Source organism: Aquarana catesbeiana, linkage group LG03, assembly GCF_042186555.1.
Source record: "Aquarana catesbeiana isolate 2022-GZ linkage group LG03, ASM4218655v1, whole genome shotgun sequence".
NCBI lineage: Eukaryota > Metazoa > Chordata > Amphibia > Anura > Ranidae > Aquarana > Aquarana catesbeiana.
The window spans coordinates 566,491,207-566,635,385 of record NC_133326.1 but is presented as its reverse complement, the minus strand read 5'-3'; the positions used below and the strand labels follow the sequence as shown (position 1 = coordinate 566,635,385).

The 144,179-nt window shown below is 43.1% G+C and overlaps 1 protein-coding gene across 2 annotated transcripts; it reads left to right on the top strand.

The window, feature by feature from the left end:
• Positions 1-26,929: 26,929 nt before the first annotated feature.
• CREB3L2 (cAMP responsive element binding protein 3 like 2) lies at positions 26,930-122,224 on the top strand. Of its 2 annotated transcripts, none has more exons than XM_073621825.1 (12): positions 26,930-27,409; positions 84,280-84,496; positions 94,936-95,111; positions 95,913-96,000; positions 99,573-99,757; positions 102,179-102,325; positions 104,188-104,246; positions 105,441-105,509; positions 107,541-107,640; positions 118,053-118,182; positions 118,794-119,004; positions 119,766-122,224. In XM_073621825.1, the coding sequence occupies exons 1-12, from the start codon at positions 27,314-27,316 to the stop codon at positions 119,836-119,838; spliced, it is 1,551 nt and encodes a 516-aa protein (XP_073477926.1). In that variant the 5' UTR covers positions 26,930-27,313; the 3' UTR covers positions 119,839-122,224. The 2 variants fall into 2 exon arrangements, with proteins under 2 accessions (XP_073477926.1, XP_073477925.1); XM_073621824.1 differs by having other exon boundaries at positions 99,570-99,757.
• The last annotated feature ends 21,955 nt before the right edge of the window (positions 122,225-144,179 follow it).

The window sequence follows — 144,179 nt, the reverse complement described above, 5'->3', positions numbered from 1 at the left end:
GTATAGATCTGATCGGATCAGATATTGATGCGTTCAGATACTATACCACTAAGGGAGGTGTACGGTGCGTGGGTGTTAGCGGTACTGGGACTAACCTGACGCTGCCTGGGGCTGGTGCTTGCCATTTCACCAAAATGCTACCAAAAAAACTGTTAGCGATCGCAGGGATCAGGCCTGACTCTGCGAACGCTGCAGTTATGCGTTTAGTGTTTTGTAAGTGACAGTGATCGATCGATACTGCACTTGGGTGGGCTGGGCCGAGCTGGGCGGAGGGGCAAAACGCAGGTGCTAGCAGGTATCTGGGCTGATCCTGCTAACACTGTGTTTTTGGGAACCCTAAACTGCTGGGGACGCTAGTATAGATCTGATCGGATCAGATATTGATCCGTACAGATACTATACCACTAAGGGAGGCGTATGCTGCGTGCGTGGGTGTTAGCGGTACTGGCGCTAATCTGACGCTGCCTGGGGCGACGCATATCACCGTCGGGTGATCAGGGGGCTAAATCTTTATTCGGTAATAAACGGCGGGTGCCCTGACACTATAAAAAATAAACAAACTAACCAGCGTCACCCGTAACGGTTATACAGTGATCAGTGGTGAAAGGGTTAACTAGGGGGCAATCAAGGGGTTAAAACATTTATTAGGTAGTATATGGGGGTCCCTGTCGCTATAAAACGCTGACGGCGAACCTAAATATTTACGTCCCTAACTAGCGTCACCAGCGACACTAATACAGCGATCAGAAAAATGATCGCTTAGCGACACTGGTGACGGGGTGATCAAGGGGTTAAAACTTTATTAGGGGGGGTTAGGGGGGTATCCTAGACCTACAGGGGGCCTAACACTCACTGCCCTGACACTGTAACTGTCACAAACTGACACCAATACAGTAATCAGAAAAAAAAAAAAAAAAACCTGCTTGGTGTCAGTTTGTGACGGGGGGGGGGGGTGATTGGGGGGGGATCGGGGGGCGATCGGGGGGGGGGATCGGGGTGTTTAGTGTGCCTGGCATGTTCTACTGTGTGTAGTGTGTTGGTGCACTTACATTGCAGTCTTCTCTCCTCGGCCCGGAACGGAAAACACCGAGCCGAGGAGAGATGACATCATTTCCTCTGCCTCTGTGTACAATACAGAGGCAGGGAAATGATCCCATTGGCTGAGAGCGATCGCGAGGGGGGGGCCACGAATGGATGGCCTCCCCCTCACCTCCGATCGCCGGGGGAGATTTGCCGACCGCCACAGGCACCGGGGGGGGGGGTCCGATCGGACCCCCCACCCGCGGGCAGGCAAGGACGTACATATACGTCCTTTTGCCTGCCCGTGCCGCTCTGTCGACGTATATAGTCGTGCGGCGGTCGGCAACTGGTTAACATCACATTCTATGTATTTAATGTTTGCTAATGTATTGTATTTATTTCATCATTCCATAATTACCATGATTGTAATATGCTGTGAATGTCCTCTTTGTCCTCATGCATGCTGGAAGCTTAACCTCCCCAGCATGCTATCCTGGGCCCATACACACCTAGCCTAGTCACTTAACAATGTATTTTGTCAGCTACATTGTAGTGCTTACCCTAAACACCCCCTAAAATGTGTACAAATGTTATTGTTGTCCTTAAATTCAGGCAGAGTGCAAGTTTTTTTTGGGGGGGGGCAAAACTCATTTGGAACCCTCCCTCCCCCCCCAACCGCTAAGTCAGCTGATACCAATCCTCTATCTGCTGACTTTGCCAAACCCCTACACACTATACCTACCTCTTTTGTGGTCAGATTTATGGATGAATTCACCAAAGCATGTAGTGCAAGGGCCTGCCTTAATACTTTCAAATGGTACTGTTTCAAGTTTTGTTCTCCTATTATCTTGATGCAGTAGGTAATTGCAGAATGTAATGTGCTTCGATTTGTACAACGTGTATTCATATTTTTGTATTATGACACTTCTTACCTGTCCAGTGGGCTGCCAATAGTGTAAGTAAGGAGGGGCTGACCAAAGTATCACACATTATTTAGGCATTCAGCTCTCAATGAAGTGGAGAGGGTTACCTGTCCAAAACATCCCCTCCCCTAAAATTTTTACAATGGGCCATCAGAGGGGGTGAGGAAATAATTGATAAGTGGACCTTATACTTTTGTCTTTAAATACTCCTTAAAATAAATGTTATACTTATGTTGGCCAAGAATGTTTGTGTGTAATCTGCTTGAAATGTTATGTGCAAAAGTAGTAATTTTTCTTTTTCTTCTTTGACTCCACAGTTTCCTTCAAACCCACAGGAATGGCAGATTGTGGCTTCCCAGTTTGCCCAGCTGTGGGACTTTCCCAACTGCGGAGGGGCAATAGATGGGAAGCACATCCACATAGTCCCACCCCCCAACTCGGGGTCATACTATTACAATTATAAGGGTTTTAATAGTATTGTGCTGTTGGCGGTGGTGTCAGCGACATACGAGTTCCTCTATGTGGGTGTGGGGAAAAATGGCCGGATGTCAGATGGTGAAGTCATCGCCCAGACGGAGTTCTTCAGACGTCTCCAGAATGGTGGCTTGGGCTTGCCACCTCCGGAGGACAAGTGGCAGGACTCCCATTTGTCTTTGTGGCTGATGAAGCATTTGGGCTGGGTGACCATCTGATGCGGCCGTTCCCGATGAGGACCCTCACCCCGGAGCAGAGGGTTTTTAATTACCGGTTGGCCAGAGCCAGAAGAGTGGTGGAGAATGCGTTTGGAATAATGGCCAGCTGGTTCTGCTTATCTCTCACAGCGATCAACATGACGAAATATAAACTGAATCATATTGTCCTTGCATGCTGCATACTCCATAATTTCCTAAGGAAAAATGAAACAAACTATGCGGCCTCAGTTAGGACTGAGGTCGGCTTTCAAAATCAAACAACCTTGACGGCTCTTGAAGCTGGCCGTCCTGGCTTGCCCCCTCAAAGCGTCTGCGAAGTAAGACAAAAGTATGTAGAATACTTTGCGGGTAGGGGGGCCATTGATATCCCAGACAATGTGTAAAACATTTTTTAAACGAATGTATTTTTTATAAAGTGAACTCATATTTCATTTGATTTACTACTTGTGTTTCTTATCTGTCTCCTAGGTTCTCCAATGGCCTTTTATTTTTGGCCATTTTCTTCAATAGTGCAAACTTAATTTATTTGATACATGAGGTGACAATCTCTTCTTCAGCTAACTATTATGTTGTGGGTCTGCTACACACACACATTGTTTTTTTTGTTAATGTATGTAATGCATTATTGAAAAAAAATAATCATCCTATTCAGCTCCATTAATTAATTGCTTTGAGTCCCTAAAATGGCCTGATGGGGGCAAACTTTAGAGCGCTGTGGGGGTTATTTACTAAAGGCAAATCCACTTTGCACTACAAGTGCACTGCAAGTGCACTGAAACTGCACCGAAAGTGCACTTGTAGTGTAAAGTGGATTTGCCTTTAGTAAATACCCCCCCATTGCCACTGTAACTACAACAACTTACTCCAAAAACTGGTATTGAGCATTGAAAGAAGAAGCCACACATTGTTGAGTATAACATTTTACTTAACCACTTCAGCCCCGGAAGGATTTACCCCCTTCCTGACCAGAGCACTTTTTACAATTCGGCACTGCGTCGCTTTAACTGCTAATTGCGCGGTCATGCAATGCTCTACCCAAACGAAATTTGCGTCCTTTTCTTCCCACAAATAGAGCTTTCTTTTGATGGTATTTGATCACCTCTGCCGTTTTTATTTTTTGCGCTATAAACGGAAAAAGACTGAAAATTTTGAAAAAAAATGATATTTTCTACTTTTTGTTATAAAAAAAATCCAATAAACTAAATTTTAGTCATACATTTAGGCCAAAATGTATTCGGCCACATGTCTTTGGTAAAAAAAATGTCAATAAACGTATATTTATTGGTTTGCGCAAAAGTTATAGCGTCTACAAACTAGGGTACATTTTCTGGAATTTACACAGCTTTTAGTTTATGACTGCCTATGTCATTTCTTGAGGTGCTAAAATGGCAGGGCAGTACAAACCCCCCCCAAATGACCCCATTTTGGAAAGTAGACACCCCAAGGAAATTGCTGAGAGGCATGTTGAGCCCATTGAATATTTATTTTTTTTGTCCCAAGTGATTGAATAATGACAAAAAAAAATAAAAAATTTACAAAAAGTTGTCACTAAATGATATATTGCTCACATAGGCCATGGGCATATGTGGAATTGCACCCCAAAATACATTCAGCTGCTTCTCCTGAGTACGGGGATACCACATGTGTGGCACTTTTTGGGAGCCTAGCCGCGTACGGGGCCCCGAAAACCCAGCACCACCTTCAGGATTTCTAAGGGCACACATTTTTGATTTCACTCCTCACTACCTATCACAGTTTTGAAGGCCATAAAATGCCAAGATGGCACAACCCCCCCCCCAAATGACCCCATTTTGGAAAGTAGACACCCTAAGCTATTTGCTGAGAGGCATGGTGAGTATTTTGCAGCTCTCATTTGTTTTTGAAAATGAAGAAAGACCAGAAAAATTTTTTTTTTTCTTTTTTCAATTTTCAAAACCTTGTGACAAAAAGTGAGGTCTGCAAAATACTCACTATACCTCTCAGCAAATAGCTTGGGGTGTCTACTTTCCAAAATTGGGTCATTTGGGGGGGGTTTGTGCCACCTGGGCATTCCATGGCCTCCGAAACTGTGATAGGCAGTGAAGAGTGAAATCAAAAATTTACGGCCTTAGAAACCTGAAGGCGGTGCTTGGTTTTCGGGGTCCCGTGCGCGGCTAGGCTCCCAAAAAGTCCCACACATGTGGTATCCCCGTACTCAGGAGAAGCAACAGAATTTATTTTGGGGTGTAATTTCACAAATCCCCATGGCATGTTTGAGCAATATAACATTTAGTGACAACTTTGTGCAAAAAAAAAAAAAAAAAATTTGTCTCTTTCCCGCAACTTGTGTCACAATATAAAATATTCCATGGACTCGACATGACTCTCAGCAAATAGCTTGGGGTGTCTGCTTTCCAAAATGGGGTCATTTGGGGGGGTTTGAACTGTCCTGGCATTTTATGCACAACATTTAGAAGCTTATGTCACACATCACCCACTCTTCTAACCACTTGAAGACAAAGCCCTTTCTGACACTTTTTGATTACATGAAAAAATTATTTTTTTTTGCAAGAAAATTACTTTGAACCCCCAAACATTATATATTATTTTAAAGCAAATGCCCTACAGATTAAAATGGTGGGTGTTTCATTTTTTTTTTTCACACGGTAATTGCGCAGCGATTTTTCAAACGCATTTTTTGTGGAAAAAACACACTTTTTTAAATTTTAATGCACTAAAACGCACTATATTGCCCAAATGTTTGATGAAATAAAAAAGATGATCTTAGGCCGAGTACATGGATACCAAACATGACATGCTTTAAAATTGCGCACAAACGTGCAGTGGCAACAAAATTAATACATTTTTAAAAGCCTTTAAAAGCCTTTACAGGTTACCACTTTAGATTTACAGAGGAGGTCTACTGCTAAAATTACTGCCCTCGATCTGACCTTCGCGGTGATACCTCACATGCATGGTGCAATTGCTGTTTACATTTGACGCCAGACCGACGCTTGCGTTCGCCTTAGTGCGAGAGCAGGGGGGACAGGGGTGCTTTTTTTTTTTTTTTTTTTTTTTTTCTTTATTATTTTTTTGCTTTTTTATCTTATTTTTAAACTGTTCCTTTCATTTTTTTTTTAAATCATTTTTATTGTTATCTCAGGGAATGTAAATATCCCCTATGATAGCAATAGGTAGTGACAGGTACTCTTTTTTGAAAAAATTGGGGTCTATTAGACCCTAGATCTCTCCTCTGCCCTCAAAGCATCTGACCACACCAAGATCGGTGTGATAAAATGCTCCCCCAATTTCCCAATGGCGCTGTTTACATCCGGCGAAATCTAAGTCATAAAATGCTTGTAGCTTCCGGTTTCTTAGGCCATAGAGATGTTTGGAGCCACTCTGGTCTCTGATCAGCTCTATGGTCAGCTGGCTGAATCACCAGCTGCATTCTCAGGTTCCCTGTTGAGACAGGAGAGCCAGAGAAAAACACGGAAGACGTGGGGGGGGGGGGGCATTCCCTCCCACTGCTTGTAAAAGCAGTCTAGAGGCTAATTAGCCGCTAGGATTGCTTTTACATGAAAGCCGACCGCTGGCTAAAAAGAATGATACCAAGATGATACCTAAACCTGCAGACATCATTCTGGTATAACCACTCAAAGTCGTAAATGGCGTACCTGAAGACAAAAAAATGGTTAACAATAAAGCACAGTAAACGGTAAAGTATAAAAAATTGCATACCTGAAAAGCAAACATGATAAAACATAATAACAATAAAACATTGCAGAATAGAATACAGTAAAAAAGAGCAGAACAATAGAGAGAGAATAGAGAGAGAGAGAACAATAAAACGACAACTATTTTTTTTTATTTTTGTTTGTGTTTTTTTTTTTTTTTTACACTTTTTTTTTGTAACTGTAACTTTTATAACTGTAACCGGTTCCAGGTTCGGGTCTCTCAAAATGTGATGGCATCTTGGGAGACCCTGTGAAAGTGTGCCTAGTCTGTGCAATGCTGTACCCTACGCTAATACTCAACTAGTGAATGGTAGCGTTCAAAACATTCACCAATGCAAAGACCAGGATTATCAGGACAGGAGGGACAATAATAGCGGGTGTCACGTCTATATCCGCGCTTGCTGCAGACACATCTTTCGTTGGGTAGGGGTACTCGGGAGGACATATAAATGCCTCTCATGCAGCCGACTGCATTTGGTTGGGGATGTGAATGGGGGAAGTACGGGCGCTGCAGAAGCGGTGGGTTCACAAATTAGGATTGGCGAATGCAGCAGGAAGGGCACTATGGGCACGACAGGCCTATGTTTGTCTTTTTGGTGGCAGCGGGACACTACTTGTGCTTGCCACCTCACCAGCTTGAACTGCACTTATGGGACTCGCCACGTCACCAAGTGTTACTGCAGTGCTGGTTTGACTACGACCGGGGTGTACTAGGCTGCTGGCGCTTGCCAGTTCACCAAAACGCTACAAAAAAAAGTGACAGTGATCGATCGATACTGCACTTGGGTGGGCTGGGCCGGGCGGAGGGGCAAAACGCAGGTGCTAGCAGGTATCTGGGCTGATCCCACTAACACTGCGTTTTTGGGAACCCTAAACTGCTGGGGACGCTAGTATAGATCTGATCGGATCAGATATTGATCCGATCAGATACTATACCACTAAGGGAGGCGTATGCTGCGTGTGTGGGTGTTAGCGGTACTGGCGCTAATCTGACGCTGCCTGGGGCTGGTGCTTGCCAGTTCACCAAAATGCTACCAAAAAAACTGTTAGCGATCGCAGGGATCAGGCCTGACTCTGCGAACGCTGCAGTTATGCGTTTAGTGTTTTGTAAGTGACAGTGATCGATCGATACTGCACTTGGGTGGGCTGGGCTGGGCCGGGCGGAGGGGCAAAACGCAGGTGCTAGCAGGTATCTGGGCTGATCCCGCTAACACTGCGTTTTTGGGAACCCTAAACTGCTGGGGACGCTAGTATAGATCTGATCGGATCAGATATTGATGCGTTCAGATACTATACCACTAAGGGAGGTGTACGGTGCGTGTACGGTGCGTGCGTGGGTGTTCGCGGTACTGGCGCTAATCTGACGCTGCCTGGGGCGACGCATATCACCACCGGGCGATCAGGGGGCTAAACCTTTATTCGGTAATAAACGGCGGGTGCCCTGACACTATAAAAAATAAACAAACTAACCAGCATCACCCGTAACAGTTATACGGTGATCAGTGGTGAAAGGGTTAACTAGGGGGCAATCAAGGGGTTAAAACATTTATTAGATAGTATATGGGGGTCCCTGTCGCTATAAAACGCTGACAGCGAACCTAAATATTTACGTTCCTAACTAGCGACACTAATACAGCGATCGGAAAAATGATCGCTTAGCGACACTGGCGACAGGGGGTGATCAAGGGGTTAAAACTTTATTAGGGGGGGTTAGGGGGGTACCCTAGACCTAAAGGGGGCTAATACTCACTGTCCTACCACTGCTAACTGTCACAAATTGACACTATGCAGTAATCAGGAAAAAAAAAAAAAAAAACCTGCTTGGTGTCAGTTTGTGACGGGGGGGGGTGATTGGGGGGGGATCGGGGGGCGATCGGGGGGGGATCGGGGGTGTTTAGTGTGCCTGGCATGTTCTACTGTGTTGTGTGTGAGTGTTGGTGCACTTACATGTCATCTCTCCTCGGCGCTGGAACGGAAACTGGCCAGCCGAGGAGAGATGACATCACATCCTCTGCCTCTGTGTACTATACAGAGGCAGGGGATGTTTCTCATTGGCTGGGAGCGATCGCGAGGGGGGGGCCACGATCGGATGGTCTCCCCCTCGTCTCTCATCGCTTCCAACCAAACGCCGATGGCACCGGGGGGGGGGTCCGATCGGACCCCCCGCCCGCGGGAAGGCAATCACGTACCAGGTACGTGATTTTGCCTGCCCGTGCCGCTCTGCTCACGTATATATATGCGTGAGGCGGTCGGCAAGTGGTTAACATTTAACGCACATTCACATGTGCGTTAGAAAAGGGTTTTTTAACAAACCAACATCTTTGGTGTATAACATTTATGTGTGACAGTATGTAGTCTTTTTTGGGTTAAACAGGCATGTTTAAAACCATAAAACATGCACAACTCAGGAACTTACAAAACTTTGATAAATTGACGGCAATATGTGACATTAGTATGTCCAAACTGTGTTGATCTTGCCTTCATCAGATGGGGTGATGTCACCCCTGTAAAAGCCAAATTTTGAAGATGCACACAAATTGGGAGTCAAAATGTGGATTTCCCTCCTGATCCCATGGCTAATGTCAACATGTGTGAATAGTGAAGAATTCAATCTATCAAGTGATCCAAAATGTAAATATTCTAGTGAAAATAAAATTTCAATAAAATAATTATATAGAACAAATATGACAAAAAATTATAATAATAAAAACAAGTATAAAGTATCGAATAACAAAAATAACCAAAAATGAAGTGAAAATATTCAGAAAAAAAACAGTCCTTGGAGCCAAGGCAGATTGAATTGGTGATCATAGAGGTTAAACACCCGGCACCCAGTGAGAAATCCTCCACCTTAATAGATGTACGCTTACCAGAGGTAAGCTAGATAACAGCTTATCTATGGACGTCCACTCAGGGGACACAACTCCTCAAATCTCCTCACAAAGAAGGGGCAGGCGGCATCTCTCCTTGCGGTGGACCTCAAACAGCATACCGGGGGACCTGATGCACGAAGAGTAATCTCAAAAAATTCTTGGACCAGAGGCTTGCAGCAAGCGATCACCCACACTACAGACACATTCAGTCCTTGGCATTGAAGATCTGACAAGTGGATGAATGAAAAGTTTAAACGATGAGAGAGATCTGCCAGATGCAGCCAAATCCGTGCGGTGTGGAGCCCCCCCGGGTGATCCCATACGATGGGGGTCTGCAGCGTTCAGATGAATGGGCGATCAGGGCGTAGCTGTCTATGCAGCTGCTGCTGCATCGCCTGCTCTCTGCTCTGGGAGTTGTTTATAATGTCAACATGTGCTAGCTCCCCTCATGGGGGAACAATGGATGTGTTTCAGGGGGGTGCAACGCCTTCCTCTCATCTACTTTAGTTGCGAGGAAGAGGTTGCACCCACAAAACACATACATTGATATCCCGCGATGGCAGATAGCACATGTTGACACACTGTGTGCATCTTCAAAATTTGGCTTTCAAATTACTTTAAAAATTTACTAAAAATAAAAAATATAACAACAATCTGGTACATTTTGTGTGTGTTTTAGATTCTGCCTAAAACATCAATGATGTTGAGTCTTTTTTCAACATTGATGTTTTCCTTGACCTTCTCTAAATCACGATTGCACACCATGATCTCCCTGATGAGGATCTGTGCACTTGCACTGTTGAAATGAGTTTCTTCTTCCACAACATCCACATCACCTAAAAATAAAAAAACACACCATGTATTTTAAATATGCAGGCATACATCTATTTGAAGCTGTGGTCTCAGACACTGACCTCTATTTCGCCCAATTCCTGAACCTCTCCTCCCTCCACATCTTCTTCAGGGTGTGTGGGGATTTACTCTTCTTCTGGAGTAGTGGGGCTCCTGGTGTCCTCAGATGTCCCGATTCTTTTCTCCCCTATGTGAATAAAAAAAAAGGTATACTTAGCACACAAATACTTGAGTCAAGAAATAGTAATATGAAATATTGCTTGGAAGTGACGTACAATTGTCTGTTTTGGCAGAGTTCCAAGCTGAAGACATTATTTTTTCCCTTTCTTAAAACTGGAATACTTACCTTAGTACCTAAAACTTACCTTCGTATCACACATGGAGAGACCCCTAGTATCCACTGGAGCACCTGTGTGGGACACCCTAAAAAGGGTGTTCTGGTGTCCCACACTAGTGTTACTGTGTCCAGATGTGTAAACAGCTGCTGAGTGTACTCTCCTTACCCTGAATCAAGTTTGCATTTTATTCTAGTTACAAACCCATCTAGACAACAATGTACTAAACTTCTTTTAATAGAAATAGGCATGAACAAATGTAGTTAACCTGCATCTGCCAAAAACATTGTATTAGTGGTCGAATAAAAATGATGTTTAATACGAACGATTACTGTGCCCACGAACCTGAAACTTGCCATTTTAAACTGTACAACAGTAAAGAAAAGCACATGTACCAGCACAAAAGTAATAATAATAATAGGAACACACGACAAAATACTTACTTTTTTGCAGCACTCTCTTGATCCTTCTGTACTGATCCTGGTCCCTCAATTTGAGGTCTGACCAGCATTTCCTCAATTGCTCCTTGGATCGTCGTACCCCAAAATTCTTCTGCGGAGTTCTCACAGCTTTAGTCATGATCTTGGCCTTTCTCACATTTGGGTTTCTGTACGGTCCATGCTTCCCATCATTGTTGGCCCTCTTCAAGATGTCCACCATCTCCACCTTCTCTACAAAGGACATATTTGAGGCCTTAAATCTCCTGGATCAGGACGTTTCTGGTTCCAGGTTTTTCTCGTCCTCCTCGTTGCCGCTATTCTCATGCACCTGTTGTCTCTCCGCCATGTGCCCTCCCGCTGCGCCGAAAGAGGAGGGCGGGGTATACACTAGAAAGAAGGTCAGTGGCGGAGTTTCATGCATGCGCAGTGTATATAAAGCATAACACCCGTGCATCGTATGTACGATCTGTGAGTGGAGGACGGAGTATCGTAAGCGCTGATCGTGCAAACGAAGGTACAGTTTTAACTTGGGGCATCAGTGGTTAGTGGCCTATACTGCTTTTATAGATTGAGGCCTATATTGGGACAAGATTAGGAGAGTTTAGCCTGACATTAGGGTTTGTCTTGTGTTGTGTCTTGCAGAGAAAATGGATAAATTTAATGACCATGACTTCCTCCCCAAATTTATTGATAAGTACAGGGAGCTGCCCTGTCTGTGGCAAGTGAAATGCCAATTTTATAACAACAAACTAAAGAGGAAGGCAGCGCTGGATAAACTGTTGGAATTGGTGAAGCCGGTGATTCCCACGGCAGATATCACCTATTTGAAGTGCAAAATTGGTGGCCTGAGGAGCACATATAATAGGGAGCGCAAAAAGGTCCAGGATTCCATGAGATCAGGAGCAGCTGCAGATGACGTTTATGTCCCCAGGCTCTGGTACTATGACAGACTGCGTCATGAGCTCAAAATTGTGTGTGATTGATGACCAGAAAACTAAAACTATGTACCATTTTCATACACAGGAAAGTCTCAGCCAGGAGGAGGCCATGGAAAGTGGCAGCCAGGTGGTGGCCGTGGAAAGTGGCAGCCAGGAGGTGGCCGTGCCCAGCAGCCTGACCAAATCCAAGGTTCCTCCCCTCCACTGTCCAACAAAAAGGATCAGGAAGGCAAAGAACCTGGAGGAGTCAGCGACTAATTTGATTCAGCAGGCTACTGCGGTACTCACAACCACCCCTAGTGTCCAAGAGTCCTTTGCGTGTATGACTGCCAGTAAGATGCAAGTAATGGAGGAGGGCCAATGCCTCATCTGTGAGGAGGTCATATTTCAGGCTGTAAATAAAGGGGTGAGGGGCCAACTCACCAATAAAAGCCACGTCTGTGAGTTGGACCATATGACTCCTCTACCACCTCCAGCAACACCTCCAACACCACAGCCACAGCCTGGAAGGAAGCATGCAAGGAAGTGTTGAGAGTGATGGCCTGGGTTTGGTGTGGTCTGGCAAAAGACGCAGGCTGTTGTAAGACCACAGCCTCATACATGTCACCTGCTGCTGCTCCCGATCTCTTGGAGTTCTGGACCGGATTGTGCTCCCTATTAAATGTACTCCTCAGGCTACCAAGTTTGCCTGTCAAATACTTGATGTCTGCCCTGGGGTACAAAGGCTTCACCAATTCCAACTGTTTCTCTAGCATTGCCTTCCTCTTTATTTTGTTAGGACCCATAATAAATTTGTAATTTTTGTTTGGACAAATGCTTGGCTATGTTTTTTATTTCAAAAAGGACAGTTTGTGAGTAGGCAGGTACATTTCAAAAATATAATGTCAAATTAACAAGGGACACCAACCAACCTCTTTGAGGTTAATAAATACAAGATAATAATGGTGTTGTGGTAACTTGACACACAAAATGACAAACAATATTATGGAGATCACTATAAAAAAAAAAGTAGATCGGTATAAAAAAAAAAAAAAAAAAAGATTATTCTGGAGATCTTGCGAAAAAAAAAACAAACAAAAACAAAGATTATTCAGGAGATCACGAGAAATATCAGAATTCTAGCATTATAAAGAAGAAGAGAATGCGCTGCATTGAAAGATTAAAAAATTTGCAGCGTGGCGAATGTGCTATCTCCATTACGAACGCTAGTTTTACAAGACCGAGCGCTTCCGTCTCATACTTGAATTTGAGCATGTGTGGAATTTGTTGTGTCGGACTTGTGAATTTCCGAAAACAAAGTTTTTTACCGGAAAATTTGAGAACCTGATCTTAAACGTTTGTGTTCAGAAATTCCGACAGCAAATGTCTGATGGAGCATACACACGGTCGGACTTTATGACAACAAGCTCACATCGAACATTTCCCGTCGGAAATTCTGATCGTGTGTACGGGGCATTAGGATACACTGAGGAGGAAAGGGGACATCTTGTTACACCCAACAGAGTTTTGCATTTTACACTTATTTTTAACAGGTAAACAATATGTCCGCTTTCCCCCTTCTCAGTGTATCCTTACTATGGAGGAGTGTGGAGTGTAGCAAGATGGCAGCAACGAAATGTCACTTCCATTACACATTCTAACAGGTCGCCAAATCTGACAAAACACCGGCCATACTTGGTTCGAACTTCAGTTGGTTCACCAGGATTCGAATCATGAATGGGCAGGCTGAATGTACCAAGTAGATCGATCGATCAACCTAGGTACAACCAGCCTGCCATACTCTTTCTTGCGATTATCACTTGCGGCTGCTACAACTGCTAGCGATAATCACTGTCTTCTTCTGGCGGGGATTGCTTCCCCCGCCCCCACTGTGTATGGCCTGCCTAATTGCATGGGCCTAAGGAGTTTTCTGGCTGCCTCCATTAGTACACATATGAATAATCACAGGGATAACATTACATAACAGTATACTAGAGGGCTGGGTGTGGACATGTTAAAGGCTTAAGGGCAGGTCCATGCCCTTTGGATAATGTCTGCAGGACTATCAGGAATGGAGGCCCTGCTTATATTATGACGTGCCTAAACAGGGCGAACATGGAACTCCAGCCTAAGCTTTTTTTTTTGTCCCTTTAGATAGCGTAGGGAAGAGTTAAAAATTGTGTGTCTGTCTGTAACCCTGTCGTCACAAGAACAGAAACTATTTGGAAATCCAACATTTTGCAGTTGCCACTGGCATAGGCATTGAGGAGAAAGCTACCAACGTATACACCTATTCTGGTGACAATTTGTAAAGGTGTGATTGTCTCCCACTTTGCAGAACTTTCCTTTTATTCCCTGTTGTGGCTTCAATACAGAAGGTGAAGGGAAATCTTCCAAATGGGCAAGTAGAAGAATATAGTCGATGGTTTAAACCCCTTTGTGAAAAACTTTTTGATGGTGTCCTACTTTATGGACACAGACAATATAGGTTAGCCTCATAGGCATGCGCACAGGGTGTTCTCCCTACTGCCCTGGCTCTCCCCCCCGCCCCAGCGCTCCCGCCTTCCCTCCTCTCCTCTCCTGCCGGCTGTTGCTGCGGGGATGTAATTGTAATTTAATCATTGTGTATGTCATTTACATCCCCCTTTGAGCTTTGCAATAGGCTGCACACACCTATGGTTAGCCTGATTTGTAGACACGATACGACTGCCCTCAGATATTATCTGGCTGCTGGGTCCCTAAATGTGAAACATTCGCAGTGTGCAATTGTTCTTGTTTAGTATATGGAGATATGCTTATTTCACCACCACTAGAATATTTTAAATAGTTTGATACATCAGACCAAAAGAGAGACATCTGAAGAGGAAAGGGAGACAGAGGGATTTGGGACATGCATTGGAGTTAATCCAATGCAATCCTTACAGAAATGAGAGCTGTGGTGACATAACAATGGTTGGCACCGCTGAAACAAGCAGAATAAAGTGGTAGCATCACCAGCACACAAAGGTCATGCAAAACACAGGGATGTTTATTGCCTAAAATTTTTGGCAATAAATGTGGCACTGGCATCACAAATTTTTGCCAATAAATGCCCGTGTCTTTTGCATAACCTTGGTGTCTTGATGATGCAACCATTTTAATCTGCTTGGTTGTAAAAGAGGGACAGTTTTTTTAAATCTGAAAAGGTTTTATTGAAAATATATTAACATCCAGTGTATAAATGCTACATAATATAGAAAGGTGTGCACACCACAATAGACATCATGTTACTTCCAAACATATCCATGCCCTAGTGGGCCAAAAGTACTATACACCAAGCATATAATAAAAGGGATATTCAACTGATTCAGACACCTATTTAGGTATAAGAATTGGTGATCAAAACATAAAAGAAAACAGTCTACAAACCATATTATAACTTTGTCTTGTAGAACATTGTAACAGTCTCATCATTACAGGTTCCTTAGGACTTAGCCCAGGTGTGTCAAGCCAGGGGGCCCAGAGCCTCTCGAACTTGCCTGAGTTGCCCCTGTGTTGATATATGTAACGTTCCATAAGGAGAGTATTCACCATATGGGTCACCCAAGTGGCCACTCTTGGTGGCATTGAAGATTTCCACCCTATTAGAATAACCTTTCTACCCTGGATTAAAGCTCGGGAGAAGTCTCAGCTGCATACAGTATACAGTGCTGTATTCCAGCAGCGGGATGAAGACTTACTGTCTGCTTCCAGAACAAAATCAAGGTGGGCTGAGTGCTGCTCAACTATTCAGAGGAAGCTTTGTATTTACTGAAAAAATACAAAGCTTCCTCTGGATGAGGCAGAGATCATGATGTTATCTGCTGTCTCTCCACCGCAGCCAAACAGAGGAAGCCATTTGTTCATGCAAAAAATACAAAGCTTCTTGTGAATCCCTGCCAGACATCGACATCCTAGCCAGGTGCTGAACCTTCCTGACCCCATTCACACTTGAAAGTGAGTGTAGCCAAGCAATTTAGTGGCTTTTCTTGTATCTGCATTTTTTACACATTTTTACAAGTGACCTGTAGTACAGGAGCAGCTGAAAAATAGACATAAGCATGCATTTTTTCAAGAGCTTCAAATAAAGTCTATGGTCCAAAAGTGTGTGATTCTGACCAAAAAGAAGCTTGTCTTGTACTTTTTTGAGCTTCAGAAGAGACATATGCTCACTTGTGAAGAGGCCCATTAGGAATAATGGGATTCTTCATCTTGAGCAATGTCTTGCTTTGGGAATCACACAACAAAACACTCAGATGTGAATTGGGGCTAAAACTCCCCTGCAGACTAGACTGCTATTGACTCGTAAAGCTTGATCTAGGACCTGCCCCAGCTAGAAATTTGACTTTGAAAGGTCAGAAGTGCACTCATGACTTTACCATTCTCTTTGCTTCTCAGTAAGTGAACAGCACTGTGCAATGCAGTAAAGCCTGATTGACTTACAGTACTGCCCCTCCCTCTCCCATTGTGAGCAGTGAGCACGCAGGATTACAGAAGGTTGGAAAATAACAATTCCAGGTTTTAAATATATGTAAACATATATTTAACACATTTTTAATAATTTCATAACTTTATTAATTCGTGTCTTCAGGGCTGCTGATAAGGTAGTACAGCCAGCCCTCTTGTACTGGTCTCAGGCCCCATCAGTTCAAAAGGGGATCCCAGGCACCTGCTAAGCAGGAGGGCCAGCTGTACTGCCCCATTGCTGACACTTGTGACTCTTGTGGATCCACCTGCAGCACTGCCGCCTTCTCCTCCTCTCCCTCCCACCAGCTGTGCTGCAGGGGTTTGGTTTTATTATCTGTGCCGTCTTCCACCTGCTGTTGGGCCCCTCTCTGCCACAGCGCTGTAGGCTTCCCTCCTCTCCCTCCCGCCAGCAGCTGCTGAAGGCACACAGAGAGATTGTATCAGGATGCAGAGCAGAGGGCCAATAAATATGTGATATTTACCTGCCCCTTTCTTTCCTGATACCGACCGCTCACTGTGTCCATTCATCACTCAAGCATAGTAAACTAGATTTACTATGCTTCCGTTTGTAAATGAGCGGGAAGCTTCAGAGCGCTTCTCATTCATTCACTGCCCAATCCAGCTGAGGCTGCAGAGAAAGGGACTGATTAATCTATGTCCTCATTCCCTTTCTATGTCTCAAAAGTGAGACATCATGGGTTTGTTTAGACCCCTGATATTTCACCAAAAAACCCCAACAGGGCAGTAAAAAAAATACATTTTGAAGAGCAGTCATCATTTGGATCGCTCTTGAGAGAGCATTTGACAGGCGGTGAGGAGGCAGCATATTGCCTTCTCACAGCCTGCTTTAGCCCCGCACAAGAGCAAGTTGCAGGGCACTTGCAGAGCAGTGCTATTTACTTGAATGGATCTTGTTTTACAGCTGTATAATTTCTGCCATGGCCGCGAAGCATAGCATCGCGGTCATGACATTTTACCAAAAATATTGTTTGAAATTTGGAGGAGGGGGCTGCCAGATAGGGCCCCCGTGATTTCTAACAGAAGCCCTGGGTGTCTTCTTCTTTTGGAGGGAAGTCCTTATGGAACCAACCCTTCTGTCCCTCTTTCCTCCTCATTTGTGCCTCTTTTTAGTCTATAGATAATATACAATTCAACTTTCAGAAGAGGTTTATTGTACTAGACCTTTCACCCAACCTCTAAAGTATTGTGTTTACTAATTTGTAAAGCAAGTATAAAGGAAAAGAAGGGGTGGTCCTTGTGGTCCATATATATGGGGATGTGGCCAGGGTATGTCCTTTGCATAAATACTATATATTGTGCTAAAAACTGTCCCTCCAAAAGTCTTGTTAAGGGATGGGGGCAGAAAGGTGAAGCAATTAATTAGACCATATGGTGGTCTTACGTATTCCTGGTGTCACACTGGGGTTGATTCACTAAACCTGGAGAGTGCAAAAAGTGTCGCAGCTGTGTATGGTAGCCAATCAGCTTCTAACAGTTTGTTCAGTTACTGCCGGTTCACACAGGGGCAACACGACTTGCAGGCCGACTCAAAGCGGTGACCTGCACACGACTTCAGCGGTGACTTGCAAAACGACTTCTGTATAGAAGTCAATGCAAGTCGCCTGAAGTCGCCCCAAAAATAGTACAGGAACCTTTTTCTAAGTCGGAGCGACTTGCGTCGCTCCTATTAGAACGGTTCCGTAGTACAGAACGGGACGCGACTTGTCAGGTGGCTAAGTCGCCTGACAAGTCGCCCCTGTGTGAACCGGGGCTTAAGCTTTGAAATTAAACCTGGAAGCTGATTGGCTACCATGCACAGCTGCACCAGATTTTGCACTCTCCAGCTTTAGTAAATCACCCCTGTGTTCGCCTTTAAATCATATTGTTTTAACTGGGACAGAATTCTGGCAGTATTTATACCTGGATAAAACTGGCTCCATTATGATTCCAAGTCGCATATGTATTTTGATGAACGTGACACTACTCAGCAGATTCTAGGTCAAATTCTTGAGTAATCCAGCGCACAGATATCAGAGACTTTAAAAAAAACCCGGCTGTTCAGGCTCGACCTGGAGCACAGGTTCTGTGTGTGCTGTATTCTGGGGTGTTGCTCAGAAAGTTGTCAGATTATTACAATGAGATGTCTGATCATTAAAATGAAAGTCTTGTCTAATAATAGATAAGAGCTCACAGTATCAGTGTAATTACTAAGACATTCTGTGGATCTAAATATCAAACGGTGTTATCAATCGTTGCACTACGGGTTGAAGGAAAGATTATTGCTTGATTCCCCCATCAATAGGGGAAATCCCTCACTCTGCACTATTGTATTCTGACAGTGGGAGGTTTCTCAGCCATCAGGATACAATGATCACTGTCGGGAGTTAAAGCTGCCAGCAGTGATTGAACTAAAAAAACACAGACTGGTTGTAGCCGATCAATAGTCTATCAAAAGAGGGACTCAGTATAACCAGCCTGCCTATAGATGGATCGAAATTTGGCTGGTCCCTGCTGAACCTGCCAAATTTCAATCTGTCTATGGCCGGCCTAAAACTCCCTGCAAAAACACAGTTATAGGCCTAAGACATTAGATCTGTGTGTCTTTTCGGAGGTTTGCAGATTAATTAAGTATTTTAATCAGCCAGGTCATCCCTTTCTTTGCATCTCAATTCAAGCAGCTAACATTCACAAGGCCATAGCAGCCCACAGACAGATTAACAAAAACCAGTGGAGGTTATTTACTAAAGGAAAATCCACTTTGCACTGAAAGTGCACTTGGAAGTAAAGTCGCTGTAGATCCCAGGGGGAAATGCAAGGAAAATAAAAAAAACAGCATTTTAGCTTGCACATGATTGGATGATAAAATCAGCAGAGCTTCCCCTCATTTCAGATCTACCCCTTAGATTTGCGGCAACTGCACTTTCAAGTGCACTTGTAGTGCAAAGTGGATTTGCCTTTCGTAAATAACACCCACTGGGGTTGATTTATTAAAGGCAAATAGACTGTGCACTTTGCAAAGTGCAGTTGCTCCAGAGCTTAGTAAATGAGGTAAAGCTTCACTTTCCAAAGAATACCCAATCACATGCAAGGGAAATTAAAAAAACTGCATTTTTGCTTGCATATGTTGGATGATGGAAGTCAGCAGAGCTTTTGCTCATTTACTAAGTTTTGGAGCAACTGTTCTTACAGAGTTCAACTGCACTTTGCAAAGTGCACAGCCTATTTGCTTTTAGTAAATCAACCCCACTGTGTTCCTCATACCACCTTTTCTCTTATGCCGCGTACACACAGTCGGACTTTTCGGCTACAAAAGTCCGACGAACGCCGATGGACATTCCGATCATGTGTGGGCTTCCCCTGGCTTTCAGCAGACTTTTCCAGCCACAAATCTGACGGACTTTAGATTTGGAACTTGCTTCAAATCTTTACGTTATAACTCCGCCGGACCCAGAAATCCGCTCGTCTGTATGCTAGTCCGACGGACAAAAACCGACGCTAGGGCAGCTGTTGGCTACTGGCTATCAACTTCCTTATTTTAGTCCAGTGTGCGTCATCACGTACGAATATATCGGACTTTGGTGTGATCGTGTGTAGGCAAGTCCGGTCATTAGAAAGTCTGTTGAAAGTCCGCCAAAAGTCCATCGAAATTCTGTCGAAATTCTCTCGGACGGGCTGTCGGACTTTTGTAGCTGAAAAGTCCGACCGTGTGTACGCGGCATAATCCTCGTTTTGCTGTTTATTTGGTCTGTGTCTAGAAGCTAATAAACAACCCATGTCTGCCTATCTACTTATGTGTGTTAGATTCCTCATCTTTTTCCTGATGTTGACAGATCACTTTTGTGTAGCTAAAACTGATCATACACTAATGAAAATTTGTCCCGTTCCTGCTAGAACTTTGATCAGTTTGTGATGAGACATGTTGGAAAATTTGCCATCATTTGGAGACTACAGTCAATCAGTGGTGGGTGCTGTTGTTAACAAACAGTGTCCTGATGGGGGAGATTCCTCCATCCACCTTGTCTGTGTTAAGGCTGGCTGTACACATTGGAACAGTGGTGATCAACTTACTAAGACCCCTTTCACATGGGGCAGACTGTAGCTGCGATCCGCTTGCTCAGCAGGGAATCTGTCCACTGATCCCCTCTGAGCAGGCAGATGACAGGTCCGTGTCTGCTCCACCTATGCAGAATGGGCACAGACACAGCCCGCCCTCCTCTATGGGCATTTGGATGTAAATGGACTGCCTGTCCATTTACACCCGACTGCCATCCCATTCAATCCGCTGGACGGAAGGGGAACGGATCCCTGTCCGTCTCTTTTTGGCGGATCGGATGGGATTGGATTTAGGCTGGTGGTCCGTTTACACCCACCGCTCCATAGAGCAGAATGGAGGTTTCGATTGGGTCCGTCTGAAAAACTAACAGGCGGACCCAATCGGAACGTTCATGCAAAAGGGGCCTTAATCTATAGAGCTTCAAGGGCAGACCCTGATAGGGCCGCACACAATGTTTGAAGCATGTAATACAGTTAGGGACAGTTCACAGTGCAGTTGATAGAGACTGCAAGCATGCTACAGGAGATTGTCAGGGACTACAGGCTTGCTACAGGAGATGGTCAGAAACTGTGGTCATGCTACAGAAGATGGTCAGAGACTGCAGGCATGCTACAAGAGATGGTCAAAGACATGCCACAGGCGTAGTTGGAGACTGAGAAAACGCTGAAGGAGACTGTTAAAGACTGGGGCCACAAGAGCCTCTGTAAAAAGATAGTGGCATTGCTCACTGTAATTAAATCTTTATTATCAAATTCATATTACATCCACAAAATCATGAGACCACCCTAACCCATAAACCCAATTAAGGTCAATTTTCTCCCTAAATTTAAAAGGATGCCCTTCCAAAATGTGTCAAAATTGCACATTCATTGATAACACAGGATATATGCAACAAAAAAATATACCAATGTATCAATACAATATTATCTGCAATACAGTCAGTCAACAAACTAGAATACCTACACTAGGGTGGCCCTCTAAAATGTAGAGATAACACACCAAAACATCCACAAAAGGATATGCCCTGTTTTTATCAATGCAGCGCACCACAAGGCATGGTAGTGCGTTACTATGCATTGTGGTGCACTACAGTACATGGTTATCGGAGCTGCATTGCCTTACTGTGTTGGGGTGCCATTCAAAATAAATGTATTTATTACAGGCATTTATATAGCACCAGCAATTTACATATACAGTAAAATGCACAGTCACATCAGTCCCTGCCGTCAGGAAGCTTACAATCTAGGGTCCTAACTCACATTCATACACATACTAGGGCCAATTATCCTACCAGCAAACGCTGGAGAAAACCCACACAGGCATAACAGGCAAACTCCAGGCAGGTAGTGTCACAGAACTAAGGGTCTCCTTGTCCACTCCAAATTTTAGGTTTCTCCTCTCTCTCAGTTACAGTGACAATAAGTGAAACTCTATAGATAACAGATAGCAACATAATAGGGTGAAAGGAGTGTTAACATTTCCCTACCCTATCTCGTCCAGTGTAAAAACAAAAAAAACAAAAATAAATAAAAAAATTATATATATAAAAACAAAAATTAAATAAAAAATTATATATATATATATATATATATATATATATATATATATATATATATATATATATATATATATATATATATATATATACACACACAGTATATCCACTTGCCATCCACCCTATAGCAAATTTTCTGCTACAGGGTGTCCGCACTGCGTAGGATCACGTCTATATACGTGATCCTGCACTTCTGGGTATTGGGCGCCAGTGTGCATCACCGGCTCGCTTTCGCTGTGAATCTACACAGCGGGAGCATGGATCCTGTTTCTGTAAAGCAGGAACACCAATCCATGCTTTCCACTAGGAAAAAAAAAAGCACCTCCCCCACTGAAATACCAATTAAGCACACAGTTAATCCTTTGATCGCCCCTGATGTTAACCCCTTCATAGCCAGTGCCATTAGTACAGTGACAGTGCATATTTTTGTCATTGATCACTGTAGTACCGTCACCGTTTCCCAAAAAGTGTCAGTTAGTGTCATATTTGTCCGTCCCAGTATTGCAGTCCTGCTATAAGTCGCCAATTGCCGCCATTACTAGTAAAAAATAAATAAATAATGAAAAATTCCATAAATATATCTCATAGTTTGTAGACGCTATAATTTTTTGTGCAAACCAATCAATATACGCTTATTGGCATTTTTTTAACCAAAAACATAGCAGAATACATATTGGCCTAAACTGATGAAGAAATTAGATTTTGTACAGTTTTTTATTGGATGTGTTTTAGAGCAGAAAGCAAAAAAAAAAAAAAAGTTATTTTTTTCAAAATTGTCAGTCGTTTTTTGTTTATAGCGCAAAAAATAAAAACAGAGGTTTTATTTGTTGGAAAAAAAGACATAAAATGGAAAATTTATAGCAAATACTTACCGTAATTTTCCTCCCCTGATGGACTCCATGGCAGCCATAAATCTTTGCATCTATACAGAGACCGTGTTCCGTAACTTAGCCTACTCCAGCAAATGGGAGGGAACTCCTGCTGCCATGGAGTCCATCAGGAAAGGAAAATTACGGTAAGTATTTGATATAAATTTTCCGTTTTCCTGACAGACTCCATGGCAGCATACGTATGGGAAATGACTAGCCATACACTCCCGGGTGGGCAATTGCTGGTTAAAGAAAAAAAGGTTTAATTGGCATCATCAACAGATAATACGTGCAAACCAAAATTAACCGAAGACAAAGAAGCCAGTTCTACGCAACAGTGCGTCATAAATGTGTTAATCAATGACCATGAGGCCGCTTTGCAGATTACTTCCAGAGATACATGATGGGACGCTGCCCACGATGTAGAACCGCTCCTGGTAGAATGAGCGGTCACTGCCTCCGGAGGAGCCAAAACCTTAGACTTATAAGCCCACTGAATGGCCTGAACAATCTATGCTGCGATCGTTCTAGAGGAACCACGCAATCCTTTGTTTTTACCATGGAAGAGAAGAAACAGGTGATTAGACTGGCGAAAAGAAGCTGTGGCTTCTAAATTTTTTTTAGAACTTCTCCAACATCTAGTGGATGAAAATTAGAGTCCTCAGTAGACCTGAACGTAGGAAGATCAGTCTCCTGATTCTCATGGAAGACAGTTGTTACTTTGGGATTTGAACCTAACATAGGAATCAAGACTACTCGATTTGGGAAGAAAGTAAGGAATGGTTCTTTGAATCCTAAGGAACCAATTTCGGAGACCCTCTTAGCCGATGTTATGGCTACCAGAAAGACCACTTTGAGAGAGAGTTAATCTTTATCTTTAATAGATGACTGATCCATATGTGGTATTTCTCTTCCTGAGAAAAAATCCAAGACAAGAGGAAGATCCCACTTGGAGAATCTCGGTTTTCTTTGAGGTCTGAGCCTTATTGCTCCTCTGAAGAACTGCCTAGTAAGAGGGTGTCTGGCCCATGATACGCCTGTGAAGGCAGAGATTGCAGAAACCTGAACTCGTAAAGAACTAACCGATAAGGACAGATCCAGGCCTGTTTGTAGAAAACCCAGAATATCCTGTATCTTTGGGTCATTACAGGAACCATTAGTGGAAACAACGTAGTCCGCAAACTTTGACCAAATTCTTTGGTAAACTCTGTTGGTGCCCGCTCTTCTGGCATTCAGCAATGTAGCAATAGCTGTACTTGGACATCCTAGTGCCTCCAGCCTTCCCCTCTCAACCACCAAGCCATCAGGTGGAGATGAGATGGGCATGGGTGAAGAGACGTTCCCTGCAACAGGAGATCTGGTCTGGAAGGGAGAGGAACTGGATCCCGGTAACTGATCTGAATCAGGAGAGGAAACCATGGCCTGTTGGGCCAATATGGAACAATTGTCACTACTTCAGCTTCTTCCCACCTGAGCCTTGATAGAAATCAGAGAATGACTGGGACCAGGGGAAAGGCATAAGCCCTGTGGAATCTCCACTAGTCCGTCAGGGCATCCACTCCCGTGTAATATCTCTTCAGTTTGAAGTTGCAAGGGGATGCAAACAGATCTACCTCCGACATCATTCCCAGAGACAGGACCCAGTTGAAAACTTCGATGTGGAGAGACCATTCGTTGTTGTCCAGGGAGACCCTTGAAAGGAAGTCTGCCTGGATATTCTGAATTCCGGGAAGATAAACAGCCGTCAGATTTGTCAAGTTCACCTGGGCCCAGGACATGATCGGACTTACTTCCTTCAGTAAGGAGAGACTGCAGGTGCCCCCCTGTCTCTTGATATATGACATTGCGGTCGTATTGTCTAGCCTTAGGAGGACTGAGGGCCCTGATGTCAAGTGGAGAAAAGCTTGAAGAGCACGAAAGGCAGCTCGGAGCTCCAGAACATTTGTGACTACTCCTTGGGATGGGAAATCCCATTTGCCTTGGGCTACCTCCGTCAGACAGAGAGCGCTCCAACCTCTGTTGCTGGCATCCATTGTCACCGTGATCCAGGAGACAGGTTCTATGGAATGGCAATTGAGGAGATTTTTCCGTTGCAGCCACCAGGGGAGGCTCTCTCGCATGGAAGGGGTTATCCAGACAAGATGGTCTCAAGACCCTGGATCACACTGTTGGAGAAAACCCTTCTGAAAGGGCCGCATCTTCCATTGCTCCCATTTCACCATGGGAGCTGTGGCTACCATGGTGCCGATTATCTTGAGACATTGTGAGGATCTGAGAAGAGATGATAACATTGCAAGATTAATTCTTTCCCGGATCACCGGAATTTTCTCCAGAAGCAGGGAGATGGTGCTCTTCACCGTGTCGAATTGGGCTCCGAGGAATATTAGAGACTGTGTTGGGTCTAGATGACTTTTCTCCCTGTTCAACAGCCAACCGAACTCTGTCAGGGTAGAGATGACCTGATTTCGATGTGACAAGAGCTGTTCCCTGTCTTGCGCGACCGCCGCCATCTTGCCCGGACCACGCACGCAGAACCAAGCCTCGACTTCGATCGTGGCTCGCGCATGCGCAGACGGGCCGAAAGGAGGCGAGCTGGAACGCAGATGTGTCCCAGCCGCTATGGCCAGAAAGAAAAACGGAGCTAGAGAGACAACAAACAACAGAACAAACACAGCTGCCATGTAAGCAAATATTAACTTCTATACATTACCACCACAGCACCAATTAGATCTGGCCTGGAACTGGGAGCCATGTTTGCTCATACTGCACGACCAGGGCATCTCAAGAAAGGGCCTCCTGCTAATAGCTGGGACGTTTGGCCATGTTGCCGCTTGCCTGCCAATGGCTGGCTAGTAAGATCTTCAAGGCATCGCATTAACTGCCCATGTCCACCCTGCTAATAGCTAAGGTAAATGGACTCCAGAAAGGACACCGCCTGAACCGCCATGTTCACGTACAAACCACCAGGACTGGACCGAAAACTTTGTAAGGTAAGACTACCTTGGTCCTAGGAAGAGAACAAAAAAGGAACATGGTCTCTGTCTAAATGCAAAGATTTATGGGAGTGGGGCCCTATGAGGTATTAGAGGCGGGATTAACCCATACATAGGCTGCCATGGAGTCTGTCAGAAAAGTTTATTTGGGTACAGCGTTGCATGATCGCGCAATTGTCAGTTAAAGTAGAGCAGTGCCGTATCACAAATAATGGCCTGGTCATGAAGGGGGGTAGATCTTCTGGAGCTGAAGTGGATATACTGTATGTACACATTTCTGGGCATGGCATACACTATAATGTTGGCTATGCAAAGAAGGATCTGATCGAGGAAGTCTAGTTTACAGAAGTGTACAGTATGAGTACATTGATGTGTCATTGATTTTGAACACAACCAATCAATTGCATTAAAATTATTCTGATCTGGGAGGAAAAATCAGAACATAGGAAATGAGATAGAATGATATGGAGCATGAAACAATCTTTCCGATCTTCCAATCATATTTTTCTCTGGACAGTAAATTGTTCGACAATTATTACTATTGTATATAAACTCTTTTAATGTACGGCTTTAATTTAATTTGTTGGCGTGTTAATTATGTTATTGTTCTGTTTTAGGTGCATGGTATATTTTTAATAATATATATTGTTATTAGCATGTATGATGTTTTCGCTCATCATTTTATAGTATCTAGGGTAGACTACATAAAGATCTGTAATAATAAATAAATGTTAGTTATCATGTTAGTACATTAACACTAATAACGCATTAATAATATTTTATAATAATGGAAGAGTATACAGTACATTGATTGGTATATAGCCTGGCCCCAGTATTATAATAAATACGGCTCAATCTTTGAATAAGCACGGCACTTCCAGGTACTGCCTATGGGCGGGGTTTCCTTTGTGTTGGTCGCTCAGATATTCTTGTCCTTATCTGATTGGTCGCGCCATCTTATTCTGTACCTTTATTGGCCCTTGATAACATCAGTCATCCACCCTGATACAGGGTTCACGCCTCCGCTCGCCTCACCATTGGTTCCTGGAGTTATCAAACAAACCGAGCTCCGCCCGCATTCCTGAACTTCTCAGCTGCGGTATCCCCGGGGGCATTAGAGACGCGTTGATTGGCTGAGATGCACGAAGCCTGGCGCAAAGAGAAAGACGATTGGTGAAGGGAGAAGAGGGGGCGTGTTTGGAGAGCAAGAGGGGGCGGGGGCTGGGTTAGACTGTCAGTCTGATCGTGGACAGTAGAGACGGAAGATATTTGGGCTGTGTGCTCAATATTATTACCCTGACCTCCCACAGGACCTCATAGACTTGTGATCAGGAGAGAAGCCACTCACATCGCTCTGATCCCCACTCATCCTCCTAGCAGTACTGCCCTCTCTGCACACACACATCCTGCAACACTTGGCCCTTCAATTCTGCAACTTGCTGACTTCACATTGAGTCCCTTTAAACTTTTGTGATCAGCTGATTACATTGCTTTGGGGGGGATCTGCTGGATTTTAATGTCAAACTAATTTCACCTTCTGCCCAGAAATCCAAAGTTGTTTTTCGCTGCTTTTGAATAACGGACTGAAAATGGAGATATTGGAAAGCGGAGACCCTGTCATCCAATGGGATCGCAAGCTGAGCGAGCTGTCCGAGGTGGCCGAGAGCGACTCGCTGTACAATACGGTGAGATGATCAGAATATGATAAAATCATCATTTATATGTATTACCAATGTCAGGCGTATTCTGCCGCCAACGCAACGGCGACAGAAAATGTGCTAACCGCCATTGACGCAAAGAGCGGCGAAAGTGTTGCAGAATATCAATTTTAAGACTGGACGATCGTTAGCGGGTGGTTTTAGTGGCATGATCTTGCTCCCAAAATTTGCCTTAATTGCATTATAGCAGCACATACTTGCGATTGGCCGCACAAATTTTGGAGCATCGTGCAATCGTTAGCGAATAATCACAGCAGCACTTAATTGTTTCCTATGTGTCGCTATCTGCTATCGATTGATCGCAGGCAGTTTTAGTAGCATGATCACACGATTAAAATTCACCCATGGTCACCTGTGATCAATCGCGCTGCTGGTAGTTACGGTTGGTTGCACAAATCTGGACCATCATGCGATCATTAGAGATTAATCAATACTAACCTCTATGTTCCCTATGTGTAGCGATCAATCAGTTGTGGGTGTTTTTAGTAGGGTGATCACACTACCAAAAAATCACCCCCATGTGCGCCCACTCTAACACTATATGCAGGTTAACTGTTCTCTTCTAGATCTGCCTTATCCCTTTTCTAACCCAGGTGCGTTTAATTTCCGTTTTTGTGATTTGCGCTCCACATGTATTGGTAGTTCTGTCTAAGTGCCCGCTACTGTTCTGGTTACATTTTATTTTATATAATATGTAATGTAGTCTTTTATATAGATTTCCTTTGATCACGCCCAAAATATTTTATATATAGATAGATAGAGCAAAATAATAATAAAGAGTTCATAATTTATTATTATTATGACACTGTGCATAGGATTATTATGAATTGTACTGTGCTTCGAAGTGAGAAGATTAGCAGCTGTTCCAGTTCTGGGGTTTTCTTTTGTACCGTTGCATTTGCTTTGTGCTTTCTTTCGCTTTTTTTTTTTTTTTTTTGTTAACTCTAAATTCCGTTGTTACATCTGGAATAACAGAAGTGGGAGGAGCTATAACTGTATCCAAACTTTAACAAACCACTGGCGTTCCTAGTAAGGGTATAAAAGGAGCCAATTACATTCCAGGATTTTCCAGTCTTATTCACCTCATCTTCTACTTGATCTCATCCTTAAAGGGGGCCCCCGCTCAGAGTTTACAGATGTTGCACCTGGAAGAAAGCCAACCATTGTTACCAGCTGTGATTAGGAGGGGGGGGGGAGTCGTACAGGATCTGAAAAAAAAAGAACTTTTTGAAGCGTCGCATTTTAAACTCCAAAAGTTACATAAGAATGTGGGTTTTGAAAAGACGAGACAAAGTAGTCAGAAAGCAATGACAGCAAACAGTTAAAACTCATCAGATTCCAGTAATGCTGGTTGGTGGCAGTGAATGGGCTCACCACGGGTATATGTCCTTTGTACAGCGGGTATATGTCCTTTGTACAGCGGGTATATGTCATTTGTACAGCGGGTATATGTCATTTGTACAGCGGGTATATGTCCTCTGTACAGCGGGTATATGTCATTTGTACAGCGGGTATATGTCATTTGTACAGCGGGTATATGTCCTCTGTACAGCGGGTATATGTCATTTGTACAGCGGGTATATGTCCTCTGTACAGCGGGTATATGTCATTTGTACAGCGGGTATATGTCCTTTGTACAGCGGGTATATGTCATTTGTACAGCGGGTATATGTCCTCTGTACAGCGGGTATATGTCCTCTGTACAGCGGGTATATGTCATTTGTACAGCGGGTATATGTCCTCTGTACAGCGGGTATATGTCATTTGTACAGCGGGTATATGTCCTCTGTACAGCGGGTATATGTCCTCTGTACAGCGGGTATATGTCATTTGTACAGCGGGTATATGTCCTTTGTACAGCGGGTATATGTCCTTTGTACAGCGGGTATATGTCATTTGTACAGCGGGTATATGTCATTTGTACAGCGGGTATATGTCCTCTGTACAGCGGGTATATGTCATTTGTACAGCGGGTATATGTCCTTTGTACAGCGGGTATATGTCCTTTGTACAGCGGGTATATGTCATTTGTACAGCGGGTATATTTCCTTTGTACAGCGGGTATATGTCCTTTGTACAGCGGGTATATGTCCTTTGTACAGCGGGTATATGTCATTTGTACAGCGGGTATATGTCATTTGTACAGCGGGTATATGTCCTCTGTACAGCGGGTATATGTCCTTTGTACAGCGGGTATATGTCATTTGTACAGCATCTTGGGATATTTTGACAGCATTTATAGAGACTTTGTCTGTCTGAGTCCCCTTTGCTAGGAAGTCACAGATACTTGTGATTGGGAGAGTGGGACCTACAAGGGAGTTTTTCATCACCTTGTTAGGAAGTTCCTTCTTTTTAAAACCTGTATAGTATTTAATGCTTTCAAAATTAGGCGATGTAAAGCCCAAGGGCAGATTTACATCTGTGCATTATAGCTACGCATGTTGCATGCATTGACGCACTGTGATGCCATTCATATTGAATTGCACTCCATTGCATGGCAGCACAACAATTGTGGCACACGTTTTGTGACACGTCTGGCTTTTTTGGGACATTTTGGTCCTTCAGAAGCCCATGGATTTCAGTAGGCTGCCTCAATGCAACGCTCGTTAACACATGACTTAACACTCTTTATTGCACATGAATTAAAGCACCACACAAATGTAAATGGACCTTTAATCTCGCTTTCTCCATGGATAAATTGCTAAGGCCTTAAAGCATGTTCATTTTGCAAGGGAATTTTCACGTACCTTGGAATAGTGTGAGGCTACGCTGACTGCTATCTTCTTTGCACATTCGCATTTCAAAAACGTACTTGTCATCAAAGGCAATGCTAGGGCTTGTTCACGTCTATGTGCTGCAGCACGTTTTTGAAAATCGCACAGGTCATTTTTTTTTTTTTTGTTCCCTTTCGTGCATTTTGGGGTCTAAAGGAGTAATGAAGCATGGAATTGTACATATGATGCATTTTGCATTCATATTTAGGTCTTGGTATCAAGCCTAAATAGTTTTTTATTGGCCAACATGAAAAACGCATTAAATGTGCATGTCGGTGTGTGTGTGTGTGCAAAACACTCCCCAACATGCATTTACAAACACATGAAAGCGGGAAGGCAATGGCTTGAACCTAACCAAAGTGTTTTATAATGGGGGGGGGGGGGGGGTATTACTATACAGGTTATGGTAACATGGGACTAAAGAACTCAAAATTGAATGGACCTATGGCAGCATACCTATGGCTGGTTGCTCTGCCCCCAACCATAGGTATGCTGCCATGGAGGCACCAGGAAAATGGTAAATTGAATTCTTACCTTTACATAATTTTCCTTTCCTAGTGCCTACCCATGACAGCATACCTATGGTAGGGGGTGGAGCAACCAACCATAGGTATGCTGCCATGGGTAGGCACCAGGAAAAGCCCTTAAAGCAAATCAGTGTGTAGCACAATAAAATCTTCCTAGAACAGAGGGTCACATGATGGGCAGCTGCCAGCACTGGCTTCCGCTCATGTGACCACTGTGACAGCCAATCACAGTCCCTCGATCAGGCAGACCTTCCCACTCCCTGGACTAATTGCCCAGTTAAAGGAATGACAGGGCTGGGCGGAAAGGGTTTAATCTCTTCTCACCATAACATGTATGGTTCTAGTTTACCTTTAGGCCTGGTGTACACCTATGCATTTTATGGAAAGGGCCAGGGACTTGTTTTTGGTTCCATAGACTTCAATGGATCAAAATTGTGTATTGAAAAATGCATCTGGGACATGCAAACTGAAACCTGCATAGGTGTGAACTAGGCCTAAGCTTACCTTTACACCAGAGGGCATTGGTTCTGTACACTGCACTGATGATGGGCAAAAAGCCTGAAACAGCTGTATGTAGTTTGGAATAAATAGCTCTATGATAATAATAGGCTAGATTTGCACTATACTCCAACAGTTCTGGAAGTGCATCTGGTTGATGGGGCATAAAGGAATGATTTCTATTGTTGCGGGGGTTTATATAGACAATTAGGGGTTGATTTACTAAAACTAGAGAGTGCAAAATCTGGTGCAGCTATGCATAGAAACCAATTGGCTTCTATTTTTTTTTTTTTTCTGTCAAGACTTAATTGAACAAGTTGAAGTCAGAAGCTGATTGGCTACCATGCACAGCTGCGCCAGATTTTTCACTTTCTAGTTTTAGTAAATCAGCCCCCCAGTTTTGTAGTATTTAGGACTGTGTGTGGTTATGCTCCTGTTTCCCATTATTTAAGTTGTTGTCGGGTCAGGGGAGGCCATATAACGTGTGCATGTTGGTTTTGCATTTAAAGCCCCATTTCTATGCATTAAACAGATGTGTAAACAGAGCCGCGGGAAGATGCGTGTTTGCCCAACAGACAGGATCTGCTGTAAAGTTCAATCCATCGCCATTGAGATGAAACGTTGACCTTTCCAACAAATCCCCATTGTTTGAAGAGGACGTTTGTGTGTTCTTCTTCTTGGCTGGTTGTTTTGCACCAGTCCTGTTTGTATTCCTCTGAACCATTATCTCCAGTGTCACCTCCATGAATGGCTAATATGACAAGCATGTCCCTCTCTCTCTATACACCTCCTAGGAGAATGGATGGGCAGGGAAACCAGTCAAGTTCATCAACTGTACTTTTCAAATGTATGTCAAGGTAAAAACCTTTTCATAGTTATGAATCATATAGTGGAGGGTTAGAACCCCTCTCTGTTTTTTTTACTGCTGGAGAAGAAAGAGCTAGATGTTGCCGGGCATCCTCTAGCCAGGATATGATGAGGGCTGGGACTTGCTGCAGCTTCTAATGCACATTGTGAGAAGCTGACAGTGTGCAGTGAAATCAGAGTAATCAATTTCAGTACAGTAGAGAATTGTGTACAACTCTGCAAGACTGGAGGGAAGGATGGAGCTTTAAAGTATAACTAAAGGCTAAACTTTTTTATGTAGTTGTAGAAAGAGTGGAGAGGGATTTGATAGTTTGTATTGCTGTCTGTGTCCCCGTTAAGGAGATTCACCCTCTTTATTTGTTCTGTTTACCATTATCATTGAAAGTAAAAGAAAATCCCACATTTTGAGTTGTCCCCAGAAAAGTAATAGAGGGGAAATCTTCCAATGGGGACACTATTTCTGATGACCCAGGGATCCCCAAGAAATTCCTCTAATTTTCAGGGATTTTCTCACTTCCTGCTTCACTATGGGACAGGAAGTGAAGGGAAATCTCCACAATGGGACACAGATGGCGAAATAAAATCTAACAGGGGTTATAACCCTCCCTTGCTCTATCCAAAATGAAAAAAAAAAAGTTTTTCCTATAATTCTACTTTTTCTTTTACCTTTTTTTGTTATTACTTTTGAACAGAGCATGAGAGCGTTATGCCGCGTACACACGGTCGGACTTTTCAGCTACAAAAGTCCGACAGCCTGTCTGACAGACTTTCGACAGGCTTTTGGCGGACTTTTGACGGACTTTCTAATGACCGGACTTGCCTACACACGATCACAACAAAGTTCGATGGATTCGTACGTGATGACGTACACTGGACTAAAATAAGGAAGTTGATAGCCAGTAGCCAATAGCTGCCCTAGCATCGGTTTTTGTCCGTCGGACTAGCATACAGACGAGCGGATTTCTGGGTCTGGCGGAGTCCCAAATCCGTCAGATTTATGACTGGAAAGGTCCGCTGAAGGTCCGGTGAAGCCCACACACGATCGGATTTTTCGCCGGATTTGGTCTGTCAGCGTCCGTCAGACCAGTCCGGTCAAAAAGTCCGACCGTGTGTACGCGGCATTAGAAGCCTGTTCAGTTGTCTGTGTTATCTGGGAGAAATCTTTCTATCGGAGACCAAAAATAAATCCTGTTTTTAGTGTATTATTAGAACGCTACTGTCTCTATTTTTTTTATTTGTGTCTCTTTACTTCCTGTTCCAGCAATAGCATTGTCACAGGAAACCCTCCACACTGTACAGGACTGAGAGAAAAGGTTTTGGCCTTTATAGAGGATGTTTATGTCAGAGAGTAAATGTGCCTTTTAAAGCCCAAAAAAACTTTCAGCATAACACAACCAAATGCATTCCATGTGCTGTAAAACAACATCAGTTGTGTAAATAGTCTTACAGTTCTTTTTCTTTAGAAAGCAGTCAAAGGCTGAGTAGAAAAACTTGTTAGTTGCCAGAAGTTGCACAGAGGGACATTTTCTGTGTGGAAGCAGTGGTCTCTCTCTGCAGAAGTAAAACTTCTTTTTTTTGTCCCCATTTTAGATTTTGTTTACCATATGTCTAATTGGGGAGATTTACCTTCACTTCCTGTCCCATAGCCAAAACAGGAAGTGATAAGAAATCTCTGCAAACGAAGGGATTCTATAGATGCCTATAGATAACAACAAACTGTAAGTTGGATAATACCCTTGCTGTAGGTGTAGTTTTTCTCTCTCTCTCTCTCTCTCCCTTTTTATGATGTTTCCACAGAAATCCACAGAAATCTTCCTTTACACGTCTGTAACAGGCTGCACTTAAAGTTCATATCTTTGGAGAACATTCTTTTAAAGGCATATCCCTGATTATAGTCCAATGTATTCTATATGTAGAGAACGTCATCATCCCTCCATCGGTGCTGTAAACAATTCAATGTCATGAACCTTTCCCTTTTTCTCCTAACATGAGTTATATGGGTGATTAGCTGGAAGACCTGTCATTAAACATCAAGAGAAAGGATATATATGTCTTACACATGGGTGTTACAACATACTTATTATTTCACTGTAAATGCAGGTTTATTTGCTTGTTTAGTCTTTTCTACAATCAGATCTGTGTTATACAGTATCTCACAAAAGTGAGTACACCCCTCACATTTTTGTAAATATGTTATTACATCTTTTCATGTGACAACATTGAAGAAATTACACTTTGCTACAATGTAAAGTAGTGAGTGTGCAGCTTGTATAACAGTGTACATTTTCTGTCCCCTGAAAATAACTCAACACACAGCCATTAATGTCTAAACCGCTGGCAACAAAAGTGCGTACACCCCTAAATGAAAATGTCCATATTGGGCCCATTAGCCAATTTTCCCTCCTCGGTGTCATGTGACTTGTTAGTGTTAGGTGTGAATGGGGAGCAGGTGTGTTAAATTTGGTGTTATCACTCTCACTCTCTCATACTGGTCACTGGAAGTTCAACATGGCACCTCATGGCAAAGAACTCTCTGAGGATCTGAAATAAAAGAATTGTTGCTCTACATAGATGGCCTAGGCTATAAGAAGATATCCAAGACCCTGAAACTGAGCTGCAGCACGGTGGCCAAGACCATACAGCGGTTTAACAGGACAGGTTCCACTCAGAACAGGCCTCTCAATGGTCGACCAAAGAAGATGAGTGCACCTGCTCAGCATTATATCCAGAGGTTGTCTTTGGGAAATAGACGTATGAGTGCTTCCAGCATTGCTGCAGAGGTTGAAGGGGTGGGGTGGGGGAGCCTGTCAGTGCTCAGACCATATGTCGCACACTGCATCAAATTGGTCTGCATGTCTGTCATCCCAGAAGGAAGCCTCTTCTAAAGATGATCCACAAGAAAGCCCGCAAACAGTTTGCTGAAGACATGCAGACTAAGGACATGGATTACTGGAACCATGTCCTGTGGTCTGATGAGACCAAGATAAACTAATTTGGTTCAGATGGTGTCAAGCATGTGTGGCGGCAACCAGGTGAGGTGTACAAAGGCAAGTGTGTCTTGCCTACAGTCAAGCATGGTGGTGGGAGTGTCATGGTCTGGGACTGCATGAGTGCTGCCGGCACTAGAGAGCTACAGTTCATTGAGGGAACCATGAATGCCAACATGTACTGTGACATACTGAAGCAGAGCATGATCCCCTCCCTTGGGAGACTGGGCCACAGGGCAGTATTCCAACATGATAACGACCCCAAACACAGCTCCAAGACTACCACTGCTTTGCTAAAGAAGCTGAGGGTGAAGGTGATGGACTGGCCAAGCATGTCTTCAGACCTAAACCCTATTGAGCATCTGTGGGGCATCCTCAAACTGAAGTTGGACAGCGCAAGGTCTCTAACATTCACCAGCTCCGTGATGTCGTCATGGAGGAGTGGAAGAGGACTCCAGTGGCAACCTGTGAAGCTCTGGTGAACTCCATGCCCAAGAGGGTTAAGGCAGTGCTGGAAAATAATGTTGGCCACACAAAATATTGACACTTTGGGCCCAACTTGGACATTTTCACTTAGGGGTGTACTCACTTTTTGCAGTGGTTTAGACATTAGTGGCTGTGTGTTGAGCTATTTTGAGGGGACAGCAAATTTACACTGTTATACAAGCTGTACACTCACTACTTTACATTGTAGCAAAGTGTCATTTCTTCAGTGTTGTCACATGAAAAGATATAATAAAATATTTACAAAAACGTGAGGGGTGTATTCACTTTTGTGAGATATTGTAGTTTGTTCTTTCCTTAGAGTGACACTAAACTTAGCAATTCTCTGTATGTATGTATGTATATATGTATTCCCAACATGGCCTCTTATCTCCAAATTCCTTTTTTTCTCTTTTTCTTCACTCTCTTCCCTCTTCACTTCCATCCTTTTTTGTTCAGGTTTGGCGTTTGTTCTCCATAGCCCCCCCCCCCCCACTGTATGTAAGTACATAGCCACCCTCTCTGTGCTCAACCTGTGGCCCTCCAGCTGTTGCAGAACTACAAGTCCCATGAGGCATTGCAAGGCTGACTGTGACGACAAGCATGACTCCCAAAGGCAGAGGCAGATTATAGGGCAATTAAATAGTGGATGTGTATGGATTATTTTTGGAGAATAATAATGTTGTTTAGTGTTACTTTGATTTACTCAGTGATTTAAATAATTTCTGGGGACCTGGCTGGCTGCATTTTCTTGAATAGTGGATCCCATGAAAATGGCTGCTGGTCAGTACAGTAGATGTACATTAATGTTGTAGTTCTCTGCTTTTTAATAAACTTACAAGAGAAGTATGGGGTTTTGTTTATTTTTTTCAGAATCATACTTACCTAGCTGGATGTAGCATCCCCCTGGCTCTAAGACTTAGCGATCAAACACCACCGATCGCTCAATTCTCAGAGCTCCCTGAGCAGAGAGTTGGTGAATGTCAATCACGGCTTTCTGCCCTGCCCCCCTCCCCTCGATCACTGGAGTGCTGGGCGGGAGCGGCCTGCTCAGGCTCTCAGCAGCTCACTGAGAGGCTGAGCCGGGTGCCGGTCCAGGCATGTGGGCGGATCCTGACTTAATTATCGCAATATTTCTAGAGCCTGGACTGGCTTTATGACTTTAGCCGACAGCAGGCTTCAGCCCACTGTCTGCTGAAAATGGGTCCCAGGCATGCAGAACGAACTGCGCTCCTGTGCTCCACAGGAGAAGTACTGCCAAATGAGCTTTGGCTGTACTTCGCCTTTTAAAGGATAGATATTAAAATACATTCTGTTCAAACATACAAGACTATCAAGCAACTTTATAGAACTGACTACTTTGCGCTGTCTTACCGCAGGAGCTGACTGCACAGGTCCAGGCTAGTATACACACTGGAGAGTGCAAAATCCGGTGCATCTGTGCATGGTAGACCATCAGGTTCTAACTTCAGCTTGTTCAATTAAAAGGTTTGTAAAGGTTCAGGGTTTTTAAAAAACAAACAAACATGTCATACTTACTTCCGCTGTGCAGTTGGTTTTGCACAGAGTGGCCCCGATCCTCCTCTTCTGGGCTCCCTCAGTGGTGCTCCTGGTTCCTCCTCTTCTCGAGTGCCCCGTCGTAGAAGTGCTCTCCTTCATGGACACCCGCGTGGGCGCGCTCCCGTGTCTTGCTTCTGCGACTATTCACACAGAAAGCAGGACTCGGCCCCTCCCACCTGGCGCCCGCGTCATTGGATTTGATTGACAGCAGTGGGAGCCAATGGCTGCGCTGCTATCAATCCATGCAATCAGGACCCGAGACACCTGCTTATGCTGGCGTCTCGTCCCCGACGCGAGATAGAGGGGGTACAGGTAAGTAAAATGGGGGCTCGGGGGGGGGGGCTTCAGCATTACAGGAGGTTTTTCACCTCAATGCATAGAATGCATTAAGGTGAAAAACCTTGAGACCCCATTCACACAGGGACGACTTGTCAGGCGACCTAGTCGCCTGACAAGTCGCCTCCCGTTCTGTACTATGGAGCCGTTCTAAGGGGAGCGACGCAAGTCGCTCCGACTTAGAAAAAGGTTCCTGTACGACTTCGGGGGCGACTTGGGGCGACTTGCATAGACTTCTATGCAGAAGTCGTTTTGCAAGTCGCCCAGGCATTCGTTTGCAGGTCGCCTCGCTGAGGCGACCTGCAAGTCGTGTTGCCCCTGTGTGAATGGGGTCTGAGGGTTTACAACCCCTTTAAGCTTTGACAAAAGAAAAAAAGAAAACGAAAGCTGATTGGTTTCTATGCACAGCTGCACCAGATTTTGCACTCTGTAGTTTTAATTGATCAACCGCACTGTGTTGTTTACATTTAGCTTGTCTGCAGTCTGCTCTGTAAGGTCAGGCTTTTGTCTTGTGTTTTTTTTTTTTTTTTTTTTTTATTACACTTTAATTATTTTAGTGCACACAAAAACTATATAATATGGCTGCTGATAGCTGGATGATGTCTGCAGCTGTAGGCATCATCCCGGAGTAACCACTTCAATCCAAGGATGTCATATGACGTCCACCCAGGGGGCAGCGGTTAAACGAGCAAATGTGTTTTCAAAGTGCAATTCCTACAGTATATATCATTTAACACTAATCTGTTCCAATTGAAGCCAGGTCACAGTGTTGCTGAAGCAAAGTAAAAACCAGGTTTACTGATCTCATTAACGCCGTTCTTGTGGCATATCCAAGTGCTCTATTCTTAGGGACAATTTTTTTTGAAGATGGTGACCGGACACAATTATATGTACTATCCGTGGGGTTGAGTTACTATTTCCTGGATATTTTAAACAGTATCCGAGAACAAAGGCCTGTCATTTTTTTTGCCACTGGCTGGTTAGCTGCTGGTTTCAGCCACGCTCCCACTAATAATAGAGTCTCAGATCTGTGTCACCACATCTGGATGTACATAAGGGCTGGCTTAACCTGGCAAAGCCTTTGAAATTGGAGCTGATCCGGCTTCTGTTTGCAATGGACTGTCAGCTCTGCGTTTGACTGCTGTATATGGTGCCTGGCTGGGTGGTTTAAAACGTATCAAAGCTGCATGCTTCAAATATTTTTTGTGAGACGACAAACTGCAACACTCCATAGTAGCCAATTTTTTTTTCTCATTTTTTGCTACACATAAGGACAAAAAAAAAAATAGTTGAATTCAATCATCCCTGGCATTCATTATTCATTTACAGGGTCACCTCCAGGTACATTCAGATGACAATGTTTGTCTAGACGTGCTGAATTCCAATGAATGAATGGAGCGGGAAGGGGACGGTCAGGCTGGGGAGGAAAAAGCTAAATGATGCTGGACGTCAACTAGCCAGGAAATGAGGCAGGCTCTGTATCACTTGCTGCAGCTTCTCATGCATACCATGTGAAGCTCACAGTGTGCAGTGAAATCAGAGTAAGCTTTTCAATACATTACATTATACAATACATTTCAATACAGGAGAGGAGCCTGTACAACTGTGCAAGACTGATGGGAAGGAAAAACCAATACAGTTACCATTACATCTAAGGATTGATAAGCTATAAAGTAAATGTTTGGGATTAGATATACTTTAATAAATAAATTTAGCTTTTTGTGACTGAAAAAAAATATGAAATTGTTTCCAACTGTCTCTTTAATGGCAGCTTTCTTGCAGCAAAACCGCAAACAGTGGTGTAGTTCTAGCGGAGTCTGGCTGGTTGGTGCCAGGCAGATTCAGAAACATATAATAACACTGCTAAATACATATCTCAATGAGGCCTAAATCCACAAAGTGAGTGCAGCGGGGGGGGGGGGGGGGGTTGGTTACACAAAGGAGCTCTCTGACCAGCTGTGGGGGAGTCTAACTCTGTATAATATATACACAATCCTTTGTTACTGTAATATGATAAGTGCCATTTAAAGGCTACATGCATGAACAGTAACAAGGGGAAGATTGCTATAAAAGTGTCTGTCCCAGTATAACTACTTACTGGATTTTAAAGAGACTGAAAATGTGGATAGACAGCACTGGACACTGGGGTTGTCCTGATTGTAGTGCTATCAATGGTATTATAATGGTGTTGGTACAGATTGTCTGGGTGGCAGCATATACATCCCAGAGGGTTCCCGCAATTTCCTTGGTTTGTGGTGAAAGAACAGCAAATCAATAGTCCAGATACTATTGTATCCCCTTGGATTAAAAGTCCAGATACTATTGTATCCCCTTGGATTAATAGTCCAGATACTATTGTATCCCCTTGGATTAATAGTCCAGATACTATTGTATCCCCCTGGATTAATAGTCCAGATACTATTGTATCCCCTTGGATTAATAGTCCAGACACTATTGTATCCCCTTGGATTAATAGTCCAGATACTATTGTATCCCCTTGGATTAATAGTCCAGATACGACTGTCTCCTCTTGGATTAATAGTCCAGATACGACTGTCTCCTCTTGGATTAATAGTCCAGATACGACTGTCTCCCCTTGGATTCAGGCTGGGTTCACACTATTGTCGCATGTGGCTCACAGCAGGGGTCCGGTGCGTAGAGCTGTGCGATTTTCTCCAAAAAAAAAAAATCTGCGATTTTTAAAAAAAATAACTTGATTCACGATTCGAATCAAGTTTTTTTTTTTTTTTTTTGATGGACACCGCGCCGGTCCTGAGGAGCTGCGGGCAGGAGTTTTTAGGCGTGGCCGCGGCGTCAGGCCTCGCGGACTAGGCCGAAGCCGCGGCCTCACCTAAAAACTCCTGCCCGCAGCTCCTCAGGACCGGCACGGTGTCAGCGCCGGCCCTGGGAAGCTGCAGGCAGGAGTTTTTAGGCGAGGCCGTGGCTTCGGCCTAGTCCGTGGCGTTCGGCCTCCTCAGGACCGGCGCGGTCCTGGTGAAAAAAAAAAAAAAATCTAAAAAATCAATTTGCTGAAAATTTGAATAGATTTGACCTCTCAACTCGATTCAATCGATTTTTTTTCCCCAGGCCTACTGGTGTGTCCCCGTTTCAGGTCCGATTCCAGCCCAAATTTTTGGGCTGAATTTGGACCTGAAACGGACCAAAAGACGCACAGGGTACCTGCGCAAATTCACACCAGAGCCGCAGCGGAGATATGTAAACCGGCTCCATAGAGAGCAGGTCCCACTCTCCTACCATGTGAATTGGATGTGGAGAAACCCGCATCCAATACACATAGGCGTGAACCCAGCCTAATAGTCCAGATACGACTGTCTCCCCTTGGATTAATAGTCCAAATATGACTGTCTCCCCATGGATTCATGAGTTATTTGTTTGCTTTCCTGGAAGGAAAATAGTTTGAACGTTGATTGAAGAGATTTCCCGCCATGCTAGAAGATCTTTTCTGTCCACACAGAAGATGGTCAGAAGTTCTAGATTCTTTCCGATTAGGTATCTGTTGGTCTTTAACATGCCAGTACCTGTCACTATAGGCTGATGGACAGATATGGAATATACACAATCATTTTGTGACTTTCCATTCTCTCATTATGACAGCTATTTAGGGCAATGGCAACTCTTTATCCCCCCTACCCCTAGAATAGTTCTCAGTATTCCCGTTCACACCAAATTGTATAATCAAATTAGCAAGTGTATTGTCAGCAGCTGAAAGCTTGTTCTTTATAGCGGACCTTGTATGAAAATTGATAGGTCAGCCTTTACTGATAGGCCCCCAAGTACCAACAGCTTTACAATTCCAAAAAAAAAGCTTTAAAAAAATGACCTCGTGCCTGGCTCACAATGTTTCCAGGAGGTGCAGATAACTTCACTTGCATCACCACGGCATCCTGGAAAAGCTGGCCGCTCGACATCCTGCACATACCTGTTGTAGGAGACATTTGAGGTGGGGTAGTAGGCTGTCATTGCTGGCCTCCTTTTGAAATGCTATTTGCATGGGTGCCTCTGATTTCAATGCATTCCGAGTCACTGATCTGGAACAAGCATGCAGCTAGTGAAGTCTGAGGGAAGCCAGAACAGATCTGCATAGTTAAGCTTGCTATAAATGTATTTAAATTCAGCTGGTTCAGCCGATTTTGTCGGAAGTCCATCTAAGGATCCATCTATGCCATGCTGACGCCTTCAGATCAACATAAGCTTGAAAATGGTGTTTTCAGGAAGAGAGTTTGGCAATGGCCATCTGTTTTACTCTGAGAATGAACTTCTCCTATTTGCTTCCTTCTGGTCTGTAAAATATAATGTAAAAAGTAATTTGTTAAATCTGCTCAATAAGTTAATAAAAACAATGATCCTGCCAGAAATCAGCAAAGAATTTTGTGCTCTCTGCCTATGCTGAGTGTTCCTAGCTTCTTGGTGAACTACAAAACACCTCCCCATATGTTATGCAGAACAGGAGAGGAGTTCTGTAGTCCTAACACACTTCTGTATGTTAAGTGAGCATTGTAACTCTAGGACAGGAAATATGTTACTGGCAGGGTTACCAGGTGAAAATAAGGGAAAAGTACATCGTATGTATGGACTGATTAGCTGCATTGTTTTACATTTTTGCATTTAGATACGCTTTACGGATTTAAAAAGCGGTGAATCTGACATTATATATACATTTACTGCAGGGAAATATTTCAAGGATATTGTGTTATCAATGACAGTGATTGATCCAGCTCCAGCAATTGTTAGGTGATTCACTCGTTTATACAGTGCATCTGGAAAGTATTCACAACACTTCACTTTTTCTACATTTTGTTATGTTAGAGCCTTTTTTCCAAAATGGATTCAATTCATTATTTTCCTCAAAATTTGACAAACAATACCCCAAAATGACAACATGAAAGAAGTTTGTTTGAAATCTTTGCAAATTTATTAAAAATAAAAACCAAAAAAAAAATAACATGTACAGAAGCTAATAGCGCCTGCAAACCGACCCGAAAGTGCCGCTTCTTGCATTTCAGTGTGAAAGCCCCGAGGGCTTTCACACTGGAGCGATGCGCTGGCAGGATGGTAAAAAAAGTCCTGCCAGCAGCATTTTCGGAGCGGTGAAGGAGCGGTGTGTATACCGCTCCTTTACCGCTCCTGCCCATTGAAATCAATGGGACGGCGTGGCTATACCGCCGGCAAAGCGCCTCTGCAGAGGCGCTTTGCGGTGGTATTTAACCCTTTCTCGGCTGCTAACGGGGGGGAAAACCGCCCCCGCTAGCTCCCGCATACCGACGGTAAAACGCCGCTAATAATAGCGGCGTTTTACCGCTGACGCCACCCCAGTGTGAAAGGGCTCTTAAGGACATTCGCAGAGTTTTCCCATATCCACCCCTTTGTTATCTTGGCTGTGTGCTTAGGGCCACTGTCCTATTGGAAGATGAACCTTCGCCCCAGTCTGAGGTCCAGAGCGCTTTGGAGCAGATTTTCATCAAGGATGTCTCTGTACATTGCTGTATTCATCTTTCCCTCAATCCTGACCAATCTCCCAGTTCCTGCTGCTGAAAAACTTCCCCACAGCATGATGCTGCCACCACCATGCTTCACTATAGGGATGGTATTGACCAGATGATGAGCCGTGCCTGGTTTCCTCCAGACCTGGTTTGTTTTATCAGACCAGAGAATTTTGTTACTCCTGGTCTGAGAGTCCTTCAGTTGCCTTTTAGCAAACTCCAGGTGGACTTTTGTCTGGCCCCTCTGCCATACAGGCCTGATTGGTGGAGTGCTGCAGAGATGGTTAATTTTCTGGAAGGTTCTACTCTCTCCACAGAGAAACACTGGAGCTCTGTCAGAGTGATCAGGTTTTTGGTCACCTCTCCGACTAAGACCCTTCTCTTCTGATTGCTCAGTTTGGCTGAGCAACCCACTCTAGGAAGAGTCCTGATGGTTCCAAACTTCTTCCATTTACAGATGGAGGCCACTGTACTCATTGGGACCTGCTGCAGAATTTTTTTCTGTACTCCTCAGATCTGTGCCCTGATACAGTCCTGTCTTGGAGGTCAACAGACAATTCCTTGGACTTCATGACTTGGTTTGTGCTCTGACATACACTGTTAACTGTGGGACCTTATATAGACAGGTGTGTGCCTTTCCAAAACATGTCCATTCAACTGAATTTACCACAGGTGGACTCCAATCAAGGATGATCAGAGGAAACTGTGTACACCTGACCATTTTGAGTGTCATGGCAAAGGCTGTGAATACTTATGTACATGTGTTTTTTTTTTCTTGATTTTTAAATTTGCAAAGACTTCAAACAAACTTCATGTTGTCATTATGGGGTATTGTTTGTAGAATTTTGAGGAAAATAATGAATTTAATCCATTTTGGAATAAGGCTGTAACATAACAAAATGTAGAAAAAGTGAAGCGCTGTGAACACTTTCCTGATGTGCTGCACTCTTCTAAGTGTTTATCAGCCTCCTGTTTGTCTGGTTCTATTGCCCGATGTTTGGGATCACATCTCTCACACCTCTGCCCTGAGCTATATCAGGGAGCTCTTTATTAGCTGAGGATATGGTTAGCCTTTTATACCTCGAAACATTTGTGGCCTCTGAAGCCCTCCGAAATATTGGTGAGAACGCAAATCCTCTTAAAAAACTTTCCGTCGTTGAAGCAGACATTCTAGAAACTATTCTACGAATTCCTTTTGTCCGACTTTCACCTTAAATGACTTTCCAGCTGCGTACCAGTAGGAGTTTTGAATCCACGAGAGGGGGATAATTCCACTCTTTGTATGCGTGTTGGTTTTCTGCTCCGTCTCATCCAGTGAAGAGGTTTGGAGGGTTCCCTCCAGCTACGATTGTTATACTAGTTGATGAGTTTAGTGCCTTACAGAGCACTAGCTTTGTCCTTACATGCCCATCACACCTGGTCAGCTACAAAAGCTGGGACAAAGGCCGAGTCGTCTCATGTTAGTGGCTTAGTGATTAGCACTTCTGCCTTGTAGCATGAGGGTCCTTGGATCAGATGCCAACCAGGATACTATTTGCATGGAATTTATATGTTCTCTCTGTTCTTGGATGGGTTTCCTCCTAGTGTTCCATTTTCCTCCCACACTCCAAAGACATGCTGGTAGGTTAATTGGCACTAGTATGTGTATGAATGCATGTTACGGATTGACCTTGGATTGTAAGCTCCTTTAGGACAGAGACTGAGGTTTATACACAATATATATAATTCTGTATAAATTCTTAGTAGTATATAAACACTTGAAATAATTGCTCTAAAGCAAGGGACCGGCCCAATTTTGATCTATGTATAGGTTAGCTGGTTGTACACAAGTCGATCTATCAATTGACTTGTGTAAACCAGCTTGTTTTTTTTTTCCGAACGATCAGTGCCGCCAGCTATAGCCAGCAACACTGATCAATGTATTGTGCTGGTAGGGAAGGGTCCAGCATAGGGATTTAAAATAGTCGATGTTGATTGAAAGGTTAAAGTTCCACTTTAAGCTTACTTTGTTAGTGTGGCTAGAGATACTGTTGTATTCAGAGGGACATTTCATGCACTCTTTTGGAAGCCTTCTTTAGGCTGAAATCACAATTCTCAGTAAAATCACTTTACGTGTTAATTTTAAACGGATAAGTCTTTTTTTCTGCCTTCATTCCTTTCACGGATAACTGTGACCTAGCACTGCAGGAATTCTTCCATCTGACTCGGGTGGGCTGGACATTCTTCACGTTTCTCATGGTGGGAACCTCTGAATCTGAGTTTGTTTGGTTCCTCCTAAATTTCCCTGGAATGCGTTAACATGGTCTCAGCACACTTTCTTTACACCAGAGATGTACCAGCTGTGATATGTTTTCATCTCACATCTACATTTAAATCTCATAGGCTGTTTTTTTTTGTTTTTACTTTTAGAAATGTTTTTAACACTTCCAGCAATTCAACCTGTATTTAAGCAGCATGGATACTGTATGTACATACCCAGTGATCATGAATAACCTGGGACCTTGTTTCATCCGAATAGGTGGCTGAGATCCTGTTCCCTTAAAGCAGATTAAACAGCACAGTGCTTGTGCTGTGTAACCTGCCCCTCTCTAAAGTGTAAAAAACCTGCCTGATCCCGCCACTTCCTGTGTCCCCCTCTCTGTGCTGACCATGACAATCAGGGCTGCTGAGCCCTGACAACCGTGGTCAGCGTCCGGCCGTCCATCATTCTCAACTCCCCCCCTGTCAGCTCCATGTCTGTGTGTCTGTCTCATTCCCCCCCCCCCGCTATTAGTACAAATAAAATATTAGAGATTGACACTCTCCAGCCCCTCTATTATAGCCAGGCATAGCACACTGTATACATGTTATATTAAAATGAGGCATGTAAATACCTTTTTAGAGTTATCTTCAGGCCGGTCACAACACTCGCGGCCACTTTACATCTCCGATACAGGGCTACTGCGGGAGGGGCTGAGCGGCCATGTGACCTCCTCGGCTGACGTTAGAGGGAGATCTCGACCCCTCTTGCAGTAGCCCTGTACCGAGATGTAAAGCGGCAGCGAGTCACATGACCGGCCTGAAGATAGCTCTAAAAAGGTATTTACATGCCTCATTTTAATATAACTCGTATACAGTGTGCTATGCCTGGCTATAATTGAGGGGCTGGCAGTGATTTAAAATTATGGATTAACAAACGCTTTAAGGTGTCAGCATACCAAAACATTTTGGACTATTTCATGTTCCCAACTGGGAACAGTTTGGGGATGGCACCTTCCTGTTCCAACATGACTGTGCACCAGTGCACAAAGCAAGGTCCATAAAGAAATGGATGTGCGAGTTTGGGGTGGAGGAACTTGACTGGCCTGCACAGAGTCCTGACTTCAACTCGAACACCTTCGGGACTCATGTACAACCAGCCTATTGGGTTTTTCTTGAATGATCAGTGCTGCCAGCTATAGCCAGCAGCACCGATCACTGTATTCTCATGGCGGGGAAGTATCCCCGCCATCAGAGCACAATAACTCAGTGAGAGTGATTCCCCCATCCACTTCAAATGTGTGGATGGGGGAATCAGATAATTTTATGATGAATGTATACGCTGCCAAAGGCTTGTAGCCAATAGTTGCTTGCATAGACCGTATCATCATGATCTTGGTAAGAGCGCCCAACCTTAGCAATCAACAGCCAAATCTGCTACCCTCCTTCAGCCCTTTCCTGTCTATGCAGCGCGGTATCTCTCACCAACTAATAGAGACACACGCATGGTTAGGTTGGTGTGCCGGGGTGCCGACTCTAAAGTGGTATGTCAGCATTTGCATAGCAAGCGCCCCTTCACTTCTAAGGCTCCGGGGCACTCAGTAAAATAAGACCAAAGTAGGTAAAGCTTACTCTCTGAGCTGCGACGCATGGGCCGATAGTAAGTGAAAAAAGACAAGCCAGCGTAATTTCTAAGATTAGAGTCCATTTTCTTTTCAGCTTTCGCTACTCTAGTTTTTTCAGTTTTATCTCAGCAGTTCATTATGTACACATTATGCGTACAATATTCTGGGAAATCTCTCTTATCTTGAATAAATAGAATCACTTAATGTGAATTGTTATGCCTCCGCTGTTATAAAGTTTATTTTTGCTTTCAGCATTCTAGTTGTGAACTCAGATGTTTGTTTTTAACGATCTGCCTCTTATTTTTAAACCAATAGGCATTGGCATGCAAGTGTTTAAAGTCTGGGGGTCTCAAACTGGCGGTCCTCCAGCTGTTGGGAAACTACAAGTCCCATGAGGCATTGCAAGGCTGACAGTTACAAGCATGACTCCCACAGGCAGAGGCATGATGGGACTTGTAGTTTCACAACAGCTAGAGGGCCGCCAGTTTGAGACCCCTGGTTTAAACCTTCATCCTGGGAGCAAGAACTTTCATTAAAATATATTCCTCAATAGCCACAGAGGATATAACTTCAGTTTGTGCACTGCAAACCCAGATATGCAATTGTAAAAGTAACAGTATCATCATTGCTGTGCTGTTCATGTAGATGAGGGTTTCTCAGCCAGGGTCCTGTAGAACCAGAGGTTGCTAGAGGTTCCTTGAGCAATGAAGAGTTTCTACCTTCCAGTAACCACTGTTATCAATGATCTTTTAAGCTATGTGTAAGGGGGGCAGTTTTCCCACCGGTCAACAATGTAAGAGTGTCCTTATCTTACTGAACTTTAATATAAGGGGTGCTTCTGCCGTTGCCCACCAAAGCATGGGACCACTACACCGATTACCAATATAAGAGGATGCTTTTTTACTGTTCACCAATGTTAGGTGGCACTACAAGTTTACATTTAAAGGTCTTGTCCCTCTCCCAGCCTGTGACTGGACACTGAAAGGAGAAGCAGCAGACTGATGAGCTCATCTCTCTGTCACTCTGTACTCCTATCAGCATACTACAGCACAACTGATTGGCCCCTTGTGCTTCTTCTCCCTTCCCAGGCCTTAAAGTATAACTAAAGGCAAAACGTATTTTTTTTTAGTTTTGGATAGAGTGGAGAGGAATTAGAACCCCTGTCAGTTTTTATTGCTGTCTGTGTCTCCATTAGGGAGATTCACCCTCTCTAATTGTCCTGTTTACCATTATCAGTGAAAGTAAAAGAAAATCCCAAATTTTGGGTTGTCCTCAGAACAGGAATAGATGGGAAATCTTCCAATGGGGACACTAGTCCAGTGACCTGGGGGTCCCCAAGGAATTCCCTTAATGTGCATGGATTTCCTCTCACTTCCTGTTTGACTATGGGAAAGGAAGTGAAGGGAGATCTCTGCAATGGCACACAGATGTTGAAAAAAAAATCTGACAGGTGTTATAATCCTCCCTTACTCTATCCAAAATGGGAGGGGGGGGGATTCCCTGTAGTTCTACTCTAATAACTGGTTTAAAATGGGTCCTCCTTCATTTCTCTAGGAAGGACACTTTATTTTGTTTTATGGATTCTTCTGGAATGTAATAATGGACCAAATTGTCAGGTCCATGGACCAAATTCATGTCCCTTGTTTGGAAACGGAAGGGATTCCCCCAGCTACACATTCGAGATAGATGCAGGAATCCTCCCCATTGTGTCGTTGTATTCTGATGGCGGAACTCCCCCCACCGTCAGAATACAATGATCAGCGCTGCAGCTGGTTGACTGCAGATGCTGATCAAAGCAAAATTTTCCAACAAGTTTGTTCATGAGAAGTCGATCAATAGATCAACTTTGCAAGAATGGGAACGGCCATATGTGGATGGAAATTTGTCCGGTTACTCCTGAACCAGCCAAATTCTGATCCATGTATGGCCAGCTTTAATGCTTCTTTGTTTTACTTGCTAAAGAGGACTAAACATCTGCGTTTCAGCAACAATAAATGAAGTTTAGGCAACGGCGTCATTAGCATTGCTCCTGCTCCAAGGCGTCTTTTCAAAATCAAATGTTTACTCATTTTCTCTAGCTGACCCCTAATGGACGGTTTACTGTAGACATCTGTAATTTTTCTTCAAATCCCATCCAGCTCTTCTGTCACTGGTGGAGGAAGGGAATAGAGCAGAAAACTGGCCAAACTAAACACAGATGTTAAGACGTTATTTGGTGAGGGGGAGGGATCATTAATGGTTGCCAGATGCGGTTTTATTATTATGTTTTGTGGTTGCTAATCAGACTGGCACTACACCAGATTTTTAAATGGTGACCCACTTTTTTGTACTTTCCTAAAGGGATTGTCCACTTTCACTTAACCTATTACTAGTTCATCAGGTTGTACAACTTCGCTTTTTTTATATTGACACTTTTAAAAAAATGTATTTATATCATCAGGTAATGCGTCTATTTACATTATTGAAGGGCATGATACAAAGGTGCTTTATGGTTGCATTAAAATACTGATAAGAGCACAAAGTAGATCTGAGTTTCTAAGACAATAGGAATAAATGACCATGAATAAAGAATATTGCCGCTAAAACATTAAAGGAAGCAAACCTATTCGGTAAGTGCACTGTAGGGAAAAGCCAGCAGGCCAAAATCGTCTGAAGTTTAAAAATTCTTTTAATAGGCCAGCCCACATAAAAGAGTTCTATTTTAGGTATGGGCGGAACCTAGTGGGGATATTCAGCCCCTGGCTACATGTGTATGTCTTGGTTATTCTAAAACCTAATACACACACTGCTAGTTTTTTTTTCGTTCAACCCAGCGGGCATGATAGCTCAGGTCAGAGCCGCTGAACTAACAGAGCTACTGAACTAACAATCCGATGTTAGTACAGTGATCTCCCCAGCACTCTAACAAGAGACGGTAGGCAGACCTTTTTCGGTCATGCTCCTTCGCCAGGAGCTGGACGGACGGCCGCCTTCTGTCGGACCAGCTGCAGTACACACAGGCCAAATGTCGGCCAGTTTCTATTGAATCGTCTGATGCCACCTGACATTAATCCCATGTGTAAGGGCTTCACAGTGAGATCTATCTGCTGTAATTCCCAGATTGTTAATTTTACAGTTTACTGGATTTCCAAATGCCGATGCAATATTTGTCACCACAAACCTTAACTAACAGTTGTTCTTTATTTTTGCTGAAACTGCATACTTTTCAATGATACACTATAATTAGTGTATGAGCTTGAGAAATGTAGATTCCTGTCAGACCCCTGCTAAGGTCACTGACTGGATAGGACTTCTCTGTCTGCCCTAGGGAAAAATTCACCTGGTTTTTCCAGTTTGGCATAGATCAAAGGTGTCTGATTAGCCAGAATCGAAACTGAAGCACCACACCACTGCTAGGAGATCCAGATACAACTTTATTCCATTAAAAGTCAGGTACAATCCAAAAGTAGACGATTTTCAGGGGTCCAAGTTTGGTGGCCAAACAAGCTGTTGATAAGGCTTGTGCTTGTAATTCACACCGGAAAAAATACTATTGTAGGTCCAGTTCACTTCTGGCTTGTTCATATTGTCATATTGTTGCCAGTCAAGTCCTGATGAAGGGTGCGCTTGGACCCCAGAAACATGTTCAATACTTTTTGGATTGTACTCTTGACTTAATGGAATAAAGTTGTAGCCAGCCCCACTTAGCAGTGGTTTGGCACTTCCAATTTGAATTCTCGGTACATTACACTACAAGCTAATGTGACTGTGTAGGATACAGAAGCCGCCTGCCCAGGAACCAGATAGTTTATACCAACATCAATACTTTTTAGATACCAATACCAATAAGGTAACCCTACGGGTCCAGCGCTATCTTCCTACTTTCCTCAACCATCCAGTTAGCCAGAACCATGATGGTTTCCCAGAATCAGCAAATGGTGTCCTCAGTGTTGTAGGATGTGTGACATTGGAATTTCCAGTAGAAACTATGAGTCTGATAGTCACAAGGGCCTCAGCTTATCAGTCGGCATTTCCTTGCTCCATGTTTTATAAGAGAACTAAACGGGGGAATTTGATTGTTGTAGGCAAAGAGTAGAATCCTTCCTTCAAACACTTTTCATGATGGCGTCCTTGCACACCTGGGAATCTAGAAAACAGCACAGGTAGTCCTATCCATATAATATCTCAGTAATGAGTTTGTTTCAAACCATGAAAAAAAAAAAAATCGTCAGAGTAAGATTAATTTTACAATTGAAAAGGAAGGGGGGAATGGTACAAAGGTAATAAATGTGAGTGATGAATTGATGAAGAAAATAAAAGTATAGTTTTTAGGTGGAGGAGAGATAGGCTTCCCTAAAGTGATGAATTTTCAGGGATTGTTGAAAGGTGGACAGAGTAGAACAAGGACATATTGGGGTAAAGAGCTCCATAGGATGGGAGAACCTCTGTAGTAATCCTGGAGGTGAGCATGGGAGGAAGTGTAGAGGGAGCTAGATAACAGGAGGTCCTTTCAGGAACTAAGAGGACAATTTTGGTGATATTTTGAGATAGGATTGGTGATGTAGCTTGGGACAGAGTTGTGGATGGTTTTGTCTGTTAGGGATTTGAATTGTATTTGTTGGGATAGTGGAAGCCAGTGGAGGGATTGGCGAGGGGGGGTGGTGGATATTGAATGCTTGATAAGGTGGATGAGTGTGGCAGCAGCATTCATGACTGACTGAAAATGAGAAAGCCTATGTAGGGTTATGTCAGTGAGGAAGGACTTGTAATAGTCAAAGTAAGTGAGTGAATTAGTAGCTTAGTTGGTGGTGTCATTGGTTAAGGAGGGGCATATTTTATGTTTTATGTTATATTATATGTTATGCAAGCAAAATTTGGACAGTGATTGGATTTGGGGCTGGAAGGGCAGGACAGAGTTCAGGATTATACCTAGCACCCTGGCATTAGGGGAGAGGCTGATAGTTGTGTTGTTGATCTTGATGGAAAAGTTGGGTGTGGGGGCGTAGGTGATACGGTAAGAGACTTAAGGGGTGAGCTGAGGCGTAGAGAGAGAGATTTGTCATCAGCATAGAGTTAGTATTGGGAGTCATGGGAAGTTATTGGGTGACCCAGGGAAGAGGTTTAGGTAGAGAATAGAAGGGGTCATAGAACAGTGCCTGGGGGGGGGGGGGCAGTCACTGGCTGGACTCTCAATGTTAATATGAGACAAGAAGATGAAATACTTTATAAAGGTCCTACTACAATGGAGGCCCAATGCTTAGTGGTGTGCAGTAGCCACAACAACCGGTGCATTTTGTATAGTACAGCATATGAGTGTACATATTTTGACTTATTTTTGTTCATCTTTATCTGTATGTCCAAAAGATGAATGAGAGATTCTATGTAGGTGAGGAGGTGCTCGGAGGAAAGTCTTCTCTTCATTCCAATATTTTACAAGAGGCTGAGATTTAAAGAGGAAACTGGTTATTTTGAGAGATGACACAGTTGCTCTCAACTTAGAAGGCGAGAAGGAGAAAATAGGATGCGGAAGAAATAAGATGCCCATGGGGCATTTGACTCACTCGTTCTACATTTTTATAAGATCATAAAATTCTAACTTGTTGGAGAGGTGCATTGTGGATGTCTTGTATCAGATTAACCCTTTCAATGGCAACTGTTCAGTAGATATGGTAGATATTTTGGGCTGGGACATCATAGGCCAACAAAAGTCATCCAACTTTGTGTATATACCTTGTTTTTATGACAGTATGCCCATTGCCCAGCCAATAAGCTGCAGCGCTGATCAATGTATTCTGCCCGTGAAGGAGTCACTGCTGTCAAAATTCAATAACACAGCAGGGGGGATTACTCCACCCACCTCGCTTGGATGGGGGAATCCATTCAGTTTTTTCCGATCAACCACTGTTGCCCTGATTTTGAAAATGCTGCACGTCTGACTTTCATGGCCTTTTTAAGACCTAAAATTAGTATACAAGCCTGGAGTTCTTACTTTGATCTATATTTTTCTTGCTGCATGCTTTGTAAGGGGCAGGGACTTATAGAGTTTGGAGGCTAGAGTTTGACAAGAAACTAGTATTTTCAGGAGCTCAGCATTGGCAGCATTTTCAGTACCGGTTTGCTTTAATGGCGTTTATGGTGCGTATGGTCATCGAATTTCCACACGTTGCTTCTAAGCAGAGAAAAAAGGCATTTGGGATGAGGAGCCAGTCAGATATGGAGGTGGTATGAAGCCAGCTCTGTGCTGTACAATGGATGAGGTGTGTACGACTCTGTGGAATGCTGCCCTGTACCCTCCCAGAGGAATGTGGCCGTCTGCCCTAAATCCTTCTCTTATAAAAGCTAAATCTGCCGTCTTCAGCCTTTTCCTGTCAGAATTTAGAAACATATAATATATATAATATATCATTTTTTAAATTTTGTTTGCCTTTTGTAATTGGAATTTCTTTTCACTTTTACACCAGTTATTGTGAGAATAGTAAAACAACCAGAGTGCACATATCTTGTACAATAAAATAAGGTTGCAATACAAAGTGGTAACTTGCAACTTCCCAGCTTGTAATAGTGTACAACATCGGAAGCAGCCCAAGAACGGCAGCAGTGAGGCTGAGATGGTACATATGCAGCTGTCAGGACCAGCTCCAAAGATATAAAATGACAAGGTGATAATTCCAGGGGCACAGGGTGCAAGTAGAAGCAAGGAGTGGGACCAGACATTGCGTTTCAAGGGGTTCCCTCTTTTTCAAGCCTTAAGCCTCGTGCACACGATCGGATTTTCCAACGGGAATTGTGTGATGAAAGGCTGTTAGTACGCTCCATCAGACAATTGTTGGCCAACTTTCCGTGGACAAATGTTGGATGGCAGGTTTATACATTTTCCAGCGGACAGCGGTCTGTTGTCGGATTTTCCGAGCGTGTGTACACAAGTCCGTCGGACAAAAGTACAAAGTATAAACACGCATGCTTGGAAGCAAGGATGAGCCAGAAGCGGTCGGTATTGTAAACTAGCGTTCGTAATGGAGAATTAACATTCGGGACGTGGCAAATTCTGAAATCTCGAAATGCAGCGCACTTTCTCCTTCTCTAAGACCCCTTTCACACTGGGGCGGTTTGCAGGTGTTATTGTGCTAAAAATAGCGCCTGCAAACCGCCCCTAAACAGCCTCCGCTGTTTGTTCAGTGTGAAAGCCCGAGGGCTTTCACACTGAAGCGGTGCGCTGGCAGGAGAAGAAAAAATCTCCTGTCAGCCACTTCTTTGGAGCGGTGAAGGAGCGGTGTATTCACTGCTCCTAAACCACTCCTGCCCATTGAAATCAATGGGACAGCGCGGCTATACCACGGTAATACCGCGGCTATAGCCGCGCTATACGAGGGGTTTTAACCCTTTTTCGGCCGCCAGCGGGGGGTTAAAACCGCACCGCTAGCGGCCGAATACCGCGGTAAAACAACGCTAAATATAGCGCTGTTTTACCGCCGACGCCCCCTACCGCCCCAGTGTGAAAGGGGCCTTATGGTATAATAATGAAGCTGCTTTGCTGGTGATACTGATGGAGTTCTGCCAAACGTATTTTAAAAGGCTTTTATTTTCTAGTGATATCAAGAATAATATTATTATGCTTGTTTTTGTTTTGTTTTTTTGTTTTTTTGGGCAAGTTACCACAACACCATTATCCCGTAGTTTTTACGATCAAAGATACAAGTATGTTGGTGTCCCTTGTCAATTTTACATTGTATCTTTTTAAATGTAACTGCCTACTCCCAAACTGTCATTTGAAGTAAAACACATAGCCAAGTAATATTCTCCACATTTTTTTTATTGCGCATTAAAAAAAGAAAACAAATAAAATTAGACACGCTATCTGCCAATAGAACCAAAAAGTGCATTCTATGCATCCAAAAATATAGAAAATATAACAAATCGGAGCATTATTCAACCAAAAAATAAAATAAAAGTCTCATGCATGTGTCCTGCTTCTTAATATAGGGGGTCAGCAATGCCAAGAGTTGGTGAAAGCAGGGGTCCGTCATCCGGAGATAATTCCGAAAATCATCTGATTTATTCTCCTGGAGCTCCTGCAGCAAAGGCATATGACATAATTGGTCACGATTAATAAAGCAACCAACTTTTGGTCCAAGAATTCATCCTCCTCCTGTTCCTGGACTGGACTTGGGTCAAAGCAATAACTCCAAGGCCAATAATAAATAACATGTTATATCCTCCAATTACGCAACATGTTTGTTTGACGAACGGCCGTTCAGAAACTAATTGAAAAGCATGAAATGAAAAGCGCGAATCAATACTCGCCTCTTTATCGGCTCGTAGTACGTCACTGCGTTCATGTTTGTTGGCAGACAATTGTGTGCCATTTGTATGCAAGGCAAGTTTTTGGCCAGCACCCTTCGGACAAAAGTCTGAAGCTTTGTCTGTGGAAAATCCGATTGTGTGTACAAGGCTTTATGCCCACATTGATCGGACATTCCAACAACAAAATCCATGGATTTTTTCCGATGGATGTTTGCTCAAACTTGTCTTGCATACATACGGTCGCACAAAGTTGTCGGAAAATCTGATCGTTCTGAACTCGGTGACTTAAAACACGTACGTCGGGACTATAAACGGGGCAGTAGCCAATAGCTTTCGTCTCTTAATTTATTCTGAGCATGCGTGGCACTTTGTGCGTCGGATTTGTGTACACACGATCAGAATTTAACCGATCGGATTTTGTTGTTGGAAAATTTTATAGCCTGCTCTCAAACTTTGTGTGTCGGAAATTTCGACGGAAAAAGTCCGATGGAGCCCACACGCGATCGGAATTTCCAACAACACAATCCGATCGCACTTTTTCCATCGGAAAATCCGACCGTGTGTACAGGGCATAAGAGTTTTCGCAGGCTCTGACCTAAAGAAATATTAAACTGATTGTAACCCATCACTTTGTAAAACAACCCATTCAGTTTAAAATAGAAACGAAAGGCAAAACATTTTGTATAGTTAGAAAAAAACATTATAAATGCCCTTTTTTCCTCTTTTTTTATAAGTGATCATATTCCCTCTAATCTCAGCTGCATAAGAGCTGGGGGAGGAAAAACCGCACGACACTGAATTTCCCAGTGAAAGGCTGGAGAGTTTTTTTTTCTTGGGATAGTGCATGTGATCAGCACAGGGCCAATCAGCACTGTCCAGGCAGAGGGTCAGGGGTCCTGCATCCTCATAGGACAGTCAGTGCAGAATGAAAACTCCTCCTACAAACTTTAACCAGAGACTGATAGAAGTCACAAGACTGCTGATGAAAAAAAGGTATTTAGCAATTGATATTTACTGAAACTATTGCATTTCCATGTTCTGTGTACTGTGGGAGACCAGATATAGTGAATGCAGGATCCTGGGTTTAGTAACGCTTAATATCAAAACGCAGGATCAATATATTGTAATATATTGCAACTTACCAGTCCTTAGATATGGTGGCTGCATTGGTTTTAATTTTTCAGGCTAAGAACATTTCCAACAAGTACCTGATAATTGTACCAGAAGTGCAATATTCTTTCTGTTAGCTAAACTGGAAGCATATAACAATGTCATCTTCCTTCTGTACACTCTTAATCTCCCCCTCCCCCCTATGTAATAGAGATGGAGGGAGACATGTTAAAGGAGAGGTATGGGTTTGGCGTTTTTTGCTGTTTTATACTTCGGTGGATGCTGCATCTGTCACCCGGTGTCTCTGCACTGAGAAGCGAGCCATCGAACACCGCCGATGGCTCGGTTCTCTCACCTCCCCGAGAGGAGAGCTGCTGCCTGTCAATCAGCAGCTCTCCTGCTCTGCTCCTCCACACTGTGGAGGGGCTGGGGGCGGCCGTCTCAGCGGCTCGCTGAGAGACTGAGACAGCAATCAGTCCAGGCAGCTGGCGGATCCAGACTTCCCGAAGTCGGGGTGACACGGTGCCTGGACTGATATTGGTGATGTCAGCAGAGAGCCGACTTCAGACCGCTCTCTGCTGAAAACGGGTCACAGGAGTACAAAACGAATTGCACTCCTCTGACCCTTAGGAGAAGCCCAGCCGAATGAACTCAGGCTGGACTTCTCCTTTAAAGTCCAGCTTGGGTGACCATGGCTTGCTTCATACATACAGTTAAGTAGTGAGCGTAGCCACTCAAGGACAGGAATTGTGTTATTTGCAGGATTACCAGGTGAAAATAAAGGACAAAATCCCAAACAACGAATGCAGTCAGCACATCTAAGCACTGCTAAGCTGCATTATATGACCTTTTTTGTTTTGGGTATATTTTGTGAAGTTAACCAAAAAAAACTGTAATTTGCTATCTGCTATTGATGTCACTAAATTTAAAGCAATTCTATACGTACTGGGCCTGTCTACATGGCTCTAGGACCTTCTCTAAGAACACCTCTGGTTGTAGAAACACTCAAAGCTTCATAAGTCCCTGGTGGTCATATTTATGAGTTGGAAATGTTAGGCTGACCATTTTTTACAATCTGATTGTACAAAGATTGGTTAGCTAGCCACACATGTTCTCATCTAATTGTAAACTATCTGGACATTTTTTAGATTTACTAAAAACTATGTATTGGAAGGGCCAACTTGACCATCTATTCATTTTGTATTGAGTCAGACAGACCCTTGAACTACACGGTTGTTGGAAGTTCTAAAAAAGATTCTGTATCTCTAATGCCGCATATACACGAGCGGACTTTACGGCAGACTTTGCCCGGCGGACTTTTCAACGGACTTTATGACGGACTTTCTGAATGAACGGACTTGCCTACACACAATCCACCAAAGTCTGTCGAATTTGTACGTGATGACGTACGACCGGACTAAAACAAGGAAGTTCATAGCCAGTAGCCAATAGCTGCCCTAACGTGGCTTTTTGTCCGTCGAACTAGCATACAGACGAGCGGACTTTTCGACCGGACTCGAGTTCCACGGATTGATTTAAAACATGTTTCAAATCTAAGTCCGAGAAAACAAAGTCCGCTGGAGCCCACACACGATCGAATTGTCTGACGAAATCCGGTACCCTGGACCAAGTATACCGTAAAGTCCGATCGTGTGTACGCGGCATAACATGTTTGGTTCGGTTTTAGGTCTCATTTACACCAGGTGTGTTGAGCTGCATTGATCTGAATTGAGGCAGAATTCAAGGATGCAATAAATTTGATTGGGTGCTACAAATGGCACTGGCAGCTTCTGTCATCCAGAAACTTTCACAAACGAGGCTGATAGCATGCATTCTAATCACAACACTTTGTGAACTTTGCAACTGACAAACTGTGATATCAAACTGCAACAGGTTTCAGTGTAAGCAGAACACTCCAAGGTTCAAATGAGCTTTGTTAAGTTAACCTGCTGTCACCCTAAGTGCAGATGATCTCATGGTTTGACACCAGAATAGTTCAAAGGCCAAAAAATTGTTTGTTTGACAATTGATTGTGGTTAATTACAGGGTTAGTCCACTGAACACTAACAGTTTATTCCATCTCTAATGCTGAGATCCCTGTTCTAAAAAAGTAGGAGTTTGTAGGACCCATCAAGTGGAGAAGAATAAAAAGCAGGAAAGAAAATATATTAAAGTGGTTGTAAGTGTAAGCCCTTCCATACACCCAGTGGTGTGACTGCCCCAAGATGTTACACAGAGATGCAAAAAAACCCACCTACATAAATTGTGTCTACTTGCAGTCTTCTCTTCTCTACATTCAAAGTTATAAATTATAAAGCTTGTTTGGGAGTTCAGAAAAAAGGGGGCGGAGAGCTGAAGGTACACTCTGCAGAGCTCAGTGAGGAGAGCTCTGACAGCTGATTGGAGAGAAGGGAACCCCCCTTTACACAGCACACAGGAACAGAGCTGAGGCTGTCAACCAGCTAGAGCTCCCTCCCCTGTCACCCTTTTTTCTCTTGGTGTCAGGAAAACTTGTCAGAAGTGACTCATACAGGTAGCAGAGGAACGAAGCAGCAGACAAAGGTGATACTTATGCCGCGTACACACAAGCAGACTTGCCAACGGGCTAAACTCCGTCAGCATTTCCGACGGAAAGATTTAGAACATGTTCTATATCTGAGTCTGTCGGAAATGCCAACAGAAAAAGTCCGATGGGGCATACACATGTTCGGAATGTCCAACCAAGAGCTCCCATCGGACTTTTTCTGTCGGGAAGTCCGGCCGTGTGTATGCGGCATTAGTCCTCCTAATTGAGACAAGCACACTCTATAGAGGAATATGCTTTGTTCATAGTTTATGTCCGAGGTTTACAACCACTTTGAATGTAAATGTAGATAGTGTAGCAAATAGATCATTCTGAAAAACAAAGAAAATGTACACCTGGGGTGAATTGACATGCGCCTTACATACAATACATATATTGAACCTGCTTTACCTGCCAAAGGATGTGCGATTCTGTTCAGCCAGTCTTTTGATCTCGAGGCCCCTGCCAGACAGCATAGCCAAGTTTGCAATTTTCACTGCATTGGCACACCATAATCCCTCCTGCACCAAATGATTTGGACCAGTGCACAAAGCAAGGTCAATAAAGACATGGGTGAGCGAGTTTGGGGTGGAGGAACTTGACTGACCTCAACTCGACAGAACACCTTTGGGATGAATTAAAGCGGAGATTGTGAGCTAGGCCTTCTCGCCCAACATTAGTGTCTGATCTCACAAATGAGCTTCTGGAAGAATGGTCAAACATTCCCATAGACACACTCCTAAACCTTGTGGACAGCCTTCTCAGAAGAGTTGAAGCTGTTATAGCTGCAAAGGGTGGGCCAACTCAATATCGAACCCTATGGACTAAGACTGGGATGCCATTAAAGTTCACGTGAGTGTAAAGGCAGGCGTCCCAATACTTTTGGTAATACAGTGTATGTATTCATGGATATATGACCTGAACCCAGACATTCAGGTTATGCATAGCATATGGCCTTAAATGCAAGTGCCGCTCAGAAGAGCATACAGGAGCTGCGTATTTCAACTTTTCATTGATTTTAACAGGGCATCCCGGGTGCCGGAATGCTCCTGGTTTTTATGCATTACAAGCAAAGCACCTATGTGCATAAGCCCCACATATTTACCAGTTTGGATTTAGATCTACTATAATTCATTTATTTATTTATTTTGCAATGGATAGTAATACTGACACATAATCACACACATAGGTTGGACTTGATGGACTTGTGTCTTTTTTCAGCCTCACCTACTATGTAACTATGATTCATAACTTTAGTCATTTGAATTTTTTTCCATAAATATCAGCCTGGAGTTAAATAGTTAAGTTCAGTCCTTGCTCCACGGTGCATGAAACAGCTCCATCTTGTTCTGTTCATCCAGCCTGTCTCATGAGGCCTTTGGCTTCCTGGAAAATTCATATGTATCTCATCACAGCTCTCAGAGATATGCAGGCCAGCTTTGACATGAGTGCCATTTATTCAGGGTTGCTTGAAGTTTGCCAGTTTCCAGGCCTCTGCGGATTGCATTGGACAACCCTGAGCTAGATTGTGGCCAAGAAGTGACGATGGTGCCACAGAAAACGTCTTTGTCTGAATCCTCAACAGGCTGAGGCTTTGTCCCGTCTGCAGGAAGACTCAGAAATGTCACTGTAAATGATTGTGCTTTTATATTTTCCTAACTACAAGAGTTTGTGTTTACAAGGGCGACTCCTTTCAGGCAAATCCCGGCATGATGGTCCAGCTTGTCATACTTTTAATTCTGGCTTAAAAACTGTAAATTGCACCCTGTGATCTTATTGACAAGAGATTTTTTTATGAAATGTTTCTTACAGTCAATTTCTATTTCCATAAGACAGAGACCAGTGTGCATGGTATGTTAACCTTTAGTGGCCAATCAGAATTTATCTTTCACTCATGACTTTAGCAGGAAGAAACCTGAGGCTGGATGGCTCAAATTTTGGCGGTTTCTTGCTGAATCAGCTGAAAATTTGTGCTGGCACCACCCAAGTCATCAGGACACATGCGAGAACCCCAGCACGGGGTCCCGGTGATTAGCTGCGGGTGCAGCGCCATTAAAAAGCAATAGAAGGTTGACAACTCTCACAGCTAATCATCACCACCCGCATACTATCACTCATGCAGTGATCACAAGCAAGTGCTCAAGTCCTGGACATAGGCAGCCTTCATCCAGTGCCAATTACTCACTTGTGATGGATGCATGAGCGAGTGGCAGTGATTGGTAGTGGGAGCCGGCAGCCCCTCGTATTGCTTTTGATGGGGCTGCTTCCCACAGCTAATCGCCAGGCACCCTGTTGGGGCTTGCACCCTAAAAAAAATCAACTGAGCTAGGTGGAACAATTTTGTCTGAACAGTGAGGCGTCTTTCACACTAAGGACTGGTAAAAACAGGTCGTGGTTTTAGCCCCCTTCCCCAATCTAAAGTCCACAAAACAGCTGATGGGAGCTGTTTACATGCCAAGGCAAATGAAACACGGCACCGCCTATCAAGCCCAGCCATTGAAATTGCTAATGAAAAATGGGGAACGTTGGAGCGGACTTTAGAGGTACCAGAAAAGGAATACAAAATATTATTAGAAAAATAATTAATTTATTATACAAAGATATAAACAATTGACAATATAACATTAAAAATAAAATGGTGTTGGCTTCCAATAAAATAAGCCACACAGTATGTATATTGCTCCCTATTGCTGCTTGAATATGGCAGGTCAACATTTCGCTTTCGCTTCCTCAGGACCTACATGCCTGACACCAAGCAGAGGGATTCTGCGTAAGAAAGGAGAAATAATCATATTTCAAATATGGACAATGGGTACAGATATACATATCAAAAGGTGAGATGTCCCAGAAAGACATAAGTGGTACAACCACGAACCAAACACATGGCTCGCATTAGTTTTAAGTTCAATTTTAAATTTAAAAAATAATCATATCGGGGAATGCTGGAGAGGTCACGTTCTGCAGAAGAAAAGTTGGTTACTCTAAAAACTCTTCATGATATGTTTTTGCTCTGCCCGTTCAGAGGACACCTAGTTCCCAGTACCGGGATATTGCTCAAACCTCCACCTCTGCAGCAGACTCTGGTATAGGGACTGGGGTCACCGTGGACTGTAATTGTTTTGGCATGTTACTCGTAGACAATAAATGACTCTTCTACAACCAGTAATATCTACTTAATATTTTGTTATCTGTTGTTTACACACTTTGACCTTGAATTTAGGCATAGTATGTTTGTGTATAAACAGTTGCTTTATTTTTTCTGAGAATAAAGTTGAGAATTGAACATTTACACAATCTTCTTGCATTTGTTTTATTTTTTAACTACCTCTGTACTGTTGCATAAAAAAAAAAAGGGGGTGTATGTGTATTTTTGGAGTGCCTTTATCAACAGAGCTTCAGAAAACACATGCAGGCGTCCAGTGCGCTTATGAATGTAAGTGATATGACTGACTGCTCAGATCAAAGTCACGATGCACAGAGCAGATCAGAGTGGCTCTGTACTTTGTGATTGCTTTGAAACAAGCGATCAAAGCCACAGTGTTTGCTCACAGTGTGTTTGCATGGTGTATACTATTTTGAATGGGCTGGATGTTTATAAACACAATGGGAAGGAGGATTGGCAGATAGAAGGAGAAAGGTGTCCGTGACCATCAATAACGATAGGATCTTTTTTTTAAAGTAAAGAAATTAAGATAAAAGGTAACAAATTAAATTTTTGTGTTTTTATTTTTTTTTTGTTTTTCTCTCTTTTTTTTTTTTAAAAGCCAAAAAGAAAAAAAATAGTTGTTAGTAAATACCGCCAACAGAAAGCTCTGTCTTAAAAAAATCTATAAAATGTATTTGGTTACAGTGTTACAGTGTGACTGAGTAATTGTCAGTCAAATGGTCACAGCACTGAAACCTAAAAGATGGCCTAGGTTAGACTAGGTTCACTACTATGCGTGTGTGGTTGATGTGTTTTTGAGTACATTTTCCACACGTTTTTAGCGTGTTTTCTTTTTTTTTGAGTTGCAGGAGGAGAGTGGTTGTTAAACACAAAGCTCTACTAAAAACGCATGCACATCTGTTTTTGAGTTGGTTCCATGGAAGTCTATGGAGCCAAAAATGCATGTAAAAAAGTCTCCACACCTTTAAAAAAAATGTGTTGCAGGAAACGGCAAAGGTGTGAACAGGAAATAACATTAAATGGATTGTAATGTGTTTGCAGATCTGCAAACACACACACAAAAAAAACAAAACGCATAGATCTGAACCCTGCCTTACAGACTAATGCAAGAGAAATTGATCAGGGAAGTATAAATTAATGTTGTACTTCTCAGATCAAATTCCCCTGTGTTTAGATGTACACATACACTTGTTCACATCCGTTTTTTATAATCTGCCCTTGGACGCACACATCCTATTGCTAGATTGAATGCACCTGAAGGCAGATAGATGCATATAAATAAATATAATGAGGGTTTAGTGTATTTTGAGTAAATTGCTGTATACAATGTCTGAGTTGGCACAGTTTGATGCAATGCCTGGGCAACGTGGAAATGCATATGGGATCAAGTGGTTGGGGGTTTGCAAAAGTCTGCCAGGAGCCCTATTCTTCCCCATCCAGGACAGACCAACCTGAAGCACCTTGCCAAGCCATGCCCACAGGATACTGCCGTGATGTTTTTCTTTATTAACACTTCCATTGTGTGCGGTTTGGCAGCTACTTGGAATGTAGTTAGTATCAGTATGACCGGTCACACCAATCCCAGGGCAGGGACCTCAAATATTATCTCCCTACTAGTACTAGCTAGTAATTGGAGTGCGTGAAGCTGTATATGTGAGCCTCCCCACAGAGCACAGAGCCATTTTGTTACCTGAGATTTGTTAATGGATAGAGACCAACTAAACTAAAGTTGCCGTTCTCTTGTAAAAAAAAAACAAAAAAAAAAAAACAAAAGTTACCGCATGTGCCTTTCACTTTGCTGTAAATTATCTGAGTTCCTAGAATGCTTCCTGAGCCTAGGAATGCCATTTACATACGTATGCCCCGTACACATGATCGGACATTCCGACAACGAAATCCTGGATTTCTTTCCGACGGATGTTGGCTCAAACTTGTCTTGCATACACACAGTCGCACAAATGTTGTCGGAAATTCCGAATGTCGAGAACGCGGTGACGTACAACACGTACGACCAGCCGAGAAAAATAAAGTTCAATAGCCAGTGCGGCTCTTCTGCTTGATTCCGGGCTTGCGTGGAATTTTGTGCGTCGGAATTGTGTATACACGATCAGAATTTCCGACAACGGATTTTGTTGTCGGAAAATTTGAATACCAGCGCTCAAATTTTTGTTGTCGGAAATTCCGACAACAAATGTCCGATTGAGCGCATACACACGGTTGGAATTTCCGACAACAAGCTCACATCGAACATTTGTTGCCGGAAATACCGATTGTCTATACGCAGCATTAGACTTTGACTCTGAATTGACGTCCAGCTACTTCCTGTCCAGCCGTCTTGGTATCCAATGATATTGACTCACCAGCCAGTAGTGGTCAGCACTTTGGAAAAATCAATGTTTGTAAAGTAGCCATCAAATTGTTTTACCTTCAACTTAAAAAAACGTTTCTTTTCATAAACTATTTCTTATTCACTTGTAATGTGCCTTTGAACTTGCTACAAATTTGACTTCTTCAGGAAGAGTCAATTCTCTAGCACAGTCCCCTCCTTCCTTGGATGTCATCATCCTCCCTTCTTCTGAGAGCACCTAATTGCTGTCTGTGCTGGCCCAGCTCCTTTACTCCTTCCTTCACCTCCCTACCTAAAATTTTATGTAGATGTTGTTGGAGGAGTGAAATAAAATACTATGGAGCAGCTTTTCTCAACCTTTTTACCTCTTTGAAATAATTTCCAGGTCTAGGGGGAACTAAGGTTGCCACCTTTTCTTCAAGTCAAACCTGAACACTTTAGCGGTACACAGCATTTTTTGTTTTTATACATATATTTTTCTAATAAATAGCATTTCTAATCATATGACGTTAATAACAAGCTTTCCCTTTTACATCTGAACTCACAGAGTTCCCTTTCACTGTAAGGGGGGAGTCTGCAGACTCTGATGTAAGGGAGAACTCTGGGTACTCTAACATAAGGGATGCTCTGGGAACCCTGATTTAAGGGGGAACACTGAGAACTCTGATGTATGGAGAAGACTCTGGTGTAAGGGGAAACACTGTGGCTTCTGGTGTAAAGAGGAACTCTGATGTAAGGGGTGCTCTGAGAACCCTGATTTACCTTTGTGTACTCACTCAAAGGCAGGAGAGAGAAGGGGGAGTCTACAGTCACAGACAGGGATGAATGGTGAGCTCACTCACCCCTCGGCAGTCAGCACCTCTCATCCAGATGTATCTGAGGCTGTTGGACTTCAAATTTCCAGGCCCCACTTTCCTTTCCTGAGGCACAGCCCTGGAGATTGGAGTGTTAATGGGCAGACACAGAGGGGTAGGGCCGAGAGGAAGAGGTGCAGATAGAGCCCTCTCACCTCTCCCCTCTGTGTGTGTGTTTGGGTGGGGATTGTTAGTGTTGGCTTTGGGCAGCATGAAAGCGAGTAACAAACACTCTCAGCTTAGACAACTGCAGCCAGCAGCCATAGTCCAGTCTGAATAATATGTCTGGGTTTCAGGCAGTCTGAAACCCGGATGCATGATTCCAAACCCGAATTGTGCAGGTGAATCCCGGACAGGTGGCAACCCCTAATAGAACAAATCCATCTGGGATCATTTGGAAAATACCCCTTACACTGTAATGCTCCCCTTACAGTGGTAGTGAGAATGCCACCCTACCAGACAGCCAAAAAGATCATTGTTATCATTCCGCTGGCTCTTTCAAGTAGCATTGGCCTCCAGGAATATACAGACACCATCAAATAGAAGGTCAATCAGGAATCCCTAGCAACCTCTGGAGGAACCCTGGTTGAAAATGGCTGCTATAGAGTTGAATCTGCTGGGGCTGATGACATCACATCCATCATGGTGGCGTTCAGCGGTAGTCTCAGGGCTTTTGGGTATCTACACAAGGGAGGGTTTTACAGGTAAACAACGTTCCTAAAATACACTAAATGCTCTTGTAATCTCATGAGGGGTTGTCGAAATGAATGGTCTGGTGAAGGGGTCTCTTAAGATTTTTGTGAGCGAGATCTGCAGGAGAGGGATGTTGGCCGAACAACGAATCAGTCGAACATCTTGACATCAAGAAGTTAACAAATGACCTCTTCTCCCAGGCATCTTGAGCATACACATTTTAATAAATCAAGGACAAAGCTATACTAATAGCAGACAATACAACTGCTGTGGGGCCCAAAAGCACAAGAGGGCCCAGAACTGGCCAGTTCAACAATAAGTTTTGAAGGGAGAAATACATTCATATAGTAATGCTTGTGTAGGGCTACTATTAAATCAGTAGGCCTCATGGGCCCATAAATTTCATTTTGCTCCAATATTATGTTTATTCACCTCTCCTGCACAGAATGAACTTGTTTTTGTCCGTGTTGGTAATCACCATGGCCAATTCATTATCAGTAACCTGGTCCTTAAAAGGAAGTTGTTAGTTATATTAGCCTGGACCCCCAGTGTGGGTGTAAAACATGGCATTGCAAATGATGTTAACTTATGAGGAAATTTGCAAGACGATACCCTGCTTACGCCTTAGGTTCTTGGAAAACAATTTTCATTTGGTCCTGTGTTGATTCCAGGGAGAATGAATAATTCAACCCCCAGCATAGACCCACACAGAGCGGCCTTGTCACTGGCTGAGGCCTATAATGAGCCAATTATCTGCGGGATTAGTGGGGTGGAAGAATATAATAGATGCATTTCTTGAAGATTACTACACCCGCACATACTATATACTGTATGTTTATGTATATAGGTGTGTGTGTATATATATATATATATATATATATATATATATATATATATATATATATATATATATATATATTTATATATTATACTGTATAGACAAACTCATACACACAGTACTGTGCGAAAGTTTTAGAAATCTATAAAGTGGGGATGCTTGCAAAGATAATGCAATTAATAGTTTTTTCAACAGGTAGAAATATACTGAATCAACATTTGGTCTCTTTGCCTTTAAAACAGCATCGGTGTTCCTAAGTACACTTGCATACAGTTGATGACACTAAACCGTTTCTTGTTTTAAAAAAACCTATTTAATTATGTATTCTTAACTCAAAAAAATACCTTCTATTAATCTCAGCCTCTGCCCAATTCCATTTTTTTTTTTACTGTGATCCAACTTCCCAGTTAATCAGTTGATCCCAAGCGATCCCTCTTCCTGTTAAATGGTGGCTATGTCCATTCTCCATTGTACCACTGTATGTAGGTATGTAGCCACCCTCTCTTGCTCACCCCCTGAGATGGACTATGGACTATTGGATTTGTAGTGTGCATAGAACAATGCACATGACCGCGATGAATGTACACTACTCATGTCAAACAAACAGAAGTGAGGGGGGAAAGCATGGCAAAAATTACAAGGTGGCAGAAAAACAGTAAGGAACAATTTCATGAAAAAAAAGATTATAGAACTGTTAAGTAGTGGATGTGGATGAGTTATTTTTGAAGAATAGCGATATCATTTTGTTTCACGTTAAGTCATTTGCAGACATATGGTCATATTTAACAAAGGAACATGTAGGTTAAAATACAGTCATTAAAGAGGAAGTAAACCCTGATGAGTTTACTTCCTCTTTGTTTCCCTGCAAAAGTAAAGCATAATAGGCTACTATGCACTGCATAGTAGCCCATTATGTGTCACTTACCTGACACAGGAGCCTGCGATGTCACCGCTGTCCCCTCTGCTACGTAGCGTCCATCTTCTTTCCGGGTATCGGTGCTCCGGCGCTGTGATTGGCCGGAGCCGCGCTGACGTCACTCCCAGGCTTGCGCACGGGAGCCGCCACTAACGGCATATCGGCGTTAGCAGCGGCATGCTCAGTGCGCCTGCAGCGCACAGCGGTGCCTGTCTTTTTGCACATATCTCCTAAACCGTGTAGGTTTAGGAGATATTTCTTGGACCTTCAGGTAAGCCTTAATCTAGGCTTACCTGTAGGTCAAACTGGTCTGTAAGGGTTTACAACCACTTTAAAGCTGAATTTCCGGTACACAGATGAAATGCATATATAGGAGCTGTTTTATTTGCCAAAGAATTTGTATTCTGTCCATCCAGTTCTGATATTTACATAGCTCTGCCATACAGCACAGCCCTGAACTGCTGCAGCAACAAGCTTCTGGCATTTATTTTATGTTCAGGACTATTGTCTGCTATTCACTACATAGCGTGATGATGATCTTGAGCATGTGGTCACCAAAAACGCAGCTCCCATCCCGGATATTTTTTCCGGATTAATGGCTTGTTATATGTTGAAGGAGCGATGACGATGACAGCCCTAAAGCCTGCACCTTTCAAGTCAAGCCTACATTGAACGCCCCTATTTTTATTCTGTGAGCCTCCCTTTAATAATATGCCCTGCTTTTCCATTAGACAGAGTTTTTCTTTACCATTTAGGCCTCATGCACAATGGATGTTACAATAACGTTATAAAAATGTCAGTAGCTGTGCAGTGAGTTTTTCAACTTTTTTCAACGTTTTTGCAATAGCGTTTTTTAGGGGTGCAACGGATGAAAAAACTCACGGTTCGGATCGTTCCTCGGATCAGGAGTCACGGTTCAGATCATTTTCGGATCAACAAAAAAAAATCCGCCCCACTGTAATATCCACAATCTCCCTATTGGCAGGGTGTGGCAGAGTATTGGCAGGGTATTGGTGGGTATATTGGCAGGGTATATTGGCGGGTATATTGGCAGAGTATTGGCAGGGTATTGGCGGGTATATTGGCAAGGTATATTGGCAGAGTATTGGCAGAGTATTGGCAGGGTATTGACAGGGTATTGGCAGAGTATTGGCAGGGTATTGGCAGAGTATTGGCAGGGTATTGGCAGAGTATTCTCAGAGTATTGGCAGGGTATTGGCAGAGTATTGGCAGGGTATGGCAGACTATTGGCAGGGTATGGCAGGGTATTGGCAGGGTATTGGCAGGGTATTGGCAGAGTATTGGCAGGGTATTGGCAGACTATTGGCAGGGTATGGCAGACTATTGGCAGGGTATGGCAGAGTATTGCAGAGTATTGGCAGGGTATTGAAGAGTATTGGCAGGGTATGGAAGAGTATTGCAGCAGGGCATTGCAGAGTATTGCAACAGGGCATTGCAGAGTATTGCAGCAGGGCATTGCAGAGTATTGGCAGGGCATTGCAGAGTATTGGCAGGGCATTGCTGACATCCGATCTCTCCCCTCCACTGTACAGATCAGTACACAGAGGGGAGAGACACCGGTTTGGGATCACGTGCTAAACGGCCGCCGGGTGTACCAAGATGGCCGCCGCTCCGGAGCTAGGCCGAAGCCGCGGCCTTTCCTATGGCCGAGGCCACAGAGCGGTTGATCCGTACGGGTCACTGATCGATGACGATCCGTTGCACCCCTAGCGTTTTTTAGTGTTTATTAGCGTTTTTTAACGTTTTTTTTCAATGGATCTAAAACAAATAAAAAATGCTGGTGAGTGACGTTTTTGAGCGTTTATTGACGTTTATCAGCATTAGAGCGTTTTTACAGCTGAAAAATGTCTCTCAGAACCCACTAGTTTTGGGGGTTTTTTTACTGCTCAAAAACGCTACTGCCCAAAACTGCTGATAACAGCCAATATGTGCATGGACACATAGGATATGATGAAGAGTTTAATGACTGTAGAAAAAAAGTCTACAGCTGAAAACAGCTGCTGTAAAAACGTAAAAAAACGTCCAGTATGCATGAGGCCTCACAGTTAGCATATTTTTTGTTTTTCAATTTTTAGGAAGTGTATCACTAAACAAAAAAAATGGAAAATTCTTTATTGCGGTGACAGCAGAAAACTCCTTTTTTTTTTTTTCTTCTTTTTTTCTTCTTTATTTTCAGTCACGTGTAAAGAGAAGGGATTTTGTAGGCCTGCGATCTGTAAGCTGTTTCAGATGGAAGTCGCCTCCCCCAAAGCTGGGCAGCCAAGCGGTTCCTGGTCAGGGAGGGGCCCGTTCGTTCGTGATGGGAGCCAGATGTGAGCACAGACTGGACTTGGCTGTCTGAGTACCCAGGAGGCCAATTCCCTCTCGCTGTGTGCCAAGATCTCTCCTCCACCCCATCCCCAGCTTCATCTTAGAGCAGGCTTTCTTATGACATGAACAGTTCAGCTAGCACTTCACTTCAGGCTCAACCATACAGGCGGCAGCCTCTCTGAAAAGCAATCTGTGGTGGATTGCTTTCTATAGAGTGTTACAGAAAGACTACCAGGCTTTTGATACTGCCACCATACAGAAGGCCTGTTTTTTTTTTTTAGCAGCCAAAAGAGGATTTTGAATGGGAATGTTGCGCCGCAGCCACAAGTCTAGCATTTGGCTTGTGGCTGCAGCACAGAACCAATCACTTGACAAGGAGTAAACATTTGTCATGGCTGTAGCATGTGTACAACCCCATCTGTTGCAACTTAGGGGGGCAGTAAAACCATGGCTGAACCACCGACTTTTACTGCCCCTCTCCCCCTGACCACCTGTATGAATGTGCCCATCTGTCGTCTGTTTAGCATTTTTAATTGAAATATCTGCGCACTGAAGAATTTGTGATTCTGTTTGGTCAGTCTTGCAATCCTGGCAGACCTACCATACAGTGAAGACAGGTTTTCAGTTTCAGTTTTGGGTGGATTCAGCTTTTTTGCATTAAAAAAAATGACATGCTAATTCTGATTGGTTGCTATGAAGAACACACACGTTTTCTCCACAGTTTCATGGGTGAAGTCCAATGATCTTTACTCATCTTGAGATAATCGCATTGCTTGGCGCAGGATCTGTTAGGATGTGAAGATATTTGCGGTACGGGAACATTCTCAGAATAAAGTGTAGCCTCTGGCTAAGCCTGCTTTCCCCAGGAATGTCTCCTCCATTCTCGGTGGGGCGATGGATTCCTGCCATATAAAAGGAGTCTTTGTATCCTGCCAGGTAACACCTGGGCTTGCATTTCGGAGGGAGTGAGGCGTCTGGACAGAGCTGGGACTTGTCTGAGTACATCTACCTGCCTGCAGGCTGCACAGTACATAACTGGAACTCAATGACACCCAGCTCTGTTAACCCCCCTGTGTACCTGAACCCCGGAATTGGAGTCCCAACTGCAATGGTTGGAGTTCTGCTTTTAAAAAGCGTTCACTGCCGATAGGCTTTCATTTGTTTGTTGCTTTATTAACCTCCAACCAAAACTGTATTCCATCAAAGACTATCCTGTCCACAGGATGACAACACTGCTATGTGATTTCATTGCAGAATGAGCAGTGTTGTCACCCTGTTAAAGGAAGCTGAAAGATACCTGGCAGGACCAGCAGGTAATAAAACTGTTATAGGGGGCTGAGAAAACCAAATGTTTTTCATTTTATTTTGCTCAAACCTCGTTTTTTTTTTTTTTTTTCTAAGGGACCGTGCATACCAGCGGACGTATGTTGTGGTGTGTTTAACACAAACGCATGCTGTGATGTATTGTTGCACCACATCACAGTGTTTACTTCTTTTTTTAACTTTATTTAGGGCCCCTGCACACAGCCTGTTTAGAGTAAGGCCCCCTTCAGACGAATCGAATCCATCCAACCGGATCTGCCTGCTCAGCAGGAGATCTCCTCGGTAAAACTGCGCTGAGCAGGTGGATGACAGGTCCGTGTCTGCTCCGTTATGAAGAGCCGACACGGACACAACCCGCTCTCCTCTATGGAGCGGTAGGATGGAAAGGGACTGCTTGTCAGTTTCCATGTGATTGTCATCCGCCGGATGGATGGCGAACGTGTCGCCATGTCTGTTTTTAGCAGATTTCATTAGATCGGATTCCCAGCGGGTGTCAGCGGATACGTGTCTGTTGACATCTGCCGCCCCATAGAGAACAATAGGTAGTCTGATCAGGTCTGCCTGAAAAACGGACAGGCGGACCCGATCGGTCTGCTGGTGTGAAAGGGGCTTTATTGCTGGTAAATTCGCTCAGCCCAGTTGCATCGTACAGCCTGTCATTGTTATGAATGGCCATACACTGCTGCACTTGTGTATATGGCGGTGCTATGGTAAGTATGAACACAGTGTGCGGGCATTTGCATTTTTTTTGTAAGCTGTACTTGTCGCTGTACTTATGTATACAGCAGTGCTATGGTAAGCACAAGTACAGCGTACAGGCATATGTCATGTCATTGACAGGCTGTACACCACACTTGGGAGGAGAAAATACGCTGGCAACTATGCTGAATGGGCTTAGCCTGCCTGTGTACAAGAGCCCTTCAAGTTAATAAAAAACACCTAACTTAAGAAAATGCAAAGTGGCACATTGCGACATTTGTTTTCTCAGTGTCCTTGCATTAAGCTAACATTAAAGTGTTACGAAACACAGTCAAATCAGTCTATATATGTGGTAAAGCATGCTTGTTATAGTCACTGTGGAACCTAAGGGGTTAATCCTACGCATTGTGTATAAAGCCTGTTTGATCCTGTCTTCTCTGATCCTCCCCCTCTACTTTCGCCAATCCATCTCCTGATAGTACAGAGTTGGGGGGCACTCTGCACATGCTTAGTTTGGTGTGTATTGCTGGAGCGTTTTTTTTTTTTTTGGGGGGGGTGGGGGGCGTGCATGTGATCGGCACAGGGCCAATCAGCACTGTCCAGACAGAGGGTCAGGGATCATGCAGCCTCATAGGACAGTCAGAGGAGAATGAAAACTCCTCCTACAAGCTTTAACCAGACACTGATAGAAGTCACAAGACTGTTATATACTGCTGATGAGAAAAGGTATTTAGCAGTTTATATTTACTACAATAATTGCATTTCCATGTTCTGTGTACTGTGGGAGATAGTGAATGCAGAGTCCTGGGTTTAGTAACACTTTAACCTCCTTCTTGTTCGCTCCTTGTGGCCTTACCTGGGCCTTAAGGTGGGGTAGCGGGACGGACTTTGCGTTTTAAGTCTTTTTACTAGTCTGTGTAGCACCATCCTTTGATATTATTATTATATCCTCATTATAAAATAAAACTGCACCATTACAAGGTATACATTGCCATATTATACAAGAAATCTACATGTACTAGCGTAATAGCTAAACAAGATTTCCTTTTTTTTTTTTTTTTTTTTTTTTTTTCGTTTTTTTTTAGCTTAGAACCAGCCTTCAGCTGGTCATACACTAATTGGAATTTTGGGACATGCTGGGAAATTTTTCTTGATCAGTGTATTCTGACAGAGGAAGGGGCTGCTTTCAGAATACAATGTCCCAGTGGTGGTGGTGGTGGTGGGGGGGGGGGGTTATGCTCCATCCATTTCACTTGTGTAAATAGAGTAATATATTATTTCTTTTTCCATCCAGGCCTCTGGCTGAATGAAAAAAAAAAAACTAGCAGTGTATGGCCAGCTTTAATGACTGATTCCCCGGATGGGTCTGTTTACAGGGAAAGAGGGGCCGCACATCACACTGAGCCTGGGGATCCCTTTGGTCCACATCCAGGAAGGATAAGCAATCTCCACAAATGAGGGAGGTGTAGGGGAATGCAGATGTGAAGAGGGTCTCCGGTTGGTGCAGGGCTGGAAGATGAATCAGAAAAGTATGGGTCTTGCTTGCTATAAGGCACAGCGCTGGGATGATGCAACGCACCCCTGACTCACTGCAACACCATCTGTGGAAAGTGTATGCAGGACGCAGGAGCTCACATCTGGCGCACATCCCCTCTCCTTCCTGGCAGCCTAACCCTCCCAGTCCCTTAAAGGGAGCGTCCCATCCGCACAAGACTTGTTGTCTTGCAAAAGTTCTGTAACTTTTACTAACTTGCTTCTGTACTTTTTTGTCACGTGTTTATTTCTAGCAGATGTTGCATTTTGCAGCACTGGAATATGGCTCAAAGCTGCTGTCTACATACAGTAAAAATAAAAATGAAAAGCACGACATTGCTGAGTGGTATCTCATGGTACCAAAAATAAATACCCTTTTTTGTAGAAAAGTCTGGAAGTAAAAAGCATAAGAGCCGGTTCACACGGGGGCGACTTGTCAGGCGACCTAGCCGCCTGACAAGTCGCCTCCCGTTCTGTACAATGGAACCGTTCTAATCGCTCCAACTTAGAAAAAAGGTTCCTGTACTACTTTGGGGACGACTTGCATAGACTTCTATACAGAAGTCATTTTGCAGGTCGCCGTGGCAGTCGTGTGCAGGTCGGTGAGGCGACCTGCAAGTCGTGCCGCTTCTAGTGTGAACCGGCTCTCAGGGAGTATATTCTGTCGCTTTGTTGCATTAGATGCGTGGGGAAAAAAAATGAAATCAGAGATTCCTGCTGCGACTCTAAGCAGCTAGGTGTGGCCGCCGTCTCTGTTCACTGCAATGACAGTTTGATTGGGGCCGCAGTTTTTCACGGCTGTCCGCACAGTCCGTAATTACCTGTGGTGATCGCAGCTGTACACCCTTAAAAAAAATTAAAATAAATGTTGGGATATATTAATGAATACAGAGCTGCATACATTTGTACCTTTTTTTTTAAACTGTTTGAAAATTTGCTTTATATTTCAATATTTTTATTGAAAAAGATCTGGCAATAAGAAATATACCATTTAAACAATAGCCTGTTCTTGGTTGTCATTATATCAGAGACATAAGTCCATAAAGTAAGAACAAACAAAGATAACATAGACCATCCTCAAAGAAACAAATATTAACAATGAAATGTTCTCAAGTAGTCTTGTTGGCAATCGTAGAGGTCAGAGGTTTGCACACATCTCAGGAGGGATTTTGTCCCACTCCTCTTTGCAGATCCTCTCCAAGTCATTAAGGTTTCGAGGCTGACGTTTGGTAACTCGAACCTTCAGCTCCCTCCACATATTTTCTATGGGATTAAGGTCTGGAGACTGGCTAGACCACTCCAGGACCTTAATTTGCTTCTTCTTGAGCCATTTCTTTGTTGCTTTGGCCATGTGTTTTGGGTCATTGTCATGCTTGAATACCCATCCACGACCCATTTTCAATGCCCTGGCTGAGGGAAGGAGGTCCTCACCCATGATTTGACAGTACATGGCCCTGTCCATCGTCCCTTTGATACCGTGAAATTGCCCTGTCCCCTTAGCAGAAAAACACCCCCAAACATAATGTTTCCAAGTCCATGTTTGACAGTGGGGACGGTGTTCTTGGGGTCATAAGCAGCATTCCTCCTCTTCCAAACACGGTGAGTTGAGTTGGTCTTATCTGACCACAACACTTTCATCCAGTTCTCCTCTGAATCATTCAGATGTTCATTAGCAAACTTCAGATGGGCCTTTACATGTGCTTTCTTGAGCAGGGGGACCTTGGGGAGCTGGTAGTAGTGGTTTACCAATTGTTTTCTTGCTGACTATGGTCCCAGCTGCCTTGAGATCATTAACAAAATTCTCCCGTGTAGTTCTGGGCTGATTCCTCACCTTTCTCATGATCATTGAAACTCCATGAGGTGAGATCTTGCACGGAGCCCCAGACCGAGGGAGATTAACAGTTATTTTGTGTTTCTTACATTTGCGAATAGCCACGCCAACTGTTGTCACCCTCTCTTTAACCTGCTTGGCAGTGGTCTTGTAGCCCATTCCAGCCTTGTGTAGGTCCACAATCTTGTCCCTGACATCCTTGGACAGCTCTTTGGTCTTGGCCATGGTGGAGAGATTGGAATCTGATTGATTGATTGCTTCTGTGGGCAGGTGTCTTTTTTATACAGGTAACAAGCTGAGATTAGGAGCACTTACTTTAAGAGAGTGCTCCTAATCTCAGCTTGTTACCTGTATAGAAGACACCTAGGAGCCAGAAATCTTGCTGATTGATAGGGGATCAAATACTTATTTCACTCATTTAAAATGCAAATCAATTTATAACTATTTTGGAATGCATTTTTCCTGGATATGTTTGTTGTTGTTCTGTCTCTCACTGTGAAAATAAACCTACCATTAAAATTATAGACTGATCATTTCTTTGTCAGTGGGCAAACGTACGAAATCAGCAGGGGATCAAATACTTTTTTCCCTCGCTGTATGTCTCCTTCGATAAGACTGGCGCCGGGGTATCTGCACAGTGTATGATACAGAATGATTGCTGCAATGTTGTGTCTGTGGGCAGGCTAAAACGTAGGCTATCGAGTTGGGCAGCAGTAATATAAACCGCAAGGAAACTATAGATATGTCAAATAATAATCAAGCAGCCCCCAGCGATAAAAGAGGATATTTCGGCCCCAGCTGTTTCCAGGATGATAAGCCCCCTTTAAGACCGGCTTTTCCACCTCTAGGTTTCTGTATTTTGGCTCGGATAATGTCCCAGTGACTCATGGAAAAGTGATCAGGTTGCAGACTCGGGGTGTTTGTCTGGGTTTGTGGCTCCCCTACGTAACTGTCTGGATTTACTTTTCTTTTTTCGCAGTTCCAAGATCAGCAGCGCCCTGTTAACCCCTGCACTGCCAGAAAGACCTGAAGAAGGTTACAGAGCAGAGATACCCTCCTGGACCCTGTCTGACTCTGTAGGGGTTAACAGGCTCCGCATTAAACCATAATCACAAGGTCTTGCCAAATATTTCCTTGTCTGCGCCCCACAATGGAGGAGGATATCCTGGCTTTAAAGGCACACAAGCCATAGGGAACCTCAGCACTCTAGTTGTTGTGGAACTACAAGTGTCATGATGGGACTACAAGACTGACAGCCACAGGTGTGACTTCCGGTAGGGGGCATGATGGGATTTGTAGTTTCACCACAGCTGGAGTGCCAGGGTTGCCTACACCTGGATCTTTTCAAGCGTGAAATAAGTGGCGGCTGGTTATAGCACACTTTGGGGGTTATTTACTAAAACTGCATGGTGCAAAATGTGGTGCAGCTCTGCATAGAAACCAATCAGCTTCCAGGTTTTATAGTCAAGCTTAATTGAACAAGCTGAAATTAGAAGCTGATTGGCTGCCATGCACAGCTGCACCAGATTCTGAGTGCTCCAGTTTTGGTTTCAGATTGTATACTGTTGCGATCTGAGACGTGATTATCATGTGAGTATATATATATATATATATATATATATGTATATATATATATATATATATATATGTGTATATATATCACAGACGGTGTTTGTTTCTGTGGGATGAAACTGTAATAAATATGTCACCGCCCCTCTCCAATTGAATATGATTGACAGCACTGAGACATGGGGGACAAGAGCGTGTGCGAGGTGGGGGACAGAGGCAATCCTACTGACAAGGATGGGAGTGAAGATCAAAAACTGTTTATTTCTCCAAAGCTGGCCACAGATGACTCCGTTTTTTGTGATCAGCCAGCGGGCTGATCGAGAAAAGCTGAACGGCTCACCCCATACACGCAAGTGACCTAGATGAAGGAATCCTCCCCACCGCGCTATTGTATTCTGACAGTGGGGACCCTCCCTTATCATAATACACCAATCAGCACTGCAGTCATTGATCAAATGAACATTTTCCAGCAGACCTGTTCGAGATTATTAGATCCATTCCTCTCAAACAGGAACGGCCATATATTTCTGCTGAACCAGCTGAATTTCGATCAATCTATGGCCAGCTTTGGCTCACCCCACACTTTACAATTTTTCTGTACAATCTTCATTAGATCCAGGGCTTTTTTCAGCGTGAACGCGGGGGTAACGCGGTTTCGGCACCTCCAGCACAGAATGTATGTATTGGCAAGGGGTACTAGAGTGTGCTGGAGGGTATGTTGTTGGGGCAGGGGGGTATTTTTTTGTGGCGGCTCTTTTGTTGCCGGGGGTATCTATTGTTGCTGGACGGGTCTATTACTGATCAGGGGGTGTCTATTGTGGTTGGCTGCAAGGGATCTATTTTATTGCTTTTCTTGTGATCACTATCAATTTCCATACAAATGATCTGGTTATGTATTCTATAAAAGGAATAGTACTGGAAGGTGGGTAGGGGTGGAACCAAGGGACGGTGCTCGAAGGTGGGTAGGGGGCGGAGAAGAGGGGTGATTCGAAAGGAGGGATTACCTGCACCTATTCCCTGAGAAAGAAAGCCCTGATTAGATCTACCAACATTTTTTATTTTTTTATCATTAACTTTTTGATTAAAATTTGTGTAAAAGAAAATACAAACACGGTATACAGCGCTACAAGTAGTACAAACTAAGCACACAAAGTTGCAATTGAAGAACAATTAAAATATTCAAATGAGATACAGGTCCAGATCACATCTACCAACATTTCTATTGTGTTGGGGCCTACCTGATTGGATAAAGATTCATTGGAAAGTTTAGGTAGGTCCTTTTATTTACATAGTTTTGGAAAATCCAAGTTTGATTATACAAAGATTGTACAGTCAGATTGTAATGCGTATGGTGGTCTTTAGCTTTGCTGACATTTTAGTAATGAGTCCCTTCTTGGGTCTCAGTATGGTAACATTATTCTTTTTTGGGTTCTCGGATTAAAGCATTTAGGAAGCCCAGCTTTAAAGTATGGGCTCTTTCACATGGGGCGGATCAGTGATGATCCGCCCCCTGAACATACGCTTGCTCAGCGGGGATCGCTCTGCCGATCCCCGTTGAGCAGGAAAATGACAGGTCGTGCAGCGACGGACCTGTCAGAGCGCCAGTCTCCCCTATGGGGGATCGGGTGATGACGGACCGTAGAGTCCGTCGTCACCCGATCCGATCCGAAAACGAATGGAAAAGTAGGTTTTTCCTCCGTTACACTTTTTCGGATCTGAGCGGGTCGGATGTCAGCGGACATGTCACTGCTGACATCCGATGCTCCATAGACCTCCATGGAGTGTCCGTTCAGGTCCGCCTAAAACACTGACAGGCGGACCTGAACGAACAGTCCGTGTGAAAAAGGCCTATAAGTGCAACATTGAAAAAAGATACTGACTTCAAATTGTCAATTTTAATGCATTCTGTTTAACTGATTTTGATATGGCCCAGCTTTTATGCTTTTCTTTCTTTTGTTTACATCCTGACACTCATCTTCTAGACATCTCTTTACATCATCTCATCTTCTAGAGACACAAGTTTGCAGACAAGGAGGCTGGCGCTGTGTCGGGATGGATGATAAGCACCATAAGCATCCAGCCTTTGTATCTGCCTGTGTTTGCAAACAAGCATGCACAGGCCTTACAACATAGTTTAGAAGGCATAATAGGTAATGAAGTTAATTCGATTTTTTTTAGAAGATTCATTAAAGCTGAACTCCAGCCACAAATCGCTCATTTAAATATATTCCTTAATAGCCAAAAAGAATATAAATTCCACTTTGTGAGCTTGAAAGGTGTTTACAAACCATGGTATTACCTTGTAAAAGTAATGGTGACATTATCATTGTGCTCTACACAGCCTGTGCAGAGAGTAGAGCTGTGGGAGGGACCCAACAGGCCCCACCCACTACAAGCTGCCTGCAGGAAACTACTGGAGGGGGCAGAGACAAGACCAGTCACCCTGCACAAGAAGAGAGAGCAGCAGTGACCGGTCTTTATTACAGGAAGTTCCTGCACTCACACTGGTTTACTGCAGAGATCTAGATAAAATACACAAAGGACACCAAGATTCAAGCAAATACACATGACTCTTGTACCTGTATAATATTTGTTCATCCCGGAATGCAGTCTTAAATCGGTAGTAAACCATAAAAAATGGGCACCGGGCAGTTTAAGTCATAATGAGCTAGTATGCATTGCATACTAGCACATTATTATTATTATACAGGATTTTTTTAGTGCCAACAGTTTGTGCAGTGCTTTACAACATGAGGGCAGACAGTACAGTTACAATACAATACAGGAGGAATCAGAGGGCCCTGCTCGTTAGAGCTTACAATCTAGGATACTATGATAGACTTACCTGAAAATAAAGCCCTCCAGCAGCGCTCTGTCACCACCGATGGTGCTTTCCTCTTCACCCGTTCTCCTTTCCGGGTTTACATGCTTTGGCAATATGACTAGCCGAGCTGGCGATGACGTCACTCCCGCACGCACGCGGGAGTCACTGTTTACAGCACGGCTCTGAAGGAATGGCATGGGTATGCCATTCCTTCAGAGCGCATGCGCCAGTGACATCACCGGCTGCATCTAAAGTAAATAAATAAGTAAACGCTGCACGTTTAGAAGATATTTACTGTACCTAAGGTAAGTTTTTTTTGGAGCCTGTAGTTTTATTTTTTTGTATCAAAGTACCATCAGAAGAAATTTCCTGGAAGTAGCCTTGATATGAATTGACACATTCAGTACCTGAAAGAGAAATGGTCTTTTCACAGCCCAGAGGCAGACGGGGAGGAGGGGGCTGTGCGGAGCCCTGTGGATTCCATTGCTGCATGTGTGTTTGGAGAGACGTTTCTTGCTGCTGGGCGGTGGGTTCATGCTGAGTTCAGTCCGCCCGCACTGCATGGGTTGTAAACACAATGATGCCTTGTATAAGGAGACTCTATATCCTCCCATACACCTTCAGATCTGGCTGCCCAATACTTCTTGGCAACAGGACTCAATTGGCAACCAGTTTGTCTCTCCATAAAGACTGGCAGGTCAGCAGATATTGCAGGTTCTGGAGGGTGACGTCTGCTTGTATTGTGGGTAGGAAAGGAAAATGTTTAAGATTCACATACACATGATTGTATCCCTTGAAATATCAGATCTTCCTTTCGGCCTAAAAGCTATCCGATTTTAAATTTGGCAATAGCCAGCACATGTGCTGACTATCTGCAGAGAAAGTCTACAACAAGCTGACTAAGGTCTTTAGATTCTGGCATGTAGACATTATGGAGAAGAGCAGAGGGGGAGGTGTCTTAACACAATTTCTGTCCCCGGGTAACTACGGGAGCTGCACTACTTCTCTGTGGTAACAGTACAGTAGCCTTTCTGAACCTTTTTACCATGGATGAACCCTTGAAATAACCTTCAGGTCTCAAGGAACCTCTACCAATAATTACTATATCTACAGCTCATAGTACATTCACTTGGACAGTATGTTGAGACTTGAGAATAAATAAAACAATATGATATCCTCCCTACATTAGTTAGATAAAAGAATGTACCTTACATTGGTGGTCAGTGTAAAGAATGTCCCTTACATTGGTGGTCAGTGTAAAGAATGTCCCTTACATTGGTGGTCAGGAAAAGAATGCTCCTTACATTAAAGGAGTTGTAAAGGCAGAAGATTTTTTATCTTAAAGCATTTTAACCTTCTGTGTGTAGCAGCCCCCCTAATACTTACCTGAGTCCCCATCTCTATCCAGCGATGTCAACGAGTGTCTTAACCATCCAGGTCTCTCCTCCTGATTGGCTGAAACACAGCAGCGGCACCATTGGCTCCCACAACTGTCAATCAAATTCAGTTAGCCAATAAGGGAAGAGGAAGGGACGGGGCCGAGTCAGGGCTCCATGTCTGAATGGACACACGGACCTGTGACTCGGCTCCGGTGCCCCCATAGCAAGCTGCTTGCTGTGGGGGCACTCGACAGGAGGGAGGGGCCAGGAGCAGCAAAGAGGGACCCCAGAAGAGGAGGATCTGGGCTGCTCTGTGCAAAACCACTGCACAGAGGAGGTAAGTATAACATGTTTGTTATTACTTTTTTTTTAAACAAGACTTTACAATCACTTTAATAATCAGTGGGGAGCAGTGACGACCTGTCCATTTGGGGCGCAGGGGCACCGCCCCCCTATCCATGTCCCCCCCCCAATCTATATGGGGATGCCGGACACATGGATTCCAATGGGGTTGTTTTTTTTTTAGTTTTTTTAAGCATGTGATTAGAGCCAGAGGCTCTGATAGGCTTCAAAAAAGGGTGGGCTCGGGGCGCAGAGCACACCCACTTGTGTGACAATAGCGAATGAATATTCACTATTGTCACACTGATTCTCCTCCTGGCCAATCAGAAAGCAAGTCATGAGACCCATTACCCAATTGGTCAAAAGGAGAGGCGATCCGATTGGCTGCTCAGTGGGAAGTATGCTTCGTGAATTGGTGATCAATAGGAAGAATGCTCTTTACATTGGTAGTCAGATGAAAGAATGCGTGGTGGTAAGTGAGAAGAATGATCCTTACATTGGTGTTGAGGAGAAAAATACTCCTTACATTGGTGGTCAGTGGGAAGAATGCTGCTTACATTGGTGGTCAGTGGGAAGAATGATCCTTACATCGGTGGTCAGTGGGAAGAATGCTCCTCATACTGGGGGTCAGTGAGAAGAATGCTCTTTACATTGGTGGTCAGTGGGAAGAATGCTCCTTACATTGGTGGTCAGCGGAAAGCATGCTCCTTACATTGGTGGTCAGAGGAAAGCATTCTCCTTACATTAGTGGTCAGAGGAAAGCATACTCCTTACATTGGTGGTCAGTAGGAAGAATGCTCCTTGCACTGGTAGTCAATCAAAACAATGCTCCTTGCATTGGTGGTCAGTGGGTAAGAATGCTTAGTAAATTGGTTATCAGTGGAAGAATGCTCCTTATATTGGTGTTCCATAGGATGAATACCAACCCTTACAGAGACCATAGCTTAAAAGATCATTGGTGCCCATGTTTGTTTATAAAGAAACCTCTGGCAACCTCTGGAGAAACCCCAGAGTTCCACAGAACCCTGATTAAGAAAGGTTGCAGTACAGTAAATGAGTGTTGTCACCCTAGGACCGAAAGTTTGTTACTGGCAGGATCAGCAGATAAAAATACAGAAGACAAAAGCCTGAAAAAAGAAAACTGATGCAGCCACCACACCTAAGGACTCGTAAGCTGCAATTTATTACTTTAACTGTAAACCATGATGCTTTATAACATTACTCAGATGGTGCTATGTACTTTGTGTCTTGGTTGGAGAGACATTTGCTGTGGTCCTAGCAGGAGGTCTGGACATTCTCTGGTGGTCTGTTTACATAGACCTCCCTTTCCCTTTCTACACAAACCTTAAACTATTCTCCATGTTAGTTCTTCTCACCATCTGTAGGCGGATGTGGTGTTTGTCCAGGTCACTCTGACCTGGAGGCTTTTTTCATTGTTTACCTGAAAGGTCCCAAGGCAAACTTTATGGTGCTTACTGTCAAGGCTTAAAAAATGCTAATGACAATTCCTGATGAGTCCCGAGAAAAGGATTTAGGGGGCAGATTAACAAATACTAGTGGAAACCTAGACTATTTGCTCATACCAGAGAGATGAAGCCAGATTGGTTACTTTAAGAGGTTTCTGTATTTTTGTTCTTTTTATTGTAAATCGTCTCCCAGTGTAGACGTATTCCATTGGAAAGAACACCATAAACATTGTATGGGTCCAGAATAGACACAAAACCTCAGCACAATGTAGAAAAATTACTTTCTGTAAAACTGTAAACTTTCTGTAACCATTATCTGAAAAAAAAAAATGAAAAAACATAAAGCCATTAATCACACAAACTTTTATGTGCCATCCTGAGGTTTTTAGTTGAACTTGAAGTATTAGTTCCATATAGGGCACTCAAACTTCTACACTTAAAACTAGAGAATCACACTTTTCCATTTATTGCAGTATGGAAGGAAAGATCTGATTGGGTACAGTTTATTCTTTTATTTGTTACTTGATGAGTTGGGAGTTGATTATCTAGAGCAGGAGTCTCCAAACGTTCTAAACAAGGGCCAGTTTATTGTCCTTTGGGGAGCCGAACTGTGGCCAGTGGGAGTAAACCATGCCCCATAGCTTTGGTATTTGGGAAAGGAATAGTGCCTGATCGTTGGTGTCAGTGGGAGAAATAGTGCTCCATCGCTGGTGTCAGTGGCAAGAATTATGATATCAGTGGGCAGAATAGTGTCTCATATTAGTGGAATGAATAGTGTTTCATGGGCCAGATAAAGGCAAGCAAAGGGTCGCATCCATTCCCGGCCACAATTTGGAGACCAATGGTCTAGAGCAGCCTTTCTCAACCTTTTTACTCCAGAGGAACCCTTAAAATAATTTTCAGGTCTCAAGGAACCCCTGTTAAAACTAATTTATTTTGGAGTTCATTGGGAAAACGTCCGGTTGCAAACAGGTAAAAAAAAAAAATCATTGGTGTCATACTGCTGGTTTTGCCAAATGGCATTGAACTCAGACCTATGCAAGTACCATCAGATGTGAGGTCAGTCAGCCACAGCTCATGGAACCCCTAGCAAATTTTGGAGGAACCCTAGGTTTACATGAAACCCCGTTAGAGAATGTCTAGTCTAGAGTGATATAATACAATCTTGACAACAAACCAGTCACGAAAAAAAAAAAATTCTGAGATATTTTTTTTGTCTGTTTTGTCTTTTTATAACCTTAGGATTTTAAAGCAAATAAACACATTTGTGTCTTTTTACCTGGCCCCATGGTCTGATTTAGTGTAAGGCCTTTTGGTAATGTGTCTTGTTCATTCTGTGTTCTTTTACTAACTGCAGGACTCCTATTTCCTTTGTAGCCTTTCTCGGAGCTCCTGGATGACACCGCCCTGCTGGATGCGCTGGGACAGCTAATCTGTGACCCGTTCTTGACTGATAAATATGAAATGATGGAAGTGGACAACCCAAACTCACCTTCTCCTATGATCAAAGCAGAACATAGCTACTCCCTGTGTGGAGATTCCCGCCCTCAGTCTCCCTTCACTCATGGCTCCTCTGATGACAACTTCAGTGATGGTAAGATCAGCAAGCCCTAGGCATGGGGTGGGGGAGGTTAAATTGTGTGTCGCCTATTACCCAAATTACCCGCAAACCTCCCTCTCCTCCTCTAGATCATGTCTCTGCATTCATTTTTCTTTTACCTTATTCCTGTAATGATATACAGATTTTATTACTCCCTGTTACCTCCTCACCAGGCTTGTAAAATTCATTCAGGGACAGCTACTGGGAGCTCAGTTCCCACTGACATAGCCCACAGAACTACATCTCCCAAGACTCCTTTCCCTATACACAGTGTGCCCACAGGCTTTTGGCCATCCAGGCAGCAGCAGCATTGTTTTTCTGGGTAAGATGTATCTCAGCTGTGACACTTATCTCCAGGATAGGTGTCCCTTAACAGATGTTATCAGGACGGTAGGTGAAGGGAAATCACATCACTAAAGACACTGGCAACAAGTGCTCCAGTCAAAAAAAAAAGCAAGATAAAATTGAACAGCCTATTAAAAGGTACAACAGCAAAATTGGCTGCAGTATTAATATCAATTCAGAGATTCCCCCGACAGTTAATTTTTTTTTGGCCACTGGATGTCCTTGGTCTGATGGTCAGCATCATTCAACACACTTCCCCTGAGCCCAGGTCTTCCTGGAACCCCTTCCCAGCCTGTGACTGGATAGTATAGGAAAAGGCAGTACAGTAATGAGCTCATCTACCTGTTACTCTGCTTTTTTTCTCCATTTAACACAGATTAAAATCTGATTAAAGAACACAATGCTTTTGTTTAATACATTTTATATGCACGGTCAGGAGCACCTGCTGCCTAAAAATAACAATGAAAGAGGTACTGATGACGCTGAAAAATCCACACCTGTGTATGTAAAGTCTGCACTGCACAGAAACTGAAATATCTGACATTTATATGTCATTGCTGTGCTTTGCTTTCTGTTTTTTTTTTTTCTCCAGGAAAATAAGACCCAAAAAGAACATTTGTAGTGTTCTTCTATGGGCCTGCTGGACAGGAAGTCAGCTGTGTGTTGTTAAATATTGCTCCTCCTATAAAGCTTTTGTTTGAAATACTTTCTGTTAGGAAACTAATATTTTCTGTTGAAACAGTTGAATTAATACTTGAGCTTTGTTTTTTTTCTTTCCTAAAATAGCAAACATATTATACTTACCTGCTCTGTGCAATGGTTTTGCACAGAACAGCCCCGATCCTCCTTTTGGGCCCCCCCCGGCGCTCCTGGCCCCTCCCTCCAGCTGGTTGCCCCCACAGCAAGCAGCTTGCTGTGGGAGCACCCAAGCAGGCGCGCTCCCAAGCTGCAGCTGTGTGTCAAGTCACACACGGAGCTGTGGCTTGGCCCCACCCCTCAGTCTCCTGGTTGGCTCACTGGCTGTGATTGACAGAAGCGTGAGCCAATGTTGCAAAAAGCCAACCAGGAGTGCGAGTCCCCGGAGAGCCAATGCTCTTGTAGACCTTGCTGGATCGAGATGGGGCTCAGGTAAGTTTTCGGGGGGGGCTGCTGCACAAAGAAGGTATTTTACCTCCATGAATAGAATGCATGAAGGTAAAAATCCTTGTGCCTTTACAGCCACTTTAAATTATGCAAACCCTTAAAAACATTTTTTCTTATTTTCTCCTTATTAAAGGTCTGTTAAATATACCAATGAAAGTGCAAAAAAAATTACCTATTGATCCTGCCAGGAACCCAGTGACCTGGTAACTTCCTGCGCTTTTTGCCTGAGCTGTTCTCTTATCAGTTACATTGTTTCCAACTCTCTCCTTGGCTACAAAACACCTTCCCAGATGTTATGGAGTAGAGGAGAGGGAAAGGTAATTTATAATCCTGTTCTAGAATGACAACACTGCTCCTCCATACATACAGTACAGTGAGTGAGTGGTGTTGACCTAGAACAAGAATCATGTTATTGGCAGGATCAGCAAGTGAATATAAAAGAAAAAAAGCTGAAAATATAAGAAAAAAAGGCAGCCACCACATCTACGGACTAGCTGCAAAATATTACATTTTTGTTCTTGGGTTTAGATACACTTTAACACAATTTACATCTACATAGGTAACATTAGATACTGTATGTCATTTGTATAAACATGATGTAACTTCAATGCAAATTGAGAAAAACAATATCTCTTACCGAGTAACAAACTTATATCTCTAAAGCTCTATTCACATCTGAACGTTTGGCAAACGCGCAAAATTGTGCCTTTTTGCATGCGTTTACGAAACACATTAAAGTTGATTGTCGCGTTTATTTACCCCAAACACAGCAAGCAGACACATGTTTTTCTGCATGACAAAACGTGTCTGTTTGCCGCGTTTGGTGTGCCATTACTAATAAAGGGCCCTGAAAACACATACATTTTTAACGTGTTTCGTGTGTTATGAATAAGCGCCATGAGGCATGAAACGCGTTAACATTTCTTCTTTTTGCACTGCTGTGTGCTATGTATTTTTATACATGCTTGTGAGAAGGATTAATAAAGATACTACTTTTAGCAGAGTGTGTGGCCATTCGATTCACCTGTTGGTGTCTTCGTAAACACATGCAAAAATGCGCAAATTTTGCGCACATCTACCAAGCGCTCAGATGTGAATGGAGCCTTAGAGATATAAGTTGGTTCCTCAGTAAGAGATGTTGTTTTTCTCAATTTGCATTGGTGGTGTATTATGTTAAAATGGGCAAAAATGGCAAAAATCTACAGGAGCTACTTTGCATCATTTGTCACACGTAGGCAGTAGTGTATTTAGGTTTTGTGCTGCCCTAGGCCTGACTAAACTCGTGCACCCCCCCTAATTTAAATATGACTCACCCCTTCCTGTCAAGGCCACACCCCTTGCTGTTTAAGACACACCCTGATATTTTTGAGTGGGGACACTAGTTCTGAGAGCCTGGGGGGAGCAATGGATTCCCTTAATTTGCATAGATTTCCTGTCACTTCCTGTTTGGCTATGGGGCAGGAAGTGAAGGGAAATCTCTGCAATGGGGCAGGGATGGTAAAAAATAAAAAACTGACAGGGGCTATAACCCTTCCTTTTTCTATCCAAATTGAAAAAAAAACAGTGTTGCCTATAGTTATACTTTAAGCACAAATTTCTGATAATTGTATGGAGAGGACTAAGAAGATATAACCACGCCAATGGTGCGGCAGAAAACATATAGCACAGTGAGGAAGGTTTGTGGTCCAGGATGAGCGGACAGTCAAAATTATTAGAAGCAGTTGCAGAATGGCAGCCACACGCATACTGGAAGCAGTGAGGCAGCTTTATGGGGGCGCTAGACTAATTTGCCCCATAAGACTGGTGCTACACTAACAGTGTAGCGCAAGCTGGTGGGGACTCTTTCCGTGCTGCCCCCCTGCAAAGTGCTGCCCTAGGCCTGGGCCTTGTCGGCCAGGATACAGCGTTGCACGTAGGGTAGATCGTTGAGATGAATGGGCTGCCCTATATGTGTTGCATGAAAACATGCACAAAAAAGGGTGCGCTTACAAAATGCTAGGTGCAAATCACACCTTATACATGGGAAAATATTTTTTTTATAAAATGTGGAGGTTTGCATGGTCACTCCTCAGTATGTCGTAGCTTTTGGTGGTAGAGGTGGCTATAGGGACAAATTAATATAATTTACAGGGAAATCACAGGTTTGCTTTAATCCCCCCATGTACCCCCAACACCTACTTACCTTTCCTTCCACACTCCTCATTACTCTTTGGTGCCAGGGGCCGGAGGAAATATGTCAGAGCATGGGACTCCCTCCATGTGATAGCTCTGGGCAAATCTGTACTGTCACATGGAGAGCTCATAGCCCTGTGTAAGCTGTGACTCCGTCAACTCTTATTTACCCAGAGCTTTCCTTTGCTGCTGGCAAAAGAACAGAGCGGCGGGGAGCAAACGGAAGGTACATACTGTATATGTTGTTGGCGAGGGTTTAATGAACGTAAATCTGTCGCTTTGCCCTGTGTGTATAAAGCACAGGGTAATGTTAATACAGGGCGGGCACTAACAACACTTTATTCTGGATTACCAGATAGATTGCATATTAAACACAAAGTTGATTTAGAGGTCTGATAGAAAAGTAATTTATTCATTTATTTGCCCACACTCGATCGCATGGTACAAAAGTACCATGCCATCCATTTGCTGTGCATTTCAAAAAGTAGTGCATACACTACTTTTGGTGCGGTTGCACAGAACTGCATGGGAATCACACAGGAACCACACAGCAGTTCCTAGTGTGAATGGGCCCTTAAAGTGATTGTAAAGTCAGTTTTTTGTTCTTTTCAATAAAAATAACAAACATGTTATACTTGCCTGCTCTGTTGCAGTGGATTTGCACAGAGCAGCCGCAATCCTCCTCTTCTCGGGTGCCTCTTTGGCTTTCCTGGCCCTTCCCTTCTGTCGAGTGCCCCCACAGCAAGAAGCTTGCTATGGGGGCACCCGAGCCCAGTCACTGACCCCTGTGCCCATTCAGCCCCCTCTCTTTCCTGATTGGCTGACTGACTTTGAGTGACAGCAGCGGGGGTCAGTGGTGCTGCTGCTGTGTCTCAGCCAATCAGTAGGGAGAATCTCGTGCGGCTGAGACAATTGTGGACATCGCTGGACAGAGATGGGGCTCAGGTATTAGGGGGTGATGGGGTGGCTGCTGCACACAGAAGGCTTTTCTATGCATTAAGATAAAAAAAAAAAAAACTTCTGCCTTTACAGCCCCTTTAAAGTGTTACTAAACCCCGGACCCTGCATTCACCATATCTGGTCTTCCACAGTACACAGAACATGGAAATGCGATCGTTTTAGTAAATATAAACTGCTAAATACTTTTTCTCATCAGCACTAGTGACTTCTATCAGTGTCCAGCGGAGCACTGGTTAAAGCTTGTAGGATGAGTTTTTATTCTCCTCTGACTGTCCTATGAGGCTGCAGAACCCCTGACCCTCTGTCTAGACAGTGCTGATTGGCCCTGTGCTGATCACATGCGCTCTACCAAGAAAAAAAACACCTCTCTAGCAATACACACCAAATTGAGCATGTGCACAGTGCCCCCAAGGCTCTGCTCTATCAGGAGATGGATTGGGGACATTGGAAGAAGGGGAGGATCAGAGAAGACTGGATCAAACAGCCTTTTTACACAATGCAGAGGATTAACCCCTTAGGTTCCACAGTAAGTATAACAAGGATGCTTTACATGCATATACAGACCGATTTTACTGTTGTGGGTTTATTGACACTTTAACCCTGAATTCCAGGCTTACCTTTTGTCTTGCACAGTTGTACAGGCTCCTCTTCTATACTGAAACGTCTCACTCTGATTTCACTGCACACTGTGAGCTTCTCACAATGTGCATTAGAAGCTGCAGCAAATCAGATAGAGACCATCTCATTTGCTAGTTGGAGGACATCCATTATCATCTAGTTCTTTGCTCCCCAGACTCACTGTCTCTGGCCCACCCCTTTCATTCATTGAATGTCAGTTCTTTCAATCCTGCTGGATCAGCATGTGGGTGTTACCTTGGGTGCTCTGAATGCAAATACAGCCTTTCTAGGAATGCCCATTCCTCCAAAGTGGCATCAGCCCATCTTATATATATTTGCATAACTCCTCCCAAGAGCCAGCCCACATCTTGTATCAGAGATAAGGCAGAGTGCAGTGATGTTTCAGGAAGCCGTACAGTCCCCTCCCACCGGTCATGATCTGCCTGTATTGCAGAAAGAAGCACAGAGACCCAGTCACGGTATCACTGGGTCGAAAATAAGGCATATAATAAAAATGGAAAGACTTTATTTAAAAAAATATATATATAAGTATGTAGATGAGGAGGGAAAAAGGAGAAACCAAGGGAAGGCAAAATGTAAGCAGATTAAACTTCAGCTATTAAATCTTTTTTTAATTAAACTAATTTGGAAAAAAAATATTAGTGTGGTTAGTTTATTTTTTTGTGATTTTTATTTTTTAACTCACAGTTAGCCAGCGAGGAACCAACAGGACATGATTCTGGAAATTCATGGCTGTTGGCAACTATATGCTACATATAGCAACAGCTCTATAAACAATTGCTATGGCATTTTTACATCCACATCGCTGTTATATGTGCTTTTATCTCTTGTAACGACTCGTGTTCACTTCCCATTGTGTATTTTACACAGAAAACAAGGAAAGAGCTGAAAGAAATGACAGGTGTGGCAGCTTTTATTGTTCCTGGTGAAACAATATGCGATGCTATAGATAAAAAAGGGTAAGACTTCCTTGAGTGTCAAGGTGCAGGAAGGTGGATGATGAACTTACTGCAATTCTTTAGAATACAAGAGCACCTGTCATTTTGAAAAACACAATGAGCAAAGCACAATAACCTGTACAGCAACACATATTCTCTAATTTTGTAGCCTGAGCTTGATGAATGCTGAATTGCAGGCTAAATACACCAATTAAATACATATAAGTTTTACCTGGCAAATGATTTGTATTTCTATCCATCCAGCCTTAAGATTTACACAGCTCTGTCACAGAGCTTAGTCCTGTTTGTGAGGGGAGTGGACTTGAGCTTTCTCTGCTGCAGTATATCTTTTACAGGTCCCCTTCCCACCCCACTCTGAGCTCTGCTGTACAGGGGCAGTAAGAAGCTGAACACAAGTCACATTCAGATAGTAACTTTAAAAAAAAAATTCATGTAATTATATATTATTGAATACAAAGCTGCATTAAACATTGGGGTTGATTTACTAAAACTTAAAAGTGCAAAATCTGGTGCAGCTGTGCATGGTAGCCAATCAGCTTCTAACTTCAGCTTGTTCAATTAAAGCGGAGCTCCACCCAAATAGGGAAGCTGCGCTTGTCTGCCTCCTCCCCCTTTTGGCACCTTTTGGGGAGGGAGCGGGTACCTGTTTTTGTTTTTTTTTGACAGGTTCCTGCTCCCACTTACGGCTGATCTTGCTGCAGGCTGTGAAGCTGCAAGGCTTCACTGACACTTACCCTTAGGCTCGGTTCACATAGGGGCGACTTGTCAGGCGACCTAGTCGCCTGACAAGTCGCCTCCCGTTCTGTGCTACGGAACCGTTCTAATAGGAGCGACGCAAGTCGCTCCGACTTAGAAAAAGGTTCCTGTACTACTTTGGGGGCGACTTGGGGCGACTTGCATAGACTTCTATACAGAAGTCGTTTTGCAAGTCGCCTCAGAAGTCGTTTGCAGGTCGCCTCGCTGAGGCGACCTGCAAGTCGTGCCGCCCCTGTGTGAACCGGCACTTAGTGGAGATGGCGGCGGCAGCACCTGATAACTGATTGAAAAATTACCTCAGGTGAGGACTCCGCTGGATTCCTGGACAGGTAAGTGTCCTAGTATTAAAAGTCAGCAGCTACAGTTTTTGTAGCGGCTGACTTTTATATTTTTCTGAAGGCGCCTGGAGCCCCTAAACGTTGACAAAAAAAAAAAGGAAGTTGATTGGTTTCTATGAAAAGCTGCACTAGATTTTGCACTCTACAGTTTTAGTAAATTAACCCCATTGCCTCTTATATCTGCCTGGAGTTTAGCGTTAAAGTGATAATTCCCTACATAAGCCCACTAAAGTGACTAGTTTCAAGTGATGCACAGTGATGCAGTCAATCCTACATAAGCTATACATAAGCTATACCTGTTTATCTGCAACCCTCTCTTCTCCAGAGCCGTTTAAAGTACACAGATCAGATGGTATTTAACAGCTTCCAGGAGGCAGGGGGTGGTATCTGAGGTCACACTGTACAACACAGAGCAGAGTGTAATCTGAGACCTGAGTGGAAGGAAAAGATACTCCCACCCCCCATACACAGTTTCATAGGGAAACATGCACATCTGAAGCTGTCAATCACCAACTGTGTGCTAGAGGAGAGACATGAGATGATATGCTTTTTTAGTTTTTCATTTCAGAGGTTTACAATTTCTTTCTTTGCATAAGGGCTGTTTTATTTCTGAAATTGTACTGATTGTATGTTAAATGCAATTAATATCAAGCAGAACCCTTTAAAGAGGAACTGCAGTCTGCTCACCTAATTTGTAATAAAAACATCTTTACCGTTCTGAAGCTTCCCTCCAACCACTTTGCATATTTTTTTATATATACTGTGATTCTGTACTTGCCAAATATGCTGCAGAAATCTCCCTCCACTGAGTCTGGCTGCATCCATTTTAACTGTGGGCAGCTGAAGCTACTGTTTGTTCACAGACACAAATAGTCACACCTCCAGCTCTCATTGGCCCTCTTATGACTCACCCCCCCCTCCCTTCCTGGCAAACTCTCAGGAAAGTGAGAGAGTAAGAACTGTGCATGATGTCATAAGCCTAGGCCAGTGAAGGTGGACCTTGGCACCCCAGATGCTTTGGAACTACATTTCCCATGATGCTCATGCACTATGCAGTGTAGATGAGCATCATGGGAAATGTAGTTCCAAAACATCTGGGGTGCCAAGGTTTGCCATCACTGACCTAGGCTAATGACCAGACAAGAAACAGGAAGTGGGCTGTATAAGGTATTTGCTACCTGGAAAAAAAAAAGTTTTACTATCCATAGTTAAAACAACAAGGGAAGAAGATTTAATAGATGGAAAGATGAAAAAATGACTGAAGTTCCGCTTTAAGGTCATCCTCCCAAGTAGAGTTTACTGTACAGTGTAAGCAGTAGAAGTCTATGCTGGGGTTATCTACCTTTTCTAAATAGAAAACATCTGGAAGCCATAAGGTGTTGGATTTCTGCACAGGCCTCACTTTCCCTGCTGGCTGACAGTTCAGTCCTTCCCTTGATAGCTGCCTGACCAGATTACAGTTGTTTGTCATTCTGCACAAGAGACAAGTGAAAGCATGTGGGCAGGAGGCAAAGTGCAGCCTTTATTCATATTGCACAATAATCTGCTTACTTTGCATTGCTTAGGGGATGTGTAATGTCATTCTTTAGAAATGAAATACGGTACATTGTATATGTGGTTTTCTTTCCTTAGTTGCTCAGAACTGTCTGCCACTGAAAATCACAAGCGGAAACTGTTTGCACTATTAAAGTAGGATTACTGACACCATTGTGTGATGAAGTGCAAATGAGTGGGCTGTCAGCGCATCACAACTAATGTAAAAATAGGCCTTGCACCTTTTTTTTTTAATCACACAATGCTTAGAGCATATGTCTGTGTGTTGTTTTGTTTTTTTATTGCCTGACATTGTAGATGTGCGTCTGGGTGCAAATAAAGCTGGCCACACAGTGATCAGCTTTTCTTTTCTTTTCTTTTTTCGATCAGCCTATGGGCTGATCAAAAAAAAACTCTAGGAATTCCTGCATCCAGACAAGTGAGGTGGATGGAGGATTCCTCCCTACTATGCTATCAGGGACTGTCCCTGATTTGGAGCAATGTCCCTATGTCCCTCTTTCCTCCTCATTTGTCCCTCATTTTGGTCTGATCTATATAGTTGTATATAAAATACAATTTTTATCTTTCAAAAAGTGTTTCCCAGTGCTAAACCTTTCATCCAAATTCTAAATTGCTGCATTTGTAAATTTTAAAAGCCAGTATAAAGGAATAATAGTGGTAAAAAAAAAGTACTTGTGGATTTAATTAACCTTTTTTTTGGTTAATTCTTCTTTAAGAGGGTGTGGCAGGAGGCGTGTCCTATGCCTACATACGTTTGCTAGTAGGTGTCCCTCATTCCCATCTCAAAATGTTGGGAGGTATGTGCTATTCTGACAGTGGGGACTCCTCCTCTGTTAGGATACAGTAATCGGCTGCAGTGCTGATCGAACAAATATTTTCCAATAAGCCCGTTCATGAGAAGTTGATCACTAGATTGACTTCTCACAAAACTGCAATGGCCATAGGTGGATCAAAATGCGTCCAGTCCTTGCTGAATCAGCCAACTTTTGATCAATCTCTGGCCAGCTTTACTTTTCATTGCATTGCAACAAACATCTGCATTGTGTTACCATGCACTGTGGTAATGTGTTATAATGGAACCTCTGGTTTTTATTTCTTTGTCTTTGTTACATGTCCTCCAATGCAGTTTACCTACTTTTAGAGTCATTGCAGGGTGGCACAATACAAAGCCACTTTGCAAGCCACTCTTGAAAGAGCCACCCCACCATGTTCCTCCAGTGGAGATGCAAGCCCAATGCCTTGTGTAAACTCATGTTTGTGCTTACATGGAATTTTTGACTTCTTATCCTCCCTCATGTGACAGTATATGGGCCTGGTGATCTGCTGCTCGGACCTGAGTGTTGCATTCTGGGAGGTAGGGGAGTAGGTCACATGTTCCCCAGTAACTGGACAATAAACTTCCCAGAAGCTGTGATGCAGCAATGAAGCAGTGGGCAGCAGGGTTGATCTTTTGAACCTGTCGCATTGTACTCAGTGGGTCCAGAATGGTCTCCTTAAATACACATTGATTGCTATTCATGTATTTGCTCATTTTCTCCATACTAATCCTGTGTTTTGTTCTTTACAGGTGATCTTGCTGGGGAGGACTGGTGTTTCGGAGGACAGCTCACTTCCAACAAAATAAAGATGGAGGTTCCAGTGCAGGAAAGCCCAGGTCTCGCCCCTTCGGTCACCTTGACGGCTAACACAATGACAGCACCTCTTGAAGTAGATGTGTTGCCACAGCTGCCTGAGCCAGATCAGGTAAGAACTGTATGTGTGTGATTGGTGATGGGTCAGTCTCCTCCTCTTCACTTATTTAAAGTGGGGTTCCCATTTAAAAAAAAAAAAATTAAAAGTCAGCAGCTACAAATACCGCAGCTGTTGACTTTTAATCGGACACTTACCTGTCCCAGGGTCCAGCGATGCGGGGGATCGAAGCCTCGCTCGCCTCCGCTCGGCAGCGCCGGCATTTCAACTGTGGGTGCCCTCCTGTGGCTTCATAGCCGGGCACCCACTGCGCATGCGCGCGCCGCGTGCCGTCACTGGCCCCGCAATCATCTGGGACCGGTAACATGTCCCAGATGATTGACAAGAGGGAGGATGGAGAGGCGATCTCCCTTCCTGCACCGAGGGAAGTGACGTCAGGAGCCCAGGCACCGAAGGAGGCAGACTACGAGGGACCCCCTAGCAACAGGAATTTAGAGGTGAGTAAAAAAAAAATTTTCTCCAAATGTTTTTCTTTAATTTTTTTTAAAGAACATTACTAATTTTTTTTTTTGGGGGGTGGAACTCCACTTTAATTTCACTAAGCTGATGCTTGATTGGGTGGTCTGCTAAGTAATGCACACCTTTATTGGTCTTGCCATTGACTTATTAAATGACCCTATATGAGTATAACTATATGTGAATGGTAAGATTATGACATTTGTAATAGCATAGTCCTGGATAACCAGGATTCAACAAGACAGATATGTAATGAGTATGAGATCAGTTTATGAAATTAACTTCTCTCCTGCAGAGGTTCCAGGAAGTGGTGACACTTGTTCTGTTGTTTGCTTGCAGATGAAGCCCCTGAGCCCCAAATCTCTGCCCCAAATCAAGCTGGAGCCACACGAGGTGGACCAATTCCTCAACCTCTGCCCCAAAGAGCGTGAGTGTCCTCCAAATTTGTAACAAGGGATTATGCCAAGAACAACAAAACATAAAGCAACATAGTGACCACAAGCAACAGATTGTAGCATTTTTAATTGCGGGTTAGAAAACATAATAAATTGAATGACATGGCTATTTGTATCTTATGGGATTCTTAGTTTTTTTTTTTGCTAATGGCAAAAAGAGTGTGCATTTTGCAGTTGCTCCAGAGCTTAGTAAATGAGCAGAAGCTCTGCTGACTTCCATCAGCCAATCATGTGCAAGCAAAAATGCTGTTATTTTTTTTTCCTTGCACGTGATTGGGTATTCTTTGCAAAGTGAAGCCTTACTCCGTTTACTAAGCTCTGGAGCAACTGCACTTTCAGAGTCAACTGCAGTCTATGTGCCGTTAGTAAATCAACCCCTAAGTCTCAGAATTTCCTTTTTTTTTTTAAGTGTCATAAACCCTAAAGCCCGACTAAATTTTCAGCTTAAATCAGGTAAATGATCACAATTTTGCTTTAGCGTAAAATCATTTACATGGTCTTTAAAGTGGATGTAAACCAACTCTCATCATTTCTAAATTACGTCCATAGTGCTGATCTATAAGGATATACATGCCTCCTGTATGTATCCTTACCTGTCAAATATCTCCCGTTTAGCTGTTTGGAGCCCTGCAAAACTCCGGATTCTGTGAGCAGGTCTGTTGTCCAGGGCTCGGTGGGTGGAGTCGTGATGTCAGTAGACTCCCCACCCACCTCTAAACTCCCCTTGGCCAGGCATCGATATTTCTTACACTGAACTTCTGCTGGTCTCATAACTAACATCCAGTCAAAACCCAGGAAAGTCAACACATGACTTCAGCATGCCCAATCATGCTGAGGTGTGGAACAGCCAATCCTGGGAGAGCTGGAGAAAGGAGAGGGGAATGTGAAGTACATGGAATGTCTCTCTCACACTCATGCATAAGATAAGGAAATCACCTGTCACTCACAGCAAGGGGGAAGAAAGGACACCTATTTCTCTGTGTGTCTGTTTTTATCTTACTGAAAAAAGATGAGGATTGCTCAGAGCTGGATTAACTCTTCGTGGCAAGACTGGGCACAGATGACATGACATCCTCTGCTTAACAGATATGAGTCTTAATTTAAAAAAGAATTGGGAGGTTTACATCCACTTTAAGTTATGTAAGGCTTGATATATATACAGTAGCTTTTGATCTTGTGATATACTGTACAATGTTCTTTTTCTTTCTGGAAAATGTCTTTATGAAAATTGAATAAAAACAGATTACACTTAAACCAGATAAATGCATTACGGGTGTATCAAGACAAAAGTCACACAGTCTGTTTTTTTCTTTTCCAATAGTTCTTATTTAGATTTACAAACTCCACATGTTTACAAACTTAGCAAAATGCGACATACTAGACACAAAGCTGTGTTCCCCCACAATCAGAAGGTACATACAAAAAAAAAAACCCAAAACAAAACATAAAAAAAAAAGAGGACACTATACAGTTTGTTTTCTTTAGAAAACAGTCACAACTGAGTAGAAACGCCTGTCCAAACCAGCATTCTGTAGAGAAGGTCCCTTGCTCTCTGTGTGGAAGCAGTGGTCTCTCTGTAGAGCTGACAGAGACCGAGCTAGAGCTCTCCAATACACAAGCATCCATTGGTATTATTAAGGTAATAATAAGTGCACTATCATCACTTATTTTTAATTCTTTATTTGTACTTGATTATACATCCTTCTAACAAAAAAGTACATTGCAAGGAGGTGCTCCCACCAATGGTGGCCTGGAGCTGCTGCTGCAGTAGAATGTGGTATAAAGAAATGGCTTCAAGGCTGGAAGAGTGTCTAAAACTCCTGTTTATCAGTAAATTCGGTATCACTTGCAGTTTAATTTTTAATCAGGCTGCAGGGACAAGTAAAACTAAAAGATTAGTATTGAAGATACATTTTTTTCCTGCTAGGAAATTATTGTTAGTTAAAGAAGAATTTAAGGTATGGATATTTTTAAATTGTTATATCAGTTCGGGTTGGACCTATGTAACTATGCATATACCTTACCTGTGGGATCCCTCTAGAAGCTGGAAATAGCTGTAGTTGACACAAGTGCTTACTGAATACAGGAGGTCAGCCGCTGGACACAGACATTTTCTCAATGAAGCCAAACCATTCTCTGATTGGACGAAGGTAGAGAGTGTGATGTCACCACCCTGCCTTTTTACCTCATGTCACCACCCTACCTTTCCACCTCATGTCACCACCCTGCCTTTCCACCTCATGTCACCACCCTGTCTTTCCACCTCATGCCACCACCCTACCTTTCCACCTCATGTCACCACCCTGCCTGTCCACCTCATGTCACCACCCTGCCTTTCTACCTCATGCCACCACCCTGCCTTTCCACCTCATGTCACCACCCTGCCTTTCCAACTCATGTCACCACCCTACCTTTCCACCTCATGTCACCACCCTGCCTTTCTACCTCATGCCACCAACCTGCCTTTCCACCTCATGCCACCACCCTGCCTTTCCACCTCATGCCACCACCCTGCCTTTCCAACTCATGTCACCACCCTACCTTTCCACCTCATGTCACCACCCTGCCTTTCCACCTCATGTCACCACCCTGCCTTTCCACCTCATGTCACCACCCTGCCTTTCCAACTCATGTCACCACCCTACCTTTCCACCTCATGTCACCACCCTACCTTTCCACCTAATGTCACCACCCTGCCTTTCCACCTCATGTCACCACCCTGCCTTTCCACCTCATGTCACCACCCTGCCTTTCCACCTCATGTCACCACCCTGCCTTTCCACCTCATGCCACCACCCTGCCTTTCCACCTCATGCCACCACCCTGCCTTTCCAACTCATGTCACCACCCTACCTTTCTACCTCATGGCACCACCCTACCTTTCTACCTCATGGCACCACCCTGCCTTTCCACCTCATGGCACCACACTACCTTTCTACCTCATGGCACCACCCTGCCCTTCCACATCATGGCACTACCCTACTTTTCTACCTCATGCCACCACCCTGCCTTTCCACCTTATGTCCCCACCCTGGCTTTCTACCTCATCCAATCAGAGAACACTTTGCATTCCTTGAAAAAATTCAAAGCAGTCTCTCAGCAGCCAACTTCCTGTGTTTGGAATGTAACAGGACAGCCACTTGGCACAGGATCCAGAAGCTAGTGAAAATCTCTGTAGTAGCATCCCCATTCATCTTGCTAACTCGCATTCCAAAGCGCATGGTACTGCAATTGGTGAGACACAAGTTTTAAAATGTCAGGGACTTTTTTGTGCATTTCATTAACTGAAATGAATGCCCTGCCCTAAACGCGATTTTTGGGAATGCGTGGGTGCTTTGTCACATCTGTGAGGTGTGAATGGAGTCTTAAGGTTTGACTGCAACTCTTTTATAACAGAAGCTTTCCGGTAAATTTTCCATAACATCTCCATAATGGGGCCCATTCCTAGTCCAGGCCCCATAGCAGCCACCAGGGCTATTGTGTAAATTGTTATGCCACTACAGTTTAACTGTTGCCATTAAAAAATATTTTGCTCTTTTAGAGGCATCATCAGACACATTGCAGCTGCCCCCTACTCCTCCCAGCAGCCATGGGAGTGATTCTGAAGGAGGCCAGAGCCCCAGCCGGTCCCTCCCACCTTCCAGTCCTGTCCAATCACAGTCCGGGAGCAAAGTGACAGCTCGCAGCCCCTCGGCACTTTCAAATTCCCCCCTTCTGACTGCTCCACATGTAAGTATTTAACATTTATTTTCTTTGCAGTGTATAGTACACAAATATCTTCAGCAGGTTGTATGGGCCAGTTATGTATCACAGTACTGTAAAGAAGGCTGATGTTAGGAGCATGTTTTTTTATGGTTCCTTTAGTATCAGGGTGGTGGAAATAGGTTATGTAAATGTAATTTGCAATCCTTAACATGTGTATTATGTGCAACAAAACTGTAAATCATGGGTATCATTTTCCAAAAGATAGTACTGTATGCCCTGCACTGCTGAGCCTGCAATGTGGTGTTGAAGTGAACTTAAAATCATATATCATTTTCATGATTCTTATGTAAGTGTGACACTTCCAGGTGTTTATTCCCTTTCACGGAGATCACAGTAACAATGCCTTTTTGTCCAGAAGGGCAGAACCATTTTTGTTCAGGCATCATTCAGGGTCATCATCTACTTCTTGGACTGAGATTCCAGCTCAGATATGACATGGGGGGGGGGGGATTTACTAAAACTGTTGCACACAGAATCTGGTGCAGCTGTGCCTAGTAACCAATCAGCTTTCAGGTTTTATTTGTAAAGCTTAATTGAACAAGCTGAAGTTAGAAGCCGATTGGTTACTGGGCACAGCTACACCAGATTCGGTGTGCACCAGTTTTAGTAAACCCCCCCCCCATAGTCTTATAAAACCTGTTGATTGTGCAGTCCTTGGCTGTGTTCACAAATGTCTGGCATGGATAAGCCCATGCTTCAACCTCTCAATGTTACAACGTTGCAGACTGATCTTTGGGGAAGAGGAGACTGAGAAAATGCTTTCTCTGGCTTGCAGCAGATTAATGACATCATCAGTCCAGACAAAGTTACTGGACTTGAGCTAAAGAAAGACATTTGCATGATAAAATGTGGCAATTTTCTTTACTAAAGAAACCCAGATGTTCACTTAGCAAAGTGAAAGTTCACTTAGTTTCGTAAATAAGGTGAAGCCCTGTTCACTTTGAAAGCCCAATCTTCTGCAAGGGAAATGAAAAAGTAATCAGATGACTGAAATGAACACAGTTTCATCTTATTGAATAAGCTTATTGAACATTCACTATGTGAAGTGAACAGTCTGTAATCATTTAGTAAACCAACCCTGTGTAAATTGTATGACCTCCTGTAGCATATACTTCATTGTCATTCTCTTCAAAGCAGCACGGAATATGTTGGCATGATGGAGACAAATAATAATAGTGGATTTATCCAAGCTAATATCAGGTTGCAGAGATCCTTGAGAGAGAATGCCCAGGATGGAGATTTCAGTCAACACTAGACTGTGTTATACAGAGCTCTGGGGGGAAAAAAAGCTTGCAGTAGAAAACTGGCAGTAGGAAGCTAATGGTCATTTGATGACTCAATGTACAGCGTATTCTCCCCCATACTGATTCTGAGAACACAATTGTCCTATTCATCAGTGACTCACACTTACATGAGCGGCTGGGCATGTTAGCATTTTCTCCCTGCAGAGCTTCAGCCATCATAAACCAGACATTATCAAATATGCCTCTAGCTGTGGAGGAACAACAAGGCCCAGCAGAGCCTGCCACAGAGCTGTCTTTCCAGAGTTTCCCTATATATTGCATAAATCACGTCACTTTAACCCATTAATGTCCAAGGTGTATAAATCCATGCCCTCATGTGTAGCACTTACCCATGCCAGGGCATACATTTATGCAGCGCATTTTTGTATTTTGTAATATATAAAGTACGTGCTCCAGTGCCTGCGGAAAAATGTGCTGAAGTGGGCACATGAATATGCAGCTGCTTACTAACAGCTACAATGATGGGCCTGGCCTAAACATCTGCTCGCAGCTGGTTTTGGATAGAGTGAAGAAGGTTTGGACCCTATATCAAGTTTTTATTGCGTGCCCGCTGGGGGAAGATTCACCTTCTCCATCTGTCCTGGTCACCAGTTCCACAGAGACAGGTGGGATAAAATCCAAACATTTTTAAGTTGCCATTAGAGCAGGAGGCAAGAAAAAATCCTGCAACTTAGTCAGAAATTCATTTTTGGAGATTTCTTCTTATTTTCTGTTGCGTCTCTGGGACAGGAAGTGAGGGAAAAATCTCCTCAGCAGGACACAGACCACAAAAATAATTTAGTAGGGGTTTTGACTCCTCCATACTCTATCCAAACCTAAAAAATAATGCTATGTAGTGTGCATGAATTACGGTACCTTTCATAATGGTGGTGTCCATAAACACATCTTCCTAGCCCATACTGCAGTCCATTTTCTCAAAGTTTCCTCCGACTTAATAAGTTAAGAAATTTCTTGAGGGGTCTCCCTCGTGGGTCTTTCGCAAACCTCATTTCATTGCAATAAAATGAATCTATATATAAAGAACTCTGTAATCATTTTATATTAGTTTCCTTCTAATACATTTTATTCTAACTCTCTGCAGAAGCTTCAAGGAACAGGGCCTCTAATGCTCACTGAGGAAGAGAAGAGGACCCTTATAGCTGAGGGATACCCCATCCCTACCAAACTGCCCCTCACCAAGGCTGAAGAAAAAGCTCTGAAGAAAATCCGCCGGAAGATTAAGAATAAGGTCAGTGAAGTCACAAATTTTGTAAATTGAATTTTTTAGCAAATGTGTTTTCTTTTGCCTGAGCAGAGGCTGCTAATGTAGAATTCCAGGCTAATACCATATAAGCCTATGTGTCTTGGCAGTATCTGCTCATTTGTGATAGTCAATGGCATTTGTTTTTCTTTTTTGGTCTCATGGCTTCAGTTGTTTTGTTTGCTACATAACTGCTTTGTTGTCAACTATGTTACCACCCTGATAATTCATCTGTATGCTATACTGCTTATGGCTATGTGAGCTTTCCATTTGTCCATTAACGTTTTGTGTTCCTCCTTTTTTTTATTTTTTATTAAAAGATATATTCCCCCTTAATGCTATGTAAGCCTCAACATGCTCCCACCGCCACTCTAAGCCCTATACTATCTATCCTGTACATGTAAGATATGTTTACTTACCTTATCTAAGGGCGCTCTGGTCCGGTCACGTGATCTCCCCAGCAGCTGGCTTCAGGGGAGAGGATAGAGCGGCGACAAAGACTGCAGTGCTTAGGCGGGGACCCATAGACTTACTGTGGGGCATCCGTTGTCTGCTGTCCCTCTTCCCGCCTGAAGCCGGCAGTGGGAGCTGATCAGGTGACCAGACCAGACCTCCCTCAGAATAAGGTAAGTATAGACATCTTTCCATTACAGGATAATTAGTATAGGGCTTAGAATTGGGTGGGAGCAGATTTAATCTTATTAGCACTGACGTCTACTATTAAGTAACATGCTTCTGGAAAATCATCAAATGTTGCTTGTTGCAACAGAGGAGCTGTATTTAGGGTGGTTTATTTTATTTGGTGCTTTTTTTGTGTGTGTCTTATTTATATATTATCACTTTACATTTTTACCTTACTGGTAACCTGCAATATATCACATTTTTATTTTTTTTGGCTTAGATACGCTTTAAACCCCATTCTAATCTTTAAGTATGTGGAAAGGGAACACAAACCCGCTGTTCTTACCTATCCATCGCTCGGACACTCCCTGCATGCATTTTTAAAGAAAAGGCGATATAAATACCATTTTTTCTTAGTCTTTTTTTTTTTTTTTTTATAAAAAAAAAAAAAAATATATCAGTTTTTATTGATTTTAAAAGCAGTAAATCCAGAACAATCAGAAGATAACAATGACATTAGCCTGGCATGCAAACCAGCCATGCAATGTACCTAGGAAATTTGAGCATACTGGAAAGAAAGTAATGTAGCATCTCAGGCTCTAACGGAGCTTCAAATGAGGATCATAGAGGATATACTGAAGTAGTGAATGGAAGTGAAGAAGAGGAACGGGGGGGGGGGGGGGGGGGGGGGGGAGTGGTGGGATTCTGGAGAGGAGCATCCCGGGGGGGGGGGGGGGGGATGAGGACCATAACTCAGTGATGGGTGGGTGGGTCCATTACTCATAAGTCTAGTAAGCGGTGGTCATATTCCGGTGGCCTAAAGTGTGAAATCCACCGTCCCCAGGTATTATGAAAGCTATGCATTGTATCAGTAATTTTAGCAGTCAGTTTGTCGTGGATGAGCATCCGATGGATCTTGGATTGTACTGCCACCAGGGAGAGCGAATCCTACAGCCTTGCTCTAGCTATGGTTTGTATAGTGGCTGAAAATCTGAGTTGTTAGCCGAAAGTGGTGTTTGGAAAGCTCATTGGGTTTCAAATTGTGTTATGCCACCAGAATTTATGTTGAAGTATCAGAGAAATGAAACCTCTCAATTCCATTCACAGGTTTTTGGGTTTATTAGAGATGTTTGAAGATATCAAGGAAGTCATTTGTATTTAATGGAAGTCACAAAGTCTGTGTCTAATATTACTGCTAGTCAAATACCCTAACATGTTCATCTCTGCAGATCTCAGCCCAGGAAAGTCGGAGAAAGAAAAAAGAATACATGGACAGCTTGGAGAAGAGGTAATTGGATCGCAGTGATTTGTACTATATCAAGTTTAGAAAGTTTACATCTGGGCAAAATTAAAAAAAAACACAATTTAGTACATGTCTGCAATAACTGCACATTTCATCATGTTTTGTTTCGTTATAAAATAATGCAAGTAAAGAAAAATACCTGCTAAAATCCAGTGAGCTCCTAACTTCCTATAGGCAGCTAATAACACCTCCCAAGCAACATTTTTAGCCCATGCAGAACTGCAGAACATCTCTCCCCTCTCCTCACCTCCATAACACAAAGGGGGTGTTTTTTAGTGCAGCAGGGAGAACTTAAGCAGGGTTGACAGCACTGCCTTGGATTTCAGTGCAGCAGAGGCAGTGTTGTCATCTCTCTACCATTAAGCTGAGTACACACAGATTGAAATTCAGCGGGTTCAACCGTGACCATCTAAATTTCGATCTGTGTGTGTTGCCCTCTTTGTTAAGCAGGATCAATCATGATTGGTAGATCGACTTCTTTCGAATGAGACTGTTGAAACACTTATTTCGATCAGCTGCTGCAGCAAGTCTGCTACTTTAAGCTTTTATGACATCATTAGGACCCATAATGTATCTCCCCCTGGGTTTAGTCTGACTGATCTCTATTAACAAAGAGATGGCCCCCTGCCCCACCAACTGGCCTTCACAGAAAGGAGAACATGGAAGGGCAAACGCATGAAAGACAAAACTAGAGAAAATTCCCATCTCAAATCACCAACCAGTCTGCTTACCAACCAAATTAACCTGTCCAACAGGCTGCGTTAAAAACAGGGGTTTAGTTAGCACACATTTGCAAGCACATACCTAAGCTGCAAGTCCTCTTCACGGCACTCTGTGTATTGCTTGCAGTCCTAACACTACTGAATTTCAGAGCGTCTCCACAGTGGGAGCACATGCATTCCAATGGATAGATTAGGGGCAGATGGGCCTGTAGCTAGCCCAGTCCTCCTTAAATGCACAGGGAGCACACTAGTCACCCAGCACATAGCACAATGGCAGCAAAGGTGCCCAGTGTGTCTCCTGACCAAATTTATACCAGTAACAAAGAAATGGCCCCTGCCCCAACCTATAACTGGCCTTCACAGCAAGGAGCACATGGAAGGGCAAACGCATGAAAGACAAAACCAGAGAAAATTCCCAACTCAACTCACTAACCAGATCTCTATGCTGTGTTCTTAGGGTGGAGAATTGTTCTTCAGAAAACAGTGATTTGCGTAAGAAAGTGGAAGTTCTAGAAACCGCTAACAGGTAAGATGACACTTCCTTTTCTCTAATAATTATCGTGAGGGTAGAATTCTGTGTCCCTATTGCTGCACTACCAACCAATTTCGGATTGGGTGGTATTATGTGTAACATGAGTAAGGATGGCCGTAAATTATACTATTTTCTTGTACAATTTTCCTTTAGATTAATCAAAACCATATAATAAGAGGTCCAATCTAAACACTTTCAATTTGTATACAATCAGGCAGACCCTTGCACTACAGAGTTGAAGGTAATTATAAAGAAAATTGTATAGTGTATGGCCAGCTTCATGCATTTATAGTTAACAGTTAAAAGTATTTTGAAAAAAATAGGTCCCTGTCTGTACATTGTGCACAGCTGATGTTTTTATGGTGCAGTGGTGCCCCCTAGTGTCTAAACTATAGTTCTTGGTATTCTGAAGCTATTGTGCTGTAGTTTTTGGAATTTACTTTTAAGATTAGATTACAGATTTGGCTTAGTAGAGCATTTAACTCAGAGTATCTGCATAGGCAGCATTTTGCTTGGAAAAGCTAAAGAGAGGCAACCCCAAAGCTGTAGATTATTTGGTCTAAAGCTAAACTGTCTCCTGCCAGTTGGCTGAAAAGTTCAGTGTAGAGCCATACTGTATACAGGCCCTTCAGACCCATTACATGTATGGGGTGTAGTAGCATGCGGAAACTCATGTTACATTTGCTGAAGTTCTATTCATTTTGAATAGCACCACAATACACTAAGACAACCTGTTGCAGTGAGCTGTATCACACAGGGGGCGTTTAGGTGTGTTGGCAGCAAATTGATTAGAAGGGCTACCCTAATGCAGCACATGTAACGCAGTACCAGGGCTCGACAAACCCCAGGCACCAGGTCGCAATGGCGACAACCAATTTCGTCTTGGCGCCTCGGCTGCCTAACTTTGATGTGCTTGTGACGCCACTGCTTTATTGGGCATAGTTTGGACATGTTGCACCATTGTTCTCTGCTGTCTGTCTGCTATCCGCCATCTTTGGACACTTCAGTATCATTACTACATTGTAAACTTTCACAAGCAAGGTGTGCCTAACCCTCCTGAGTTGTAACTGTACTGTCTCCCTTTATTTTCTAATGTACTGGACTAACTGTTGGATAATATTTAAATTGTGTATAAGCCCTTTTGCAAACTGCTGCCTAAAAACGCAGCGCTTTTAGGCTAACAGGCTTTTTCTTTAACTGATCTAAATGCAGCCTGTTGTTTTTAACAATGTGCATAAATATGTGCTGTGCATAGATGAATGAATGAATGAATAAATGAATGATTTGTATAGCGCTGCAAATGCGAACTAAATTGCCTCAAGGCACTAGATCCGTCCTGTGTTGTCCAGCTTCTTAGAAGAGGTAAGTCTTGAGTTTGTAGCGGGTTTTTGGAATAAGGAGGAGTTTTTGGTTAGAAGATCGAAGACTGCGATTGGGTGTGTAGCGCTTTATTTTCTCGCATAAGTATTGAGGAGCAATTCCTTGTATACATTTGTGGGTGAAGCAGAGGGTCTTGAAAGTGATTTGATTCTTTACGGTTAGCCAATGTAGGCTCCTCAGGGAAGGGGAGATGGATTCCCAGGTTTTTTTTCCTGTTAACAGTCTTGCCACCGTGTTTTGGATGAGTTGCAAGCGCGCAAGCTGATATTGAGGTAGTCCTATAAGTAGGAAAAAAATACAGATACAGAAATCGAAGTTATCGATCCATATTTTATGTGCGTATGAGCATATACGAGCAAATACGCAACTACGTCTATAAATTGTTCATCTGAAGAGGTTAAAATTCCATTCTGAGAGCTAGAATTTATTTTACTTGTGTACGTGCGTATGTGCAAATGCACATAAAATAAATGCAATAAATTTTGGCCAGGATTACTGATGTTCAAACATCAGTACTGTGCGCAAGTACCCTAATAGTGATGAAATAGTTTTGCTGAGTTTAGCAATAAGCCCCTCGGTAACTAAAACTTGTTTTCATACCTGACATGCCTTTTAATTCTCCTCCATGTTATCTTTCTTCCTCAGGACCCTCTTGCAGCAGCTGCAGCGTCTCCAGGCCATGGTGGCCGGAAAAGTTAACCGCTCATACAAAGCAGCGAGCACCCAAACTGGCACCTGTCTTATGGTGAGTATCAGTCCTGACACCCACTGTATGAATTGCAGTCTAAATTCACTCTGCCTCCTTTCCATGACGCCTTAAGTGTTCGTAATGTTGCCAATTTCTGTTTAAAGGAAAACTCAGCTTTTGTTGGTCGTTTATAATTTAATATTCTATTAATATTTAATATCCATTTAAAGATGTAATCTGTAATGATGAGCTTTTTTATTTTCTCACTTTTGCTCTATTAATGAAAGTGTTTTATTATGTCTGTTCAATATATATTGACACCTGTTGCAGATTACAGCTCAGTGACTCATTGGTTGAACTAGATGGACTTGCAAAAAATGAATTTGAACTAGATGGATGGCAAAAAAGTATTTGATCCTCTGCTGATTTTGTACGTTTGCCCACTGTCAAAGAAATGATCAGTCTATAATTTTAATGGTAGGTTTATTTTAACAGTGAGAGACAGAATAACAACAAAAATATCCAGAAAAATGCATTAAAAAAAAAAATTATAAATTGATTTGCATTTTAATGAGTGAAATAAGTATTTGATCCACCATCAATCCACAAGATTTCTGGCTCCCAGGTGTCTTCTATACACCTGTCCACAGAAGCAATCAATCAAGTTCCAATCTCTCCACCATGTCCAAGACCAAAGAGCTGTCCAAGGATGTCAGGGACAAGATTGTGGACCTACACAAGGCTGGAATGGGCTACAAGACCTTCATCAAGCAGCTTGGTGAGAGGGTGACAACAGTTGGTGCGATTATTCGCAAATGGAAGAAACACAAAATAACTGTCAATCGCCCTCAGTCTGGGGCTCCATGCAAGAGCTCACATTGTGGAGTTTCAATGATTATGAGAACAGTGAGGAATCAGCCCAGAACTACACGGGAGAATCTTGTCATTGATCTCAATGGAGCTGGGACCATGGTCACCAAGAAAACAATTGGTAACACACTACGCTGTGAAAGACTGAAATCCTGCAGCGCCCGCAAGGTCCCCCTGTTCAAGAAAGCACATGTAAAGGCCCGTCTGAAGTCTGCTAATGAACATCTGAATGATTCAGAGGAGAACTGGGTGAAAGTGTTGTGATTAGATGAGACCAAGATCAAGCTCTTTGGCATCAACCGAACTCGCCATGTTTGGAGGAGGAGGAATGCTGCCTATGACCCAAAGAACACCGTCAAACATGAAGGTGGAAACATTATGCTTTGGGGTGTTTTTCTGGTAGGGGGACAAGACAACTTCACCACATCAAAGGGACGATGGACAGGGCCATGTACTGTCAAATTTGGTTGAGAGCCTCCTTCCCTCAGCCAGGGCATTGAAAATGGGTCGTGCATGGTTATTCCAGCATGACAATGACCCAAAAAACACAGCTAAGGCAACAAAGGAGTGGCTCAAGAATAAGCTTATTAACTTCATGGAGTGGCCTAGCCAGTCTCCAGACCTTAATTGCATAGAAAATATGTGGAGGGAGCTGAATGTTCGAGTTATCAAACGTCAGCCTCAAAACCTTATTGACTTAGAGCCCTTGCACACTGGGGCGGGGGGCGGCGTCGGCGGTAAAACGCCGCTATTATTAGCGGCGTTTTACCGTCGGTATGTGGCCGCTAGCGGGGCGGTTTTACCCCCTGCTAGCGGCCGAGAAAGGGTTAAATACCACCGCAAAGCGCCTCTGCAGAGGCGCATTGCCGGCGGTATAGCCGCGCCGTCCCATTGATTTCAATGGGCAGGAGCGGTAAAGGAGCGGTATACACACCGCTCCTTCACCGCTCCGAAGATGCTGCTGACAGGACTTTTTTTACCGTCCTGCCAGCGCATCGCTCCAGTGTGCAAGCCCTCGGGGCTTTCACACTGGGATGACAGCAGCGGCACTTTCGGGGCGGTTTGCAGGCGCTATTATTAGCGCAAGGAATAACACAGGGGTTGGTGCTGGGTTGGTCTAAAAGTAGGTGGACCCACATCCCAAGGTAAAACTTGCTTTGTGGAAAATTGATCCTCTATGGGGACTTTTAGAGGGAACACCTACTTATGGGTCATAAGAAGTATGGAGAGTAGTAGGGGTTGTATGAAAAAATATTTAATGAACGTATAAATCTTATAGTACATCTATGGTACAGGGGGTAAATGTGCAGCAAACGTGATACATACAGAAATCAGCAATACAAAACATGTATGGATTAATTCACAATCCTAGAACTCCAATACATATACAATACATATGCGGGGAGTACCCGACGCGTTTCGAGCATATGCTCTTCCTCAGGGGTATCAGATTGGAATCAGCAAACAGACAGATGTGTCATGTAGTAATGCTAAAGAGGCATGTATCTAATGCTGCATCCATAAAAAAGGGAAGAAGGGGGGGGGGACGTGACACCATCGGACGTAGGTCCTGCTCCTGGTCCGCAAGACCGCGAGGCCTGTATACCCACCCGAGGCACGTAAGCCCGGGAGCGCAATCCCCAACAAAGGGCGTCCCAAACACCACCAAGGTAGAAAAGTCCTGGAAGGCTCCAGTCTGGGGTGGGCCCAACTCCTGGTGAATATACTGTCCCCAAGACTAAGGTGTTGTCTGCCGGGGGTATTAGTATGATACTAAGCCCGCAATGTGTAGGGTATGAAGACCGGCCCAGAAAGGCCGGCAGGGTCCAGTTTGGTGGGGGCCCCCGTGCAGGATAGTGTGTCCAAGAATGGCGTTCTGACAGTGCAGGACGCAATAGCGCCTGCAAACCGCCCCAGTGTGCAAGGGCTCTAAGAGAGGATCTGCAAAGAGGAGTGGGACAAAATCCCTCCTGAGATGTGTATAAACCTGGTGGCCAACTAAAAGAAACGTCTGACCTCTGTGACTGCCAACAAGGGTTTTGCCACCAAGTACTAAGTCATGTTTTGCGAAGGGGTCAAATACTTATTTCACTCATTAAAATGCAAATCAATTGTCAACTTTTTTTAAATGCATTTGTTATTCTTTCTCTCACTGTTAAAATAAACCTACCATTAAAATTATAGACTGGTCATTTCTTTGTCAGTGGGTAAACGCACAAAATCAGCAGGGAATCAAATACTTTTTTCCCTCACTGTAAGTGCGTTTTGAATGCAGTGGGGGAAATGTGCACACATTGTGGGTTTCCCGCACCGTGTTCTAGTGTGAACCTAGCCTAAAAAAGAAAAACCAATACTGCCACCACATTTAAGGACTGGTAAGCTTCAATATATTGTTCTAGGGTTTAGATGCATTTAATTTGCAGCCCTATGCTATAGAGAAATAGAAGAGAGATGGTGCACTCACAGTCCATTTTTTTAATTTTAAATCCAATATAAATGAGATCAAAGTCTTTAACATTTTCCAGGCTGATGTACAGTATCTCACAAAAGTGAGTACACCCCTCACATTTTTGTAAATATTTTATTATATCTTTTCATGTAGCAACTACAATGTAATACTGACATATAATCACACACATGGGTTGGACTTGATGGACTTGTGTCTTTTTTCAACCTCACCTACTATGTAACTATGTAACACTGAAGAAATTACACTTTGCTACAATGTAAAGTAGTGAGTGTTCAGCATGTAAAACAGTGTACATTTGCTGTCCCCTCAAAATAACTCCACACACAGCCATTAATGTCTAAATCGCTGGCAACAAAAGTGAAAATGTACAAATTGGGTCCAATTAGCCAGGTCTCAGGTGTGAATGGGGAGCAGGTGTGTTAAATTTGGTGTTATTGCTCTCACTCTCTCATACTGGTCACTGGAAGTTCAACATGGCACCTCATGGCAAAGAACTCTCTGAGGATCTGAAAAAAAGTATTGTTGCTCTACATAAAGATGGCCTAGGCTATAAGAAGATTGCCAAGACCCTGAAACTGAGCTGAAGCACGGTGGCCAAGACCATACAGCGGTATAACAGGACAGGTTCCACTCAGAACAGACCTTAGCATGGTCGACCAAAGAAGTTGAGTGCACGTGCTCAGCGTCATATCCAGAGGTTGTCTTTGGGAAATAGACATATGAGTGCTGCCAGCATTGCTGCAGAGGTTTTTATGTAGTGGGGGGGTCAGCCAGTCAGTGCTCAGATCATATGCCGCACACTGCATCAAATTGGTCTGCATGGCTGTCGTCCCAGAAGGAAGCCTCTTCTAAAGATGATGCACAAGAAAGCCCACAAACAGTTTGCTAAAGACAAGCAGACTTAGAACATGGATTACTGGAACCATGTCCTGTGGTCTGATGAGACCAAGATAAACTTATTTGGATCAGATGGTGTCAAGCGTGTGTGGCGGCAACCAGGTGAGGAGTGCAAAGACAAGTGTGTCTTGCCTACAATCAAGCATGGTGGTGGGAGTGTCATAGTCTGGGCCTGCGTGAGTGCTGCCGGCACTGGGGAGCTACAGTTCATTGAGGGAACCATGAATGCCAACATGTACTGTGACATACTGAGGCAGAGCATGATCCCCTCCCATTGGAGACTGGGCCTCAGCTCAGTATTCCAACATGATAACAACCCCAAAACACACCTCCAAGAGGACCACTGCCTTGCTAAAGAAGCTGAGGGTAAAGGTGATGGACTGGCCAAGCATGTATCCAGACCTAAACCCTATTGAGCATCTGTGGGGCATCCTCAAACGGAAGGTGGAAGAGCGCAAGGTCTCTGCCATCCACCAGATCCGTGATGTCTCGAAGAGGACTCCAGTGGTAACCTGTGAAGCTCTGGTGCACTTCATGCCCAAGAGGGTTAAGGCAGTGCTGGAGAATAATGGTGGCCACACAAAATATTGACACTTTGGGCCCAACTTGGACATTTTCACTTAGGGGTGTACTCACTTTTGTTGCCAGCAGATTATATATTAATGGCTGTGTGTTGAGTTATTTTGAGGGGACAGCAAATACAGTCCGGTCCATAAATATTGAGACATCGACACAATTCTAATCTTTTTGGCTCTATACACCACCGCAATGGATTTGAAATGAAACAAACAAGATGTGCTTTAACTGCAGACTTTCAGCTTTAATTTGAGGGTATTTACATCCAAATCAGGTGAACGGTGTAGGAATTACAACAGTTTTGTATATGTGCCCCCCACTTTTTAAGGGACCAAAAGTAATGGGCCAGATTAACAATCATCAATCAAACTTTCACTGTTTAATACTTGGTTGCAAATCCTTTGCAGTCAATTACAGCCTGAAGTCTGGAATGCATAGACATCACCAGACGCTGGGTTTCATCCCTGGTGATGCTCTGCCAGGCCTCTACTGCATCTGTCTTCAGTTCCTGCTTGTTCTTGGGGCATTTTCCCTTCAGTTTTGTCTTCAGTAAGTGAAATGCATGCTTAATCGTATTCAGGTCAGGTGATTGACTTGGCCATTGCATAACATTCCACTTCTTTCCCTTAAAAAACTCTTTGGTTGCTTTCGCAGTATGCTTCGGATCACTGTCCATCTGCACTGTGAAGCGTCGTCCAATGAGTTCTGAAGCATTTTGCTGATTATGAGCAGATAATATTGCCCGAAACACTTCAGAATTCATCCTGCTGCTTTTGTCAGCAGTCGCATCATCAATAAATACAAGAGAACCAGTTCCGTTGGCAGCCATACATGCCCACGCCATGACACTACCACCACCATGCTTCACTGATGAGGTGGTATGCTTTGGATCATGAGCAGTTCCTTTCCTTCTCCATACTCTTCTCTTCCCATCACTCTGGTACAAAGTGATCTTGGTCTCATCTGTCCATAGGATGTTGTTCCAGAACTGTGAGGGCTTTTTTAGATGTTGTTTGGCAAACTCTAATCTGGCCTTCCTGTTTTTGAGGCTCACCAATGGTTTACATCTTGTGGTGAACCCTCTGTATTCACTCTGGTGAAGTCTTCTCTTGATTGTTGACTTTGACACACATACACCTACCTCCTGGAGAGTGTTCTTGATCTGGCCAACTATTGTGAAGGGTGTTTTCTTCACCAGGGAAAGAATTCTTCGATCATCCACCACAGTTGTTTTCCGTGGTCTTCCGGGTCTTTTGGTGTTTCTGAGCTCACCGGTGCGTTCTTTCTTTTTAAGGATGTTCCAAACAGTTGATTTGGCCACACCTAATGTTTTTGCTATCTCTCTGATGGGTTTGTTTTGTTTTTTCAGCCTAATGATGGCTTGCTTCACAAATAGTGACAGCTCTTTGTATCTCATATTGAGAGTTGACAGCAACAGATTCCAAATGCAAATAGCACACTTGAAATAAACTCTGGACCTTTTATCTGCTCCTTATAAATGGGATAATAAGGGAATAACACACACCTGGCCATGGAACAGCTGAGAAGCCAATTGTCCCATTACTTTTGGTCCCTTAAAAAGTGGGAGGCACATATACAAACTGTTGTAATTCCTACACCATTCACCTGATTTGGATGTAAATACCCTCAAATTAAAGCTGAAAGTCTGCAGTTAAAGCACATCATGTTTGTTTCATTCCAATTCCATTGCGGTGGTGTATAGATCCAAAAAGATTAGAATTGTGTCGATGTCCCAATATTTATGGACATGACTGTATACACTGTTATACAAGCTGTACACTCACTACTTTACATTATAGCAAAGTGTAATTTCTTCAGTGTTGTCACATGAAAAGATATAATAAAATATTTACAAAAATGTGAGGGGTGTACTCACTTTTGTGAGATATTGTATTTCTCATAGGCCTTCATAATTAAACACATCCAGCATGAATTAAAAAAAAAAGTTTTCTAATGAAACTTGGACTATGCTGGAACCCAGCATTTCATGACTCGTACTTGTACGTTTCCACCATTGTGACCAGGAGTATTGTACTTCCTGGTACTTCACAAATTCTCATCCCCCTGCACTTAATATTTTCTCTCTTCCCAAAAGCTGCAGTGAGTAAAGATAAGTCATTACATGGGACATTTATGTTCTGTTCTACCCACCTTATTTCAATGATATCCATCTGGTAATTCTGCTGTGCCTAGCTCTTCCTGTCCTAGGATGACAATGCTTACTCACTGCACTGTATCTGTGAAGGGAGACCATTTTTGTCTCTAGATTGCTCGCTTGACACGGACTACTAGCCTCTCTTCCACATTGCATGTCCATTACATAGGAAGGCCTTCTCTTGTAGCTCACAGAAGGAAGCTGGAAAAAGATTGATGTATTAGTTTAGCTCACAGAAAGTCACAAGGAATTCTGGCAAGATAAACAGTTACTATTGCAGCACAAAATCTAAAGACTGGTGAAGTGAAATATATTCAATTTTTGTTTTGGGTTCCTTTGGATATTCTGGATTACAGGTTGTACAGTGTAGGAGCTAACCTTTGTAAACTAGATGAAAGTGTCTGTGCTGGTGAAAGGAAGTCGACTCCAGCTGTCGTTTTTTTTTTCTAAGTGGAATCTCATTGGTTACATTTGAGCCACGCTTCCTGCATTTTTTTAAATTGTCCATCGTTGTGTTTCAGCCAGATTGACTCACATTTGTGGGTATGTTTCATCTTCTTGAGAGTACCTAGAATAGCCTGAATGGAACAACTGAGCCATTTTAACCTTTGCTTTGTTTAAAGGATCTATTTACGTTCCTTTTCTCCCTGTGGCATCTATTACACAGTTTATCCATTAATCTAAACCTTTCTAAATATAACGAAACTAGATCTTCCCAGGTCATGGTTTCATTGTGCTTAGTCACACCATAATTAGAACACGTCCTTGGTGAAGTCCTCCTCTCGTAAACACAAAGCGGCGGTGACCATTTTGTATCACAGCGTCTGGAGAATAAAAGGTTTGCAGGCTATCCATTTATCCCTTGAAGTTGCTACTTTAAGTGCTCCTTTTGTTTACCCAAAGAAAAGTAAAATAGTCAACTAACTAAACCCTTCCCAGCAGGAGATCAACCACTTTTCCCTTGCTCTTCCTCTGCCCGTTTGAAGTGGTTGTAAACCTCATTCATGAAATTTGAACTAAGCACGAATATCTGTAGTGTTTACTTGTCTCTCTCCAAAGCTCTAAGTGTAATTTCTCTCTGGTGCTTCATTCCTCTGTTATCAGCATGAGCCACTTCTGACAAGTTCTCCGACGCATGAGATAACAGTAGCTGAAAACTTGTGTCGGGGAGGGAGCTTAGAGGTAGATAAGCACTGAGCGTGTCTATTCAGACAACAGCTCTGCATGTTCCTACGTTCCTCTGCCTATGTGGAGGGAGAAGTCCCCTTCCTCCAATCAGCTCTCACACAGTGTAAATGCAGTCTCTCCACCCTACCCTAAATACTGCTGAAAGATGAAGAAATATTTTTAACACGATCTACACTTTTGAAAGGGTGTAGAAAGGGGAAGGCTGCAGATATACAAATAAAACTTATGTAGGAGAATTTGTTTCATCTCTGTGTATCATCTGAGGCTATTCACTTCACTAGGTACATGTGAGGGTTTACAACCACTTCAAGCCAATATGAAATACCTAGAACTTCCCAGTAAGTCCTCATTTACATGGACAGCAAGGGGGCAGTAAAAACGGGCAGTTGAACTACAGTTTTACCACCTCCCAATCACCCATCTAATAGATAACATGCGGTAAGAGGGGGTTCTTACACATGTCGTTCAGTGTCTGCTACCCCTCTCTGCCAATCCCTTCATTGGTTTCTGCTCACCCATCGAATAAAATTAAAAACACAAACAACAACTTACAAAGCCATCTACAACTCTGCACCCAGCTACACTAATCTCGTCTCAAAATATCAACAAAATTGCTCTTTGTTCTTTCCACAACCTCCTGCTCTAGCTCCTTCATCACCTCCTCAAAGTCTCGCCTCCAGGACTTCCCAAGAGCCTCTCCCATCCTCTGGAACTCTCTACCTCCATTTGTCCTACTGTCTCCTACACTTTTAGGTGATCCCTGAAAATCCCTCTCTTTAGAGAAGCCTTATCTGCTCCCGCCCAGCAGCTGTACTTTTATTTTCTCCATCAGCTTATCCCCCACAGTTATTACCTTTTGTATCACCTGACCGTCCCTTATCTACTGTGGATCGCTTTTCATAGGGATGATAAAGACTGGTTCCTTCTAAACAAGGCCTAAAGGTTAGCATGTGATTCACTCACCTTCTCCCACGTGAGAGCATTTAGTGCCGCCTAATTGAGTAAGCTTCGACAAAGAAGTTTGGAGGTTACACAAGACTTTCTCTAGGCCCAATGTGAGAAAACAGCAGCATAGGAGTGAGGAAAGGCGAATATATGCTGCTGAAGAGGGAGGTGGGGGTGTTAAGGCCCCTTTCACACTGGGGCGGTAGGGGGCATCGGCGTTAAAACAGCGCTATTTTTAGCGCTGTTTTACCGCGGTATTTGGCCGCTAGCGGTGCGGTTTTAACCTCCCCCGCTGGCGGCCGAAAAAGGGTTAAAACCCCTCGTATAGCGCGGCCATAGCCGCGGTATTACCGCGGTATAGCCGCGCTGTCCCATTGATTTCAATGGGCAGGAGCGGTTTAGGAGCGGTGAATACACCGCTCCTTCACCACTCCAAAGATGCGGCTGACAGGAGATTTTTTTCTTCTCCTGCCAGCGCACCGCTTCAGTGTGAAAGCCCTCGGGCTTTCACACTGAACAAACAGCGGAGGCTGTTTAGGGGTGGTTTGCAGGTGCTATTTTTAGCGCAATAATGCCTGCAAACCGTCTCAGTGTGAAAGGGGCCTAAGTGATCCTCTTACTTTGGCCTTCATGGGCAAAGGAAGGGGTCACTTAAAGTATATGTCAGGGCAAAATTAGAAATGTATATTTGGTTCATGTCTACAGTACATGCACATTTCCCCTTGTTTTGTCTCTGCAAGTATAGAAAAACACCTGTTGTTCTGCCAGAAATCCAGTGTGCCCCTAACTTCCTGTAGTGACTGACAAATGCCTCTGCTGCACTGGAATCCTAAGCAGTGTTGCCAGCCCTCTCCTGATGGCCTGCAGAACATCCCCCATGTGTAATAGAAATGAGGAAAGGGAAGGTGTTTTTTTGTCCAGCAGAGGAGAACTGGGAATCGCTGACAACACTGCTTGGGATTTTAGTGCAGCAGAGGCATCTTTGTCACTTCAGATAGGAAATTGAGAGCTCACTGGATTTCAGGAAGAATCAACAGGTATTTTTCTGTACTTGCAGTGCTCTTTAGGAGACATTAAGCATGGGGAATGTGTATGTATTACAGAGATGTGATTTTATTTTTATTTTGCTCAGACATACACTAATGGATTAATAGGCTTAGCGTATGATAATAATGGTCCAGGTCTCAAAAGAGCTACTTTGGGGATGTCACCAGAGCATTGAAAGGTTGGTTCTTAAAGTGGCTGCTTTAGTGATTTCACCTAGGAATGGTTAAGGGGTTGCATTATACTGAGTGTGACGAAAACTATATACAACTTGCTTTAAGTCTTTCTCCTGTGTTCCCTCAGGTGGTGGTTTTGTGCTTTGCAATCATATTTGGAAGTTTCACACAGACCTTTGACCCCTACCCATCAGCCACCAAGACAGTGCAGGAACCAAGCAGACATTCAGCACCAGAATCATATGCAGCATCAATAGGTATGTCGGACCTAATAACCTCTTTCCCCCTGCAATCCCTACATTAACATTCCCTTGCAAGGTGTTCCAAGTGAGCTCCTCCTGCCCATAATGTGCTTTAACTGACAGCTCTGGTTTTGCACCACTAGGAAGAACTCTACCACTTGTTCCCAATGAAAATCACATGGGTTAGTTTACAAAATAAACCCTCCAGCTCAGTTGTCATTGTGCCCTGCATAGAAAGAAAGAGGCACATTGGCAGCAGCAGACGGCAGGCTGTAGCTGTTAAACTGGTGTACACACTATAAAAATGTATTTGAAAAAGCTATTAAATTATTATAAGCTGTTTGGTGTAAATTGCATTGAAAAAGAACATTTTTAACGATCAGCCGCTTAAGTTTAAAAATAAGAGCCAAGAGAATTTATTAAAACAGTGTACAAAATAAAAGCCAAATATGTCTTTAGTCTAACAGGCTATCTCCCACTGACACAAGGCCTTATAGTCAAGCTAACCAAAGCTGCTAAACTTTGGTCTAGGCATCTAGGGATTGATGGTCATGAAATGGTTAATGTGTAGGAACATGGCAAGATACTTTCAGTACAGGTTACTTATGGACTTCTTGTTGTCTTAGTGCGTTCTAGAAGTCTCCTGATCTTCGAGGAGCATCATGGCTGGGAAGAGCTGCACAGCTCTGCAGTGACCGTTGATTCACATGATACCTGGGACAGAGGTGCAGAGATCATCTCTCAGCATCACAAAGCAGCAATAGAGGAGATCAACCGATCCCAGGAGAAATCGTACACCCTGTCCAATGACAGTCGAGATGGAATAGTACGGCACAGGTGAGAATAGCTGGGAACACCTACAGACTCTTTATACTAGCTGTATGGATTGCCTTCATTTTATGCAGAGGTTTTAGGGGGCATAGACCTCTTCCAAGCCCCACTGGAATTGACTGTGTTTACCGCAGCTGGCGTGGACCTGCCAACTGCTACTAGATGAGGGCTGTCATTGATTACCTTCTTCTGAAAATATTTTTTGCTACTTTCAATAAAACGACTATATATATTCACCTTCATTTTGCTTCTAATTGGATATTGGGCGCTCCTTTTACCTACCCCTACAAGTATACGCAGAAACGGCCTTGAGGCTGTATCCAGAGGTAGCAGCCCAAGCCCCTCAAAAGGGCTCATCACCACCCCTCTATTAAGCTGGGCCAGAATCATCGGGAATGAACTCTCCTATCCCGCCCCCCACCGTCACCTACTCACAGACCCTCAACTGAGTGAGTCAGTCCAGTGCAGTTGCCTATTTTAAGATCTTCTTCTGAAAATGCCAGTTGGCAGGCTGTCAAACCAAAATCTTAGCCCCTTGCAAGTGGGTGGCATTAGGAATAGTAAAGATGATGTAGAAGGTTTTACAAAAAGCTCAATAGATTTTGGTCATTAAGATTAGCCAGCACATCAATTTGGAACATTTTTGTCTAATTGAACTTTTGTCCATACCAGGTAATTGGCATATGCAGAATGAAAACTCAGTCCAGTCCAACATAAGGATTCTGTTTAAAGGGTTCAGTGAATGATCCTTCTTTTCTTTCTTTCAGGTATACTTCGGATTTTGGAAAGAATGAAACGAAAGTGATAGAACTCGACAGGCGAGTGAATGCTACTTCCTAATGGATGATCCTTATCCACCTTCTCTTTCCACAAACCCCTCTTCCCAAACACTTGCAGTCACCCCTCAAGTTCCCACACAGACTCAGCCTTTTTGGACTAAACCCCGCTTGACGGGTGACATAGGTCGGGACCCAGACCTGACATTGGCAGATAATCTACGATCGTAGCAAGCAAGACTTTGCAAGGTACCTCTGGACCTTCTGTATGCCTCCAGCAAAATTCTCAAAGTAGAACCATTTCAGTGGTCCTTTTTTTTTAAAGGACTCAGGAGAAAGACATTTACATGTTAATAAATTATATATCCCATGCCAGTTCAGTTTTCCCCTCCAAAAATGGAATAAAGACAAGCTGAGGCAACCTGGATATTTCAAAGCCAGATAATTAACTATAAGATAAGACTATGAAATGAGATATATATTTTATATAATGATGTTGCCTTATATAAAGACTGGGAAACAATCACAAAAGGAATATAGAAGGGAGTAGATGACACAAAAACAGAATTCCTAAAATTTATAGGGAAAACTCCAAGCTGAGTGCAAAATGTAATCCAAATATGCAAGGCGAATAGTGTTTTTATTTTTTTTTTCAATGCATTGACTGGAGGACATAAAAATGAAAAATTGGAAATTATGGGACTACAGGAGGAACTATAGCCTGTCTCAGACAAGTTTTCAGACAGCATAACAGCCTTTAATACAATCCCAGCCAAATGGCAATCCTTCTCCCTTTTTAAAAAGTAAAAACTTTGTTTCAGCTTAGGAGAGCTACATTTTAAATTTTGTGCAATAGGGGACTGCTTCTGCAGCTCACAATTCAAAAAGAGGAATGGCAAGTTCATTACACCTGATATTATGCACGCTGATGAGTATTTTATATGACTGGATTTGTCCTTTAAATGTACAGCCCAAAACAGGAAGATGTTAAAATCCAGAGTTTATAGATTGTAATAATCTACAGGTAGTTGTATGGAAGCAGTGCCTTTCCAGCTGATATGGAACTACATGTCCATGTGATATGGGGAATAGTAGTTCCATAGCCATTACTCCAATGTGTCTCAGGTCCCACATCAACGACGTCTTGCCCTGTGTCTCTCAGTGCCTTAAATCCTGATCCTTCTGAACAGCCCTGGCTATTGTTTTACTTGTCTTCTTACTCTTTGTAGGCATTGATAGCCCTGCTGTTAATACACTTCTATGGAAACAGAATTGATTTTTCAGTGGGTTGAGTCTTATTAACCTTTCGCTTGTGACATCTCTGCATGTGGGGTCCCAGCTTCACCCTCATGTCATGGTCATTATAATGGTCGCTTACTATTTGTGTATAATTTTACATTTATTGTTCACACAAAGAAGCAATAGGAGTACTGAGACTCTTTTTGCAAAATGAAATTGAAGAAAAGTATCAATTTTGGATGCTCTAGTAGTCCTTAAACAATTCATACTATTTGTTTTAAACAGTCATGCCCCTAAAGTCCTGTTCCTCTCCACGCAGCCAATTAAATGTCCCTCCTGCTGTTGTAAATAGTATTTATTAGTTATATTTGCTATTTTCCCTTTATCATAAAGTCCCTGTGAGAATAACAGGCCCTGCTATCTTTCTATAACAGACACCTTTTAACTAGCTCAGCGTCAGAATATCAGAACATTAAACTTTCTGATCCATCTAAAAAAAGAGATGCAGTTGCCTAGTTTTGGTCAAAATTCCATGACACTTTGCAAGCTAGTGGCTGGCCAGTGGCTTGCTGAGAATTCTGTAATTTATGATCTATTACAGCTAGAAAACATGACACTTATGTGATAAGGCAACATGTGAAGTGTAAGAACCCACAGCAACCAAATCAAAAGTTGCTTATCAAGTCCCAACGGTTCTGGAAGTTCTCCATTTGCCATGTTGTAAGGCCAAGATGCCACCTAAAAGTATGTGACAATGACTTCTGGTTGGCTTAATTACTGCAGCCTTATGGGAACTGTGCGTGTGGGAATATCCTACATTGTGCATATGGATAAATTAATCATTTATGGGTGGGTTGGGAGGCTCAATCCACTTTGTGATCCATTCATTCTTACTGGAATATAATTGGTTACTATTTATTTCTACACATCGTTGCTCTTGGCACTGCTTTATTTCATAGATCGTCCTTTTAGTAGGAAAGATTCCTCACCTTTTTTCATTTTCCATGTCGGCATTTGGCAGTTCTGTACAATTTTACTACTTTAATACAATGGACTATACATCTTGTATCTGGCGCTGTAAAGGGGTTACATTGTTGTTCCTTGTCTGTTTTGTTTTCGTTTTTTTTGCTTCTCTGTTTTGGTATAATATTTTTTATAAAACGTAAAATGGAAAAACCTAAATAAAAAAATAGCTGCATACATGATCGTAAGTGGTTATTGTTGTGGTTCATTTGGCAAAGGTGCTTTGTTTACATTCAATTAGTGTTTCAACTCTCTCTAAATCTATCCATTATGATCAAAAGTGTTCCCATTTTTGTGTATGCCTGGGCAAAGTTTAAAAATATATATTAAAGAGGATCTTCACCCAAAAGTGGAAGTTCTGCTTTTCTACCCCCTCCCCCTATCACATTTGAAAACTGAATTTATTTTGGGGGGGGAGTGGGTACATGTCAAACCCAGGTACCCGCTCCCTCTTAGGCAATGCTAGCAGAAGTTTAACCCCACTACCTTTGTCTACAGGCTTCTGGGACACGTCACAGGTCCCAGGAGGCTGCAGGAACATTCACAGAGCACAGCAAAAAGCCGCAAAAAGTCACAGCCGGCTTCCCACACAAAAATGCTGGCACCAGGGAGCCTTGAAGAACCTGCTAGGGTGAGGATGGCGCTGGATCCTTTGACGGGTAAGTGTCCTTTATTAAAAGTCAGCAGCTACAGTATTTGTAGCTGCTGACTTTTAATTTTTTGTTCCTATGGTGAAGATCCTCTTAAAGTACATCTCTGCAATACATTTACATTCCCCTTGTTTTTAAAAAAAGAAATGCTGCAAGTCCAGCAAGAAACCTAGTGATTCTGCCAGAAATGTAGTTAGACAGTATTATTTTTACCCTGTTAATTCTGAGGACATTAGATCATTACCCCCATCCCATGTTATAGAGATGAGGAGAGAGAGAGATGTTCTGTAGTTTTAACACACTTCCTGTTCTAGTGGTGACACAGAGATATAGTACAGGGAGTGAATGTTGTCACCCTAGAACAGGAAGTCTGTTACTGCCAGGATCACCAGGTGAAAATAAAAGAAGAAAAGGGCTAAAAAAATAAAAATGAATGCTGCCACTACATCAAAGGATTGATAAAGTGCAATATATCACATTTTGTTCTTGGATTTAAATTAAAGTTGAACACCAGGTAGTTACATACACAATTGAATTATTTACCAGCCTGAATATTTGTGACTATGTGCAGCCACTTTCTGATTCACACACCTGTGCCACATGGCACGGCCAAGATTGTGACACCACTTTCTCTGATAAAGAACGCACTGATTTCACCTTCCTGTCATCATACTGCTTGCTAAAAAAGTAAGTGTTCCCACAATGTCAAGGTCTTCCTTGTGCTTGGCCCTTACTGTAATCTTGTCTACTGTGTTAGACTGGCAGTATGAGGGCTGCTCTGTAGGGAATAACAGAAAGCTGATATGAAGTCAAATTCAGGTGCTTATACTGGCTGTATTGTTATGAATACACAATTGCATTAAATTATGGGGGTTTTTTTACCCCCCTGCTGTTCAGATTTAAAATTGGAACACCTAAAATAGGGACAGCAGTTATAATTAATCATATAAAAATGTTAGGGAGCATTTTTACTGTGCATCATCCCAATGCTTGGCAATGCACAAACCGAATGTCATGCAGCCTGCCTTAACGCACATTACCCTGTTATGTTATAGCAATGCATAGTTTGAGCTCTGAAGGAGAACTTTGCTATAATATACAGTATCTCACAAAAGTGAGTACACCCCTCACATTTTTGTAAATTTTTATTAAATCTTTTCATGTGACAACACTAAAGAAAAAACACTTTGCTACAAGTAGTGAGTGTACAGCTTGTATAACAGTGTAAATTTGCTGTCTCCTCAAAATAACTCAACACACTGCCGTTAATGTTTAAAACGCCAGCAACAAAAGTGAGGACATCCTTAACTGAAAATGTCCAAATTGGGCCTAATTAGCTATTTTCCCTCCTCAGTGTCATGTGACTCAGTGTTACAAGGTCTCAGGTGTGAATGGGGAGCAGGTGTGTTAAATTTGGTGTTATCGCTCTCGCTCTCTCATACTGGTCACTGGAAGTTCAACATGGCAGAGAACTCTGAGGATCTGAAAAAAAGAATTATTGCTCTACATAAAGATGGCCGAGGCTATAAGAAGATTGCCAAGACCCTGTCCCCCCGAAAGAAGCCAAATGTGGCACCGGAGGGGGGGGGGGGGAATCAGATAAGCGGATGTTCCACTTTTGGGTGTAACTCCGCTTTGAGATCATTAAAAAACATTGGACATTACTGCAACGTGCATACCCTGAGATAGAACACTCAGGGTATGAAGGCACTTGAAGGTATTTAGAAGAAATCATACTTTAAGGAACATGTTGGTACGTTCCGAACATAAAAGTGCAAAAAAGTAGAATAAAAAATACATTTTTAGGAAGTAGGAGAAATGGATCGTATCCATGCCTCAGTTGTGTGCGGTGCAAGTTAATGAAAAAAGGGGACAGTTTTATGCACCCTGCAGATAAGAAAAAGTATAACATCCACGGATTCCACACATGTCAGACATCATATGTGATCTATGCATTAATTTGTCCATGTTTTTTAACCACTTCAGCATCGGAAGGATTTACCCCCTTCCTGACCAGAGCAGTTTTTGCAATTCGGCACTGCGCCGCTATAACTGACGATTGCGCAGTCGTGCATCCTTTTGGCGTCCTTTTTTTTCCACAAATAGAGCTTTCTTTTGGTTGTATTGGATCACCTCTGCGTTTTTTATTTTTTGCGCTATAAACAAAAAAAGAGCAACAATTTTGAAAAAAAAAGCAATATTTTTTACTTTTTGCATTAATAAATATCCCCCAAAAATATATATTTTTTTTTTCCTCAGTTTAGGCCGATATGTATTCTTCTACATACTTTTGGTAACAAAAAAAAATCGCAATAAGCGTATATTAATTAATTTGCACAAAAGTTATAGCGTCTACAAAATAGAGAATAGTTTTATGGCATTTTTAATATTATTATTTATTTATTATTACTAATAGCGATGATCTGCGATTTTTATTGTGATTGCGATATGGCAGACACATCGGACACTTTTCACACTATTTTGGGACCATTGTCATTTATACAGCGATTAGTGCTATAAAAATGCACTGATTACTGTGTAAATGACACTGGCAGGGAAGGGGTTAAACATTAGGGGGCGATCAAGGGGTTAACTGTGTCCTAGGGAGTAATTCTCTTTTGTATAAGAAAGCAACAATTCTAATATCAATTTAAAGATCTATTATTGATCAGTATATCTTTTGACTTATTAGTGTATCATCAATCAATAAAAACTGGGATAAACACACTGTATAAGAAGGCTGTATCTAGAAAGACCAGTCTGTTATCAATCAATATATCTATTGGCCTGATCAATCTATCAGCAATCAATAGAATTTTGATGAATAAGAAGGCAGCAATTCTAATATTAAGCAACAGAAAGCTAGATCGACCATCAATCAATATAGCTATTGGCCTGATCAATCTAATAACAATCAATAGAACTGGAATCAACCTGCTGTAAATGAAAGCAGCAATGTTAATATCAATTAATGAAAGATAGATCTATCTTCAATCGATTTGCCTACTGGTAAATTCCTCTGCAATCAATCAATATATCTATCTATTGATCTAGTTGTATCTAATAGCTGCCCAAAGTGCTCCATTGGTAACATATGATGTGGAATGAGCCTCAGGCATGGCAGTGCAGCAATGCTGCCCATCGTTTCAACTTGGCCACCTTCCTTCTTATGCTACCTACTGTATGTGGGCTGCGCTGGAGGCTTTGCAAAGGAAAATCGATCCCCAGCAGCAGAACTTTCTCATTACCAATGAGTCAATATCTATTGATCTATCGGCTGTCTCATGTATAATGTGGATGTCCATGGCAGTGCATGCCATCAGTCTTTCCCTGGCTACTTGCTGGCTCCTGCATGCATCGTGGGGGGGGGTGGGGGTGAAGGCGATACAATCCCCCCCCCCCCCAATCTGTCTGTCTGCCATGGCTTTGCAGTTATTCCAAAGTTGAGGTGGCCGGCAGTGTTATCGGAGTGTGTGGCTGGGATTTGTCAAGTCAATGGTCTGGTCCTCCTTCACTGAGATCAGTGCTGCCTCAGGAGGGAGACTCCCCGGCACTCCAGACAAAACTTGCTGCTCTCCCAACACATTGTAGAAGACCCCCCCATTCCACCGATGACTCTCCCCTCACCCCTCATTACCGTCTGCCTGCTAATCTTTGACTGGGGGGATCAGGTTCAGTGCTGGTTACCTGCATTGGGACAAGAGGAGGAAGGGGGAGGAGAGCCGGGGGTGGGGGGGGAGGGGAGGGACTGCAATATCATTTGTAAATCGTTCTCAGGGCTGCAGATACATATTGATAGTGTGAATGCAGGTAGACCGACTGTGGCTCCCGCCCTCCATACAGCCCCGCCGGTGCTCAAATTAATGGCTGCTCGAGCCGCGCAGCCATTGCTTTGACAGGAGCTGTCACTGAAACTGGCCCACTGAGCCATTGGCCCACCGGGAAACTCCTGGTAGTCCTGATAGCCAGTGCATGCCTGTCTAGGAGTAAACAACCCGGTTTACCTGTCCCTAAACATTACATGCAATATGGGCATAATGACACAGATTTGGAGTTTATGATGAGATAGGATCCTGAAATTGAAGCAGAGGGAGGTAGTCTAAACAAAGATTATGATCTATACTTGTTTTTGTAGTTCTCGAAGGATATGGGGCGATGATTGGTACAGAGGATGTTTGATAAAAAAAAATTTTATAAATCATTTTTCAAAATATTTTTTCCAGAATTTTTGTGTTTTTTACATGCATTGTTTCTTTTAGAAAGAAGAGATGGAAAAAAAAAACATGTTTTGAAGCATCGTGCAGTGTATGAGGAACACTGAAAAAAATTTGAATAGTCTTTATAATGTTCCATAGATACAATGCCTTGCAAAAGTATTCACCCCCCTTGGCTTTTTACCTATTTTGTTACATTACAGCCTTTAGTTCAATGTTTTTTTAATCTGAATTATATGTAATGGATCAGAACACAATAGTCTAAGTTGGTGAAGTAAAATTAGAAAAATATATACATAAAACTATTTTTCAGAAATAAAAAAAATGATAATTGGCATCTGCGTATGTATTCACCCCCTTTGTTATGAAGCCCATAAAAAATTCTGGTGCAACCAATTACCTTCATAAGTCACATAATTAGTAAAATGATGTCCACCTGTGTGCAATCTAAGCCTCACATGATCTGTCATTACATATACACATATACATATACCCAGAGGCTACAACACCTAAGCAAGAGGCACCACTAACCAAACACTGCCATGAGGACCAAGGAACTCTCCAAACAAGTAAGGGACAATGCTGCTGAGAAGTACGTCAGGGTTAGGTTACAAAAAAAATATCCAAATCTTTGAAAATCCCTAGAAGCACCATCAAATCTATCATAACCAAATGGAAAGAACATGGCACAACAGCAAACCTGCCAAGAGATGGCTGCACACCAAAACTCACGGACCGGGCAAGGAGGGCATTAATCAGAGAGGCAGCACAGAGACCTAAGGTAACTCTGGAGGAGCTGCAGAGTTCCACAGCAGAGACTGGAGTATCTGTACATAGGACGACAATAAGCTGTACACGCCATAGAGTTGGGCTTTATGGCAGAGTGGCCAGAAGGAAGTTATTACTTTCAGCAAAAAAACGTGCCATTTTGAGTTTGCAAAAAGTTGCTTGGCTTGTACACCTTTATATTTTTATTATTATTATTATTATTGTTATTATGCTACATGATTTATATAGCGCCAACAGTTTGTGCAGCACTTTACAACAGGACAGACAGTACAGTTGCAATACAATACAGGAAGAATGGATGAAGATTTGAGGTAAAAGAAATTCAACTGAAACTGAGATTGTACCTCCATTTTTTTGATCTATCTATTTATCGATCTATCTACACAGTTGTGCTCATAAGTTTACATACCCTGACAGAATTTATGATTTCTGGGCAATGTTTCAGAGAGTATGAATGATAACACAAAAATGTTTCTTTCACTCATGGTTAGTGTTTGGCTGAAGCCATTTATTATCAATCAACTGTGTTTACTCTTTTTAAATCATAATGGCAACAGAAACTACCCAAATGACCGTGATCAAAAGTTTACATACTATGTAAAAGTTTACACACAAGTTGACACAAAGGGGTTTGAAAGGATATTAAAAGGTAACTATCCTCACCTGTGACCTGTTTGCTTGTAATTAGTGTGTGTGTATAAAAGGTCAATGAGTTTCTGGACTCCTGACAGACCCTTGCATCTTTCAGCAAGTGCTAGACTGACGTTTCTGGATTCTGAGTCATGGGGAAAGCAAAAAGAATTGTCAAAAGATCTGCGGGAGAAGGTAGTTGAACTGTATAAAACAGCAAAGGCATATAAAAAGATATCCAAGGAATTGAAAAGGCCAATCAGCAGTGTTCAAACTCCAATCAAGAAGTGGAAAATGAGGGGTTCTGTTGAAACCAAACCACGGTCAGGTAGACCAACTAAAATTTCATCCTCATCTGCCAGGAAAATGTGCGGGATGCAAAGAAAAACCCACAAATACCTTCAGGTGAAATATAGGACTCTCTGAAAACATGTGGTGTGGCTGTTTCAAGATGCACAATAAGGAGGCACTTGTAGAAAGATGGGCTGCATGGTCGAGTCGCCAGAAGAAAGCCATTACTACGCAAATGCTACAAAGTATCCCGCTTACAATATGCCAAACAGCACAGAGACAAGCCTTAAACCTTCTGGCACAAAGTCATTCTTAGTGATGAGAGCAAAATTGAGCTTTTTGGCCACAACCATAAACACTACATTTGTAGAGGAGCAGGCCTGGACTGGCCATAGGGCAGACCGGGCATTTGCCTGGTGGGCCGGGGCCACCCGCTCCATGGCCTGTTGATGATCAGGCCACACAGCGGGAGGTAAGTGGCGTTCGTGCCCTGGACAGGGTCAACAGGCCGCGGCCGCCGGTCACCTACCACTATGCGGCCATGCCTGTGTTATCTCTGGCTCTGGCGCAACTACAAATTACGTTAGCAGCTGATGGGCTGACCTGTGTGTCTCTCACACACAGCTCAGCCTCAGAGCTGACGCTGACAGTTCTGCTCTCTGCTTGGATACTGCTCCTCTGAGCCCGCCCACACCCATGTGTCAGCCTCGCCCACAAATCCCCGGGGAGATGTGAAGGAAGATTGAACACAAGATAAAAGCTGCAGGTAGCCTGCGTCTGAGCCTTCATCCTGGGGTGAGTAAGCTTACCCTCTCTCCTGCCTCCAAGTGTATATATAAAACAAATTTAAGGGGTGCTCTGTGGACTCTGATGTAAGAGGGGGGCTTTGGTAAGCAGAGACCCCCTTACATCAGAGTTCCTCTTTACATCAGAGTCCACAGCATTCCCCCTTAAATCAGGGTTCTCGGAACACCACTTTACCTCAGATCCCCCCTTAAATCAGGGTTCCCCTTTACATTAGAGTCCACAGAGCTCCCCTTTACAGTAAGTGGAAACTCTATGGATTCTGATGTAAGGGGGGCCTGTGCAGACTCTGATATAAGAGGGGGTCTTTGCGGACTCTGATGTAATAAGGGGGTCTTTGCGGACTCTGATGTAAGGGAGCAGGGGGCAGGAGGAGCTGGAGATCTGCACAGTGAGCAGAGAGTAAAGGGGGGGGGGGGGGGACATGATTGCAGGGACACTGTAATATAAAGGGGACTGCTTTGTAAAGTTGCACTTCAATCATTACAGTGCCCCTTTACAGTGCAGTCCCCTTTATATTTATATCACAATGTCCCTGCACATTACAGCATGGAGGACCCCCCCCCCCGGTCCCTGGAAAAATTGGCTGCTCAGTCTAAAATGCCGGGCCTATTTTTTTGTCCCAGTCTGGGCCTGGAGAGGAGTCAACAAGGCCTATGATGAAAAGAAACACCATTCCTATTGTGAAACACGGAGGTGGATCACTGATGTTTTGGGGATGTGTGAGCTACAAAGGCACAGGAAAATTGGTCAAAATTGATGGCAAGATAAATGCAGTATGTTATCAAAAAAAAATACTGGAGGAACATTTGCATTCATCAGCCAGGAAGCTGTGCATGGGATGTACTTGGACATTCCAACATGACAATGATCCAAAACACAAGGCCAAGTCAACCTGTCATTGGCTACAGCAGAATAAAGTGAAGGTTCTGGAGGGGCCATCTCAGTCTCCTGACCTCAACATCATTGAGCCACTCTGGGGAGATCTCAAATGTGCAGTTAATGCAAGACAGTCCAAGAATTTACAGGAACTGGAGGCTTTTTGCCAAAATCCATTTGAGAAGATAAAGAGCCTCATCCACAAATACCACAACAGACTTAAATCTGTCTTTGATGGTAAAGGGGGCAAGACACGGTATTAAGAACTGGGGTATGTAAACTTTTGATCACGGTCATTTGGGTAGTTTCTGTTGTGATTATGATTTAAAAAGAGTAAACACAGTTGATTGATAATAAATGGCTTCAGCCAAACACTAACCATGAGTGAAAGAAAAGTTTGTGTTATCATTCATAGTCTCTGAAAAATGGCCAAGAAATCATAAGTTCTGTCAGGGTATGTAAACTTATGAGCACAATTGTATATATTACCAAAAGTATTGGGACACCTTCCTTTACACATGCATGAACTTTTATGGCATCCCAGTCTTAGTCTGTAGGGTTCAATATTGAGTTGGCCCACCCTTTGCAGCTATAACAGCTTGCTCCCACAAAGTTGGGAGCATGAAATTGTCCAAAATGTCTTGGTATGCTGACACCTTAAGAGTTCCCTTCACTGGAACTAAGGGGCCAAGCCCAACCCCTGAAAAACAACACCACACCATAATCCCCCCTCCACCAAATGATTTGGACCAGTGCACAAAGCAAGGTCCAAAAAGACATAGATGAGGTGGAGGAACTTGACTGGCCTGCACAGAATCCTGACCTCAACCTGATAGAACACCTTTGGAATGAATTAGAGCGGGGACTGCAAGCCAGGCCTTCTCATCCAACATCAGTACCTGACCTCACAAATGCACTTCTGGAAGAATGGTCAAACATTCCCATAGACACACTCCTAAATCTTGTGGACAGCCTTCCCAGAAGTGTTGAAGCTGTTATAGCTGCAAAGGGTGGACCAACTCAATATTGAACCCTACGGATGAAGACTGGGATGTCATTAAAGTTCGTGTGCGTGTAAAGGCAGGCGTCCCAATACTTTTGGTAATATATCTAATTTAAAAAACGTAGACACATACTAATGGAAGAGCCTTTAAGGTCTCAGTCCACTTGCCAATTTGTATTATTTTTAGGGCTTTTTTTGCCCACTTTTAATTACAATAAAAGTTCTTGTTTTCCCTTGCGGGGGCTCTCACCATCACACAAAATACAACACAGAGCAATGTTTTCAGCCCTCCTGGCTATATTATTCTGCACAGACTATAACTCCTGGCTCATGATTCGCCTGATTTGGACTGTATAGGCTTCCTGCCTGTTTAAACATCATCTCTCACAGTAGACATCAGTGACCCACTTCTCTTCAAACTGTTTAAGGCACCTGTGTCTCAGGCTTGGACACATGCTCCCTGCATGACTGTCCACAAACATTCCAGCCGCTTCCTGCTCAACACAAATTTTCTCATCAATCATACACCTTTAGGCAATATTTCACTGATGAAGTTGAACCAGTTACAAACTGCATCTTTCCACAGTGACAGAGCACTAGTCCGTCACAAGATATATATATATATATATATATATATATATATATATATATATATATATATATATATATATATTATATTTATATATATATATATATATATATATATATGTATTTATATATATATATATATATATATATATATATATATATATATATATATATATATATATATATATATATATATATATAATATATATATATATATATATATATATATATATATATATATATATATAGTGACAATGCAAGGCCTTGCCACTGGCAAAATAATTGGAAAAAGGACACAGAGTTCGCACATCCCCAGAGTGTGGGAGTCCAGAGTATATTGGGCTCCATAGTTTGGATATTTTGAAGTGCCTTGGGAGGGAAGAAATCTCCAACCCTGTGTCCAGGTTTTGTTAAAGACCAGCAGCAGCTTTTACAATGAAGGACTGAGAATAGTTCAGGGCTCCAGCCAGGAGAGCAGAGTACTCCAGTCTGAAGACAGATATATGTTCTTGTCTGGAGACAAAGGCAATCTACTCTCTCCCATGTGGGAAAGTTTCAATGCCCATGGGACAGAGAGTTGGGACAGCCAACTCAAGAGAGTCTGGGTGACTAAGAGAGAGTCCAGGGGATGGAAGGAATCTGTGAGTATCAGAGGAGTGAGAGTCTGGGGTGTCAGGAGCAGTAGCGGCTGGTGCTCAAAATTTTTGGGGGGGGGTGCAAACAAACTGAAAAATTCTGAAAAAAAACCCATCAATTGCAGCCTCACTGTGCCCATCAAACGCAGCCACTGTGCCATCAAACGCAGCCACTATGTCCATCAATTGCCGCCAATGTGCCCATCAATTGCTGCCACTGTGCCCATCAAACGCAGCCACTGTGCCCATCAAATGCAGCCACTGTGCCCATCAAACGCAGCCACCGTGCCCATCAAACGCAGCCACTGTGCCATCAAACGCAGCCACTCTGCCCATCAAATGCAGCCACTGTGCGCATCAAACGCTGCCACTGTGCCATCAAATGCTCCCACTGTGCCCTTTGAATGCTGCCACTGTGCCCCCCCGCCTGCCGTCTGCCCCGGCACCCTGTCTCAGTGGGGCAGTGGGTGACGGCAACGGGTGGTGGCCTCCATGTTTTCGATGTCTTCTTCTATGATTGGACGCCTGATAGGCTTTCAATCACAGCGCCTGTCATTTCAGCCAATCGGGTGACAGGTAACAGAGCACCTGATTGGCGGAGAAGCTGTTCAGTGTTAGGAAAGCGAATATTCATTCGCTTTTCTAACACAGCTGGGTGAACTGCAAGCACCAAGCATGACGCTCGCTGTTTACCTTTTTTGACGCCTATTAAAGCTTATGGCTCTAATCAGGTACTTAAAAAAACAAACAAACAGCCACTGTAATTCAGGCGTCCAGCGTCTGAAAAGGGGTTGACAGCGGCGGTCATGGATAGATTCATGCAATGCATGCATCTATCTATTAGAGATAGAGGGGGTGGCTGGAGAGAGGGGGTGGCGCTCGTGCGTCCTTATTAACGCACCGCCACTGGTCAGGAGAACCTTACTTAGAGGCCAGAAATAGGCCTGTGCAACTGTGTGCGTTAACCACTTGCCGCCCTGCCACAGTACATTTACTGTGGCGGGGCGTCAGCTACAGGCTCAGACATGTATATATACGTGATTGTGCCTCTACCGGGTTTGAGGCATCCTGTGACTGATGTGTCCACCGGATTACTGTTACCGGTAACTGGGTATCATGATTGCTATGATTGTTATCATGTGATCGCTATGACTAATGTAAGCAACCTGCAATGAATGGCTTTCCATTTATTAAAAGCTTGCTTACTGTTGTGGTCTGTGATTGGTCTGTGATTGGCACAGCAAGCACATGGTACCTGGCTACCTGTAACATGTAATTAGCCATGAGCCAATCGCAGGTCACAACCGAAAGCAAGCTGTTCATGAATGGGAACCCCATTCAAGACAGCTAAAACTATTGCTTATACAGTGATCAGCAATACAGCAATAAAAAAAAATGTTCTATAAAACTCAGTTTTGTAAAAAGTTCTTGTGTTCATTGAGATATCGATTAAAATCTTACTTTTAAAAAGGGATGCATTCATTTATGCTGAGCACTGTATATATTGTAGCAGGGCGGTACCCTGCCAGGGTCCAGGTCTAGTAAACAGCCAGTACACTAATTGGTCAGCTGTGTTCTGAACTTTAAGTAATGACCAGACCAAGGTTCTGAGCTCCACCCCAGCAGATAGGAAGTCTGGCCCAGGAGTCAGGAGGGCTCCACCTAGATGAGAGGTGGGAGCCAGGGCAGCACAAGGCTGCTAGCGATAAGCACAGAGTTGCTGAGCGTCTGGTCTATGGGAGACAGACCAAGGCCTAAAGTGTAAGGCCTGAGTAGGAGAGCTGTGGTTATTAGCCAAGCGGGTTGAATGTCGTTTATTTCTGTAGCGGATCTGAAATGCTGAATACCCCTGCGAGGGAATCTACTGTATTTGTAGAACTTTCTTTTGAATAAAAATTGGCAAAACCAGCCCTTAAAGGAAGGAAAAGCAAGTGGTGATGTCCTTAAAGCTCTAAACTTGGAGTTAATCCCTTACAGTACAGGTGATACTCGAAAAATTAGAATATCGTGCAAAAGTTCATTCATTTCACTAATGCAACTTAAAAGGTGAAACTAATATATGAGAAAGACTCATTACATGCTAAGCAAGATAGTTCAAGCCGTGATTTGTCATAATTGTGATGATTATGGCTTACAGCTCATGAAAACCCCAAATCCACAATCTCAGAAAATTAGAATATTACATGCAATCAATAAAACAAGGATTGTACATAGAACAATATCGGACCTCTGAAAAGTATAAGCATGCATATGTACTCAGTAGTTGGTTTGGGCCCCTTTTGCAGCAATTACTGCCTCATTGCAGCGTGGCATGGAAGCTATCAGCCTGTGGCACTGCTGAGGTGTTATGGAAGACCAGGATGCTTCAATAGCGGCCTTTAGCTCTTCTGCATTGTTCGGTCTCATGTCTCTCATCTTTCTCTTGGCAATGCCCCATAGATTCTCTATAGGGTTCAGGTCAGGCGAGTTTGCTGGCCAATCAAGCACAGTAATCCCACATTCATTGAACCAGGTTTTGGTGCTTTTGGCAGTGTGGATTGGTGCCAAGTCCTGCTGGAAAATGAAGTCAGCATCCCCATAAAGCTTGTCTGCGGAAGGAAGCGTGAAGTGCTCCAAAATCTTCTGGTAGACGGCTGCGTTGACCCTGGACTTAATGAAGCACAGTGGACCAACACCAGCAGATGACATGTCTCCCCAAATCAACACAGACTGTGGAAAATTCACACTGGACTTCAAGCATCTTGCAGTGTGTGCCTCTCCATTCTTCCTCCGTACCCTGGGTCCTTGGTTTCGAAATGAGATGCAAAATTTGCTCTCATCAGAAAAGAGGACTTTGGACCACTGAGCAACAAACCAGGTCTGTTTTTCTTTAGCCCAGGTAAGACGCTTCTGACGTTGTTTGTTGTTGAGGAGTGGCTTGACAAGAGGAATACGACATTTGAAGCCCATGTCCAGGATCCGTATGTGTGGTGGCTCTTGATGCACTGACTCCAGCCTCAGTCCACTCCTTGTGAAAGCCCCCAATGCTTTTGAATGGCCTTTTCCTGACAATCCTCTCCAGACTGCGGTCATCCCTGCTGCTTGTGCACCTTTTTCTTCCGCATTTTTCCCTTCCACAACTTTCTATTAATGTGCTTTGATACAGCACTTTGGGAACATCCAAAGTCTTTTGCAATTACCTTTTGAGGCTTTCCCTCCTTATGGAGGGTATCAATGATGGTTTTCTGCACAACTGTCAGGTCAGCAGTCTTTCCCATGATTGTGATTCCTACTGAACTAGACTGAGAGACCATTAGGCTCAGAAACCCTTTGCAGGTTTTATGGCTTAATTAGCTGATTAGAGTGGGACACTTTGAGCCTAGAAAATTGCACCTTTTCACAATATTCTAATTTTCTGAGATTGTGGATTTGGGGTTTTCATGAGCTGTAAGCCATAATCATCACAATTATGACAAATCAGGGCTTGAACTATCTTGCTTTGCATGTAATGAGTCTATCTCATATATTAGTTTCACCTTTTACGTTGCATTAGTGAAATAAATGAACTTTTGCACGATATTCTAATTTTTCGAGTATCACCTGTATATATTTATATACAATATATATATATATATATATATATATATATATATATATATATATATATACTATATTAACAAAAGAATTGGGATGCCTGCCTTTACTTGCACATGACCTTTAATGGCATCCCAGTCTTAATCTATAGGGTTTATTATTGAGTTGGCCCACCCTTTGCAGCTATAACAGCTTCAGCTCTTCTGGGAAGGCTGTCCACAAGGTTTAGGAGTGTGTCTATGGGAATGTTTGACCGTTCTTCCAGAAGCGCATTTGTGAGGTCAGGCACTGATGTTGGACGAGAAGACCTGGCTTGCAGTCTCCACTCTAATTCATCCCAAAGGTGTTCTATCAGGTTGAGGTCAGGACTCTGTTCAGTGATGGTTTTCTGCACAACTGTCAGGTCAGCAGTCTTTCCCATGATTGTGATTCCTACTGAACTAGACTGAGAGACCATTAGGCTCAGAAACCCTTTGCAGGTTTTATGGCTTAATTAGCTGATTAGAGTGGGACACTTTGAGCCTAGAAAATTGCACCTTTTCACAATATTCTAATCCACCCCAAACTTGAGGGTGTGGAGATAGAGATCAGAGTAATGAAGTTCTACTGGGGTAATTCACTGAGTATCTCTATAGCCCAACCCTGTGAAATAACTTTTACCACTCAGGGTGTCAAGAAAAAAATTGTATTTTTTGCTTTCCCTTCTAACTCAGTGTATGGACGTTTTAGAACCATATTCAGAATTGTATTAGGCTTAAAGAAGAGATCTATGGCATCTCAAAAGTGTGCATCTTTAATAACTTAAAGTGGACAAAAAGCCTAACTATATTTTTTCTTAAAAATCCCCCCCCCCCACCCACCACCACCACCACCTATCCTGCCTAACCTGTATAAAGAAAGATCTGTGTACTTACCTAGTTTTTAATCCACTATGATCCTGCAGCTCCAGCTCACCTATGTCAGTGAGCAGCTTTTGCAGGGGAGAGGAGGGAGCACAACAATGGCTGGGCCATGGAAGCTGCAGGTTCATGTGACTGGCCCAGAGCAGATTAAAAATAGGTAAGTAATCAGATCTTTTTTAGGTTAGGCAAGATGGGTAGGTGGGGGGGGGGATGTTTTAAAAAATAGATATAGTTAGGCTTTTCTCCCACTTTAAGTTAGCCAGTAATAGTTATCCCTATCAGTTCACCTTTTGGAAGATGTTACATGTTCCACCCCAGTCCCAGCAGCTGCAGCCTCTCCCCCTCTCCCTCCCTGTGACAGCGAGCAGGGGATCTCCTCCCCACGTCTGCTGTCACTATTTGAAAATAATGTGGCAGTGTGGGGCTGCATCATTCATTCACAGTTTCCGGTGAATGCATGAATTACAACTACCATCAGCCATGGCTGCTAACGGATTGTAGTTCTGAGTGGACTACAAGGTTGCTGATGAGCGACCTCGTAGTTCATTCACAAGCCCTGCAGCTTGTAAACAGTCTTCCCGTATCGGAGGTGCAATACTTTCCAGGCTCCTTAGGGAATAAATAAATTACAAAAATATATGTATTTATTATTTTTTCCCAAAAGGTGAACTTATCCTTTAGGCTGGGTTTCCCCGCATCCAATTCACATGTCAGGAGATTGTGACCGTCTTTCTATGGAGCCGGTTCACACATCTCCAGAGCGGCTCCAGTGCAAATTGCACAAGAGTCCTGTGCGTCTTCTGGTCCGTTTCAGGTCTGAATTCAGCCAAAAATTCAGACTGAAATCGGACCTGAAACGGTGAACAGGGACGCAGCGGACTCCTGCTGTGAGCCACTTGTTCGGCAGTGTGAACCCAGCCTTAAACTCCAAACTTCCTGCATTAGGGTGCATTGACACCTGGAAATTAACCCTGTGTGCGATCAGCTGCGAGAGTCCTAACCGGTGGTTCCTGCGATTAGCTGCGAGTAGGCAGCCCCATTGAAAGCGTTGGGAGGCTGCTGGCTCTCACAGCTAATCGTGCCCACTTGCATGTAATCGCTCAAGCGGCGATCACATGTGAGTGATTGGTTCTGGGCACAGGCAGTCTGTGTTCAGGTTCGATTACTCCCATGTGATTGCTGCTGGAGCAATTACATGTGGGTCGGTGTAATAGCTGTGAGAGTCGGGAGCATCCCCGAGAGCTGGGATTCACACAGCTGAATGCATGCAAGGCGAATTTGCAAGTGTAAATGCACTCTGAATTGATGGCTAACACGGTCTATTACTCTACTATTAGCTTTGCAAATCAAAGTTGAAACCTCCAACACTAGATGGCAGCACCAGTCAGCTTTAAATGAAAGGCAAACAGACAAAAAGAAGGGAATTGGGACTTTGAGCCTATTGATTGGTTAAGGTAAAAATGTGTTTTGAACATGTTTTAATGACATGAAAATAATATAAGTACATTACAATGGTACATATCATGTATGGAGTGATAACACATAATATAGATGCACACATGGCAAGACTGTCATAAATACATAAATATACATAATACATAACACAGTAAGTGACAGTATATAAAATAATTCAACTGTATGAATTCATATATATATATATATATATTTATATATAGCACAGAGCACATAGAGCACAGTGCATGGCGCCGATGCGCTGAGGGCAGCTGCCCGAACCCTCATTATTCCCGCGCCCCCAAACAGGAGGAGGACACCCAGAGCGCATCGCAGCTCCTTGGTATAAGATGGTAAAACGCCCTGATGTCAAGTTACCCACAACTCTCCACCAGGATTGTTGGTGTCAGAATATGCTGCCAAGTCTTGTAAACATAATGCTAAAAAGTCCTGTGTGTCTGGACCTAGAAGGGTCCACAAACAAAAACGGACAAACCTTACACCTAGATGACAGGGGAACACTGCCTATCTAATAATCAATCACCTCCATCCCTGTGCATATATGAAAATTGTGGGGAGGTGGACTACCCCTCTGGCCCTGGCCTTACTCATACTACATACCATTCCACTATGTTGTATGTAAGTACCCAGGATTGACAAACTTGTTCTTTCCTGCTGTGCCCAGTTTAACATTAGATCTAATTATATATTGTTCTTTGTAGATACCCTATAGCATCCGCCCCTGAGGAAGTGTTCACACATGAAACGCGTCGAGAATTCAGGATGTAGCTATATGCCTCAATAGGATTTCATCTAGATACAACATCTATTCATTCTTACAATATTATAATATTTTTTTATTCCAAAATATTTTTTAGTGCTGCCAAGCCAACGTATGTGTGTGTGTGTCATATAGTTCAATTATATTATGTACTGTCATTTACTGTGTTATGTATATTTATGTATTTATGACAGTCTTGCCATGTGTGCATCTATATTATGTGTTATTACTCCATACATGATAATACTTATATTATTTTCATGTCATTAAAACATGTTCAAAACACATTTTTACCTTAACCAATCAATAGCCCCATTCAAAGTCCCAATTCCCTTCTTTTTGTCTACTTGAACCAGGGATGGAGGCACATACGTGCTTCATTTAAAGTCCCAAACTCCCCACAATTTTTTAAATGAAAGGCATTGTAACAAAGGTACACTAGTACAGACAGCCTGTCATAATAGAGATGGTTGTTATGTTCCTCATCATCAAATTATAGTGATCAAAGTGCACCCAATTTACAAAAACAAAAGCACCGTGAAAGCACACCGCAGGCAAAGGTAAACGTATCCATTTAGTCCATACTGCAATAAACTTTGCCATCTATGCTTTTTGTATAATTACTTCTAATTTTTCTTCATATTAAAGGAGATGAAAGATCAAGCTTTCAGAGAGTAGTGCCTTTGCTGCCTGCTAAAAAATGAAAAGAGCTGCAGTGAGTTTGTTTGCAGTCTATTGTCTATTTGTAGTCTGTGTGTCACAAACACCAGTTTTGACAGTTTTAAAGAAGAACTCCGGGCAAATATAAAAGACACAAATTGATTCTGCTCTGTAATCCTTAATTTATCAATAGATACAATTTTTTTAATACAAACAGTGCAAGTACTTAATTTTATATATGCAGATCCCCAGAGTTGTCCCCTTAAATTATACAATTCATAAATACACACCATAAATCATAAAAAAATTATTAGTTCATAGAATTCAGTTGTGCAAAAAATCATCAAAGTCCTTAATTTTACCTGGAATCAGCCTCTTGAAGTCCTTGCTCAGAGCTCATAGCAGAAGAATCAGCACGAAGAGCCTGTCAGCTATGCTGTAGTGCTGATTGGATAATGAAGCAGAGTGACATTCAGCAACTGAAGTAACTGAATATGATCTTGTATCAGCCTCTTGCAGTCCACCCATAGCAGAACTCAGAAAGAGGGAGAGGGAAGCAGCACATGAAGCCAATTGGTTGATGTGCTGTCAAAAAAACATGCCGATAGGAGGAGAGAGAAGAGCGAAAGAGAGATGAGGTCATCATTTTGCTGCTTCTCCTTTCACTGCCCAGTTACAGGCAGGGGGATGCCTGGACAACTTCAGAGGAATGGGTTGAGTGATGCTTGCTATCAGATTGGGGACATCTAGCCTTCAACAAAGTACTGTGCTGGAAATCTCTGAATTGAAGATGAATATTTCAGTTGGTTTTGTTATTTTATCTTTTAATTGGACATTCACTTTTATTCTGTTATTTTTGGCTGGAGTTCTGCTTTAAAATATGATTAATGCTGAGACATTTTAATTTAGTTTTAGATAGAATTTGGAGTATGCCAGGTTTATTTTATTTTGCTGTCTGTGTCCTCCTGGGGAGATGCAACCTATTTGTTACCGGTAAGGGATGGGTACACTTGTTGCAATGAAAAATTAGTGTATTTTCCTAACTTTGGAAAGATTGCATACAGAAGAAAAAAAAGCCTTACAGGTGTTTTAACCTTTCTATATTTTATCCAAAACTAAAAGAAACTTTGAGCTTTATATATACTTTTAAACTAACTCTGGGGATGTTTTAAAAGTTTAAGCAGGCTACAAATTAAAAACCATGATGTACTGATCTGATTTTTTGAGGCCCTAAAATTCCAAGGCAGTTCAAACACAACCAAAATTACCCATTTTGTCATTTTGACAAGTTACTTCCCACACTCAGCATGGGCTCATCACAAAATGCATTTTGCTGCTCCCGAATATGAGGATACCTTTGTGAGACTTTTTCGCAGCCTAGATGCATAGAGGGGCCCAAAATCCAAAGAGCACCCATAGGCTTTCAGGGGATCTAAATATTGCAACTGACTAACTATCAAATATTTTGAGACCATGTAGTGCCTAGAAAGGAGAAAGGGGGCGTGGCCTGGACGCTGAAGAAGATGGCAGCTTAGCCTTTTAGTTCTAATACTCGGCGGTCCACTAAACAGCTCAAGAGGGAGAAAATCTCATCTAACATGGGGAAACTCGAGCGCAATCAATCCGCCACCCGTTCCCGTTCTCCACGGGACAACAATGACACACAACTCACTGGCAACAATCCAGAGATCTTCCAGTCCCGCGATACAGCCTCCTCCTCACAGGCCGCAAGACCAGGCAGGCAAGCAAGTAAAAGCCCCAGGAGAGCTTCGGGAACACAGACCTCAGACTCACACACCCCCACAGCCAAATCTCTCTGCCTAGATGACTTTAAGGCAGTAGCCGCTGATATAAAAGACACGCTAGCTGCAGCTATATCAGACCTCCGGCTAGATATTCAGGCAGTAGCCTCCCGAGTAGAAGAAATAGAGGAGATCACAGAACGCCATGACACCGCTATACACGTGGCACAGCAAACTCTGGAAACACAATCCATACAACCTCCACAGACATCTAGAGGACCTAGATAATAGAGGTTGCCGACATAATATAAGACTCTGAGGCTTACATGAAATAGTTGAACCAGGCCAGCTCTCACACGCCACTTTAGCCATTTTCAATGATTTATTGGGAAGACCCCCAGAGACATCAATTGAAATGGAGTGTCTGCTTTAGGCACTTTGCCCTAGTGGCAGAGATGCTGATCCATCGAGAGACGTCATAGGATGCCTTGTCAACTTTAAACTAAAAGAAGAGATTCTAAGAAAAGCCAGGAACAGAGGGCGCATCCTCTACCGTGGCAATAAGATCAAATTATACCATGATCTTTTGCACATTTCTCTACAAAAGCGTAAAACTGCAACCTCTCCTAGACATCTTTAGGGACAGAGAAATACCGTACAGATGGAAATTCCCCTTCTGTCTAACTGCAGGGTCAGCAGGAAGAACCGCAAATCTAAGACACCCAAAAGACACACAAATATTCTGCGAAAGGCTTGGAATTCGCCTGGTTGAGATACCAGACTGGACCCATGACCCTGCGGCACAGCATCCAGAGGAACCAATGGAAGTCCACCACCACAATCACCCCCTCACCCAGAGAAGACGCCGTCTATCTATTCGCTCCTCACCACCACCTGCAAACCCCGTTCCCCAGACGGAGGCAGCGCCCTGGCATCACCAGCACACAGGAAAGCCAGAAGAGATTAACCTATTCTCACTGACATCTGCCTCACTATTCCCCCAAGTCTCACTGAACATTGACGTACAAATCCTCCATGTTTATACATCTTTCGTGAGTAAAACAGTTCCCTATTTTCAGGCTCCGCTCTAAAATGCCACTGTTTTAGTTGTTTCACAATTGCTGAGATATGCTGGACACTATATCATTCCAAATCCATCCAGTATTCTCCGTCCTGACCTACTAATTCTGAACAGTCACAACCCCTGTATAAAGAGCCATGGGGGGGGGGGGGATTGATAAAAAAAACAACAAAAAAACCCCAAAAAACACTCAGTCAGCCTCAGTGCAGGAACAAGAACTAACACACTTTGATACACAAGGGTATTGTAGTATCAGATGACAGCAAAGTGTGAACTTCCTGCTCTCTAATGACTTAGTGAATTAGTATAGCTTTACTGACAACCCTGGAACTATGTCAGCGGCTTGTCCAGAATTAAACTGAACTTATCCTCACAGTGCAACAACCCAGCTCTAAGGATCCTTATTACTCAGAAGGAACTTAGTCAAAACACCCGACTACTGTCTAAATGTGCTAACGGATAAGAAGATCCCACTGACCAACACACAAGCAGTGCTGCATGTGCGATACAACCAAAACCTTAACTTTGGCCGCACCGACAGACATATGACATAGATCTCTTTTAGCAAGTATTTAGCACTCTCAGTGTTATACAATGAAACAATTCCTGGTAAGATTTCGAACTAAGGGTACACATTTTGAGTGCTGCAAAACTTTTTCTGAGTTCCTTTATGCCTACCAAACCGTACTAACGAATGTTTATACTTAGGATACTATGCCTCACCCACCAATGTACCTAGTTTATAGTTTAATAGGCACAGGTTGCATAGGCACTGTCTATGGGCATACACCTGAGATAAAAAGTTCAAAATATATGTTGCACCTGTTTTTCTTCCTTTGTTATTAAAAACTCCTCCCTCTATCAAATACACACCCAGCACCCAATTTAGCATCAATAGTATGCCAAATATGCCTAATCCAGTCCCATTAGCATCCTGACCCAAGGCCCAATCATAATGGGAAAAGCAACTTATAGAGTACCCACTCTACCTAAATGCTTAAAAATATCACCCCCTGTTTGATTTGCAGCATGTGGGCATGAGGGGGAAAACAAACAAATGACATATATGCAAACAAGGGAGACGAAAAGGTTTATATCCAAATGCATAACCAAAGAGTTGCAGAGTTCTCGTTTTTGTTCTTGTTTATTGTTTATCATATATATTGTTGTCCAGCTACCTTACGACAAGCCCTACATTCTCACTGTGTGAATTACTGAGTGCAGAAGCTCTAATGGGATGCCTGTTCAAATCCCATGAAACTGAGCGTCAACTTAAACCCACAATACAAGAGATACACTACTTCTATATTACACAGTGAGCATCCTAAGGCTAAGAAGGAAAAACTTACTACCTTTCTACTACTAAGTGGATTCCCTAAGACCCAGGAGGACAAAGGTACTTATACAAGTGCTTCTCTCAAGATATCGAATGAAACTACATGGTGTCTCACTACACTTTCCAGGACACA

What these genes read in the sequence shown, in the direction of transcription:
- CREB3L2 (XM_073621824.1), top strand. Translation starts at nt 27,314, where the DNA reads ATGGAGATATTGGAAAGCGGAGACCCTGTCATCCAATGGGATCGCAAG. An exon ending in TGATGACAACTTCAGTGATG is followed by an intron (nt 84,497 to 94,935) that starts GTAAGATCAGCA and finishes TGTTCTTTACAG; the next exon opens with GTGATCTTGCTGGGGAGGAC. An exon ending in ATCATATGCAGCATCAATAG is followed by an intron (nt 118,183 to 118,793) that starts GTATGTCGGACC and finishes TTGTTGTCTTAG; the next exon opens with TGCGTTCTAGAAGTCTCCTG.